The sequence below is a fragment of the Mesoplodon mirus genome, assembly GCF_964341445.2.
Source record: "Mesoplodon mirus genome assembly, chromosome: X".
Lineage (NCBI taxonomy): Eukaryota > Metazoa > Chordata > Mammalia > Artiodactyla > Ziphiidae > Mesoplodon > Mesoplodon mirus.
Genome location: NC_138981.1, coordinates 140,150,339 through 140,294,517, shown reverse-complemented (window position 1 = coordinate 140,294,517; position 144,179 = coordinate 140,150,339). Strand labels below are relative to the sequence as shown.

Here is a 144,179-nt window from a genome sequence, read left to right as displayed (position 1 = left end):
ACTGACTACTTTACTTGTTACTTTTGGAGTTACTGGCATATCTTTAAGCTATGTGCTCGTCACTCTCAATTACTCTGATACGTCTCCCCTCTCATTCCATGACACACACACCCCGCCTCATTTTCCTCTTCTCTTTCCATGCAGAAACATATTTCTTGTTTCCCTTGGAACCTTTCTCCTCAAGCAAGCCAGAGACACATCCCCACAAAATCTTCCTGTGTACTTACTGGCAAGTGACAGCAAAGCTTGCAACTTACAATTTCTATTTACAGACATGGTGCACTTCTTTCTTACGTTTACTAGGTTAGTATATAAGATGAATGCTGTATATGTAGTATATCTGGATTGAACAATGCAGCCATTTGACAAAGTTTCACATGATATACTTATGAAAAAAATAGAAAGGTAACAACACAATTAGATGAGCTCACAACTAATTGAACAATTACACCAAAACAGTTCTGCTTACTGGATTCATCATAAGATCCATGAGGATGGAAACTAGATGTTTTGTTGATCACGTAAAAGGTGCTCAAGAAATGTTAAGTAAAGGGATAAGAGGTATCAAGTACAGGAAGAAATGTAGTCCTTGGCTTGTTCAAAATTTTTGCTGATGACCTATATAGGGATGAAGAGAGCTGAAATGGGATCAATATTTTTTTAAATTAAATGTGATAATGATCAATGGAAAAATCCTTCAAATATACAGGATGGATCAGATTTGACTTAAGAGCTTCATATGTGAAAAAAGACTTAGGGGATTTAGTTGACAGTACTTGGAAATCTTGGAACCTCCCAAGTGGTGTGTTGTTCTTGGCACATTGGTTCTCCACAAATAGACTATAGGCATGTAATAAGATACTAATTCCTTTAACACTCAAGGTGATCAGAAATGGCTTTGGCTAGCTGGAACCTCCAGGCCAGTTGCTTCTAGCTGCAAGCAGCCTTGCCTGTTTGTCCCAGTGAGATATACAAATACTATCTTCTATTTGTATCATGATGTGAAAAAGATTTGGAACCACTGTAAAAAAATGAACTCCTTTCAACTATGATGACTGAATTGTCTAGGTTATTATTAGAGTTGAAATTAGTACAGCATTCTTTCTAAATTATAGCACCCATAACAGAGAGTAAAACAGCTATAGAATCTTGAAGCAAAATAAACACAACTACTGTGGAATTTGACTTAAGGAAAGATGGTAAAGAAGACAATTGGGATAGGCTACTTTTCTAATGGTCTGGTACAAGGAGGAGAAATCCCATCCTTCATGCACGGATAGTAGAATTAACCAGAGGCAAATAGGGCTGACCTCTGTTTAAGTGTATCTTGAATCAGTGCCTATCTCCAGAGGGTTAGTGTCTCCAAGTCCACAGTCTTCTGAAAAAGAGTATAGATACATTTTCACCAGCAAAAGACTAAATAGAAAAACTCCAAGCAAGAACTTCCCAAGTAAGGCAGATCTGGGTGAGATGCAACAGGAAGAGGGCTTGGAAAGGTGGGGGACAGTTTTAAGGCACTGGAGATTTGAGAGCCAGTAGTCAGGGAGGTTGGAAGGGCACCAAAGAAACCTTGGCTGATTTCACACTTTGGCAGCACTTCTGACAAACTTCAGCCAGAAACCTCTCCCACTGCAATGTCCCCTTTTGAGAATACCAGGCAGAATTTACTAAAACCAACGAATTCTTTTCACAGAAGCAATACCAATATCTTTTCAAATCTACTTCATATTTACTGAGCAAAGAAGAAAACAGAGTTATATACATGTAGTAGTTTGAAAGCACATTATGCTCATAGCCATGTTTTGTGCTCATGACATGAGGTCCTTAAGGGCAGAAACTGTCTTTAACTTTCGTATTTGTATTCTGGTATCTAACAGAGCACAGTACAGATAGATAGATAGATAGATAGATAGATAGATAGATAGATATTGATAGGCAGATGGATAGGAACACTATGGATATATGCTGAAAACAAATGTTTGAATGAAATTGTTGGATAATTGTTAAGACTTGGAATGACACCCATAAGAAAATGGAGAATGATTTGTCCTAGCCCTTGGCATGCTCTTCCTGCTTCCTCACCAAGCTCAAATACCAACCCTCAAGATATCCCCATCCCCCTTCTCTTAATGTTCTCTCAGAACATTAAGAGAAGCAATAACCTTTCTGCAGAAGAAAACTGGCTCCTTGCCTCAGGGATCAGAATGACTCAGGGGAGAGCATGATTAACAAAAACGTTATCAGGCTAAAATATTACTGTTTAAATCATGAACAGCCTAGAATAAAAACCATTTAAAATAAGTAACTGTCTTCCTCTTCCCAGCCCATCATTCCTCTATGTCTCCTAGTTCGACATTCCCAAGCCCCTAGCTTCCTCATTATCTCTAAAATAAAGTATCACACCCCAGCAGATTATCTCAGCACCTTCCAAAGCCTCAGAAGGTAGGAATACAGAGGTTCAGGAGATAGATGGAGGTAAATGGCATAGAGTGTGCCAACTGTGTTATATGAAAGGAAAAGTTTGCTATGAGTTCACTTCTGAGGATAAGGAAAGATCACGGACTAGTAATTGGTACAGCTTTCCTCAGGGAAGTCTTGTTTGAGGATGATCAGTGGATCTGACCCTTAAAGGGCTTTAAAAGGCCAGTATGGTAATATGGAAGGAATATTGCAAAAGAAAGGTTCCAGCTCTGATTCTGCCTTGTGTGACCTTGAACAAGTCCTTTTGCCAATCTGGGCCTAATTCGTGAAATAGAAAAAATAATACCTACTCTGCCTAACTCACAGGTCAAGTGCTTTCTACACTACACTATTTTACCTTTTTCACTAACTTGGTATGTATGAGAACTCAATTGACTGAGCATGCAAGCATTGGGTATCTACTTCTATACATTTGCATTCACACTGTGATGGAATTTACTGAGGAATGTCTAGGTATTGTCATTGTAGATTTAGGTATTTTCTGTGGATTTTAATTTAGAAAAAATTTTGTAATGCTAAACATATTTAGCCATTAATTGAAACAGTACTGTGGTCTGTGTTGTGATTAGCAAATAATGTATCAGCATAGAGACTATAAATATACTTCTGATTCATCTTTCTGGAGGGTGTGAGTTTAAGGTCAGTTTCTTAAGATACAGGTAATAATATGGGAGAATACTTTGACTTATACATATTCCACATCTTAAATAGTTCAATGTTTAGAATGTGGAGGGTGAGAGGTCCAGGGATAAATTTTAAAAGGCTTTGCGGAAGATGACTGAGGAATATAACAGTATAAGTGTTTAGAATGGGCAACATGATGTGAAGGACTAGAAGTATAAGGATAGAGGAAGGATGAGAAAAGAGGGCAAAGCAAATTAACTTAAAGGTAACTCTATAAAAGCCATTGATGATTATTTAGAGACAGGTTAGAAATTATTCAGTGGGTACTTAAAGCCCAGAAAGAACCCCTTTTTTATTTGTCTGATCTAGGTTGTTTATCTCCAAAAGCAAATCATTGGAATGGGGCCAGTGTTGCATTAGGGTTACTAATAGCTCACTGTCTATGATGGCCTACTTTTTATATTTGAAAGACACTTAAAGAACAAATCCTCCATAAGTACCCCTGTGCCCTTGGACCTTTATAACATGGACAATCCTAAATCATGGAACACGGAAGAGGGCAAAAATAGAATATCCTAGAGCTGGTATATAAGATTGGCCTAAGCAAAAGAGAAAGAAGAGGAACAGCAATAAAACAAAGAAGACACAGGGATAATATGGGCCTCAAAGAGAGGTAGTTACTCTGAAAGTCCCAGGATAGTGTTGACTTTCATGGTTTAAAGAAGAGACTGAAAACAAAGGACAGAGGAGAAATGTGATATAAGAATTGCCACAGGAACTTAAATTTTTTTATTAAGGTATAACATACATGAAATACATAAAAAGCAATAATTTTAAGTGTACTACTAAATAAAATTACACATATGTATATAGGCCTGTGTAACCCCTATAAAGATAAAGGTATAGAACACATCTAGCACTCAAGAAAGTTCCCCCTAGTCCTTTCCTTTTTTGTTTGTTTGTTCGTTTATACTGCAGGTTCTTATTAGTCATCAATTTTATGCACATCGGTGTACATATGTCAATCCCAATCCCCCAATTCAGCACACCACCATCTCCACCCCACCACGGTTTTCCTCCCTTGGTGTCCATATGTTTGTTCTCTACATCTGTGTCTCAACTTCTGCCCTGCAAACCAGTTCATCTGTACCATTTTTCTAGGTTCCACATACATGCATTAATATACAATATTTGTTTTTCTCTTTCTGACTTACTTCACTCTGTATGACAGTCTCTAGATCCATCCATGTCTCAACAAATGACTCAATTTCGTTCCTTTTTATGGCTGAGTAATATTCCATGGTATATATGTACCACAACTTCTTTATCCATTCATCTGTCGATGGGCATTTAAGTTGCTTCCATGACCTGGCTATTGTAAATAGTGCTGCAGTGAACATTGGGGTGCATGTGTCTTTTTGAATTATGGTTTTCTCTGGGTATATGTCCAGTATTGGGATTGCTGGATCATATGGTAATTCTATTTTTAGTTTTTTAAGGAACCTCCATACTGTTCTCCATAGTGGCTGTATCAATTTATATTCCCACCAACAGTGCAAGAGGGTTCCCCTTTCTCCACACCCTCTCCAGCATTTGTTGTTTGTACATTTTCTGATGATGCCCATTCTAACTGGTATGAGGTGATACCTCATTGTAGTTTTGATTTGCATTTCTCTAATAATTAGTGATAATTAGCTGATAATAATTAGCTGAACAGCTTTTCATGTGCTTCTTGGCCACATGCATGTCTTCTTTGGAGAAATGTCTATTTAGGTGTTCTGCCCATTTTTGGACTAGGTTGTTTGTTTCTTTAATATTGAGCTGCATGTGGTGTTTATACATTTTAGAGATTAATCCTTTGTCCGTTGATTCATTTGGAAATATTTTCTCCCATTTTGAGGGTTGTCTTTTGTCTTGTTTATGGTTTCGTTTGCTGCACAAAAGTTTTGAAGTTTCCTTAGGTCCCATTTGTTTATTTTTGTTTATATTTCCATTACTCTAGGAGGTGGATCAAAAAAGATCTTGCTGTGATTTATGTCAAAGAGTGCTCTTCCTATGTTTTCCTCTAAGAGTTTTATAGTGTCCAGTCTTACATTTAGGTCTCGAATCCATTTTGAGTTTATTTTTGTGTATAGTGTTAGGGAGTGTTCTAATTTCATTCTTTTACATATAGCTGTCCAGTTTCCCACCACCACTTATTGAAGAGACTGTCTTTCCTCCATTGTTTATCCTTGTCACCTTTGTCATTGATAAGTTGACCATAGGTGCATGGGTTTACCTCTGGGCTCTCTATCTTGTTCCATTGATCTATGTTTCTGTTTTTATGCCAGTACCATACTGTCTTGATTACTGTAGCTTTGTAGTATAGTCTGAAGCCAGGGAGTTTGATTCCTCCAGCTCCATTTTTTTCCCTCAAGACTGCTTTGGCTATTCGGGGTCTTTTGTGTCTCCATACAAATTTTAAGATTTTTTGTTCTAGTTCTGTAAAAAATGCCATTGGGAATTTGATAGGGATTGCATTGAATCTGTAGATTGCTTTGGGTAGTATAGTCATTTTCACAATACTGATTCTTCCAATCCAAGAACATGGTATATCTCTCCGTCTGTTGGTATCATCTTTAATTTCTTTCATCAGTGTCTTATAGTTTTCTGCATAAAGGTCTTCTGTCTCCCTAGGTAGATTTATTCCTAGGTATTTTATTCTTTTTGTTGCGGTGGTAAATGGAAGTGTTTCCTTAATTTCTCTTTCAGATTTTTCATCATTAGTGTATAGGAATGCAAGAGATTTCTGTGCATTAATTTGTATCCTGCAACTTTACCAAATTCATTGATTAGCTCTAGTAGTTTTCTGGTAGCATCTTTAGGATTCTCTATGTATAGTATCATGTCACCTGCAAATAGTGACAGTTTTACTTCTTGTTATCCAATTTGTATTCCTTTTATTTATTTTTCTCCTCTGATTGCCATGGCTAGGACTTCCAAAACTATGTTGAGCAACAGTGGTGAGAGTGGATATGCTTGTCTCGTTCCTGATCTTAGAGGAAATGCTTTCAGTTTTTCACCATTGAGAATGATGTTTGCTGTGGGTTTGTCATATATGGCCTTTATTATGTTGAGGTAGGTTCCCTCTATGCCCACTTTCTGGACAGTTTTTATCATAAATGGGTGTTGAATTTTGTCAAGAGCTTTTTCTGCAGCTATTGAGATGATCATATGATTTTTATTCTTCAATTTGTTAATATGGTGTGTCACATTGATTGATTTGCATATATTGAAGAATCCTTGCATCCCTGGGATAAATCCCACTTGATCGTGGTGTTTGATCCTTTTAATGTGTTGTTGGATTCTGTTTGCTAGTATTTTGTTGAGTAGTTTTACATTTATATTCATCAGTGATATTGGTCTGTAATTTTCTTTTTTTGTGGTATCTTTGTCTGGTTTTGGTGTCAGGGTGACAGTGACCTCATAGAATGAGTTTGGGACTGTTCCTTCCTCTACAATTTTATGGAAGAGTTTGAGAAGCATGGGTGTTAGCTCCTCTCTAAATGTTTGATAGAATTCACCTGTGAAGCCATCTGTCCTGGACTTTTGTTTGTTGGAAGATTTTTAATCACAATTTCAATTTCATTACTTGTGATTGGTCTGTTCATATTTTGTTTCTTCCTGGTTCCGTCTTGGAAGGTTATACCTTTCTAAGAATTTGTCCATTTCTTCCAGGTTGTCCATTTTATTGGCATAGAGTTGCTTGTAGTAGTCTCTTAGGATGCTTTGTATTTCTGCAGTGTCTCTTGTAACTTCTCCTTTTTCATTTCTAATTTTATTGATTTGAGTCCTCTCCCTCTTTTTCTTGATGAGTCTGGCTAATGGTTTATCAATTTTGTTTATCTTCTCAAAGAACCAGCTTTTAGTTTTATTGATCTTTGCTATTGTTTTCTTTGTTTCTATTTCATTTATTTCTGCTCTGATCTTTATGATTTCTTTCCTCCTGCTAACTTTAGGGCTTTTTTGTTCTCCTTTCTCTAGTTCCTTTAGGTGTAAGGTTAGATTGTTTATTTGAGATTTTTCTTGTTTCTTGAGGTAGGCTTGTATAGCTATAAACTTCCCTCTTAGAACTGCTTTTGCGGCATCCCATAGGTTTTTGATCATCGTGTTTTCATTGTCATTTGTCTCTACGTATTTTTTGATTTCCTCTTTGATTTCTTCAGTGATCTCTTGGTTATTTAGTAATGTATTGTTTAGCCTCCATGTGTTTGTGTTTTTTAAGTTTTTTTCCCTGTAATTCATTTCTAATCTCTTAGCGTTGTGGTCAGAAAAGATGCTTTATATGATTTCAATTTTCTTAAGTTTACTGAGGTTTGATTTGTGACCCAAGATGTGATCTACCCTGGAGAATGTTCCATGCTCACTTGAGAAGAAAGTGTAATCTGCTGTTTTTGGATGGAATGTCCTATAAATATCAATTAAATCTATCTGGTCTATTGTGTCATTTAAAGCTTCTGTTGCCTTATTTATTTTCATTTTCGTAGATCTGTCCATTGGTGTAAGTGAGGTGTTAAAGTCCCCCACTATTATTGTGTTACTGTTGATTTCCTCTTCTATAGCTGTTAGCAGTTGCCTTATGTATTGAGGTGCTCCTATGTTGGGTGCATATATATTTATAATTGTTATATCTTCTTCTTGCATTGATCCCTTGATCATTATGTAGTGTCCTTCCTTGTCTCTTGTAATAGTCTTTATTTTAAAGTCTATTTTGCCTGATATGAGAATTGCTACTCCAGCTTTCTTTTGATTTCCATTTGCATGGAATATCTTTTTCCATCCCCTAACTTTCAGTCTGTATGTGTCCCTAGGTCTGAAGTGGGTCTCTTGTAGACAGCGTATATATGGGCCTTGTTTTTGTATCCATTCAGCAAGCCTGTGTGTTTTGGTTGGAGCATGTAATCCATTCACGTTTAAGGTAATTATGGATATGTAGGTTCCTATGACCATTTTCTTAATTGTTTTTGGTTTGTTTTTGTAGGTCCTTTTCTTCTCTTGTGTTTCCCACTTAGAGAACTTCCTTTAGCAATTATTGTAGAGCTGGTTTGGTGGTGCTGAATTCTCTTAGCTTTTGCTTGTCTGTAAAGCTTTTGATTTCTCCATCGAATATGAATGAGATCCTTGCCGGGTAGAGTAATCTTGGCTGTAGGTTCTTCCCTTTCATCACTTTAAGTATATCATGCCACTCCCTTCTGGCTTGTAGAGTTTCTGCTGAGAAATCAGCTGTTAAACTTATGGGAGTTCCCTTGTATGTTATTTGTCATTTGTCCCTTGTTGCTTTCAAATAATTTTTCTTTGTCTTTAACTTTGCCAATTTGATTACTATGTGACTCGGCGTGTTTCTCCTTGGGTTTATCCTATACGGGACTCGCTGTGCTTCCTGGACTTGGGTGGCTATTTCCTTTCCCATGTTAGGGAAGTTTTTAGCCATAATCTCTTCAAATATTTTCTCTGGTCCTTTCTCTCTTCTCCTTCTGGGACCCCTATAATGCAAATGTTGTTGCGTTTAATATTGTCCCAGAGGTCTCATAGGCTGTTTTCATTCCTTTTCATTCTTTTTTCTTTCGTCTGTTCCGCAGCAGTGAATTCCGCCATTCTGTCTTCCAGGTCACTTATCCGTTCTTCTGCCTCAGTTATTCTGCTATTGATTCTTTCTAGTGTATTTTTCATTTCAGTTTTTGTATTATTCATCTCTGTTTGTTTGTTCTTTAATTCTTCTAGGTCTTTTTAAAACATTTCTTGCATCTTCTCAATGTTTGCCTCCATTCTTTTTCTGAAGTCCTGGATCATCTTCACTATCATTATTCTGAATTCTTTTTCTGGAAGGTTACCTATCTCCACTTCATTTAGTTGTTTTTCTGGGGTTTTATCTTGTTCCTTCATCTGGTATATAGCCCTCTGCCTTTTCATCTTGTCTATCTTTCTGTGAATGTGGGTTTTTTTCCACAGGCTGCAGAATTGTAATTCTTCTTGCTTCTGCTGTCTGCCCTCGGGTGGATGAGGCTATCTAAGAGGCTTGATGGGAGGGTCTGGTGGTGGGTAGAACTGACTGTTGCTCTAGTGGGCAGAGCTCAGTAAAACTTTAAACCACCTGACTGTTGATGGGTGGGGCTGGGTTCCCTCCCTGTTGGTTGTTCGGCCTGAGGCAACCCAACACTGGAGCCTACCTGGGCTCTTTGGTGGGGCTAATGACAGACTCTGGGAGGGCTCACGCCAAGGAATATTTCCCAGAACTTCTGCTGCCAGTGTCCTTGTTTCCACGGTGAGCCACAGCCACCCTCCACCTCTGCAGGAGACCCTCCAACACTAGCAGGTAGGTCTGGTTCAGTCTCCCCCGGGGTCACTTCTTCTTCCCCTGGGTCCTGATGCCCACACTACTTTGTGTGTGCCCTCCAAGAGTGGAGTCTCTGTTTCCCCCAGTCCTGTCAAAGTCCTGAAATCAATTCCCACTAGGCTTCAAAGTCTGATTCTCTAGGAATTCCTCCTCTCGTTGCCGGATCCCCAGGTTGGGAAGCATGACGTGGGGCTCAGAACCTTCACTCCAGTGGGTGGACTTCTGTGGTATAAGTGTTCACCATTCTGTGAGTCACCCACCCACCGGTTATGGGATTTGATTTTACTGCGATTGCACCCTTCCTACCAACTATTGTGGCTTCTCCTTTGTCTTTGGATGTGGGGTATCTTTTTTGGTGAGTTCCAGTGTCTTCCTTTCGATGATTGTCCAGCAGGTAGTTGTGATTCTGGTGTTCTTGCAAGAGGGAGTGAGAGCACGTCCTTCTACTCCGCCATCTTGGTTTCTCCAATGCCCCTCTAGTCCTTTCTGATTCTGTCTTCCATTTCTCCCTTCCCAGGAGGAAACCCCTATTCTGAATTTTTATTATTATAGATTAGATTTGCCTTTTCTAAAAAATTTATATAAATGGAATAATGTACTCCTTTTTGTCTGGCTCTTTTGCTCAGCAAACTATTTTTGAGATTCATTCATATGTGTCAATAGTTTGTAATAGTATTCAAATAAAAGTTTTATTCATTGTACTATTGATGGACTTCTGGGTTGTTTCCAGTTTGGGGCTATTACTAATGATGATTTTCTGATCAATCATATACATATCTTTGGGTGAACATGCACAATTTCTTTCTGTTGGATATGTATTTTGGAGTGAAATCTCTAAGTATTTATTCATACTTTCAGCTTTAATAGATACTGTCAAATATTTTTTAAAGAAGTTATTCCAGTTTATATTCTCACCAGCAATGTATAAGATTCCAATTGTTCAACAACTTGTTAACACTTGGTATTATCTGCTGTTTAAGCCATTCTGGTAGATGAGCAGCAGACACATTGTAGGTTTCATGTGCATTTCTTGATAGGTGATTATGTTAAGCATCTTTTTATATGCTTATTTGTTATTTGGATATCTTCTTTTGAGACATGTCTGATCAGGGTTTTTGCACATTTTAATTGGGGTATTGCTGTTTTTATTTGATTTGTAACAGTCCTTAAAGTATTCTGAATACGAGCCCTTTATCATATATATGTACTGCAATTATCTTCTCCTACTCTGTGAATCTCCTTTCCCTTCTACTAATGGTATTTCTTGATGAACAGAACTAATACACACACACACCACCATCATCACCAACATCCTTCCAGCAGACAAAGTTACTTCCTACTTTACTGGGATAACAAAAGCCACCAGATAGGAGTTCCCTCATTTTCTTGCCACCAACCCTACACTTCCTTTTAACTTATTATAATACAGGAGTTGTTCTCCTCCTAGCTAAGGCTAGTCTCTTCCTCTATGCTTTAAATCCCATCCAAACTTACCATTTTAGGAACCCAACATTATCAACTATTTGTCCTGTATCTTCAACTCTACCTTGAATTGGCTCCTTCTCATCAGTAAGCATTTTCATTTCTCTCCCTTTTGAAGAAAACAACAAACAAATAAACACTCCTCTATTTCTTATCTATATTGGTATACATAGGTCTAGTTCATTCACTTTGCTTCAAAGTATTCTGTGAATAAATGAACCATGGTTTATTTATGCATTTCTCTAATGAGGGGTAGTTAAGTACATTCCAATCTTTTCCTATACAAATAGTTTGCAGTGAACTTTCTTTCCTTTTTTTTTTTTTTCTGTGGTACACGGGTCTCTCACCTCTGTGGCCTCTCCCACTGTGGAGCACAGGCTCCGAATGCACAGGCTCAGTAGGCATGGCTCACAGGCCCAGCTGCTCCATGGCATGTGGTATCCTCCTGGACCAAGGCACGAACCCATGTCCCCTGCATCGGCAGGCGGACTCTCAACCACTGTGCCACCAGGGAAGCCCTGCAATGAACATTCTTTACCATATATCTTTACGCATATGTACAATTTTCTATAGGGTATATACATCTTCAACTTTACTATATATTGCCTAATTAGTTCCAAAGCAGGAATACCAATTTATAATTACCAGCAATTAAAATTTCTCCTTATTCTCATCAATACTTAGTGTTATCAGACTAAATTTTGCCAATCCAGTGAATATGAAATAATAGATCATTGTGTTGCATTACCCTGTATACTAGTGAGATTGATTTTCTTTTAATATGTTTACTAGTCATTCAGGATTCTTCCTCTGGTGGTTGCTGGCTCATATTGTGTGCATATTTTTGGTTTGGTTGTTTGTCCTTCTTTTTGGTTTTTAGAAATTATATATATATTCATAATTTTAAAACTTTGTCAGATATGAGGTTGTAAATATGTTATGGCAGTCTGTAACTTGCCTTTATCTTTGTTTATACTGAGATATTTTAAATTTTAATATAACTAAATTTATCAGTCTTTCTCTTTATGATTTATATTTTTATGTCTTATGTCCTCTGGTTTATTTTTATGTCTTATTAAATAATTCCTTCCCTACCTAGATATCAAAAAGATATTCTATTTTTCTCTTTTTCCTTACTGTGTGTATAGATATATACATATACAATATTGTGATATGATTAATATATAATGTATATATACAACTATGTATATATAAATGGTTTCATATTTTACAACCTTTTGAAACTTACTTTTTTCACTCAACTTTATGCTTTTAAGATTTATCTATTAATGATGAAGTATTTTCTATCTTAGAGAATAGTTTGTAAAAAAAAGAAAAAGAAAAAAAGATTTATCTATGTTTTTAAAAATAGATCTAGTTCATTCACTTTAACTATATATATATATATGCTCTTACTTAGGGTTTTCTTAGGGTTTAACTCATCAGAAATTAAATTCCTTTTTAAAATTAATTAATTAAGGCTGTGCTGGTTCTTAGTTGTGGCACATGCGATCTTCACTGCGTCATGTTTAGTTGTGGCATGCAGGATCTTTAGTTGCAGCATGTGGATGCAGCTGAGGCATGTGGACTCTTAGTTGCAGCATGTGGACTCAGTTGCAGCATGTGAACTCATAGTTGTGGCATGCATTTAGGATCTAGTTCCCTGATGAGGGATTGAACCTGGGCCCCCTGCATTGGGAGCATGGATTCTTACCCACTGGACCACCATTCGGGAAGTCCCAGAAATTAAATTCTTAAATGTCTGTGAATGGTGTGAGGCATTGATCTAAATTTATCTGTTTCCATAAGGAGAGCCCATTATCCTAATGCCACTTATTGAAAAGTCAATCGTTTCACCCGCTGACTTGCTGTTCTCTATGTGTCATATAATAAGACTACATTTATACTTGGTTCTGTTTATGAGTTCATTATTTTTCTCCATCTATTATTTGTCTATTCATGTGTACCTTAATACTACACTATTTTGATTATTATGGATTTGTAGTAAGTTTTGCTATCTAGTAGTACAATTTCTTTATGCTTATTCTTCAAATTTTTCATGATCATTCTTATCTACTTTTCTTTTACATGAATTATAATATAAATTTTAGTATCAGCATGTCAAGTTCTGTAAGAATAAAATCCTATTGATATCTTGATTATATTTTCACTTAATGTGTAGAATAATTTGAAAAAAATAACTATGTTTATGACAATGAATCTTCCCCTCATGAACATAGTATAACTCTATATTCACTTAGGTCTTTTAAAAGATTTTTAATTAAAGTTTTATAATTTTCTTCCTAAAAGTATTACAGCTTTTATAGGATTTATTTTAATATACCTTATAATTTTTGTTGCTATTATAAATAGTACCTTCGAGAAGGGGGGTTCTCAATTTTGGCATATGAATACATGTGTGTATGTGAGTGTGTTTTATGCACATAAAATATTTCACTTTACTTTTTGGTGTGTCTTTTGCTATTTAAAAAGGTTTCATTTTTGTTCTAATGATATCTTTATTCCAGTGGTTTTCAAACTGTAGCATATATCAGAATCCCCTGGAGAGCTGTTACAACATAAATTGCTGGGTTCCAACTCCAGTGTTCTGATTCAACAGGTCTGGGGTAGGACGTGAGAATTTGCATTTCTAACAACCTTCTAAGTGATATGGATCTACTGGTCCAGTACCACACTTGAAGAACCATTATTTTATACTAATATCTTCATATAATACTTTTATCTTCCTTTTAAAGATACTGTCTATTGATTCCCTTCATGAATCATAATAAAATTTACTAGTACTCTCTTTTTGCCTCTCCCCTCCTTCTGACCCAGCTTCTAATTTAAGCCTATATCTTTTTACTCCTAGTTAATATCTATGAAGTTGTCTTCCTTCTATACCCATTTTTGTTATTTGTATTATACATATATTTCAGAGTATATAATATTTGCCTCTATTTTGTCATTCCATCTTCATCACTTATTCTTAGCTTTACAGGTAAATATAATTACTGCTCACCACTGACTATATGACAAACTACTCCTATGATTTCTTGGTATCTAAAGCTTTTTTCTATTAAATCTCTTAGAAAGTATCATGGGAATAATATTTCCTGAGTTATTGCATGCTCATTATAGCTTGTATTTATATCTGAAAATTAACTTACAAAATCTTTGGCTCACACCTTCCCATTGTTCAGCCATCTCATTTATAAAGAGTAGTTTTCCAACATCACAACTTTTGCAGATTTCTCTGAGCAGGTTTCTTCTGGAGCCCTTTTTCTGAAATAACTCTCTATATATTATAATAAGAGTGGATTACAAATGAAAAATCTGCAAGATGCAGACTCTAACTGATGAGTAGTTCTTAGGGCACACCAAAGACAAAATGAGACAAAAATCAAGAACACTAAAGGAATTTGAAGCCTTTGACATCTACAGCTACTGCAAATATTAAACACAGTCCAACTTCTAGGAAGATTAAAACAAAATCTCACACCAAAGCCCTATTTATCTCAGTACTATTACCCAATATATCATGCCTGGCTTTCAACATATCACTTATATAAAAATATAAGACATGCTAAAAGGCAAGAATAAACAGAGCCTGAAGATACAAAATAAGCATCAGAGCCAGACTCAGATACAACAAAGATTTTAGAATTAAAAAACATTATTAATATGGTAAGGGCTCTAATGGGAAAAGTAGACAGCATTCAAGAACAGATAGATGGGTAATGGAAGCAGAGAGACAGAAACTCTATGAAAGAATCAAAAGGAAATGCTAGCATCACAGGCACTGTAACAAAAATGAAGAATATCTTTAATGGGCTCATCAGTAGACTGGACATTGCCAAGGAGAGAATCAATGAATGTAAAGATAGGTCAAGAAAACCTCCCAAGCTGAAATGCAAGGAGGAAAAAGAATTAATGAAAACTTAGAATAAAACATATATGAACTATGGGGCACTTTCAAGAGGTGTAACACGCACTTATTTGGCTAACAGAAAGAAAGAAAGAAGCTGATAAAATATTTGAGGTAATGATGTCTGAGAATTTTAAAAACTTATTGACAAACATCAAACCACAGATCCAGGAAGCTCAGAGAACATCAAGAATATATCATATTCAAGAAGCCAGAGAAGGGGTAAAACACCTTACCTTTAGAAGAACAAGACATTCTCAGAAAAACAAAAACTGAGGAAATTCATCACCAACAGATATGCCCTGCAATTAATATTAAAAGAAGTCCTTCAGGAAGAAGGAAAATAATATCTGTCAGGAACTTGGATCTCCATTGAGAAGAGAAGATCACCAGAAAAAGAGTAAAGGTAAAATTAATTTTAAAAGTTTTATTATTCTTAATTGCTCTAAAAGATAATTATTTTAAAGTAATAAAAGTAGCAATGTGTTGAGTGATTATAGCATATAAAAAGGCTTAATGATTGAAAGAAAAACCATAGGTGATTAGAGGAAGGAATTGGGAATACACTGTTAGAAGATTTATGCTCTACATGTGAAGCAATTTAGTGTTATTTAGAGGTGAACTCAGATTAGTTAAAAAATGTATATCACAAACTCTAGGGCAATCACTAAAGAAAACTTAAAAAGAAGAATAATAGAAATGCTAAGAAAGAAGATAAAATGAAATCATAAAATAATTAAAACCAGAGAAGGCAGAAAAAGAGGGGGAAAAAACGAAGAATAAATGTAACAAATAGTAAAGTTACCAAAAATGGTAGATACCAGTCTGAAAGTATCAATAGTCACTTTCAATATAAATGGCCTAAATATACCAATTAAAAGAAATAGATTGTCAGTATGAATTTTACAAAAAGATCCCAACTATATGTTGTTGACAAGAAACTGATTTAAAATATATACACTCAGATAGGTTAAAAGTTAAGAAATGGAAAAAGAAATTCCATGCCAATTTTAAATTTAAAAAGTTGGAGTGGCTATATTAATTTCAGACAAAGTGGACCTGAGAATAAGGAAAAATATCAGGGATAAAGAAGGACATTATATAATGATAAGAGGTCAATTCTCCATGGAGATATAACAGTCCTAAACATGTATGCAGTTAACCAATAAAGCATCAGAATATTTGAAGTGTAGACTTCAAGTTAAAAATTGTTTCAAGACAAAGAAGGGGAATGATATCAGCAAGATGGCAGAATAGGAAGCCCTGGATCCTCCATTCTTCCCACAGAAACACAAATTCAACACAATACACAGAAAACTTCCCTTTGTGAGAAATCCAGAAACTAGTTGAGAGGCTCCTGTGTCCCTGGTGATGTGAAACCAGCCACAGTAAAGCCAGTAGGAATATTTGCAACACCCTGTCAACATAAGCACTACTAACACCACAGTGCCATATTATTGAAGGAACACCCCCAACTCCCAGCTTATGCCTGGGGATGAAAGGACTAGGCCATATAACCAATATTCTGATTTTTCTGAGGGCTGACTGAGGCATTGGCTTCTGTCTCACCTGCCTTAGAGTGCTGATGGGACCCAGAATACTCTAGTCACCTGGGACCCATTAAGAACAAAAACTGTGGTTTGAACTAGCAAGCTAGCATAAACCATAGCCCTACTCCCTAGCTCAGTGAAAGTGAAAAATCTCCAGCTCCCAGCTTCTCCCTGTGGAGAAAAGTAAAGGACTGGACCATATATCCAACATTTTGATTTTTTTCTGGAGGCTGCATAAGGCACTGGTTTCTGTTTTGCCTGTCTAAGGGTGCTAATGGAACCTGTCATAGTCAAGATGCTTGGGGACCACTGAGAACAAGAACAGCATTTTGAAATAGCACAAAAGTTTGAGAGGTCCCCAGAATCTCTGGCCAGGCATTTCTCCAATGAACATATACAAATGGCCAACAGGTATATGAAATGATGCTCAACATCACTAATAATTAGGGAAATACAAATCCTACTTTCAATAACAGATAGGACAAATAGACAGGAGATCATTAAGGAAACAGAGGACTTGAACAACACTATAAACCAACAAGACTTAACAGACAGTATAGGACACTTCACACAGCAAGAGTAGAATATACACTCTTTTGATGTACACATGAACATTATCCACAATAGACCATAGGTAAAACCACAAAACAAGTCTCAATAAATTTTAAAAGGTTGAAATCATACAAAGTATCTCCTCTGACTACAATGAAATGAAACTAGAAATTAATAACAGGAGGAAGATTGGAAAACTCACAAATATGTCAACATTATACAACACATTCTTAAACAACCAACGGGTCAAAGATGAAAACAAAAAAGAAATTAGAAAATACTTTGTGATGAATGAAAACAAAAATACAACATACCAAAACCTATAGGATGCAGCAAAAGCAGTGCTCAGGGAAACTTAACGCTTTAAATGCCTACATTAAAAACGAATAAAAATCTCAAATTAACTATTTTCACCTTAATGAGCTAGAAAAAGAAGAGCAAACTACATCTAAAGTTAGCATTAAAGAAGACCTAAATAAATGGAAAAACGCCTGTGTTCATGGATTGGAATACTTAGTATTGTTAAAATAGCAACACTCCACAAATCAATCTACAGATTCAATGCAACCTCCATCAATGTCCCAGCGGCCTTTTTTTGAAGAAATGGAAATACGAACCCCAAAATTCATACAGAATTGTAATGGAATCTGGATATTCAAAACGATTTTGAAAATGAGGAACAAAATAAGAGTACTTATACTTCCTTATTTCAAAACTTACTTCAAAGCTACATGTCTTAGTTCTTTTGGGCTGCTATAACAAAATATAGACTGGGTGCCTTATGAATGATAAACATTTATTTCTCACAATTCTTGAGGCTGGGAAGTCCAAGATCATGACACTTCCTGGTTCATAGATGGCCATCTTTCCACTGTAGCCTCACAGATGCCCCACCTTCTAATACCATCATCTTGGCGGTTAGGATTTCAACAGAGGAATTTTAGAGCAATACAAACATTCAGACCATAGCTCCATAGCAACCAAAACTTTGTGGTACTGGCATAAGCATACACAATGGAATCTATAAATCATTGAAATGGAATTGGGAGTTGAAGAATGAACTCAAACTTTCATGTGTAATAGATTTTCTTTGAAGGTGTCAAGACCATTCAATGTGTTCTCAATTTTTATGAGGTTTGTTTCCAATTCTCTAGTTAGTGTACTACTTTCCCTTCATCTGGTACAATCATTGTAATGCCATCAGTGTAGAAGACTAGCATAATATTTTATGGAACTCAAGATAGTCATCATATTTGTATATTATGGCACAGAGTAGTAGAGTTGATGTAGCCATGAGGCCAGATTATGAAGGTGTACTGTTGGCCCTTTCAGGTAAAACTAAACTGATTCTTGTGATCCTTGCAAACTTACAGAAAGAAAAAGCATTCTCCAGGTCAATAGCTTCATACCAGGGGTCAGGGGATGTATTGATTAGCTCTAGTAAATACAGGACATCTGGAAAGCAGCTGTCACCATCTGGTGAAGTTTACAAGAGTCCACAGTCATTCTCCAAGATGCATCCTGTATCCACACAGCCCAAACAGGGGAATTAAATGAGGATATGATAGGTATCAACACCCTCCTTCTTTTAAGTCTGTGATGGTGTCACTAATTCCTACAGTTTCCACAGGCATTAAGTTTTGCTTTTGGTTTACTATCTGTGTACAAACAGGAAGTTCCTGAGGCTTATACTTGGTTCCTCCTGTAATAATAGCTCTTATTTCATAGATCGGAGAGCAAATGTAGAGATTCTGCCACTGTTTGAATATGTCTGCTCTATATATATTCAAGAACTGGGGGAGGGGGTGGAATAAGTAGAGAGAGGGTTATCTTACGCATTTAGCCACTGTTATTCAAACATAGGTCAAAATGCCACTTACCATTTTACCACCATAAGCCCACTTTTAGACTTATGGATCAGACTGATGATTTGCGTCCTCCGAAATTAACATTGACTCAGAGAGAGTGTCTAGTTTTCCCACAAAAGGACTGAATATTTTTTTCCTCAGTGTTGTCACCATAGTGAATGGCTACAGGTCCCTTTGTAGAAGGTTTGGGAAAAATATTTACAGTATGTATTTATGGCAATGCTGAAGGGTCTTTCCTCAAGGGACCTAGCCTCTCCTTCAGTCACAGAGCTCTGTCTCTGTGAACTTCTTAGGTCTTTGAACTGGGTTCTTAGAAGTCATGAATTTCCATTTTAGTGATTCAAGTCAAGTTTCTATCAGATCTGGAGTTTTCTTGTTAGTTAGATCTAACTAATCAGTCAATCCATGAACTTGTGATTTAAATAAGTGTTTTTATTAAGCTTCTAAGTTTTAGGATGGTTTGTTAAATAGCCCTAGATGCCTAATATACCAGTGCTCCTCTTACTAATATATTTCTCAAAGCCTTAGAGAAGGGAATGTTCTCTGTGCCATCATGAGGTACAGAGTGTATATATGGGTGGTGGTAGTAGTAGTGGCAATGGTGAGTGTAGAAATTGCATTTCATAAATTCACTCCATCATTCCTATCCCCCTAAGTCTTTAGAGCCTTTCCTCTACATTATGTCATGGAAGTTCTAGCATCACAATCTCATTAAATGTAGGCCACCATTCAGTCCAAATTTTAGTCAACTAGCCAGTTAAGCTGTTAGAGCTACTTCCTTCTGCAGAAGCAAATGCATTAAATCCAGACTCTTTGGTAAGTATACCTATATCAATGTATTTGGCCTGATATGGTGTTAGATTCCATCTTTCTTCATAAAACACCCTTAGAATCCATTCCGGTACATATTCCCTCAGGTTTATGGCAATATAACAAATATTAAAAAATCTTTAAATTTTGATCAAATAGAAACTATTTCCTCTTGAGTCTGACTTTATACTTGCCCACAAGAAACATGGTGAAATCTTGATTCTAGTGATGAGCCTAGTGTCAAAAAACAGTAGGGAAGTAGGTCTTGAGGAAAGTAGAGATCCTCTTGAAAAGCAACTTTGGAAAACAATTTGACAGTATCTACTAAAGCTAACCATATGCATATTCTATGACCCAGCAATTGTATTCCTAGGTATGTACCTAACAGAAATGCATGCACATGTGCTACAAAAGACATGTACCAGACATGTTCATAGCAGTACTACACATTACATCGCCAAACTGGAAATAACCTTAATGCTCATCAACAGTAGAACTGATGGATAAATTGTGGTATAGTTACACAATGAAATTCTATACAGTAATGAGGATGAATGAGTTGGTGCTATACACAACATTAAGGATGAATCTCATAAAGTTAATGCTTAGGGATGAAGATAGAACTATAACTAAGTAAATAAATAAATAAATAAATAAATAAGATTTCATTTATATAAATTTCAAAAACAGGCAAAACTAATTTATACCAATAAGTCAGAATATTGGTTATCTTGAAGAAGGCTCCTGGGGTCTTGACAATGTTCTATTTATTGACCTAATTTGTGGCTACACAGGTGTGTTCATTTTGTGCATATCACTGAGTTGTATACTTATAATATCTTTACTTTTCTGTATTTGTGTCACATTCAAATTTAAAATGTTTTTAAGCAAATAAAAACCACAATGAAGTACCACCTCACACCAGTCAGCATGGCTGTCATCAAAAAGTCTACAAATAAATGCTGGAGAAGGTGTGAAGAAAAGGGAACCCTTGTACACTATTGCTGGGAATGTAAATTGGTGCAACCACTGTGGAAAACAGTATGGAGGCTCTTCAAAAAATTAGGAATAGAACTACCATATGATCCAGCAATTCCACTTCTAGGTATGTATACAAAGAAAACAAGAACACTAATTTGAAAAGATATATACACCTCCATGTTCAATGCATCATTATTTACAATAGCCAAGACATGGAAACAACCTAAGAGTCCATTGATAGATGAATGGATAATGGTATACAGTGGAATATTATTCAGCCATAAAAGAATGAAATCTTGCCATTTGTGACAACATGGATGGACCTTGAGGGCAGTATGCTAAGTGAAATAACTTAGACAGAGAAAGACAAATACCATATGATCTCACTTATATGTGGAATCTAAAACAAAAACAAAAACTGAGCTCAAATATACAGAGAACAGATTGGTGGTTGCCAGAGGTGCAGGGTGGGTTAAATGGGTGAAGGAGGTCAAAAGGTACAAATTTCTAGTTATAAAATAAATAAATCATGGGGATGTAATATATAACATGGTGACTGTAGTTAATAATACTGTATCAAATATTTGAAAGTTGATGAGAGTAAATCTTAAAAGTTCTCATCACAAGAAAAATTTTTTAACTATGTGTGGTGATGGATGTTAACTAAACATTATGACGATCATTTTGCAACATATACAAATATAGAATCATTGCTGTATACACCTGAAACTAATATAATGTTATAAGCAAATTATACCTCAATAAAAAATAAATAATTTTTTTAAAAAGAGTAAACCCAAAAAAAGAGCTAAACAGTATTTTTTAAAAGTCAGAGATGCCATTTCTGGCTTCTGATGAAAGATCTTTGGAGTAGAATGATCATGAAGCTTAAGCTCCCTAACAAATGTTAATGATATCTCATGTCACATTGGGATGAGAAAACTGAACTGAGGGAGCACTTGCTTATGTGATAATTTTTGGTTTAAAAACAGAACATTAAAAACAGACAGAAAGAATTAAGTTGAACCCCTACATTACACCATATACAAAAATTAACTCAAATGGATAAAAGAACTAAATGTAAGAGCTGAAACTATAAAAATCTTAGAAGAAAACAGGTATAAATCTTCATGACTTTGGTTGAGGCAATGGTTTCTTAGATATAACACCAAAAGCACAAGTAGCAAAATAAAAAAGTAGATAAGCTTGACATCATCAAAATTAAACATGTTTGTGCTTCAAAGGACACCATCAAGACAGTGAAACTTTACCTGTGTGTGCTCTCAGGCAACAGGAAACTGCCTACATGAGCTCCAGGGGCAGGTGCAAGTTGCCACTGCGATCCTAGGCTCTAGAGGCAGGCCTGGGCTGCCAACACCAATAAGAGTCCTGCAAGCAGGTGCCAAGTGCTGCCCCTGTTGTCCCAGGAGTATGCAGGCTTCCTCTGCTGCTAAGAGACATGGGAGCAGGCACCAATCGCTGCCCTTGCTGTCACGGGAGTGCGTGGGCTGCCACATCTGCTAAGAGACCTGGGGCCAGGTGCCAATCACCGCTCCCACCATCCCAGGAACATGGACAGGCCGCCACACCTGCACACCCCATATCAAGGGGATAATCGTCAGCACAAGCTGAGAAAAGAGGCAGCAAGCATCCAAACTAAAAGCAGACCCTCAATTCCTGACAAGATGGCAGAGTAGAAGGACTTGAGCTCACCCCCTCTCATGAAAACACCAAAATTACAACTAACTGCTGAACAACCATTGACAAAAAAGACTGGAACCTACCAAAAAGATATTTTTACAATCAAAGACAAAGAAGAAGCCCCAATGTGATGGTAAGAGGGGCATTTCTGCAGTGTAATCGAATCCCATATCTACTGGGTGGGCAACCCACAAACTGGAGAATAATTATATCACAGAGGTTCTTCCACAAGAGTGAAAGTTCTGAGCCCCACATCAGGCTCCCAAGCCTGAGGGTCTGGCATCAGGAAGAGGGGCCCCCAGAGCATTTGGCTTTGAAGGCCAGTGGGGTCTGAGTGAAGGAGATCCACAGGACTGGGAAAAACGGAGACTTCACTCTTAGAGGGCACGCAAAAGTTTTCACATGAAGTGGTACCCAGCACAAAGCAGTGACTCCATAGGAGCCTGGGCTAGACCTACCAGCAGGTCTTGGAGGGTTTCCTGGGAAGACAGGGGTCGGCTGTGGCTCACTGTGGGGGCAAAAGCACTGGTGGCAGAGACCTCATGGAATGTTCATTGGCATTAGCACTCCTGGAGGTCGCCATTTTGGCACCGAGACCTGGCCTCACCCAACAGCCTGCAGGCTCCAGTGCTGGGATGCCTCAGGCCAATCAGCAGGGTGGGAACACAGCCCCACCTATCAGCAGACAGGCTGCCTAAAGTCATACTGAGCTCACAGCCACCTGTAAACATACCACCTGACACAGCCCTGCCCACCAGAGGGACAAGACCTAGCTCCACCCACCAGTGAGCAGGCACCATTCCCTCCAACCAGGAAACCTGCACAAGCCCCTGGACCAATCTCACCCACCAGGGACAGACACCAAAAGCAAGAGGCACTATGACCCTACAGCCTGTGGAAAAGGAGACCACAGACACAAAAAGTGAGACAAAATGAGAAGGCAGAGAAATATGGTCCAGGCAAAGGAACAAGATAAAAAACCCAGAAGAGCAATTAAGTGAAGTGGAGGTGGAGATAGGCAATCTACCTGAAAAAGAATTCAACGTAATGATAGTAAAGATGATGCAAGATCTCAAAAAAAGAATGGAGGCACAGACCAAGGAGATACAAGAAATGATTAACAAAGACCAAGAAGATGTAAAGAACAAACAGAGATGAACAATACAATAACTGAAATGAAGAATACACTGGAAGGAATCAACAGCAGAATAAATGAGCCAGAAGAATGAATAAGTGAGCTGGAAGACAGTGGTGGAAATCACTGCCAGGGAATAGAATAAAGAAAAAGAATGAAAAGAAATAAGGACAGTCTCAGAGACCTCTGGGACAACATTAAATGTACCAACATTCACATTATAAGAGTCCCAGAAGGATAAGAGAGAGAGAAAAAGGCTGAGAAGAGATTGTAGCTGAAAACATCCCTAACATGGGAAAGAAAACACTCACTCAAGTTCCAGAAGTGCAGAGAGTCCCATAGAGGTTAAACCCAAGGAGGAACATGCCAAGATGCATATTAATCAAATTGACAAAAATTAAAGACAAAGAGAAACTATTAAAAGGAACAAGGGAAAAGCAACATATAATATACAGGGGAATACCCATAAGGATATCATCTGGTTTTTCAACAGAAACTCTGCAGGCCAGAAGAGAGTGGCATGATATATTTCAAGTGATGAAAGGGAAACACCTACAAACAAGAATACTCTACCCAGCAAGGCTCTCATTGAGATTTGATGGAGAAAGCAAAAGCTTTACAGACAAGCGAAAGCTAAGAGAATACAACACCATCAAATCAGCTTTACAACAAATGGTAAAGAAACTGCTCTAGGGGGAAAAGAAAAGGATAGAACTAGAAACAAGAAAATTACCAGTGGGAAAGCTCACCAGTAAAGGCAAACATACAGTAAAGGTAGGAAATCATCCACACACAAATATGATATCAAAAGCAGCAATCATGAGAAGAGGAGAGTACAAATGCAGGATATTGGAAATGCATTAGAAATTAAGAGACCAGCAACTGAAAACAATCTTGCATATAAACAGACGGCTATATCAAAACCTCAGGGGAAGCACAAACCAAAGTCTACAATAGATACACACAAAAAAGAAAAGCAATCCAAACACAACACTAAATATAGATCAAAACACCAGTGAAGAAAATAAAAGAGGATGGGAAGAAAAAAGACCTACAAAAACAAATCCAAAGCAATTAACAAAATGACAGTAAGAATGTACATATCGATAATTACCTTAAATGTAAACGGATTAAATGCTCCAACCAAATGACATAGACGGGCTGAATGGATACAAAATAAGACCTGTATATATGTTGTCTACAAGAGATCCACTTCAGATCTAGGGAAACGTACAGACTGAAAGTTAGGAGATGGAAAAAGGTATCCCATGCAAATGGAAATCAAAAGAAAGCAGGAATAGCAATACTCATATCAGACAAAATAGACATTAAAATAAAGACTGTTACAAGAGACAAAGAAGGACATTACATAATGATCAAAGGATCAATCCAAGAAGATGATATAACAATTGTAAAAATATATGCACCTAACATAGGAGCACCTCAAAATATAAGGCAAATGCTAACAGCCATATAAAGAGAAATCGACAGTAACACAATAATAGTGGGAAACTTTAACATCCCACTTACATCAATGGACAGATCATTCAGACAGAAGATAAATAAGGAAACACAGGCCTTAAATGACACATTAAAGCAGATTGACTTAACTGATGTTTATAGAACATTCCATCTGAAAGCAGCAGAATACACATTCTTCTCAAGTGCACATGGAACATTCTCCAGGACAGATCACATGCTGGGCCACAAAGCAAGCCTCAGTAAATTTAAGAAAATTGAAATCATACTAAGCATCTTTTCCAATCACAACACTATGAGATTAGAACTCAATTACCAGAAAACAAAACTGTAAAAAACACAAACACGTGGAGGCTAAATAATATGTTACCAAACAACAAATGGATCACTGAAGAACTCAAAGAGAAAATCCAAAATTACCTAGAGACAAATGACAACAAAAACATGACAATCCAAAACCTATGGGATGCAGCAAAAGCAGTTCTAAGAGGGAAGTTTATAGAAATACAATCTTACCTCAGGAAACAAGAAAAATCTCAAATAAACAACCTAACCTTACACCTAAAGCAACTACAGAGAGAGGAACAAACAAAATCCAAAGTTAGTAGAAGGAAAGAAATCATAAAGATCAAAACAAAAAGAAGTAGAGTTGAAGAAAAAGATCAATGAAATTAAAGCTAGTTCTTTGAAAAGATAAACAAAATTGGTAAACCTCTAGCCAGACTCATCAACAAAAAAAAAGCAGAGGGTTCAAATCAATAAAATTAGAAATGAAAAAGGAGAAGTTACAACTGACACCACAGAAATACAAAGGATCATAAGAGACTACTACAAGCAACTATATGGTAATAAAATGGGCAACCTGGAAGAACTGGACAAATTCTTAGAAAGGTACAATCTTCCAAGATTGAACCAGGAAGAAATAGGGAATATGAACAGACAAATCACAAGCACTGAAATTGAAACTGTGATTTTAAAACTTCCAAGAAACAAAAGTCCAGGACCAGATAGCTTTGCAGGTGAATTCCATGAAATGTTTAGAGAAGAGTGAAAACTTATCCTTCTGAAAATCTTCCAAAAAATTGCAAAGTAAGGAACACTCTCAAACTCATTCTATGAGGCTGCCATCACCTTGATACCAAAACCAGATAAAGATACCACAAAAAAAGAAAATTACAGGCTAACAACACTGATGAACATAGATGCAAAAATCCTCAAAAAATACTAGGAAACTGAATCCAACAATACATTAAAAGGAGCATACACCATGATCAAGTGGGATTTACCCCATGGATGCAAGCATTCTTCAATATCTGCAAATCAAACAGTGTGATACACCACATGAACAAACTGAAGAATAAAAACCATATGATCAGTTCAATAGATGCAGAAAAAGCTTTTGAAAAAGTTCAACACCAATTTATGATTAAAAACCTTCCAGGAAGTGGGCATAGTGGGAACCTACCTCAACATAATAAAGACCATATATGACAAACCTACAGCTAAATTCGTACTCATTGGTGAAAAGCTGAAAGAATCTCCTCCAAGATCAGGAACAAGACTAGTATGTCCACTCTCACCACTTTTATTCAACATAGTTTTGGAAGTCTTAGCTATGGCAATCAGAGAAGAAAAAGAAATAAAAGGAATCCAAATTGGAAAAGAAGTTAAACTGTCACTGTTTTCAGATGACATGATACTATACATAGAAAATCCTAAAGATGCTACCAGAAAACTACTAGAGCTCACCAGTGAATCTGGTAAAGTTGTAGGTTACAAAATTAATGCACAGAAATCTGTTGCATTTCTATACACTAATAATGAAAGATCATAAAGAGAAATTAAAGTAACAATCCCATTTACCATCACATCAAAAAGAATAAAATACCTAGGAATAAACCTACCTAAGGAGGCAAAAGATCTTTACTCTGATAACAATAAGATGCCAATGAAAGAAATTGAAGATGGCCCAAACAGATGGAAAGATATACTATGTTCTTGGATTGGAAGAATCAACATTGTCAAAATGACTATACTACCCAAGGGAATCTACAGATTCAATTCAATCCCTATCAAATTACTAATGGCATTTTTCACAGAACTAGAACAAAAAATTTTACAAGTTGTATGGAAACACAAAAGACCCTGAAGAGCAAAAGCAATCCTGAGAAAGAAAAATGGAGCTGGAGGAATCAGGCTCCCTGACTTCAGACTATACTACAAAGCTGCAGACATCAAAGCAGTATGGTACTGGCACAAAAACAGAAATATAGATCAATGGAACAGGATAGAAAGCCCAGAAACAAACCCACGCACCTATGGGCAATTAATGTATGACAAAAGAGGCAAGAATATACAATGGAGAAAAGACAGTCTCTTCAATAAGTGGTGCTGGGAAACCTGGACAGCTACATTTAAAAGAATGAAATTAGAACATTCTCTAACACCATACACAAAAATAAACTCAAAATGGATTAAACACCTAAATGTAAAACCTGATACTATAAAACTCTTAGAAGCAAACTTAGGCAGAACACTCTCTGACATAAATTGCAACAATATCTTTTTGGATCCACCTCCTAGAGTAATGAAAATAAAAACAAAAATAAACAAATGGGACCTAATTACACTTAAAAGATTTTGCACAGCAAAGGAAACCATAGACAAAATGAAAAGACAACCCACAGAATGGGAGAAAATATTTGCAAATGAAGTGACTGACAAGGGATTAATCTCCAAAATATACAAGCAACTCATGCTGCTCTATATCAAAAAAAAAAAACACTCAATCAAAAAATGGGCAGAAGATCTAAATAGACGTTTCTCCAAAGACATACGGGTGGCCAAAAAGCACATGAAAAGATGCTCAACATTGCTAACTATTAGAGAAATGCAAATCAAAACTACAGTGAGATATCACCTCACACAGGTCAGAATGGCCATCATCAAAAAGTCTACAAACAATAAATGCCAGAGAGGGTGTGGAGAAAAGAGAATCCTCCTACACTATTGGTGGGAGTGTAAATTGGTGCAACCACTATGGATAACAGTTTGGAGGTTCCTTAAAAAACTAAAAATAGAACTACCATACAATCCAGAAATCTTACTCCTGGGCATATACCCAGAGAAAACCATAATTCAAAAAGATACACGCACCCCAATGTTCATTGCAGCACTATTTACAATAGCCAAGACTTGGAAGCAACCTAAATGTCCAATGCCAGAGGAATGGATAAAGAAGATGTGGTACATATATACAATGGAATATTACTCAGCCATTAAAAAAGGATGAAATAATGCCATTTGCAGCAACATGGATGGACTTAGAAATTATCATACTAAGTGAAGTCTGACAGAGAAAGAGAAATATCATATGATATCACCTATATGTGGAATCTTAAAAAAACATGATACAAATGAACTTATTTACAAAACAGAAACAGACTCACAGACATAGAAAACAAACTTATGGTTACCAAAGGAGAAACGTGGCAGGGAGGGATAAATTAGGAGCTTGGGATTGACATGTACACACTTCTGTATATAAAATAGATAATAAACAAGGGCCTACTGTATAGCACAGGGAACTCTACTCAGTATTCTGTAATACCTATATGGGAAAATAATCTGAAAAAGAATGGATATATATATAACTGAATCACTTTTCTGTATACCTAAAACTAATACAACATTGTAAATCAACTATATTCCAATATAAAAGAAAAATTAAATTTAAAAAAAGACAGTGAAAAGACTACTCACAGAATGGGAGAATATTTTTGCAAATCATATACCTTCTAAGGTCTTGTATCCAGAATGTGTAAAGTATTCTTACAACTCAATAATAAAATGACAAATAACCCAATTTCAAAATGGACAAAGGATGTGAATAGAAATGTCTCAAAAGAAGATATACAAATGGCCAATAAGCACATAAAATATCTCAAAATCATTAGTCCGTAGGGACCTGTAAACCTAAACCACAATATGATACCACTTAACACTAGGATGGTTATAATTAAAGACAAACAAACAAACAACACTTAAAAAAAAAAAAACCCAAGCATTGGCACAGATGCAGAAAAATTGGAACCCTCATACACTGCTAGTGAGAATATAAAATGTTGCAGCTGTTGTGGAAAACAGTCTGGCAGTTACTCAAATGGTTAAACGGTGTTACCATATGACCCAGCCACTCCACTATTAGATAAATGAGAACATAACTCCACACAAAAACTTGTACACACATGTCCATAGCAGCATTATTCACAAAAGCCAAAAAGCGGACACAATAAAAATGTCCATCAACTGATAAATGGATAAACAAAATGTAGTGTATTCATGCAATAGACTATTATTCAGTCATATAAAGAAATGAAGTGTTGACACATGCTACAACATGAATTGAACTTGAAAATATTAGGCTGAGTGAAAGAATCCAGTCACAAAGGAACACACTTTGTATGATTCAATTTACATGAAATGTTCAGAACAGGCAAATCTATACAGATAGAAAGTAAATTAGTGGTTGCCAGTGGCAGGGGCGGTGGAAGATCATGGCTAAGGGGCGCAGGGTTTCTTTGGAACGTGATGAAAATGTTCTAAACTTGATTGTGATGACAAATACAAAATTCTGTGAATATAGTAAAAGTGACTGAATTGTACACTTTAAATGTGTGAATTGTATGGTATGTGAATTATATCTCAATAAATCTATTTAAAAACATGCCCATAAATAATCCACAAAATTAAGGCTCTGGGAAACTACAGATAAACACTCCTTCAACAAACAAATGGCAAGAAAAAGTAAAACAGAGAGATAAAGTAGAAATCTATATTCAAAGAGATTTAAAAAATAAACTTACCAGTTTCCGTTTCTGGACCTTACTGGGATCTGAGTCAAACAAACTGAAAAAGAGAAAACATTTACCACATGTATGGGACAGCTGGAAATTAGGATACCAACTGAACATTTGATGATATTAAGGAAATACTGTTTGGTGTGATAAAGGTATTATGGTTCTGTCAAATTTTAAAAAGTCCTTTTATTTTATAACTGCAAAGTGAAAGATTTACCAATGAAATGATAAAATATAAGGGACTTACTTCAAAATAATCTAGATGAAACACAACTTGCCATGAACTGAATAGTTGAGGCTGGGTGATATATATATGGGGATCATTATGCCATTCTCTCTGCTTTGGTATAGATTTGAAGTTTTCCATTAATAAAATTTTTTAAAAATAAAAAATGCCTCAAAGCTGGAGGGGGTGCCCCTATACTCTGAAGAGGCTAACTATCACCCAGCCTGTACTTTGGGGGTGGCCTTTGGCTGCTGAGTTTGTAGTAAAAGTATGGGCAGAGTAGGGGCAGTGCAGGGGGTCTCTTGTACAGCTCTGCTGGAGAGGTCCCTCTATTACATGTAGAGCTGTTGTGGGGTACAATGGGGTATAGATGAGGAGCACCCTGAATGCCTTGGGAGGCTCTGGAGTCCCAGAGACCCTGAGTCTCTGGCCCAGGAGGTCAGTCATACTGAAGAATTTAGGCCCAGCACTACTGGCAGTACCCTGTGAAGCCCAAATAAATCTTTGACGATATGGAAGGAAGGGACGTTGGCTGAGATCATCCTGACTCCCTGAGTGGAGAGGACATCATTTGGGAACTCGGCCTCCAGACTCCCAAAGACACAATTTATGAGAAATAGTTGAACCACAGGGAATGTTTAATTTAAGGAAAAGGAGACTCATGGAAGTGGGGGAGTGGTAGAGTGGGTGCAAATAAGGGTTATGGTGGACAATGCAAGGGGACCTGGATAAAAACTTAGATTTGTCAGACTCTAGAGCCCAGAGGATTTGCCTCACCAGCAGTAAGACTAGAAAGAAATAGGTAATAAGAGAAAAATTAATACGATGAGGTGACTAAAATATACTTTGTCATTGTTTTATGCATTTCTTGGTGTAAATCCAAAATGGATTTAAAGCCATTTATAATACAGGACATGCATGGAATACGTCTTCTAAAACAATGGTTTAAAACTATTTAGAATCACGTAAAGAGAATAAGTAAACTGACCATAATGACTGTGACAGAGTTTGATCAGAAAATTTAGTTGTTCTTTCATGCTCTCTCTGTGAGCAGCCATAACAGTTGCCAGATTGAGTTTCCAGCATAGAAGTGACTACAGTAATGCAGAAGTAGCAGTGGTATGAATAGTGGTTTCCTCACCACACCAGTTGTGCAGTGAATTTTTGGTTGTTGAACTTGGAAACGTAGCTCTATACCTGATTCTCCATGCCTCACAGCGATTCTGTCAGCTACTAAATATTCTTTCTTCCAACTTAGTTTTTTATCAATTATAACTTATACACAGTTAAATATACAAATCCTAACTGTACAGGTCAGTGAGTTTTGACAAATGTATACACTGTGTTAACCAACATCCCAATCAAGAAACAGAACATTACCATCACTCCAAAGGATTTCCTCATTCCTCTTTTCAGTAAACCCACATTCTCTCTGCCCCAGGCAATCATTATTCTGCTTTCAATCACCATACCTTCATTCTGTATTTTCTAGAATTTCCTATAAATTGAGTCATAGTATGTATTCTTTTGTGTCTAGCTTCATTAGCTCAGCATAATGTTTCTTTTTAAAATACAAATAGTTGGCATTTAATTAATAGTTTTTTCTCAGTTTTGACAAATGTACCATGGCTTTGTAAGATGTTAACATGAGGGGAAGTTGGGTGGTGGTTATATGGGAAATTTCTGCACTCTGCAATTTTTCTGTAAATGTAAAATTGTTCCAAAATATGTAGTTTATTTAAAAATAGAAGCAAGGCGTAATGTCTTGGAGATTGATCCATGTTTGTCACTTGTAATTCATTTCTTTTTTATGGTGAGTAGTATCCCATTTTATGGATGTACAGTTTGTTTATACATTTGCCTATTGATGGACGTTTGGATTGTTTACAATTTGGAGTCATTACAAATAAAGCTGCTATAAACATTTGTGTACAAAATGCTGTATGAATTTGTATTCTCATTTCTCTCAGGTAAATAACTAGAAGTGGGATTACTGAGTCATAGGGAAAGTGTATTTTTAACTTTAGAAGAATCTACTAAATAATTTTCTAAAGCAACTGTGCCATTTTATTTTGCCATCAACAAGGTATGAGAGTTCAAATTTCTCCACATTCTCACCATCATTTGATGGTATCATTCTTTTAAATTTTATATATTTGTATTGGTGTGAAGTGTTTTGTCTTTGTGATTTTTCCTCTTCATCTAAAGAGTAAATGATATTGAGCATATTTTCATGTGTTTATTGGTCATTCATGTATCTTCTTTTGTTAAGTACACATTGAAGTCTTTTGTCTATTTCTAATTGGGCTTGTTTGTGCTTTATCTTTCAAAGAGTTCTTTATGTATTCTAGATACCTAACCTTTGTAAGGTATATGTATTGTGACTATTTTCTCTTCCAGTCCATGGTTTACATTTTCATTTTTATAACAATGTCTTTGATTGTAGAAGTTTTTAATGCTGATGAAGTTCAATTTATCAATTTTCTTTTATAGTTAATGATTTTTTCTGTTTTCTATCATCCTAACCCAAGATCATGAAGATATTGTCCCATGTTTTCTTCTTTCAGCTTCATAGTTTTAGCATTTATGTTTATGTCTATGATTCATTCTAAATTAAATTTTGTGTGTGGTATGAGGTAAAGTTTGAGCCTCATTTTCTTCAATATTCAATGGTTTACGAGACTTCCTTTCCTATTTAATGGCATTGGTGACCTTAGATAAAAGTAACTGAAGTAATCAAGGCAGTGTGGTATTGGCAGAAGGACAGACACCTAGATAATTGGAACTGAATTAAAAAGTCAGAAATAGGGCTTCCCTGGTGGTGCAATGGTTGAGAATCTGCCTGCCAATGCAGGGGACATGGGTTCAAGCCCTGGTCTGGGAAGATCCCATATGCCACGGAGCAACTAAGCCCGTGCACCACAACTACTAAGCCTGCACTCTAGAGCCCGCAAGCCACAACTACTGAACCCACATGCCTAGAGCCCACGCACCACAACAAGAGAAGCCACTGCAATGAGAAGCCCAAGTACCACAACAAAGAGTAGCTCCGGCTCGCCGCAACTAGACAAAACCTGTGCACAGCAACAAAGACCAAACGCAGCCAAAAATAAATAAATACATTTATTTTTTAAAAAGTCAAAAATAGACCCACGCAAATAAATATATCCAAATAATTTTTGACAAAGGTGCAAAATCAATTCAATGGAGTAAGGATAACCTTTCAAGCAATTGTCCTGGAGCAACTGGACATCCAGAGGCAAAAATATAAATCTCAACCTAAGTCTCACATTTTACAAAAGATCACTCAAAATGGATTGTGGACTTAAATACAGGATACAAAACTATAAAACTTTTAGAAAAAACTGAGAAAGTTATTTGGGATATAGGTTTGGGCAAAGAGTCCTTAGACTCAACACCTAAAGCATAGGCAATAAAAGAAACATTGATAAATTGGACCTGATCAAAATTCAGAACTTTTACTGTATGGAATACTTAGGAGGATGAAAAAAAAAAAGAGAAGCAACAGAGAAAGAAAAAAAACCACATATCCAGCAAAGGATTAGTATCTTAAATACTTAAAGAGCTCTCAAAACTCAACCATAAGAAATAATTCAAGCAAAAACTGGGCAAAATACATGAAGACACATTTCACTGAAGATGATATACAGGTAGCTGATAAGCATATGAAAATTTTTTCACCATCATTAATCAGCAGGGAAATGCAAATTAAAACCACAATGAAATATTACTATAGACCTATCAGAACAGCTGAAATAAAAAATATTGACAACACAAAATGTTGGAAAGGTTGCATAGAAGCTGGATCTCTCATACATTGCTGGTGGGGATGTAAAATGGCATAGCCACTCTGGAAAACTGTTTGGTAGTTTCTTAAAATATTAAACATGTAACTAGTATATAACCCAGTAATTGTATTCATAGGCATTTAGTCCAGAAAAGTTAAAACTTGTGTGCACACAGACACCTGTACATGAATGTTCATAGAAGCTTTATTCACAATACAAAAATACTGAAAACAGCCCAAATGATCTTTGATGGGTGAATGATTGAACAAACCAAAAATAAAATAAATAAATAATGATATATGTGTAGGTCTATTACTGGATTCTAATTTTTTCCACTGATTTATTTGTCATTTCTTAGTCCAGTATCACACTGTTTTGATAAGTGTAGCTTTACAGTAAGTCTTGGAACCAAGAGCAATAAGTTCTACGACCTTTTCACTCTTTTTAAAGATTTGCTGAGAGCCCCAAGATATATGTTTGCTCATTCCAACATCTACACAGCTTTGCCTCCTGAGCTCAGTGAGACTGCCAAACTCAGGTGGGAATCCCAGCTCTCCGTGTTGGGGTCAGGAAATTGTCAACAGGCAAAGAGCTCACGTGATTCTGAGGGCTTACATTGTGAGTTTCTTTTCTGTGGATCACAGTCACTGTGCTGAGTATTGTTCAATAACTGTAAACAGCTTCCTTACATATCTTATGCAGTTTGACAATTTTTTGTAACAGCAGGAGTGCTAGTCTAGTGCCATTCACAGTATAGGTTTATTAAACGTTTTTCCTGCTTAAATCATCCAGACTCAGCTTTTTTTTTTTTGCAGGCAACTAAGAGCTGTGACTGATGCAAGTCACCAATTTATGCTACACTCTAAATAGGTTCTTAGCATTCATTACATGATTTAATCTTCATTTAAAGGAATCTTTCCTTAAGAAAGCAAAGCAGTGGGCAAGAGGCATTTCTCACGGTGGTATGAGGGGTAAAGGGAGAGAGGTTTCAGTGAGAGAAGCTTTCTAAATGGAGGAAGCATGTATAAATGCACAGGAGACTGAGCATGATATGAAATAAAGTATGACACCTTTGGCATTTTCAAAGGATTAATTCTTAGACTTTCATAAATTCTCCTAATCCAATAAAAGCATTATAATGTAGAATTTCCTCCATAAAATGCAGTAAAATGCAATGGTTTATATAGTATACAACCTATAGGATGGTCTTAAGTGCCCCTCCCATCCCTATTAAGATGGGTACCTCTGGGATAACCAGCCATCCTCGTTTTAGCAAAGTCTCACATCCCAGGGAATCTCTCAGTCCTAGCCAAACTGGGATGATTGCTCACTCTTGAAAATTGTCCTTTAATATAATGTGACATCACTCACTTAGCTACAGTTGATTGGTTCTGCATAGGCACCAGACTTAAACTTGGCTGATGAATCCCTCCCTCAGATTTATGGATATGGGACCACAGTGTCTGTGGCAACCCTGGAGGTGCCTTGCAGATTTTCTTTCAAGAAGAAACCTACTGTGAGGAATGTAGTCACCCAACAGCCTCCAACTGTAACACTATTAGGATATTTTTGCATCATTTGATCCAAGACCATTCCCATCCCAGCATCTCCAGCCATTTTCTGAGCACAGGAGTGATACTAGGGCCATTTCTGTCCAATGCTGGATTCATCTAATCAGCAACCTTTGCTCTGGATTCCCCAGTTGGACTGGCTGTTACTTCCATAGAGTTGCACTGCAATCTCAGGCACTTCCTACCCATTCCCCCTTCATTTCCTATCCTTTAACAAGCATCAGACCTGTGTTGTGGTCTGAAGTCTCTCCCTGCCCACCCCTGCTCCTCCTCTTTATATTCCTAATCATTACCCACAATAAATCTTTAGATGCCAACTTGGCATCTGCTTTTCAGATGATCCAACCTGGCATAGTGTTCTCCAGTGGTTGAAGCTGTAAGATGAAAATTTAAGAAGGTGTCAGTAACCATATTTCCTGTTGCATGGACCTAAGAAACAAAAGGAGCTCTGGAGGGATGGGGAGAGAGGGAGAGAAAGGGAGAGAAAGAGAGAGGAAGAGAGAGGGAGAGAGCTCCAAATAAATGTATGAGGAAGAATAGAGATTAAAGAATGATAGTCTTGATGGCATTTGAATCCTTGGTTTTGGCCATTCTTGAGGCCTAACTGTACCTTGTTCTTTCCAAGTTCTGATTGCTCCACTCCTAGAATTTTGTGAGACACCCCATTACCTTTCCATAAATTTCTCTTTCACTTAAGTTAGTTTCAGGTAGGTTTTTGTCAATTTAAACTAATGAAATGCCTCTTCAGTGTAAACTTATTGTACAGGCTACTAAATTTGTGCTGAATCATATTTCTGTTGAGAGTCAGAAATGTCCATATCCTGTTCATATCTTCATATACAAAATTAACACACTTTTCAGGTTTTACCAAATTTTTATCCATCAGTAGATGAAGGAAATTTTGCATGGCCTAGACGATTTCTTCTGAAAAGTTTTAGCACTCATTTGTTTCTGTATAGAGTGTATAGTAGAATTGTTGTCATAGACCAAAGCCTCAGCCAAATTCAACATTGCACTGTGTACAGAATATTTATTTTCTGGCTAAAGTCACTTTTAGTTACATAATAAAAGTTACTTTTATTATGAATGTTCATTTTCTTTCTTTCTTTTCTTTATTTTTTAACCTTTCAAAGATCACTGGTAGTTGGTCCTTTTAAAGACCATTTTGACGAATAAAAATTCAAAATTACAGTACACACTTTGAATCACTTTTCAACAACTCTTAAGGTTATGAACAGGATTAGAAAGCATGAAAGTTTCACTAAGATGCTGATAAAACCAAGATGTAGATGTTGGCCAGAGTTGGTGGCTCCCACATACCTTTCTTATACAATAGCCCATGCAACAGATGGTGGTAATTTAGTCTAGAGAAGGGATTGTCAAATTAGAGCCCACAGGCCTAATTCTGCCTCCTGTCTATCTTTGTAAATAAAGTTTAATTAGAACATATCCACACTCATCATCTAAATATTGTCTGTGACTACTTTTGCTCAATGAACATGGATTTGAATAGTGGCAGACAGACTGCATGTGCCCCACAAAGCCTAAAATATTTACTGCCTGACCTTTTCCTAAAAAAAAAATTGCCAACACTTGGCCTTAAGTATTAGCAGTACAAGTGGAGACAAATAAATGAGCAGATTATATTTTTGGAATCAGAGCAGGAACAAGCCTGGTGAGTTCTAGTAACATAAAGGAAGGAAGGCCAGAGTGGCTAAAACATAGAAGGACCCAGACACTATCATTGGTTTTTTTCTTTTCTTATTTTGTAGCACATTTATACCTATTGCTTTTTACTCAGACATTAACTCATTTATTCAACAAATGTTCTTTAAGTTCCCACTCTGTCCTAGACACTATGTTAGCTTCTTCACACAAACACACACAAATCATAATAAGGGAAACCAACGAGTAAGCAATTATAACAGAGGGGGAATGATTTAAGTGATGCAAAGAGGAGGAAATAAACTTTTGTTTCACTACCTATTCAATATTTATCTGATATGCCATATCACCTTCCCCAAATTGTACCTGAACCACACCTTCCCTGGTTGGTCATGCCTCCCCTCCAGTCACTAAAATGCATCACCATCATAGCAGCTAATACTCATGGAGCATTTACTGTGTGTCAGATACGGCCAGGTACTTTACACATATTGTCTCATTTCATCACCACAAACCTGTAATATAGATACTATTATTATGCTCATTTGTGGTAGGAAATTGAGGGTTAAAGAATTGAAATCCTTTGCCCAAGATCTCATATGTGCTCCAGAAAAGAGCACTCATGTCAACTATTTTCTACTTCCTGTGCTCTGGCTTGCTGCTGATGCCTAATGTTAAGATCATTGCTGCTTAATGGTATCACCTACCAAAGGCACCACCACCACTGCCAATACCAACCAATGTCTGTGCCAAAGTCTTAAGTCTAGAGCATTAATATTTGGGTCCAGGATATTGTTTCTTGAAGCTCTTAGTATTGTTTCTGATAGATGCCAAATATCTGAGAACAATGAACATATTTTGTGAAAGAGTTCTTTGTAGTTTTTACTTGTGCTTTTATTACAGTTCTTACCCTCCAATCTGGAGCCAGATTACCTAGGTTTGAATCTCAGCCCTGACACTTAACTACTGTGTGATCCTGCTGAAATTGCTTAACTTCTCTGTGCCCCAGTTTCCTTATCCTTAAATCAGGAATAACAGTAATATTTATCTTAAGTGTTTGTTATAAACACTTAGCTCAGCATTTGGCATATAGCACAAATTTAATAAATGTTGGTTACTATTATTAAGGCAGCTGGCTTCTTTTTCCGACTCTTAAACAGGCTTTATCTATCAACCTCTTGCCTCTTTCTGAGTACTTTCTATCTGTTGAGTTCACCTTTATTGATCTTATCACTCTAATTGCTACTGTCATGTTCTTTCCTACTACAGGACCTTTGGTCATACTGTTCCCTCCATCTGGGATGTTCCTTTTCTTGCTGCTTGGCCAATTCCTATTTGTTCTTAAACTCTATAAGGGCATGAACTCTATCTGTTTTGTTTTGTTTGGCTCTGTTTTTTTTTTTTTTTTTTTTTTTACCATTTTACACCCAGTGCTTAATACTGCACCTGGGGTTCGGTAGACACTCCTTAATGTTTGCTGCCTGAATGAGTACCAGTCTATCATCTTACTTTATTCAGTTATTCCTCTGTATATTAATTCACATCCTAGCTATAGCCTTTTTTCTTTCTACTCACTGGTTTACACAATTCTAAACAAATATTCAATAAACACAATATTTGTTAGGTCTGGGCTAGGGACTTGGAATATAAATTTGAAAAACATGAATTTTCTGCTCTCAGGAAGGTACGTGCTCATTGGGGGACACAGGCATGCAAAGAGAGAAATGATAATCCAAAGTGATAAGTGGTATAATTGAGGCCTGTGCTGGATACATTTGTCATATTGGACCCACGAAAAAGGATCAATTTTCCAAATAGACAAATAGGGGTAAAGCCTCTGGCAGCAAGAATTCCAGGGTAAAAGTATGAAGGTTTTTTTTTTTCTTTTGTTGATTCTGACTCTACAAATCTTTTCCTTTATTATTACCCTTTTGAGTAACAACTTTAATCTCCAATAACTACAATACTGCTCACTTTCCCATTTTCAATGTCTATACATTACATTTCTTATGAGTTGTCGCTCTCAATTTTTTCCCTTTGCCCTGAATTTACATTGCACATACTATTTCAGTGAATTTTTTTGTCCTTCTTTGTAATATGTACTGTTCTTCAATTTTTACATGCACAAGATATGAACTCTTAACGGCTCGTTCCATTCTAGTGCTCAATGTACTTAACACGGTACCTGGACCTTGGATTCAAGGTGCTCAAGTAAATTGGTGGGAGTCCAGCAGTGGAGTGGTATGCGATATAAGTTCAAGAAAGTGGTGGAGGGATATTGGAAGAATTTAAGTTCCAGCGACCCTCGATAAACCACCATAAATAGGAGCGTACTGGGAGGAGTCCTGAAACGGCAAGCAAGGCGACCTAGGTTTTACACGCATACTTTTATAGGTCTATCTATCCTCCCGTCTGCGCCTGTGGTTCCAAATCTGCTAAGTGAAGGCAATCAACCAGAGCGGCTCAGCTCAGCCCTGTTGCATCAGAGGCTCTAGCACGCTCCGCAGCCCGCTTGGTCCCAGACGCGCGAGGCCCCCACCCTGCATGGCCGGAAGGAGCGGGGCGGGGCCTCCAGGCTAGGCGCTGGGTCCGAGCGCGCTGGGGGAGGGGAGCGCGGAGCCGACAGTTTCAGGGCAAAAAGCAAAAGGCGGGCGCAGGGCTGCCTTCCGAGGTTCTCTTTGCTTGCAGCTCCTCCCGCTTTGCTGAATTGGGAGTCGCGACCTCCGGCACAGGTGGGTGACGCCCTGTGGATCGGCGAAGGGGTGTTCTGGGTGGGTGCGATGAGTGGATTTGCCCAGCCGCTGGCTTTCAGGCCTGGCGCAGTGAGAGGCGGCTGCTCGGCCTCGGGGTGTTGGTACTCACCTTTACCCTGGCAGAGGAGAAGGCCACTTGTGCCTTGCCGCAGGGCTCTCGTCACGGTTTGTGCCAGCTGCGCGAAACACAGCCCGCCCGGAGATCAGCGCGGGGTCAGATGGGCCTAGTGCTTGGGAAGAGCTGGAAGAGCTGGAGCAACCTTGCGCTGGGACTGACGCCCAGAGTACATTGTCTCAAACTCGATCGGACTTCCCTGTCCTGGGTCTGTCATTGACTGTGTCTAGCTTTCGGCGAGTCCCTACCCTCTCCCTGCTTCACTTTGCTGGGCAGTGCAGTGGAAGGTGGAACTCGGCTGTCTGCAAGAGCTTGCAGCACTGACTTTCTTTCTTGGTAATGTTTTCTGCCCAGATTTTACCCTTTCTCTGCCCCTCCTGAGCAGGAAACCTAGCAAGAGTCAGGAGTAGCAGGGCAGGGCATTGGGGAAGCTAGGCAAGGCAGCTCTTTCTCTGTTCTGAAAACAACTCTGAAAAGCCTATTTAGGCTTACTTACTTTACTGACTGCCCTGAAAACTGGAAACAACATTCATTCAATGCCTTGGTTGAATGTTAACTCAAGAATGCGCTTCTGAATGCCTTACCATTAAAGATTTTAACCAGAGGACAGATGATTGACCAAAACCTTATGGGTTGAATGAGCATAGTACACTGCCTGATGAAAGTCTAATCATAAAAGACTTGGTGACTTAACTATATACTCAAGCACTGAAAGACAAACTTGAGCTCCCATGTGTGGGAATACTTCCATATTCCCTTCCCATACAGCAGTCTTTTAGGGTTGCCTCTTAGCTTAGTATTGCACTTTCAGGAAACACCGTAGTAAAAATTACACTTTATTTTACATTAACTTAACTATAAAGGCAAAGAATTAGAAACACTATGGAAGGACATTGTGCTGTCATTCTGATTCTTCCTCATTAAGGAACTGGTGATAATGATAACGGCAACCATATATTATGCAAAACACTGTAATCTTCACAACCATGAGAGGTAAATGTGCTTATGTATCATGATACTTAAAGAGGTTATACTTTATCCCATAACCAGTATGATGAAGGGAATTTTCAATTTGTCAGTTGAGTCTGGGGGCGTCTTTTGCGTGTCCCACCTCATCCTCTATTTCTGGGAAGGGTGGACTGGGAGGCATCACTTCCTGGTTTTGATATCTATATCAGGAATCATAAGCAGTTCTGTATCTCTGCTTGTCAACCCTGGGAACAGCAGTAAAATATCCAAATTGGTCACTCACTGTCTGCAGTGTTTCTGGCAGCTGTGTTTTCTGCCTGCCAGGATGGGGGGTGGGTGGAGCGGTGGGCCCTGGATTAATAAACCCCCTCGGATGGGAAACGTCTCTTTCTGCTTGGAGCCAAAGTGAACATAGACCCACCAGTTGGGCACCATTGTGACCCTCTTTCTACAACGCCAAACGTCCCCCATGCTTATATGGGCTGTACATGTACCTGCCATTGCCCACGTGTAAAGAATTTACAGGGTGAGAGGCTTTGGGCAAAACCTGATCTCTGCCACAGCTGCAGGGTTTAGGCAAGGAGCGGCCACCGGTATGAATGTGAGTGTTCTTCAAGGTGTGGGACCTGTTGATTTCCCAAATGTTCAATAGAGTGAGAGGGAAGTTCCGATAGACATCTGCTGAGCTGACCTTGTGGGTGAGTATAGGACTGGCTGTTTGGCAGGACCTGGTGGATGCATTGGCCATATTTTTACTCTGTTCATTCATTCTTTCACTCCAAAGGCAATCAATGAATGCTTACTCTGTGCCAGGATGCTGACCCACTCACTGAGATTAGCCGCACAGGAGGACAGTAAGTTTGAGAGGACAACAGGAATTCAACTTGAAGCATGTTAAGTCTGAGGCATCCTCACTCTTCCCCATTCCCGATATCTAATCAGTACAAAATCTTGTCACTTCTGCATCCTGAATATTGTTTTAAACCCATCCACTTCTCTTTGCCCCCACTACTACTCAGAATTTCAACCCAGCAACATTCTTTTTCTGTTAATTTTTAAAATGTTTATTGTAAAAGACCCAAATCCCTGCTTGACCCTCAGCCCTCATGGGAAAACCACCATAACCATGGCAACAATGACAACATCAACAACATACTCTGTAGGACCCATAATAAATTGTGTCAGTTGACACAGACTTTATTTTCTCTACTTCCCAAAGTGTTTTTAAAATTTTGTATCGAGATATAATTTACACACCATAAATTTGACTCATTTTATGTGTACATTCAAGGATTTTTAGTAAATTTATCGAGTGGTGCAACCATCCCTACAATCCAATATTAGATATTTCCATCACCTCAAAGGCACCTCTCTCTTGCCCATGTGCACTTAGTCCCCATTACCACCCTAGCCCCTGGGAACCACTAATCTTCTTCTTGTCTCTATGGATTTGCCTATTCTGGACATTTCACATAAATGGAATCACACAGTATGCAGTCTTTTGTGACTTGCTTCTTTTACTTAGTGTGACGTTTTCAAGTTTCATCCATGTTGTAGTGTGAATCAGTACTTCGTTACTTTTGATGGCCGAATAATGGTATATAATATATGTATATACCACCTTTTGTTTATGGACATTTGGGTTATTTCCACCTTTTGGCTATTGTGAATAAGGCTGGTATGGACATTTACGCACAAGATTTTGGTTGCACGTATGTTTTCGATTCTCTTGGGTAGGTACCTAGGAGTGGAAGTGCTGGCTCATATAGTAACTGTATGTCTAGTCTTTTGCCAAAGTATTTTCCAAAGGGGCTGCACCATTTTATATTGATTACATTTACATGCACCACCAGCAGTGTATAAAAGTTGAATTTCTCCACATCCTCACCAATGTTTGTTATTTTTCCTTTTAAAAAATTTATAGCTGCCCTTGTGGGTGTGAAGTAATATCTCATTTGGAATTTGATTTGCATTTCCCTAATCATAATGATATTGAACATCTTTTCATCTGTTTCTTGTCCATTTGTATATGTTCTTTGGAGAAAAGTCTATTAAATATTTTGCCCATTTTTCAATAAGGTTTTTTCCCTTCCTATTATTGAGATGTAAGAATTCTTTATATATTTAAGATACAAATCCTTTATCAGGTATATGATTTGAAAATATTTTTTTCAGTCTGTGACTTATCTTTTCATTTTTTAATTGTGTCTTTTGAAAGACAAAGGTTTTGAATTTTTTTAAGTTCAATTTATCATTTTTGTTTTGTAAATTCTACTTTTTGGTTAAGAACACTTTGCTTAATCCAAGGTCATGAAGATTTTCTCCTATATTTTCTTCTGCAAGTTTTATAGTTTTATCTTACATTTATGTCTAATCCATTTTGACTTCGTTTTTTTTAATTGAAGTATAATTGACCTACAACACTATGTTACTTCCAGGTGTACAGTGTGGTGATTTGATATTTCTATACATTACAAAACGATCACCATGATAAATCTAGTTACCACCTATCACCATACAAAGATATTATAATGTTACTTACTATATTCCCTATGTGTACATTAAATCCACAAAATTTATTTATTTTGTAACTAGAAGTTTGTACCTCTTAATCTCTCTTACCTGTTTCTCTCATCCGCCCTTACCTCTCTCCCCTCTGGCAACCACCAGTTTGTTCTCTGTGTCTATGAGCCTGTTTCTGTTTTGTTAGGTTTATTCATTTGTTTTGTTTTTTAGATTCCACATAGAACTGAAATCACATGGTATTTCTCTTTCTGTTTAACTTATTTCACTCAGCATTATAACCTCTAGGTCCATCCATGTTGTTGAAAAAGGCAAGATTTCATTCTTTTTTTATGCCTGAACATTATTCCTGTGTGTGTATGTGTGTGTGTGCATGTGTGTGTGAGTGTATACCACATCTCTTTATGCATTCATCTATCAATGAACACATAGGTTGCTTCCATATCTTGGCTATTGTAAGCAATGCTGCATTGAACACAGGGGTGCACATATCTTTTCAAATTAGTACTTTCACTTTTTAGGGTATATACCCAGAAGTGAAATTGCTAGATCATATGGTAGTTCTATTTTTAATTTTAAAAGGAACCTCCATACTGTTTTCCAGAGTGACTGTACCAATTTACATTCCCACCAACAGTGCACAAGTCTTCCCTTTTCTCCACATCCTAACCAACACTTGTTATTTGTTATGTTTTTAATAATAGCCATTCTGACAGATGTGAGGTGGTATCTCTTTGTGGTTTTGATTTGCATTTACCCGCCTCCACAGGGATTAGACCTACATCATGGCCCAACAGCTGTCCCAGTCTTTTCAGACTCTGTCTCCATTTTCTCTCACATATGTTTCCCCTGATAAACCACTTGTACATCTCTTCCTGTCATGGCATCTCCTTCTCAGAGGACCTGAACTAATTCAGTTATCAACATTACAAATTGGGAGATTTCTTATATAATATGCATTTCTGGCTCCTCTCAAATCTGGCAATATTCGGACTGTCTGGCAATAATTAGCTAGAGCTGAGTAGTGGCTAGGATTTTTGGACAGATCAGGCATTCTTCAGTTCACCACTCTTACCACAATCCCCTATTGTCTCTTATACTTTACCTATTTATGTTACTTGCCTAGCCCCTGTGGACATTTAATTTTGAGGCCCTGATGTAAAGCAGCATTCTTTTAACTCATGTAATGCAGTATATTATTGCACTAGTTAAACACAGACACAGATATGACAGATAATCTCAGCTTAGAGCTTTCGTATTGGCCTACTTTACATCAGATATCTTCATGAATAATTCCCTTTTTGTTCAAATGTCATTTTGCTCATTAAAGTCTACCCTGATCACCTGTTTAAATGTCCGACTACCTCCAGCACATCCCTTTATCCTGCCATATAGCTTTTATTGCCTTCTAATATACTATATAATTTACTCATTTATTATGTTTATCTTTGTCTACCACTTTCCGCTAGAGGATAAGCTCCATGAAAGCAGGCATTTTTGTCTGTTTTGCTCACTGATAAATTCCAAGTGCCTAAAATAGTTCCTGGCACATAGTTGACACCCAATAAATATTTGTTAAATGAATTGTGCAGGAAAAATGAGAGGAAGAATATGGTAGGCAAAGGAAACAACGTATGTGAAGGCCCTGAGGCAGTGGGCAAGATAGATGGGGCCAATTATGTGAAGCCATTGTAAAGAGATGACTCAATCCTTCTGTCTGCCCTCAAGGAGCTTTCAGCAAATGGGAAGAGAAAAATAAACAGGCAATTATTATATGTGTTGTAAGTGCACTAATAAGGGTATGCACAAAGAGCTGCGAAAACACTGGGTAGGCAGCTACTAACTCTTCCTAGGGGAGTTAGGAAGATTTTACAAAGGTGACATTTGAGCTAGGTCTCAGGCAGGAGAGTGACATGATGAAAGTGTTTTAAGAAGATTAATCTGGCAATAGTATGGAAAGTGGATTGGAATATGGATAGAATGGAGGCAAGGAAACCATCTAGTCTATGGCAGTAGTCCAGGTATGAGGTGATGAAGGCACCTATAGGAATGGAAAGAGAAGGACAAATCTGAGAGACATTTGGAAGGAAAAATTGACAGGAGCTAAATGGACTCTTGGCTTTAAGCCTTTTAGGGGGTAATGCTTCTTCCTTAGTAATAACCATGAAAAGATTCAGATTGACCTATTATGTAATTGCTTATTCTGACTAGAATTTCTAGCTATGGCTGTTCTCCAAAAGTTTCTGTTATTATGATTGATACTTGTTGGACTTTAATTTACATTAAGATGGCTTTAGACTCTAAAGGTTGGGAAGCTCTCAAAAACATCATTTTGACTATGAAACAGCAAATTATTCTATTAAAGCAGAAATGAGGGAAGCTATGGGGTTCCAAGGGAAGTTTTACAATGACCTAATAGTTGCTATTTTTTTAAGAATAATATATAAAAGATGGAAAAGAAGGATGAATATAACAGGTGGCACTTGCCTGAAGGATTAGTATTTGGATGGATAAGCCCCCAAATTACCTCAGGCTTGTATAAATACATATTTGCAAAGACAAGAAGAACAATTTTAACTACGTTCTCAGAAAGAAAAAGTACATGTGTCCTGAGATGGATAAGTTATAACTTGATATTGTTAAACTATTCTCAATGATCAAAAGAATTAAGGAGAATAAGGACAGGTGCTTTAACACTGAATTTATATAAGTATATTACCACTTCTAACCAAAGGAAAAGGAGGAAGAGTTTTCAATCTACTAATCAATAAGCTAAATATGTCCTGGGTTAGCTTCTAGAACAGATTTTCAAGTAAGTGAGTACTTAGAAAATTACACAGTGTTATCAACAAACAAAGACGTTCCACACAAATCTAGTTTTTATTTCTGATTATTAGAGGTGTTTATGGAAATAAGACAGATATAACATATACATTGAATGAATGAATGAATGAATGAATGAAACTTCAGCAAGATTTTTTTTGGGGGGGATTAGCAGTTTTTATTCTAGTGGAGGCGACCTCGGTTGTGGAAGGGCTTGCCAAAGCCCAGGTTTTAAGTGGGTTCCCCTGAATGGCTAGATGGCATTGCCCACAAATAGATCCCACTGAACTCTCTGGGCTTGCATTAAGGACAATAACTTAAGAATCAGTTCAAAAGTTTGAATATCAAACTTGCTTTCTTTTCTTTTTTTTCCTGGCTACTATTCAATTTGCTGATATTTTTAGGAAAGTTTTAAGCAACTATTAATCAGCCACTAACCAGAATATAAACATTCAATGTTCAAGTATTTTTCCAGTAAGATTTTAACAAGTCTTTTATGACACCCTTGTGAACAAGAATTATGAATCCATGTTGATGGGTTATATAATTAATACAATTATGTATTAATTAATTAAATTACCATACTAAAAGAGTGCTGATAGCAGACCATAAGCAAAGGAAGAGTTTTAGATGGCCTGTTGCAAACCCTACCTTTGGCTTGACATCATCAATATTTTTATTACTTACTTAACTGAAGATTTAGAGCAGACATCTTACCAGATTTAAAGAGGCTATGAAGCTGGAAGAAAAGTAATTCAATCCAATGTCCACAAACATTTATGAAATTCTCTTAAGTACTAGAAACCATGCACACTGTTAGGGTACAAACATGAATGACCCAGAGGTCTTCACATTGAGATGTGTCCAAGTATTACTGGCGGGAAAGACATAAAAACATATAATTTCAACAAAATATATTGAGAAAGAAAACAGAGGCATAAACAGACTATAATGAGAGAACAAAAGAAAGCTACTAGTTCATTCTGTGACTTTAAGGAAGAATTCTTAGATGAGATGATATCTCCACTGATTCTTGAAAGACGTATAAAAGACAGAGTAGGAACGGCTTCCAGTTTGAGGGAACAAAAAGCATGAACATGGGTGTCTCAGAATTAGGAAAGTATAGTGGGTCTGGGAAACTATAAACAATGAAATACAAGAAGGTAAATAACAGGAAGTGAGGCTGAGAGGTAGCTCAGGATCAGGTAATGGGAGGCATTACATAACATGATAAGTAAATTGGACTTTACCCTGAAGGCCCTAGGGATCCATTCAAAAGGAATGACATACTAATATATATATATATATATATATATTTTTTTTTTTTTTTTGCTGTACGCGGGCCTCTCACTGCTGTGGTCTCTCCCGTTGCGGAGCACAGGCTCCGAACGCGCAGGCTCAGCGGCCATGGCTCACGGGCCCAGCCACTCCGTGGCATGCGGGATCCTCCCAGACCGGGGCACGAACCCGTGTCCCCTGCATCGGCAGGCAGACTCTCAACCACTGCGCCACCAGGGAAACCCTAATATATATTTTTTAAATCACTATTCCTACAGTGTGCAAAATGATTTGAAGGGAGGGCAAATGTGTGTATGGATAGATCAGTTGGGAGGCTTTTGCAGTCTTTGAGTGAGAAATAATGGTGGGTCTGGACTGGGATGGTAGCAAACAGAGATATAATGCAGTGGGTCAGCACTTATAGCAATGCCTGGCATCTAGTACATGTAAATATCTGATATATTTGTAATAGGAGTCCTAGGAGAGGAGAGAGAGAATGGTACAGAAACAACATTTGAAGAGATGATAACTAAGAGTTTTCCAAAAGTAACAAAGTATTGTTTTATTTTGCTATTGCTGCATACCAAGTTACCACAAACTTAGTACTTAAACAAACATCCATTTATTATCTCATAGTTCTGTATGTCAGAAGACCAGGCATGGCATTACTGGGTTCTCTGGTCAGTGTATTAAAGCTGAACTTGGGGTGTTGGGTAGGCTGTATTCTTTTCTGGAGGCTTTGGCTAAGAATCCACATCCACCCTCATTCAGATTGTTGGCTGAATTCAGTTCCATGTGGCTGTAGGACTGAGGTTGCTGTTTCCTTGCTGCATATCAGCCACATAGTCCTCTCCATCTTCAAAGCCAATAGAGAATCTCTTTGACAGCAGATTCCTCTGCTGCTTCAAGTCTCTTTCACCAGAAAGATCCCTGTCCCTTTTAAGGGATTGCTGGATTAGGTCAGACCAACCAAAGATCATCTCCCTTTCTTAATGTCAGTTGTGCCATATACATAATCTAATCATGCATGAAGTCACAGATTTAAAAAGTGCCATAACTCAGAGCAGAATAAATAAAGAAAACCTCATCTAGATGTATTTTAATAAAGACTGATAAAAAATAAAGAAAAAGAAACAATCTTAAAAGCAATTAGAGAAATAAGATGTATTACCTTACAAGGAGTAGCAATCAGATTGGCTTTAACTTCTCAACACAAACAATGTGAACATAATGGAACAATATCTTCAAAATGCTGGAGAAACTAACTGCCAATCAAAAATTCTATATCCAATGAAAATAGCCTTCGAAATGATAGTAAGACAGATGTTTTTAGATGGTCCCAACTTACGGAACCTTCCGCCAAACACCAAAGGAAATATTTAGGATCTTTAGGCTGAAGTAAAATGATCCCAAATGAAAGCTTGGAGATACAAAGTAAAATGATCCCAAATGAAAGCTTGGAGATATAAAATGGATGCAATGGAGAGGTTAAATATGTGGGTAGATCTGAATGTCCCTGTGGGATGTATGTGTGTGTGTTTGCGTGTGTGTATAATTAAAATACACAACAGCAGTTGAAGAAGGAAGATAGAGTTAATATAAATTATTTAATTTACATTATAATTTAAAAAAAATCAAAGATACGTGTTATAATCCCTAGAATAACTGCTTTTAAAAAAACAGTAAAAGAATGTATAACTAACAAGTAAACAAAGGAGGAAATGGAATGATACAAATTACCTAATCAGTGCAAAACAAAGCAAGAGAGAAAGGTAACAAAACAGGCAAGACGAATAGAAAGCAAATATTTGGCTTCACACATTAATTAAATGACAAATCATGAGGTTATAAAGCAAAATCTAACTACATATATGCAGTTTATAAGAGACAAAAGGGTGGAATAAATATACACCACAAACACTACCCCCCCAAAAAAGACCGATTTAGATATAATAATATAAAACAAGACTTTATGGCAGGTTTCTTTACTAGACATAAGGGATATTTTGTGATGATAAGAGAGGCCATCCACCAAGAAGATAAAATTATTGTTCTAATTTGTATGCAGCCCAAATATACAAAGCAAAAATTGACAGATGTCCAGTAAATAAATTCAGTCATAATCAGAGATCTTAATACATATCCCTCAATCACTAACAGATCATAAGACAAATAAAACCAATAAGTATATAGAACAGTTGAACAATAATATTAACAAACAACCTAATTGACAGACATATACAGATGACCTTATGCAACAACTACAGAATATATATTTTCTGCACACAGAAAAATAGATGATATGCTAGGCCATGCAGCAACAAATTACAGTTGCACTGAGGGGTTTTTTTGCCACAATGAACTAAAGTTAGAAAACAATAATAAAAATATAAATAGAAAATCCCTCTAAAATATGTTTACTTTTAAATAACCTGTAGGTCAAATTTTAAAAATCACAATGGAAATTAGAAAATATGTTAATTGGCTGAAAAATGAAAATATTGCATATCAAAACTCATGGTGGGGGAGGGGTGAATAGTCAGAGCACAGAGGATTTTTAAGACAATGAAGATACTCTGTGTGTTATTATAAAGGATACATGTCATTATACATTTACCCAAACCCACAGAATGTAGAACACCCAGCGTGAACCCTAATATAAATTATGGACTTTGGGTGATAATGATGTGTTGATGTAGGTTCATCACTTGTAACAAATGTATCACTCTGTGGTGGAGGATATTGATAATGGTGGGGATTATGCATGCGTAGGGGCAGGAGGTGTATGAGAAATCTCTATATCTTTCCCTCAATTTTGCTGTGAACCTAAACCTGCTCTAAAAAAAATCTTGCTTAAAAAAATGTACAGTTGGCAAAAGATCTTTGAACAGACACTTGACCAAGGAAGATATATAGGTGGCAATTAAGAATATGAAAATATGCACATCATTCATAATTAGGGAGATGCAAATTAAAACAACAATGAGATATTACTGCACACCTATTAGTTGCTAAACCTATTAATGGCTAAATCCAAAAAACTGACAATACCAAGTTCTAGCAAGGATGCAGAAGAATGGGAGCTCTCATTCATTGCTGGTGGAATGCAAAATAGTACAGCTACTTTGGATGACAGTTTCAGAGATTCTAGTAATGTTAAGTAAAACATCAGTAGCACTCTGGCATTTACCCAAGTGATCCAAAAACTATGTTCACCAAAACAAAAAAAAAATGTATTTCTGTATGTATGTGTGGCAGTTGTGGAGATTTCAGCTGTATGTGATCTTGAGGTTGGTTCTCCAAACTGTTGATTGTTGATGAGTTTCCTTGAAGGAATGGGAATGGCAAATAATGAGGGAAGGAGGCTTTGACTTTATTTTATATATTTCTCAGTTGTTTAGATTACTTTTTTATTTTTTTTTCTTTTTACAGTGAGGAAGTGGTTTTTTCTTCTAGTTTTATTGAGATATAATTGACATACAGCACTATATAAGTTTAAGGTGTACAACATGATGATTTGACTTACATCATGAAATGATTACCACAATAAGTTTAGTGAACATCCACCATCTCAACAGATACAAAATTAAAGAAAAGGAAAAAAACTTTTTCCTTGTGATGAGAACTCTTAGGATTTACTCTCTTAACACCTTTCGTGTATAACATTCAATGGTGTTAATTATATTTATCATGTTGTACATTACATCCCTAGTATTTATTTATCTTATGACTGGAAGTTTGTACCTTTTGATCATGTTCATCCAATTCCCTCTCCCTCCACTCCCCGCCTCTGGTCTGATCTCTTTTCTATGAATTTATTTGTTTGTTTGTTTGCTTTTGAAGTATAATTGACCTACAACACTATGTTAGTTCTTGTTACACAGCATAGTGATTTGATATTTCTATACATTTTCAAATGATCACCCAGATAACTCTACTTACCATCTGTCACCATACAAAGATATTACATAGCTATAACTATATTCCCCACACTGCACATTTCATACCGGTGACTCGTTTATTTTGCAGCTGGGTATTTGCACCTCTTAATCTCCCTAATCTATTTCTTTCCTCCCCCCACTGCTCTCCCTTCTGGCAAACACCTGTTTGTTTTCTGTATCTATGACTCTGTTTCTGTTTTATTATGTTTGTTAATTCGTTTTGGTTTTTAGATTCCCCATATAAGTGAGATCATATAGAATTTGTCTTTCTCTGTCTTATGTATTTTACTTAGCATAATACCCTCTAGGTCTATCCATGTTTTCACAAATGGCAAGATTTCATTCTTTTTTATGGCTGATTAATATTCCAGTCTGTGTGTGTGTGTGTGGGGAGGTGTAACATCTTCTTTTTCCACTCATATATTGATGGGATCTAGGTTGCTTCCATATCATGGCTACTGTAAATAATGCTGCAATGAACATAGGGGTGCATATATCTTTTCAGTTTAGTGTTTTCGTTTTCTTCATATAAATACCCAGGAGTGGAACTGATGGATCATATGGTAGTTCAGTTTTTTTTTTTTGAGGAAACTTTATACTGTTCTCCATAGTGGCTGCACCAATTTACATTCCCACCAACAGTGCACGAGGGTTCCTTTTTCTCCACATCCTCACCAACACTTGTTATTCGTTAGCTTTTTGATAATAGCCATACTGACAGGTGTGAAGTAGTATTTCATTGTGGTTTTGATTTGCATTTACTTGATGATTAATGATATTGAGCATCTTTTCACGTGCCTGTTGGTCATCTGTATGTCTTCTTTGGGAAAATGTCTATTCAGGTCCTCTGCCCATTTTTAATTGGGTTATTTCCTTTTTTAAATGTTGAATTGTATGAACTATTTGTATATTTTGGATATTAACCAATCAGATATATCATTTACAAAGATCTTCTCTCATTCAAAAGGCAAATTTTTCATTTTGCTGATAGCTTTCTTTGCTGTACAAAAGCTTTTTAGTTTGATGTAATCCCATTTGTTTATTTTTGCTTTTGTTTCCCTTGCCTAGGGAGACATATCCAAAAAACAATTACTAAGACAAATGTAAAAGCGCATACTGCCTATGTTTTCTTCTAGAAGTTTTCTGGTTTCAGGTCTTACATTTAAGTCTTTAATCCATTTTGAGTTTATTTTTGTGAATGGTGTGAGAAAGTAGTCTACTTTTGATTCTTTTGCATGTAGCTATCCAGGTTTTCCAACATCATTTATTGAAGAGGCTGTCTTTTACCCATTGTATATTCTTGCCTACTTTGTTGTAGATTACTTGCCCATATAAGTGTGGGTTTATTTCTGAGTTCTCTATTCTGTTACATTGATCTATGTGTCTGTTTTTGTGTCAGTACCATACTGTTTTGATTACCATAGTATTATAGTATAGTTTGAAATCAGGGGCATGATACCTCCAGCTTTATTCTTATTTCTCAAGATTGTTTTGGCTATTTGGGTTTTTGTGTGTTTCCATAAAATTTTATAATTATTTATTCTAGTTCTGTGAAAAATACCACTGATGTTTTGATAGGGATTGCATTGAGTCACTAGATTGTCTTAGATAGTATGGTCATTTAAACAATATTAATGCTTCCAATCCAAGAACACAGTATATCTTTCCATCTATTTGTGTCGTCTTCAATTTCTTTCATTGGTTTCTCAGTTTTCTGAGTACATGTCTTTTACTTTTTGGTTACATTTATTCCTAGGTCTCTTATTCCTCTTGATGTGATTGTGAATGGGATTGCTTTCTTAATTTCTCTTTCTGATAGTTCATTGTTAGTGTATAGAAATGCAACAGATTTCTCTATATTAATTTCATATCCTGCAACTTTACCAAATTAATTGATGAGTTCTAGTAGTTGTTTGGTGGCATCTTTAGGATCTTCACATATAATATCACGACATCTGCAAACAGTGACAGTTTTACTTCATTCTTTCCAATTTGGATTCCATTATTTTATTTTCTTGTCTGATTGGTCTGGCTAGAACTTCCAATACTATATTGAGTAGAAGTGATGAAAGTGGGCATCCTTGTCTTATTCCTGATTTTAGAGGAAATGGTTTCATCTTTTCACCATTGAATATGATGTTAGCTGTGGGCTTGTCATATATGGCCTTTATTATGTTGAGGTATGTTCCCTCTATACCTACTTTGTTGAGAGTTTTTATCATAAATGGATGTTGAATTTTGTCAAAAGCTTTTTCTTCATCTACTGAAATGATCATGTGATTTTTTTTCTCTTCAATTGTTAATGTGGTGTATCACACTGATTAATTTGTGGATATTGAACCATCTTTGTATCCCTGGAATGAATCCCATTTGGTCATGGTGTATGATCCTTTTAATGTATTTTTGAATTTGGTTTGCTAATATTTTATTGAGGAATTTGCATATATGTTCATCAGTGATATTGGCCTGTAATTTTCTCTTTTTTTTTGATACCTTTGGTTTGGTATCAGGGTGATGCTGGCCTGGTAGAATGAGTTTGGAAGCTATTCCTTCCTCTGCAGTTTTGGGGAATAATTCGAGAAGGATAGGTGTTAACTCTAAAGTCCACTTAGAGAAGTACCTTTAACATTCCTTGTAAAGCTGTTTTGATGGTGCTGAACCCTCTTAGCTTTTGCTTGTCTGTAAAACTTGATCTCTCCATCAAAACTGAATGAGAGCCTTGCTGCATGGAGTATTCTTGGTTGAAGATTTTTCACTCTCAGCACTTTAAATATATTGTGCCACTTCCTTCTAGCCTGCAGAGTTTCTGCTGAAAAGTCAGTTGATAACTTTATGGGAATTCCCTTGTATGTAACTTGTTGCTTTACCCTTGCTGCTTTTAATATTCCCACTTTATCTTTAATTTTTGCCATTTTAATTACAGTGTGTCTTGGTGTGTTCCTCTTTGGGTTGATCCTGTTTGTGACTCTCTGTGCTTCCTGGACATGGATGTCTGTTTCCTCTCCCAGGTTAGGGAAGTTTTAAGCTATTATGTCTTCCAGTATGTTTTCTGCCCCTTTCTCTCTTCTCCTTTTGGGACCCCTGTAATGCAAATGTTAGTACACTTGATGTTGTTCCAGAGGTCTCTTAAACTGTCTTCATTTTTCAAAATTCTTTTTTCTTTTTTCAGCTTAAGTAATTTCCACTACTCTGTTTTCCAGTTAGCTGATCTGTTCCTCTGTATCATGTAATCTATTGTTGATTCCTTCTAGTATGCTTTTTAATATCAGTTATTGCATTCTTCACCTTTGCTTGGTTCCTCTTTATATTGTCTAACTCTTTGTTAAAGTTCTCACTGTGTTTGTCCAGTCTTCTCCCAAGTTATTTGAGCATCTTTATGATCATGACCTGAACACTTTATTGGGTAGATTGCTTATTTCCACTTAGTTCTTCTTCTGGGATTTTATCTTGTTCCTTCATTTGGAACATATTCCTCTATTGCCTCATTTTGCCTAATTTGCTATTTTTATTTCTATGTATCTGGTAGGTTGTTACATTTCCCAACTTTGGAGAAGTGGCTTTTTTATGAGGCATCCTATGTGTCTGAGCTGTGCACTCCCCTCTGGTCACCAGAGTTATATGCCCTGGGGGTGCCCCCTGTGTGGGCTGTGTGGGCCCTTCTGTTGTGGGGGGCTGACTACTGTGAGTGGTCTGGTAGGTATGGCAGGCCCTGTCTGGCTGATTATCAGGCTCTGCCTTGTACAGAGGCTGCTGGCCACTGGAGGTTGGGACTGGGTCTCAAGAGGGCTGGCTGCAGAGCCCCAGGAAATCCCAGGGCTAGTGCTGGCCCACGGGTGGGCAGAGCCCAGTGAGTGTGGCTTGTTGCAAGGCCAGTTGTCCCAGATCAAGCATCAGCCTGTCAGTGCATGGGGCCAGTTCCTGACATGTCTGACTGTGGCATCTGATATTACAAAGCTAGTGTCAGCCCACTGTTGAGTGGGTCTGGATCCTGGGGCAGCTAGCTGAGGAGCCCATGGTGTCTTAAAGCTGGTGTCAGCCTCCTGATAGGCAGGATTGTGGCCCATGTAGGTCCTGGAGCTGGCGTTAGCCTGTTGGTTAGTGGGGTTGTGGCCCTGGTGATCTTGGACTTAGTGTTGCCTCACTGGTGGGCAGAGTCAGGACCTGGAGTCTAGTACTAGTGCTAACAGGCTGGGAGTGGGTCCAGGTCCTGGTGCTAATAATCTAGAGGGAGGATTCCACAATGTTCCTTGCCAGCACCAGTGTCCTCATGGTAGAATGAGCTCCCCAAATGGCTGCCACTAGTGTCTGTGTCCCCAGGGTGAGCTGCAGTGGCCTTCTGCCTCTCCAGGAAGCTCTCTCCAAGATCAGCAGGTGGGTCTGACCCAGGCTCCTTTCAAATTACTGCCTCTGCCCTGGGTCCTGGAGTGTGTGAGATTTTGTGTGTGCCCTTTAATGGTGCAGTCTCTATTTCCTACAGCCCTCTGACTCTCCCAAAAGTAAACCCCACTTGCCTTCAAAGCCAAGCGTTCTGGGGACTTGTCTTCCTGGTGCAGGACCACCAGGATAGGGAGCCTGATGTGGGGGCTCAGACCCCTCACTCCTTGGGTAGAACCTGTGCAATTGTAATTATCCTCCCACTTGTGGGTCACCCACCCAGGGGTATGGGTCTTGACTATACTGCATCTCAACTTTTCCTACCCATCTCATTGTGGTTTCTCCTTTATATCTTTAGTTGCAGAATGTCTTTTCTGCTAGTGTTTAGGTCATTCTCATAGATAACTGCTCTGTAAATAGTCATAATTTTGGTGTGCCCCTGGGAGGAGATGAGCTCAGGGTCCTTCTACTCCAGCATCTTCTACAATGAGCAAATTTTATTTTGTAAGTAAATAGAAAACAATGAAGCACTTCTACAAAGAACACTGATCATATGGAGTCCTCCCAGTTTTCCTAGGCATAGTTAACCACTTGCTCCTTTGCACTTTTTCACTGTACTCTGTGTTTAAAACTACTATAGATAGTAGTAGTTGTCTTTCTTCCATACTAGATGATTATGAGATGCTTGAATGGTGGCTGGGATTGATTATTTATATTTGTATTCCTAGTACTTAAGAAAGTACCCTATTTACACATGCTTAGTAATATTTGTCAAGTGAAATAATGAAGAAATGAATGAATACACTTGCTTAAGAGTGCTTTTTTTGTGGGAAGTAAGCCATTGTAAATAGAGAAGAGTATTTGATTAAGAATTAAGCATTAGACTAAGGGTTAGAAATTTTTTTCTCTGAAGAGCCAGATAGCAAATATTGTAGACTTTGCAGGCCACATATGGTCTTGGTCCAATGTTATTGTTTTTATTTACAGTCCTTTAAAATGTAAAACCTGTATGTGGCCATATGAAAATAGGCATGGGCCATAGTTTGCCAGCCTCTGTCTTAGACTTTAACTCTCAATTTCCTAACCTATTTCAGAACCCTCCCTAATTCATCAGCAAATTCTATTATGTCTCTAGCTATGGCCTTTGTGTATGAAACCAATCAGTCCCTTTATTAGCTTACACCACACACTTAACATGTATACATCCACTCAAAATAAGCATTTTTAGCGGGTTTAGTGACCTTAAGGGGTTATTGAGAAGGTTCATGTCAAGCACCATACAGCTTCTCTGCAGTGGCATGGGTTTCTCCATCTTTTCCCACAGGATGAATTAATTCCTTTTAAGATCTTATGCAAATGAAGTTATTTTATTAATATTTCTGAAACCATGACACTTAGTGTGTCGCCAACTCCAAGCAAGTTTATCAAGGTACTTTTGCCAATAGATATAGTTTATCCCTAATAATAACCACAATAATAATGATGATTAGAATGATAGCATATCATATATAGGACATATATAGGACTTACTGTGTGACAACAAAGTTCTAAGTACTTTAGTCCTCACACTAAACCCATGGGATAAGTATTATTGTCATCCTCGTTTTACAAAACAGGAAACAGAGACACTGAGAGTTTAAGAAACTTGCCCACAATCACATGTAATCAGTGGAAAAGAAAGTTTCAAGGAGTCAGGATGAGGATGATCAATAGTGTCACAGTGGAGAGTCCCAGAATGATAAGCCCTAAAAAGCAATCCTTCCATATGTGGTTGGAAGGTTAAAATTAGTGATTTTCTAAAGAACCACTTCAGTTAGATAGTGGGGTGGAAGCAAGGTTGCAATGCATAATATGAGTGGCTGGTGAGAAGATAGAAGTAATGGTTATCAACCACTTATGCTTAGCTGTTCAGAATTTCTCCTTTAATGCTGTGGTTGAGATAATAAAATCTGTTCTTTTACATAGTTAGATATGTAGTGTCATTCCTATAGCCTTATAAACATTGTTTTATATTGTTACTAACACTCTCATTGTCAAATTTTCTAGGATGTGGTGCCGCAGGTTGTCCCATCTACAAAGCAGGCTCCAGGACCTGCTGAGGGGACGAGTCACATGTTGGGCCCTTCAACAGCCCAACTTCAAAAGCTTATTTCCATTAGCCATCCATTGGCACCATACAGCCTCCAAGTCTCTGAATTGTGTTTGGCAGCAACATGAAGATCATTTTGGTAAGATGTGTAGAGGCAGATACTTTATTTTTAATTGTGACAGAAAAACCAAAATTTAATATCGTAACCATTTTAAGTGTACACTTCAGTAGTGCAAAGTATATTTACATTGTTGTGCAATGACAGATACTTTTCATGTGGACTGAAAGTACTTTCTGTGGAGTTGTGAAGGCTTCTAACCATTTATTTCCAGGATTATCTTACAGGTTGCAAGAAAGACAAAACTAATATAGGGTAATAGGAAAATCTCATCCCAGCTAGGGAAAGGGAGGTCTGCTATGCCCCAGCCACTCTATCTCCCTGTCTCATCTAAGAGAAAATAAAGAAAGAAGAAAAGCCTCAGTATAAAGGGGAGAGAGTTTCAAAGACACAGACTGGAAATTCTATAGCCAGGGAAAGTATTGGGTGGCACAGGGGAAAAAAGCTTTACCCCTGTGTATTAGTTTCCTAGCACTGCTGTGACAAATTACCATAAACTAATTGGCGTAAACAACAGAAATTTATTTTCTCACAATTCTAGAAGCAGGAAGTCTGAAATCAAGATGTTGGCAGGGCCATGTCCTCTCTGAAGACTCTAGGAGAGAACTCTTCCTTCCCTCTTCTGGGTTCTGGTTGTTGCCAACAATCCTTGGTGTTCTTTGGCAACATCACTACACTCTCTGCCTCCATCATCTTCCCTGTGTCTCTTCTGTGTCTTCAAATTTCTCTCTCCTTATAAGGGGACCATTTGTTGGATTTAGGGCCCACACTAATCCAGTGTGACCTCATCTTATCTTGATTATCTTCCAAGACCCTATTTCCAAATAACGTCTCATTCACATGTACTAGAAGTTAAGACTTCAACATATCTTTTTGTGGAATGCAGTTCAACTCACAGCACCCTGGAAAGGGACAAAAACAACCGTGAAGGCCACACTCCCAAAACATAGACCCACTATGCACTCCAAAGACTTAGACTTAATGCAAAGATTAGAGAATTCCCCTCCCCCCCACTACAACCAACTAATAAGCCTCCAGTTAAAATAGCAGTGGATTACAGCTGCAAAAGACAGACTGTCTCTGAGGTGAAGCACAAAGAGAAGGGCCAAGGCCAAGAGGGGGGATACAAACAAGATCACTAGAGAAATTTAAAGCCTCTGGTACCCATAGAGACAATAAATGTCAAACATAGCCCAACTCTTGGCCAGATTGATATAGTCACCCATAAATTCCTATTTACCTCAGTATCTACTGCTCTATACATGTCTGGCTGTCAACTACAAGAACAAAATTACAAAACATGCTAAAAGGCAAGAAATAACACAAGTTGAAGAGACAAAACACCATCAAAACTAGACTCACATATGACACAGGTGTTGAAATTTTCAGTCAGGAAATTTAAAATAACTATGGTTAATATCTTAAGGATTCTAATGGAAAAGGTAGACAAAATGAAAGACCAGATAGATAATGTCAGCAGGTTGATGGAAAATATAAGAAAGAATCAAAAGGAAATCAAAAGCACAGTAACAGAAATGAGGAATGACTTTGATGGACTCATAAGATACAACAAGGAATAGAATCAGTGAATATAAAGATAGGTCAATAGAAATTACCCAGACTGAAATGCACAGAGAAAATGAGAGTGGAAACAAACAAACAAAAAAGAGTATTCAGGAAGTGTGGAACGATATCAAAAGTTGTAACATATGCATGAATGGAATACCAGAAAGAAAAGAACGAAAGAACTAAGCAGAAGACATATTTGAAGAAATAATTTTTGAAAGCTTTCCAAAATAAGTGACGGACACCAAACCACATATCCAAGAAGCTTAGAGAAGCTTAGCATCCATTTTTAACACCCCCCACACACACACACACAAAACCCCACACTTAGGCAAAAGAGCAAAAACAAAGAGCAGGGGCTTCCCTGGTGGCGCAGTGGTTGAGAGTCCACCTGCCGATGCAGGGGATACGGGTTCGTACCCCGGTCTGGGATGATCCCACATGCCACGGAGTGGCTGGGCCTGTGAGCCATGGCCGCTGAGCCTATGCGTCTGGAGCCTGTGCTCCGCAACGGGAGAGGCCACAACAGTGAGAGGCCTGCATACCGCAAAAAAACAAACAAACAAAAAAAGAGCAAATCTTGAAGGCAGTCAGAGGGGAGAAAACACTTCACTTACACAGAAACAGAAGAATTATAGCAGAGTTCTCATGAGAAACTATACAAGCAAGAACACAATGGCATGACAATTTTAAAGTATTAAAAGGAGAAAAAACTGCCAACCTGGGATTCTATATCCAGCAATCCTTCAAAAGTGAGAGAGAAATAGACTTTCTCATATAACTTCTCAAAATATTGTAAAGGAATTTCTTCTGGCAGAAGAAAAATGATATGTCACAAACTTGGATCTACATAAAACAATGAAGAGTGTTAGAAATGAATGAAGATAAAATATAAACTTTTCTCCTTAATTGCACTAAATTTTAATTATTTAAATAGTAATGGCAGTGTATTTGGTGTTCATAGCACATATAAAAGTGAAACAAATGACAAGAATGTAACAGAGGATAGGAGGGAGAAATTAGAAATATTCTATTATAAGGTAAAGCAAAAGAACTGACAATACCAAGTTCTACCAAGGATGAATAGGAATCAGAGCTCTTTTTCATTGCTATTGGCATGCAAAATAGTACAGCCACTTTGGATGACACTTTTAGAGTTATCTAAATGTGGACTTAGATTATTTAAAATGCACATTGTAAACATTAGGAAAACTAAAAAAGTTTTTAAAAAATAGTATGAATAATAAGTCAAGAAATGAGATAAAATGGAATCATAAAAAATACCCAAGGAAAATCAGAGAAGGCAGAAAAAGAGGAAAAAAGAAAGGAAACAAGGAGTAAATACAACAAATGGAAAACAGCAAGAAGGTAGATTTAGCGTCAACTACATCAATAATCTCTTCAAATATAAATTGCCTAACCACACCAGTCAAAATACAAAGATTGTCAAAATGGATCAAAAAAAATTCTACTATATATTGTCTACAAGAAACGCACTTTAAGACACAGACCTACTGGGGGTGGGCTTGGGGATATGGGGAGGGGGTTGGGCTGTGACGGGGCGGGGGAGAGGCATGGACGTGTATACACTGCCAGGCTTGGGGTGGATGGATGGTGGGGGGTGGCCGCGTGGCACGGGGGGAATCGGCTCAGTGCTTTGTGGACGCCTGGAGGGGTGGGATGGGGAGGGTGGGAGGGAGGGAGACGCAGGAGGGAGGGGATGTGGGAACAGATGTATATGTATGACTGATTCACTTTGTTGTAAAGCAGAGACAATTTAAAAAAAAAGAAACGCACTTTAAATATAAAGACTCAGGATAAAAGTTAAGGGATGATGTGGGGACAAGGGATATATGGAGCTGTCTGTACCTTTGTCTCAGTTTTGCTGTGAACCTAAAACTGCTCTAAAAAATAGTCTACTTAAATTTTTTTAATTCAAAGTGAAGGGATGGAAATAGAAACACCATGCAATGCTAATCAAAACAACAGTAACTATGTTAATTTCAGGCAAAACAGTCTTCAGAACATGGAAGATTATCATGGATAAAGAGGCACATAACATAGTGATAAAGGGGTCAGTTCTCCAAGAGAACATGTAACAATCCTAAATATGTAGCACCTAACAATAAACCATCAAAATGCATGAAGCAAAAACTGACAGAGATAAAAGTAGAAATAAACAAATCCACAATTTCAGTTGGTTTTAATACCTCTCTCAGTAATCGATAGATTAAGCAGGCACCATCAACCAGCTTGACCCAATTGATATTTGCAGAACAATCCATCCAACAACAGTAAGGTACACATTGTTCTGAAGTTTATATGAAACATTCATCAAGGTGGACCACATTCTGGGCCATAAAACAAAGCTCAAAAATTTTAAAGACTCTAAAAACATATAGAGTATGTACATTGACCATAACAGAAAAAACTAGAAGTCTATACCAGAAAAGTCCCAAATATTTGGAAATTAAGCTATACACTACCAAAAAAATGTCTAAGTAAAATAAGTCTCAAGGAAAGTTAAAAATATTTTGAACTAAATGAAAATGAATATAGAACTTATCAAAATTTGTGGTAAACAACGAAAGCAGTGGTTGGAGGGGGAGGTATGGCAATAAATACACACACACACACACACAATCTGTGTGCAGACAACTACAAAACACTGATTAAAAAATGAAAGAACATAAATAATTGGAAAGACGTTCCATGCTCATAGATTAGAAGACCCAATATTTTTAAGATGTGAATTCTCAGTATGATCTATAGATTCAGTGCAATCCCACTCAAAAAATCCCAGCAGACTTTTTTATAGATATTGACAAACTGATTCTAAAATGTATGTGGAGGGGGCTTCCCTGGTAGCACAGTGGTTAAGAATCTGCCTGCCAATGCAGGGGACACAGGTTCGAGCCCTTGTCCGGGAAGATCCCACACGCTGCGGAGCAACTAAGCCCGTGCTCACAACTACTGAGCCCATGCACCTAGAGCCTGTGCTCCACAACAAAAGAAGCCACCGCAATGAGAAGCCCGTGCACTGCAACGAAGAGTAACCCCCCTTGCTGCAACTAGAGAAAGCCCGCACGCAGTAACAAAGACCCAACGCAGCCAAAAATAAATAAAACTTTTAAAATAAATAAATAAATAAATAAATAAATAGTGTATGTGGAAAGACAAAGGTATCAGAATAGCCAATACACTTCTGGAAAAAAATTAAGTCAAAGGGCTTAAGTTAACCTTAGTACAGTTGACACAAACAACACAGGGGTTAGGGTGCCAACTTTTTGAGCAGTCAAAAATCTGAGTGTAACTTACAGTCAGCCCTCTGTATATACACAGTTCCTTCATATATGTGGTTTTACATCCACGGATCAATTTAACTGCAAATCAGGTAGCACTATAGTATTTACTATTGAAAAAAATCTGCTTATAAGTGGACCCAAACAGTTCAAACCCGTGTTATTCAAGGATCAACTACAATCAAGGCAGTGTGGTGTTGTCAAAAGGATAGATACATAGAACAATGGAACAAAATTGAGAGCCCAGAAATAGGCCCACACAGATATGGTAAACTGATTTTTGACAAAAGTGCAAAGTCAATTCAATGGAGAAAGGACTGTTTTTTTCAACAGGTGGTATTAGAACAGTTGGATATCCCTATGCAAAAGAGCAAAACAAAACAAAACGTTCACACCTGCCTCATACTTTGTGTAAAAAATAGCTCAAAGTTGATCATAAGCCTAAATGTAAAATGCAAAACTATAAAACTTGTATGAGAAAATGTTTGTTACCTTGGATTAAGCAAAAAATTCTTAGATGCAACTTCAAAAGCTTAATCCATAAAGGAAAAAAAAATGGTAAATTGGACTCTATCAAAATTCAAAATATTTTCCCTGTGAAAGACACTGTTAAAAGAATGAAAAGAAAAGCCACACAGACGTGGAGAAAATATTTACAAACCACATGTTTGAGAAAAGATTTGTATGCAGATTTTAGAAAAACTTCTTAAAACTTAACAGCAAGAGAACAAATAACCCAATTTTTAAAAGCGTAGAAAGATCTGAACAGACACTTCACCAGAGGACAAGTATGGCAAATAAGCATATGAAAACATGCTCAACATGATTTCATTAGGTAAATGCAAATTAAAGCCACAATGAGATGCCACTATACACCTATTAGAATGACTAAAATCCAAAAAAAATCCTGGCAGTACTTAATGCTGACAAGAATGCAGAGCAATAGGAACTTGTATTCACTGCTGGTAATAATACAAAAATAGTATAGCCACTATGGAAGAAAATTTGGTAGTTTCTTATAAAGTTAAACATGGACTTGTCAACAGTTGCACTCCTAGGTATTTACCCAACTGATTTGTAAACTTATGTCCACAGCAAAAACCCACACATGAAAAACCACTTTATTCATAACTGTCAAAAGTAGGAAGCTATCAAAATATCCTTCAATAGGTTAATTAATAAACTATAGTACATCCATACAATGGAATACTATTCAGCAGTCAAAAGGTATGACATGACATTCTGTTAAAGGCAAAACTATAGGGACAGAAAACAAATCAGTGGTTGCTAGGGGTCTGGAGAGTGTGGTTACCCATAAGTATAGGGGAAATGCTAGAATGAATCATGTGGTACTGGATTATAGTTGAACACATCAGTATAAACTCATGTTTAGCCTAATATAGATACAGATGGATAGATGCAGAAATAATTACAGTTGACCCTTGAACAATGCAGGAGTTATGGGTGCCAACCCTCTGTGCAGTCAAAAATCCACATATAACTTGTAGATTGCCCTCTGTATACACAGTTCTGAGTCCAAGTTCGCTCTGCTCGCTGCACAACAGGCCAATAAATCAGGAGATGAAGTGTTGAGGCAAGGAATAGTGACCTTATTTGGAAACCCGGGCCTCTGAGAAGATGGTGGATTAACGTCCTAGAGTACCATCTTATCGGGGTCTGGATGCCAGTTTATTTTATAGAACAGAGAGGGGGAGGAGATGAGGAAGTAAACTAAAAAGGCCACAAGTCTTGCAAAACATCTCCTGGTTTGGCCAGCCTCGGGGAGGGGATGTGTTAATTTCTTCTTTCTTGCAGCCATTCACTGGTGGGCAGGGTCAGGATGTTGCCCTGTGAGCTGAACAAAAGCACTTTAGTTTAACATTCAGGCAGAGGGGCAGGGTTCCCCGAGGTAGGCCATTATGTATGCCAATAGCTATAGACAACATCCTTTTAGTGATTATAGTAACAAAAAACAACGGAGAGCAAAGGTTAAAATAAAAGAAACAGATCCACCATGGAGTCTGATTTTGCTCTTCTCTGCTACAGTTGCTCTGTATCCACATTTCCGCATTCTCGGATTCAACCAACCACAGACTGTGTAGTACCATAGTATGTACTATTGAAAAAAAATTCTGTGTATAAGTGGACCTGTGCAGTGGACCCATGTTGTTAAAGGGTCGACTGTATAGATATGTTTTTACACGTAGATTAATATATTTCCTAGCTCTAGCCACTGAGAGGTCCTGGAAACAATGACACCACAGTGGCAATGAACACAACCAGATCTTGGTTTCTAATACCATGCTCCAAGAAAAGGAACCAAGGGCTCCTTAGAAAAATGGACTATTCCAGAGCTGGGTCAGAGAAAATACAAGATGAGCCTGGAGAATCCTGAAGTCCCAGAAAGTAAGGAAGTGCTCAAAAAAATGATGAGGCAATGTTAAAGGGACACAGGAGCTAACTAAAAGAGCTTCTAATGGCCAAAGCTGAGACAATTTGAGCAACAAAATAAATAATGTAATATTGGATTATAACCAAAAGTATAAAATAAATATCCATGAATACATGCTGATATAAATAAATGAATAAATGGGGAGAGTACATATAAATGTTTCATACAAAAGAATTCCAAATAATTTATGTAGATATTCCTCCTCCCCCAACTATGGAGGTGGATCTTAAGTCCCCAGTCCTAGAATGCAGGCTGCACTTGGTGATTTGCTGCCAAAGAATAGAATATGGAAGGAGGGTGGGGTAACTTAAGTAGAGAAATGTAGCAAACACTACCTTTGATAGCATGTACCAGTGATATGATATGGTGAGAAGGGCACCTCACTCCTGTGGCTATCTTCCCCAAAACTTATAACCCCACTTTAACCATGATAAAAGCATCAGATAAACCCAAATTGTGGGACATTCTAACAAAATGCCTGACCAGTACCTCTCAAAACTGTCAAGGTCATCAAAAACAAGGGAAGTCACAGCCCAGAGGAGCCTAAGGAGACATGATGACTAAATGTAATGTGGGTCTTGGATGGTATCCTGGGACAGAAAAAAGACATTAGGGGAAAACTAATAAGATTCAAATAAATTATGGGATTTAATTAATAAATAATGTATCAGTATTCATCAGTTGTGACAAATTTACCATACTAATGTATGATATTAGTAATAAGGGAAACTGGGCAAGGGCTATATAGGAACTCTTTGTATTTGCAACTTTTCTGTAAACTTAAAATCATTCTAAAATTTAAAACAAATTTATTAACAGAGAGGTAGTGGAAACCTCAAGCCATAAGTTTCAGTATGAAAGGGAATATGAGGTGGAGTGGTAGTGGAGGGGGAATACTGTTTTAAGATGGAAGACATTGCAACATGTTTGCTGATGAGAATGATCCAGTAGGAGGGGAAATTTTGATGATGCAAAAGAGGGGGATAGAAAAATTTCAGAAGTGTAGTACCTGAGTAGGAAAGAGATAGGATCTGATTCATAAATGAGAGTGTTGGCCTTGATTAAGTGCACAGATATTTCAACCATAGTAACAAGAAGGAAGGCAGAATATATGGGCACAGATGCATGTAAGTGGGTGGATGTGGAGCATGGGTTTGTGGAGATTGTCTTCTAATTGCTTCCATATTCTCTTTGAAGGAGTAAGCAAGGTAATCAGTTGAAAGTGGGAAGGGAGAGGTGGTGTTGGCAGTTTGATGAGAGAAGGGACTATGTATAATAGTGTTCTTGGAGAGTGAGTAAGTGATTTTACTAAGAAATTATGCAAGGACTTTTTGGCAGCGTTGAGTACTCATTTGATATTTTTGGTGATGATTTTAAAATGAAAGTAACCAATACAGTTTAAATTTTTTTTCTCTAACAATGTTTAGCTGCTTGGCTGCAGGCACAGAGGAGGTGTGGACCTGAGTGTATCTGGGTCAGAGATTTGTCAGGGAAGCATGGCAGAGGGAGATATGGGGGGGGGGCAAGGGAGTTAAGGGTGTTTGCAAGGAATTAATTAAAATGACGGATCATGGAAGGTGGGCCCTGTAAGGAGGGAATCGAAGACATTAAAGGAGGCAAGATGATGGATAACAAAAAGGAGCTTATGGTCAATGGGTTGGAGCTCTTTGTGTAGCTGAAGGATTATTACAGTGAAGAGTGCCTGAATAATTGAGCTGGAAAAGGAACAACAGGTAGCCAGAGTATAGGGTGTTTGAAATGAAAATGATGAAGGTATTACAATTAATAATGATGAAGCTGCCAAGAATGATGACAGGGGAAGGGCTGATGGGGTGACAGTAAAAGACAGTAAACTGATCTTCATTTATTTAAAAATAAAGTGACTCAGGAGATACATGATTAGAGTAATGAAGAAGTTTAGAGTTATATAGATAGCATGAGCTTCAAAGCAGCAATGAGGCAACTATCCTACCAGGATTACTACAGCCTTGCCTTGCTCCCTTGGTGATCTAGAAACTAGAGCAGTTTTTCCAAAGTTCAATCAGGTTTTGTTTTTTTTTTTTTTTTTTTTGCGGTATGTGGGCCTCTCACTGTTGTGGCCTCTCTTGTTGCGGAGCACAGGCTCCAGACGCACAGGCTCAACAGCCATGGCTCACGGGCATGGCTCACGGGCCCAGCCGCTCCACGGCATGTGGGATCTTCTCGGACCGGGGCACGAACCCGTGTCCCCTGCATCGGCAGGCAGACTCTCAACCACTGCGCCACCAGGGAAGCCCTCAATCAGGTTTTAGTACTCTGATTTTAAAAATTGCTTTATAGAGGCCCACTGTTAGAGATGATGATTGGCTGAAGGTGGCAGGAGAAAAAAGTGGAAATGGAGAGGTCAGGTGGATTTCAGAGTGATATAGGAGGCGGAAGTAACAAACCTTGGTGATTGATTAAATGTAGGTTACAAGAGAAATGAGTTGAGTCCTAAGTTTCTCTTCTATATTGACATTTTGGCAAGACCTAATTAATAAACATTTGTTCAGTGTCAACTTTATACAGAACCAAAAATGGAAGACATATTCCCTACCTTAATGTAAACATAAAATATAAAATGAGTAAATAAATATAAAAAGCATAAATAGCTTATGCCATATGCAAATGCAAATTCAATTGTTACATACCAACTACTTAATTTCAAAGAAAATGTAGGGTTAGTCAAGGAAGCTTCCTTGAATTAAATTAATTTTTAGCTAGATTTTGAAAGAAAAGATGGTCATTTAAATAGAGGAGCCTGTAATTTTAAGGAGAAAAATGGCAAAAGCAGAGGTAATAATGAATTCCAGCCATGGAAAGGACAGTAAGCATACCAACTTGACTAAAATAAAGGGGATTTTTTGGAGCTTTTTAAGATATGAGTCCATCCCCATAGTACAAATTATTCCACTACTGTACAGTATGTTCCTGGCAACTTCTCACCCATCTAATAGGGCAGGAGAAGATCATTCATAGTTTTGATGACAGGATCATTCTCATTCCTCAATGAGCAAGTACCAGGAGCCAGGCATTGTGATAAATGCGAAGCATGCAGTGATGGAGAAGACACATTCCCTATCCTCAAGGTACCGTCTTATGGCAAAAACAAACACACAGACAGTTATAAGACAGTGTGATAAATGCTTTTAGACAGCATGTGGAGTGCTATAAGAACAAAGAGGAGAGTTACCTAACCCAAACTAAAGAGTTATAAATGACTGCCTACAGAATTTGAGCAGAGTCATGAATATTTAAATATGAATTAGGCAAGGGAAAAAGGGCGAGAAGGTAAGGATGAATGTTCTGGTCAGAGGGAACTGCATGTGCAAGAGCTTGAAGGTTATAGTTTGTCAAAACCCTGGATTACCTCAGTGTAATGACCAATCTGAATGAGGGTTGGTGGTACTTAATCACTTTTATCAGTCTAAGGGAGTGGTTCTCAATATTTTTAGTTTATGAATCTCTTAGAAATTCTGTTGCAAGCTATGGATCCTCTCTATAGAAAAATACCGAACTACACACACACATACACACACAGAGACACACACAGACACACACACAGTTTTACATATCATTCCATGGATCCTAGGTCAAGAACTCCAACTCCAGAGCACCACCAAATAATAGCCCCATTCCACAGTATCAGCAGTTGCTATATCAGAGACTCTTTCAATTAACTTCAGTGTCTGGATTTTCAAGCATTCAACACCAACTTTTGACTCATAACTAGAAGATGTTATAGGTACATGGAGGTGATGCCCCAGTGGTCCACTCTGCTTCTCTTCCAAGGCTGTTAGAAGGGAAAGGCATTTCCTCCCAGGTGATAAGCTACCTACTAGCAGCATGCCTGACTTAGACAATAGGATTTCTTGTAATATTCTTCTCAGATAGTTTGTGTGGACTGCATGGGCCACTCTTTTCTGTTTCTATATGTATCTCAGGGTTTTTTTGTTGAAAATCTGGACATTTTAGGTTATATCTTATAGAAACTGATTTCTGACCTCGCAGGGGGATTGTTGCTGTATGTGTGTTTTGTTTATTTGTTTATTGACTTCTCTGGAGTAATTCGTTTTTAACTGTGGCTTCTGTGTATCACAGTGGGGTCAGCATAACTCAGTGGTCTTCAACTGGGGGGATTTTGCCACCACAGGAGGCACTTGGCAATGTCTGAGAACATTTTTAGTTGTCACAACTGGCGAGGAGGATGCTTCTAACAGCTAGTGGGTGGAGACTAGGGATGCTGTTAAGCATCCTACAATGCACAAGACAGTGCCCTGCAACAAAAAATTATCTAGCCCTAGATGTCCATAGTACCAAGGTTTGAGAAACCCTGGTATAGTTTAGTGGCCAGCTAACACTTGGTCAGTGGTTAAGCTAAAAACCTTAAGCCAGTAAGGCTTCCACCTTTTGCCAATGGATGTGTGTGTGGATTGGGGCACACAAAGTTTAGGCTGTTTATTAGTCTGCCCAGGCTTTCAGTTTCTGCCATTCTTCACATGTCTCCACTGTGCCTCACATTCTTCCAGGGACATGTAGATAACTAGGGCCCTTTCCAATCTCTCCTTATTGTGTTCACAGCCTTACCAAACACCGGGGATGCGAGGGGGCTTTCCAAGGCCCACTATAGCTGTCTCATTCCCTTGATCCCCTTGATAGATTTCTGGCTGTTCTGCGGATCTATTGCTTGTCCCAACCAGTGTGCCTTCCTTGATTGTATTCAACACCCATGGGCATGGAGTTTTTATGTGCTCTGCTCCAAATAAATTTAGTCCCCTTCAGCAGCAAAGCTGCTGGCTTTCTTGGTTTGCCTGCCCTGGTAGAACTATTGCTGATGGAGCTGGTAGGGGTGGGGTAGGGAGTGGAAGCACCCCAAGCTAAAACATACAGATTCCCACTGTTCTTACCCAAGGTTCAATAGTTTTTCTTGACTAAAGGCTTCTTAATTTGTTGTAAGCCTTTGGTCAATTTCCAGGTCCTAAAATGGTTGTTATTGGTAATTTTGTCCAGTTTTATCATTGTTATTGGGGGAGAGGATTTTCCAAGCTCCTTACTCTGCCTTTCCTGAAGTCTCACCTTCAGAGATTCCCAAGACTACACTTTGAGAAACACTAGCATAGGACTTTGGGGTTGGACAACTTGAGTTCACGTCCTAGGTTCCCCACCTAATGATTATATGATCTTACAAAGTTATTTAACATCTCTGACCTTTAGTTTCCTGTCCTTAAAGTGAGAATGATAACATTGTACAAAGTCAATTTGAGGAGTACAGATATACTGCATTTTTTAACTGTTTATTAGGATCTCATTGTAGATACACCATAGTTTATTCAGCTATTCCTCAACTGCCCCCACTGACGGACATTTAGTCTTATTTTCTAATTATTTTGCTATTATAAACAAAACTATTATGAATATCCTTGTGCATACCTCTTCATATGTGACGGTTTCTATAAGGTAAGTACTGAGAGGTGAATTTCTGGGTCAAGCAGTAAATATACATATTTTTTATTATTTTCATAGAAACTTCCAGATTGCTATTCAGTGTGTCTTCACCAATTTATACTCACTTTACCAATGTTTGAGAGTATGCATTTCTCCACATCTTTTGAAAACACATGTTTTAATCAAACTTTAAAATTTTTGTCACTCTGATGGATAAAAAATGATATCTTAATACCCATTTCTCGGATTACTACTAAGGTTAGAAGAGTTCATGTGTTTACTGGTCAATTCTGGTGACTTTCCTATTGATATCCTTTGGTCATTTTTCTATTGAGTTATCTTAATGATCACAAGGATTTATTCTATATCCTGGGTATTAACCCTTGTATGTTAAAAATATTTTTCCTGTTACTTGTCTTTTAACTTTGTTTTTTGCATTGTTTGCAAAACAGAAGGTTTTTATTTTCATACACACAAATTATCTTTTATGCTTTTTGTGTCATATTAGAAAGGCTTTTCCTACCTCAAAGTTGTCAACATATAATAGTTTTATTTTTTATATTTTACTCGATCAGTAATTTACTGTTGAGGCTGACGTGACTCTAGAATCAATTTTTCAAAATTTATTTTTCCAAAACTAGTTATTGAGTAATCTGTCTTTTCACCACTGTTACAAAATGCCACCTTTAACATATACCATATTTTCATGTACAGTTGAGTCTGTTTTGAGACTCTATTCTGTCCCCTTGATCTCTTAGTCCATTCTGCATGAATATCATACTTTTTAAATGACTATAGCTTTATAATACATTTTTATATGTAGTAAGACTTCCCCTCCGTGCCTTTCTTTTTCTTTCTCAAAATTGTTACTTTATTAATTCTGAGTATGATTCTTGGAATTAGCCTGTCCAGTACATGAAAATTTTCACTGGGATTTGGATTGGAAGTACATGGAGTTTTGTGTATTAATTTGTGGGAGAATTCCTATCTTTTCATTATTGAATCTGCCCATCTGTGAGCATATTTCTCCATTCAAGTTTCCTTCAAGTCTTTCAGGATAGTTTTATAGATTTCTCCATAGTAGTCTTCCACATTTTCATTTTTTCCCAGACACTTTATAGTTTTTGTTCCTCTTATAAATTTGAACTCCTTTTTATTTACCTTGTCTAAATGAATAACCTGATGTATAAGAAAGTTTGATTTTTTGCTAACTTTTTATTTTGATACATCTTCAAACTAACAGAAAAGTTGCAAGAATGGTACAAGGACCTCCTTTATATCCTCTATCCATGTCTTCTTTTTATATACTTGAATGGCTTCATTTTCCAAATTTAGAACTCTGATCTGTTTTGAATTTATCATGGACACCCAGTGACAATATGAGATATGGACTCAATTTTATCTCTTTGCAAATGATTATCAGTTGTCCCAACACCATTTATTTAAAAATTCATATTTTCCACAATGATTACACCTGCCAGTTTTTACATACCAATTTTCTATATGCATTCATGTATATTTTTGGACTCTTTATACTCTTCTGTTGTTTTAACTGCCTTTTCCTATATCAACATCACACTGTTTTAATCATAGAAGTTCTATACTATGTTTTAATATCTAGTAGGGGGCTAGTGTCCCCCTCATTGCTCTTGCTTATTTCTTGGTAGAAGACTTTTTGAAGGAAGTTTTCTGGGTCCTGATTTTTTAGTTTTCCTAAATAAGTATTTATTTATTTTTATAAAATAAAAATGTAAAATAATATAATAATATAAAAGAGTGTGATCTTTTCCTTAGAACTGCAATATGCTAACACCGTGATGCGCTTCGATTATGTCTGGCTTCGAGACCACTGCCTCTCAGCATCTTGCTACAACTCTAAGACTCACCAGCGCAGCCTAGACACTGCCAGTGTGGATTTATGTATCCAGCCAAAGACCATTCGTCTGGATGAGACCACACTCTTTTTCACTTGTGAGTGGACAGGAGACTTGGTCTTCTTTGGGGTACTCTTTTAAAGAACAATTGTTTTACAAAAAAATGATTTGCCCCTTTCCAAAACAGGGTATTCTTTTAGTTACTCTTTGTTTTTCCTTTCTTTGGAAGCATTTATTTTTGAACCTTTTATTTTTCTTCTTAAATAAAATTGCTCTAATCTACAGCTGACATCATTCTTAACCAGTAAATTATTGGCAGTATTTATAATTATTATTTTTAATGCCTTTGATTTTTCCCTTAAAAGGGCCAGATGGTCATGTGACTAAATATGATTTGGATTGGCTGGTGAAAAACAGCTATGAAGGGCAGAAACAAAAGGTCATCCAGCCTAGAATCTTATGGAATGCAGAAATCTACCAGCAAGCCCAAGTTCCATCTGTAGATTTCCAGAGCTTCTTAGAAACCAAGGAGGGACTGAAGAACTTTCTACAAAACTTTCTGCTCTATGGAATTGCTTTCGTAGAAAATGTCCCTCCTACTCAGGAACACACAGAGAAGTTGGCAGAAAGGATCAGCTTGATCAGGTAAGTCATTAGTTTCCTGATATCTGCAGAAATTAATTTCCAGTGACAGGTATGGTCACCTTTGTTTTTCCAGAATATTTTGTGGCCTGAATAATGGGATTCCCATTTATAGTGCTTTATTTGAAGCCCAGATTTCTAATCTCTAAAGACACTTACATGTTAAATATGGTGAAGACTTCAAAGTCATTGGTATTTTTTTCCAGCCCAGTGATGCTCAAAGTAGGAGTTAGTCATTGTACATGAGAAAGGGCACTAACTGTGAGTAAAGAGAACCAGATAGTAGTCTGAGTTCTACCATCAAGCAGTTGGGTAAACATAGACAACTGCATAACACACACACCCCTACCCTCAATCCCCACTCCCGCCGCCACAGTAGCCTCTATTTTCCTATCTTATCAGTAACAGGATTGAATAAGATAGTGTCTAAAGATCATCTACTTTTGATCTTCTATTATTCCTAAGGCTTAATTCAGAGCCTGGTTGTTAATACTACTGCCTTATACTGTATAGCATTTAACCAGCATATTCAAATCCATTATTTTCATTGGTCATTATAGTAATCCTGATAAGTGTGTATTTTATCTCCTGTTCTACTGATGAGGCTCTTGAGGCTCAAATGTATTAAGTGGCTTGCCCAGGACTGCTCTGCTAGTCAGCAGTAGAACTGGGATTCAGATAGCTCAGGTTTCCTGATCCTAAATACAATGTTCTTTCCATTGCATTTCTAGGTAGTATATAGATTTATCTTCTGTAGTGATGTAAACCAACTTTGTTATAATTAGTACTTTCCTTTTATTTCATAAGAGCCAGATATAGCTCATTGTGTAGCAGACAGTATGCTGGGTCATTTGCCCTATCCTAGTAGAGCATAGTTAACATTTGTGAACCATTCAGTTTCAAACACAGTTTGAGAACTTTCAAGTAAAAAAGCTGTGCTAGTAAGCAATAAATTGACAAGGCTTTAGAGGTTATAGTTCAAAAGGAAGACCATTTCCTGTTTGTATTTTGAGGGTTCAGAGAATAAGATGAACTCTGAAAGCTAAAGAATTAAAGTGACCTTTAGTCAGATCTGAGCCTACTAGGAAAATAACTATGAAGTCAAAACCCATGACGTTATTGTATCTCTCCTCAAGGAGAGATACAATAACAGTGATACAGCAACTCTCACTAAATACTTGCTAATATAAACTATCCTTTCTCTTTTTCTTATTCCTCCATGTCTAAAAGATGGGTGAAGATCTACATTAATCACTTCTAAAAGCAGCTACCCAAAAACATCTTTTTCTATGTGAGGAAGGTGAGTGCAGGACAGAAGTTTGGGTGTGAAAGCTATTAAAAGTAGAAACATAAACAGAGTGGGATGGTTCCCTAAGCTTTCAAACTATATTATCCTTTCACCCTTTTCCCCCCAGCTTCCTAGAATATTACTCAGTGGAGGAATTGTTTAGACTGGTGATGTGTTCAACTGTCATATTTACCTTATAGATGGAAATCTGGAGCCAAACAATCTATTGTTATTTGTGAATAATTAAAGAAAGTATTGGAAAGAGTTTTGAATGATAAGAATGAAAGGTTTCCTATACTTCATTTAACAGAGAAACCATCTATGGGAAGATGTGGTATTTCACTTCAGACTTCTCCAGGGGTGACACTGCATACACCAAGCTAGCTCTGGATCGGCACACTGACACTACCTATTTTCAAGAGCCCTGTGGGTAGGTGGATTAGAATTTTCCAAAGTGAGATCATTACGTGTGATGGTCTTGAATAGTTTCTTAATCATTCTCTGTTTTATTTGAACCAAGATCATATCTGCTGCTGCTGCTGATTTGTGTGACCCTTTCTTTTCTCCTTAGAAACATGATCATTTTTAAACACCCTAGCTCAGTCTTCTTTAGACTTATAGGAATAAAATTTTTGAAATGATTGAAAATCTACCTTACTACATAAATGGATGTAAATTTTGTTTAATTTACATTTTTTCTGAAAGTAATTACAAATAACTTACCAAAAATGTATTGATTAACCATTAGTTTGGGAATTTGTACAGTTTTTCATATTTAGTTATTATATTGCAAAGGGGTCAATCTTCTAAACACAGCTACTTTGGGTATGGTAGTAAGAGGAATTTAAATCCAATTTACAAGAAGTTAGGGAGGAGGAATGAATGAAAAATAACCTTCTTACATGGACTCCGAAGCTATTGAGTCAAAGACAACGTATACCATACTTTTTTGCAGCTTTATTGAGATATAATTGACATATAACATTGTGTAAATATAAGGTGTACAATGTGTTGATTTGATATGGTCATATACTGTAATATTATTACCACCAGTAGCTAACAGAGAGTAGATCTTAAATCTTATCACCACAGAAAAGAAATAGTAATTATTTGACATGATACATTGATTTCCTTTAAGGGTTTGGAACCTAAGAATATTTGGTTCAGAGGAGGAAGAATAAAGCATCTTTTTTACATCCTGCTCAATGTTATCGATATACAAAAAGCCCTGCATCCTCATTCTACAGGATGCAGAAGGAAGAATATGAGGAAATGGGATGAGAAACAGTTGGACAGGGGTTGAGGTTCAAATATTGACTAGCTCTTTTCTCTCTGACTACTACCAGAGATACACAGTTGTCTGTGCCTTTAATTTAACCCTTTCTAATCAATGGCAAGGACCAAGTACATGAGCAGTATAATGAGAGTGGTTGAGAGTTCAGGCTATAGCATCAACCAGACCTGGATTTGTATCCCAACTGGAACATAGGTTAGCTTTGCAATCTTGGAAAATAACTTAACCTCTCTGTGCCTCAGTTTCTTCATCTGTAGAATGGGACTAGTAATAAAACCTGTCCATTTGTATTGCTTAGGGATTAAGTTACATGATGTATTTAAAGCACTTGGCATACTTCCTAGAACATAATAAATGTTCAATAAATACTAGCTATTATTATTATCATTTTAGCCATTGTCATCATCATCATCATCATTATATGCCTTATGCTTTCTAAAGCTACCTTTGCTCAGGATCTCATCCTTTCCAACCTCCTTGGGGATTTCTCTCTCCTGTATCTTCAGCCTTCCATACATATTGACTCCTTCCTATCAGCTTCTCATTTCTTAAATCTCTACTTTTGTACACTTCCTTTGACTCTATCTCCTTCTAGTTACAGCCCCACCTTACTCCTCACCTTCACAGCTAAACTTATTGAAATAATTGTCTACATTCAGTGTCTTTTCATTCTCACTTCTCATTCACTCTTCAAACCTGTAGTCAGCTAGTTTATCCACCCCCTTCCCAATTAAAATTAATCTCTCCAAAGTCACCAGCAACTAACTTATTGCCATACCCAGTGTGTACCTTTCAGTCTTCATCTTATTTGACCCCTGGGGCCATTAACCACTACCTCTTCTTAAATATCCTTTCTTTTCTAGTTTTCCTTCTATATCTATAGCCATTTTCCCTCAGTCTCCTGTGCCAGCTTATTTTCCTTTGTCCTTTGTTGTAAATATTGTTGTCTCAAGGTTTTCTCCTTCTCCCTCTTTTCTTACTTGAAATGATCTCTTCAAATGACTTCTTCCATGCTCTTGGCTTTAACTATCACCTACAGACAACTACAAAATCTACCTCTCTTCTAAGGTATACATCTTCAACTGGCTACTAAGTAATCCATAACCTAGAAATTTCACAGAAAGGTCAACATAGCCAGAACTGACCTTTCTCATTTTAATTGTATTTACTCTAGGTTCTCCTTGATTTTATTCCTTCTATCTTTATTTATGTTTATTACTTATTTTACTTTGTTGTTTACTTTTCCTGATTTTTGCTTTTTTCCTAAATTACTATTAATTTTATTTTCCTCTTGCTAATTTGAAATTTTTACTTTAGTTTTCCAGTCCATTAATAGTTGCATTTCCTTTTCCTGTTAAATTTTCAGCCATATATAACTCAACTATTTCAACATGTCCTTAAACTGAACCTCTTCCTCAACCCCTCTCACCCCCTTATTATCATCCAATTATGCATCTGCCTGCATTCTCTTGGCAGATGGCATTATTATTTGTCAGGTTGTCCAGGTGAAAAACCTGCAGTCATTCTAGATATTTGCCTGTTCTTCGTCCTCTGTCGTGTTGCTTAGGTGTGTCCTCTTTTCTATAAAACCCTTCTCTAAGCTCAACCCCTCAGTATTTTTCTCTGCTATTTCAGTTATACAAGTTGTTTTCCATGTTTTTTGTCATCTTGCTTCCCACCAGTTCATCACCCATCTCAGTTTAAACTCCTTGTTGTTTTACGTTGATATCTTTGGTCATACTTTTTTTTTTTTTTTTTGGCCTGGAATGCCTTCTCCTCACCTCAATCTCATTTCAGCCCAACTCTTGCTCATTCTTTAAGACTAAGCAAAACCATTCTCATCCACCTCCAGAAACATTTCTCTATACAACACACCACTACAATAATTTCCTGTGTTTATGGCCCCACTGTATCTTGTATACAACTTTATTATAGTGCCTGTTGGTACTTACTTGCTTCATCTCTTCTTAGTAGACTGGCCTTCTTTAAAACAGAGACTAGGGGCCTCCCTGGTGGCGCAGTGGTTGAGAGTCCGCCTGCCGATGCAGGGGATACGGGTTCGTGCCCCGGTCTGGGAGGATCCCATATGCCGCGGAGCGGCTGGGCCCGTGAGCCATGGCCGCTGGGCCTGCGCGTCCGGAGCCTGTGCTCCGCAACGGGAGAGGCCACAACAGTGAGAGGCCCGCATACCGCAAAAAAAAAAAAAAAAACAGAGACTATACCTTATTCATGACGGTATTCCCCGGGTCTGTCACATATAGCCATCAATACATGTTAAATATGCTTAGGAGGAACCTGTAGTGGCATTAATACTTCAAAGCACAAAAAAGTACAGCTGGCTATGAAGGGAAGACAATTGGGAAATGAGATTTATTTCTTAGTGAAAAGAAAATGACACAGTGGTGTCAATAATCATTTCATATATTTTTTTTTCTAAAATGTTGATATATTCTCTTTTCTCCACTGAACAGAATAATTTAATTTTTCCCCCTCTTTAGCATTCAAGTGTTTCACTGTCTTAAGCATGAAGGAACAGGTGGCAGGACACTGCTAGTAGATGGATTCTATGCAGCAGAACAGGTACTTCAGAAGGCACCTGAGGAATTTGAACTCCTCAGCAAAGTGCCATTGAAGCATGAATATATTGAAAATGTTGGAGAATGTCACAACCACATGATTGGGGTAGGGCCAGTCTTAAATATCTACCCATGGAATAAAGAGCTCTATATGATCAGGTGAGTACCAAAGAACTATCCCTCAGTGTAATGTATTTGTCAGATATTAGTCTTCTAATGTAATGAAAATTCCTAATATCCTATGTCTATCACATTTTAATATTGCTATTGTATAGCTTTCTATTAGTACAATTTCCATTCCTATTATAATTCCCATGGAATAATAAATAGGCCAACAGACAAGGAATGCTAGATTGGAGGGGACAGATACATAGATAGATACTACATGGTAGGTTAAACAGGGAAAGTTTAGCATAAAGAATTAGGAACTAGGATAAAAGAGTGACTATGAGATATGAGGAAATTAATGTATATAATATTTTTTCAGAGCAGCTACAGTGTCATTGCATTTTAAACACAATGCTTTGCCATCTAATTTGATAACAAAATAATCCATACTCCTCTGTGCCTTAAACACAAGACAATTAAGTCCACTTTCCTCTTTTGTTGTTCCAACATTATGGGTATGCACTGGTAATAAAAAAAATTTAATATTATGGAATGACAGTATGTAACATTCAAAATGCTGGTAGTAATAACTGTATCACCACAATTTGTAATGTGCTGAGCAGTGGTGCAAAATGATGAGAGCACCACATACGTCTCTGTTGCTACTACTCAACTCTGCCATTGTAGTATGGAAGCCACCATAGACATATAAGTGAATACATGTGGCCATGTTCCAATAAGACTGTTTCTGGACACTGAGAGTTGAAATTCATATAATTTTCATGCATCACAAAATTTAAAAAAAGATATGAGGAAATTCATTATAGTACCCTAGGGCTGGGGCAGAGTATCCAAGGAAGAATAAACATGGAAGAGGTTCAGATCTGTAAGAAAGAGTGGTTCAGCCACCTGATATCAGTGAAGTTTGCTGATTTAGCCAGGCAGGAGCTGGTCTAGAGTTGCTGAGCAAACAATAGGCCACCCTTCCAGAGTACAGGCAGGCAGGGAAGCAGGCAATCAGCAACTGGTGGTGTGAGTGTGCAACGGAAGCCTAGGTGCCAGTGAAAGCATGCAATCTAGGTGCTCTTAAGTCTTCCTGCTTTCACTGGCACTCAGACTTACTTTCAGTGTGTGATCCCACAGAACACAGGAGGACTCCTGCAGGTCATTCAGGGGCTCTGGTTTACTATGCTGAGAGGGCTATGGAAAGGTTGTCACCAGGATGAGGCTGCAAGGTGGCATAGGGACCGTGTCCTGGGCCCTGAGGTTTGGTGCCACCTGATGCCCTCACACCCACACAGCAGAGACCTGTCTAGGGCCAGAAATAGCAAGAGAACCTCTTTCTGCTGCAGTGTCCCTCCAACGCCAGCTACTGAGAAAGTTTAATGTTGTACTCGCTATAAAGGAAAAATGCTAAAAGGAATTCTTAAATCAAGAACATGTATTGTATGTAAGGATGCATTCAGAACTGAGAAGCAATACATTGGTAACTGATACATATACATAGCTGGTTTCAGCTTAATAATATCATGTTGAGAAGTTTTGCATCTAGGTTCAAGAGGGATATTGGTCGACAGTTTTCTTGTTTTGTAATGACTTTGTAAAACTCTGGTTTACCAAAGAGTTTGTGTGATATTAGTGCTATTTCCACCTTAAATGTTTGCTAGAATTTACTAGGGAAACTGGGAATGGAGTTTATTTTATGAGAAAGTTTTGGATATTAAATTCAATTTTTTATGTATATATAGAGCTAGTAAGATTTTTGTTTTCTCTACTGGTTCTTTCAAGAAATCTGTACATTTTATCTAAGTTGTCAATTTTTCAGTCATAAAGTCATTCATAATATTCTCTTATTCTTTTCATATAATGTCTATCGTCTCTGTAATGATGACTCTTGGTATTAGTAATTTTAGCTCTCTTTTTTCTTGTTTAGTCTAGCTAAACGTTTACCAATTTTGTTCGTCCTTTCCAAGAGCCACTGTATTGCTTTGTTAATTCTCCCTATCGTTTGTTTCTGTTTTATTGATTTATGTTATCTTCATTATTCCTTTATTTTTACATACTTTTGGTTTAATTTATTCTCATTTTTCTAGTCCTCCAAGGTAGAACCTTAGATCATTGATATTATACATTTAGTCTTTTTTAATATAATCATTAAAAACTATATTTGTACCTCTAAGCCTTTTTACCTGCATCCTACAAATATTGATGTTTATTTTCATGATAATTAAGTACAAAATATTTTCTGATTTCGCTTATGTGTTCTTTCTTTAACCATGTTATTTTGTATTCTGTGTCCTCTCTGATTTTTTTGACTAATTATTCCATCAGCCACTGAGAAAACAACATTAAAGTATCCAAATAATGTGGTGATTTTGTCTATTTCTCCCTTTAATTCCATCAGTTCTTGCTTCATGTTTTTTGAGTATCTGTTATTAAGCACATACTCATTTATGATTTTTATGTCTTTCTGATGAAACAACCTTTTGTCATAAAATGTCCCTCTTTAACTTTGTTTTGAAGTCTATTTTATCTGAAATTCATATAGCCACTCCAATCTTCTTATACTTACACTTTGCATGCTATTTAATTTTCTATCTTCTTTTTCTAACTTATCTGTGTTTTTGTATTTAAATAAATGGCATATACGTACTTCAGTCTTGCTTTTTTATCCAGTCTGACAATTTCTTTTAATTGGGATATTAAGTGCATTAACATTTCTTAAACCTTTAAAACATTTTAAAAGTTATTTGTATACCATAAAATTAATACGTTTTAAGTATATAATTCAGTGATTGTTATTGTATTTACAAAGTCATGTAACCATCATCACAATCCAGTTTTTGACATTTCTGTCAACCCAAAAAGTTCCCTCCTGCCCATTAAGCAGTGACTCCCCCATTCCCTCACCCCAGCCCCATCCCATCACAGCCCCTGGCAATCACTTATCAACTTTCTGTCTGTATGGATTTGCCTATTCTGGACATTTTCTGTAAATGGAATCATACAATACAGAGTCTTTTGTGTCAGCTCTCTTTCACTCACTTAGCATAATGATTTCAAAGTTCATCCATGCTGTAATATGTATCTGTTTAATTGCTGAATAGTATTCCTTTATATATATCACATTTTGTTTATACATTCAACAGTAATGAACATTTGGATTATTTCTAGTTTGAGGCTATTCCAGATAATGTTGCTATGAACATTTGCATACAAGTCTTTATGTAGACATGTTTTTTTCATTTCTCTTGGGTAGATTTCTAAGAATGTAATTGCTGGTTCATATGGTAACTCTGCATTTATCCCTTTGAGGAACTGCTAAACTGTTTTCCACACTGGATGCACCAGTTAACATCCCTGCCAGTAATGTATGAGGCCTTCAGTTTCTCTACATCCTCACCAGCATTTGTTATTATCTGTCTTTGATTATAACCATCCTAGTGGGTGTGAAGTAGTATCTCACTGTGGTTTTGATTTGCATTTCCCTGATGATTAACGATGTTGAACATCTTTTCATTTGTTCTTTCATTTTGCTTCTTGGCCATTTGTACATCTTCTTTAGTCAAATCTTCTGTCGATTTTTAAATTGTATCATTTGTCTTTTTTTCTTCCAATTTCATTGAAATGTAATTGACATACAGTGCTGTATAAGTTTAAGGTGTACAGCATAATGATTTGACTTACATACATCATGAAATGATTATCACAATAAGTTTAGTGAACATCTATCACCTCATATAGATACATTAAAGAAATATAAAAATATTTTTTCCTTGTGATGAGAACTCAGGATTTACTCTCTTAACAATTTTAATATATAACATACAACAGTGTTAATTATATTTATCATGTTGTACATTACATCCCTAGTAATTTTTTATCTTACAATTGGAAGTTTGTACCTTTTGATCATCTTCATCCAATTCCTGCTCCCCCCTCTACCCTCTGCCTCTGGTAACCACAAATCTGATCTCTTTTTCTGAGAGTTTGTTTGTTTGTTTTTGAAGTATAACTGACCTACAACACTATGTTAGTTCCTGGTGCACAACACAGTGATTCGATATTTCTATACATTTCATACCGATCACCATGATAAGTCTACTTACCATCTGTCACCATACAAAGTTATTACATAATTATTCAGTATACTCCCCACACTGTACATTTCGTACCCATGACTCATTTGTTTTGTAACTGGAAGTTTGTACTTCTTAATGCCCCTCAGCTATTTCTCTCATCCCCCTTCCCCTCTCCCATCTGGCAACCACCTGTTTGTTCTCTGTATCTTTGACTCTGTTTCTCTTTTGTTTTTCTTGTTCATTTGTTTTATTTTGAAATTCCACATATAAGTGCTATCATATGGTATTTGTCTTTCTCTGTCTGATTTATTTCACTTGGGACAATGCCCTCTAGGTCCATCCATGTTGTCACAAATGGCAAGATCTTCATTCTTTTTTATGGCTGAGGAATATTCCAGTGTGTGTGTGTGTGTGTGTGTGTGTGTGTGTGTGTGTGTGTGACATCTTCTTTATCCACTCACCTATTTTTTTTTAATTTTTTGCCTTATAACAAATTTAATCAGTTATACATATACATATGTTTCCATATCCCCTCCCTTTTGCGTCTCCCTCCCACCCTCCCTATCCCACCCCTCCAGGCGGTCACAAAGCACCGAGCTGATCTCCCTGTGCTATGCGGCTGCTTCCCACTAGCTATCTACCTTACGTTTGGTAGTGTATATATGTCCATGCCGCTCTTTCACTTTGTCACAGCTTACCCTTCCCCCTCCCCATATCCTCAAGTCCATTCTCTAGTAGGTCTGTGTCTTTATTCCTGTCTTACCCCTATGTTCTTCATGACATTTTTTTTCTTAAATTCCATATATATGTGTTAGCATACAGTATTTGTCTTTCTCTTTCTGACTTACTTCACTCTGTATGACAGACTCTAGGTCCAACCACCTCATTACAAATAGCTCAATTTCATTTCTTTTTATGGCTGAGTAATATTCCATTGTATATATGTGCCACATCTTCTTTATCCATTCATCCGATGATGGACACTTAGGTTGTTTCCATCTCCGGGCTATTATAAATAGGGCTGCTATGAACATTTTGGTACATGTCTCTTTTTGAATTATGGTTTTCTCAGGGTATATGCCCAGTAGTGGGATTGCTGGGTCATATGGTAGTTCTATTTGTAGATTTTTAAGGAACCTCCATACCGTTCTCCATAGTGGCTGTACCAATTCACATTCCCACCAGCACTGCAAGAGTGTTCCCTTTTTTCCACACCCTCTCCAGCATTTATTGTTTCTAGATTTTTTGATGATGGCCATTCTGACTTGTGTGAGATGATATCTCATTGTAGTTTTGATTTGCATTTCTCTAATGAGTAAAGATGTTGAGCATCCTTTCATGTGTTTGTTGGCAGTCTGTATATCTTCTGTGGAGAAATGTCTATTTAGGTCTTCTGCCCATTTTTGGATTGGGTTGTTTGTTTTTTTGTTATTGAGCTGCATGAGCTGCTTATAAATTTTGGAGATTAATCCTTTGTCAGTTGCTTCATTTGCAAATATTTTCTCCCATTCTGAGGGTTGTCTTTTGGTCTTGTTTATGGTTTCCTTTGCTGTGCAAAAGCTTTTAAGTTTCATTAGGTCCCATGTGTTTATTTTTGTCTTTATTTCCATTTCTCTAGGAGGTGGGTCAAAAAGGATCTTGCTGTGATTTATGTCATAGAGTGTTCTGCCTATGTTTTCCTCTAAGAGTTTGATAGTGTCTGGCCTTACATTTAGGTCTTTAATCCATTTTGAGCTTATTTTTGTGTATGGTGTTAGGGAGTGATCTAATCTCATACTTTTACATGTCCCTATCCAGTTTTCCCAGCACCACTTATTGAAGAGACTGTCCTTTCTCCACTGTACATTCCTGCCTCCTTTATCAAAGATAAGGTGACCATATGTCCGTGGGTTTACCTCTGGGCTTTCTATCCTGTTCCATTGATCTATCTTTCTGTTTTTGTGCCAGTACCATACTGTCTTGATTACTGTAGCTTTGTAGTATAGTCTGAAGTCAGGGAGCCTGATTCCTCCAGCTCCATTTTTCATTCTCAAGATTGTTTTGGCTATTCGGGGTCTTTTGTGTTTCCATACAAATTGTGAAATTTTTTGTTCTAGTTCTGTGAAAAATGCCAGTGGTAGTTTGATAGGGATTGCATTGAATCTGTAGATTGCTTTGGGTAGTAGAGTCATTTTCACAATGTTGATTCTTCCAATCCAAGAACATGGTACATCTCTCCATCTATTTGTATCATCTTTAATTTCTTTCATCAGTGTCTTATAATTTTCTGCATACAGGTCTTTTGTCTCCTTAGGTAGGTTTATTCCTAGATATTTTATTCTTTTTGTTGCAATGGTAAATGGGAGTGTTTCCTTGATTTCACTTTCAGATTTTTCATCATTAGTATATAGGAATGCCAGAGATTTCTGTGCATTAATTTTGTATCCTGCAACTTGACCAAATTCATTGATTAACTCTAGTAGTTTTCTGGTAGCATCTTTAGGATTCTCTATGTATAGTATCATGTCATCTGCAAACAGTGACAGCTTTACTTCTTCTTTTCCGATTTGGATTCCTTTTATTTCCTTTTCTTCTCTGATTGCTGTGGCTAAAACTTCCAAAACTAGGTTGAATAAGAGTGGTATCCACTCACCTATTGATGGAGCCTAAGTTGCTTTCATATCATGGCTACTGTAAACAATGCTGCAGTGAACATAGGGGTGCACATATCTTTTCAATTTAGTGTTTTTGTTTTCTTCATATACATACCCAGGAGTAGAATTGCTGGATCATATGGTAGTTCTATTTTTAATTTTTTGAGGAAATTTTCTACTGTCTTCCATAGTGACTGCACCAATTTACATTGCCACCAACAGTGCACGAGGGTTGCCTTTTTTCCACATTCTCTCCAACACTTGTTTTTGTTATCTTTTTGAAAATAGCCATTCTGATAAGTGTGAAGTGATCTCTATGTTTCTATACACTAACAATGAACAATCAAAAAGAGAAATTAAGAAAGCAATCCCATTTATAATTGCATCAAAAAGAATAAAATACCTAACAATAAATCTAACCAAGGAGGTAAAAGACATGTACCCAGAAAACTACAAGACACTGATGAAAGAAATTGAAGATAATACAAATTGATAGAAAGATATACCATGCTCATGGCTTAGAAGAATTAATATTGTTAAAATGTCCATACTACCCAAGGCAATCTAAAGATTCAATGCAATCCCTATCAAAATACCAATGACATTTTTCACAGAACTAGAACTATAATTATACAATTTGTATGGAAACACAAAAGACCCTGAACAGCCAAAACAATTTTGAGAAAGAACAACAAAGCTGGAGGTGTCACGCTCCTTGATTTCAAACTGTACTACAAAGCTACAATAATCAAAACAGTATGGTACTGTCATGAAAACACACAAATAGACCCATGGAACATAATAGAGAGCCCAGAAATAAACCCATGCACTTATGGTCAATTAATCTATGACAAAGGATGCAGAATATACAATAGGGAAAAGACAGCCTTTTCAATAAATGGTGTTGGGAAAACTGGACAGCTACATGCAAAAGAATCAAACTGGACTACTCTTTCACACCATATATAAAAATAAATTCAAAATGGAGTAAAGACTTAAATATATGACCTGAAACCACAAAACTTCTAGGAGAAAACATAGGGAATATGCTCTTTGACATTGGTCTTAGCAATTTTTTTGGATATATCTCCTCAGGGAAGGGAAACAAAAGCAAAAATAAACAAATTGGACTACATTAAACTAAAAAGCTTTTGCATAGCAAAGGAAGCTGTCGATAAAATGAAAAGGCAGCCTACTGAATGGGAGAAGGTATTTGCAAATGATACATCTGTTAAGAGTTAATATCCAAAATATATAAATAGCTCATACGACTTAACATCAAAAAACAACTCAATTTAAAAATGATCAGAGTACCTGAGTAGACATTTTTCCAAAGAAGACATACAGATGGCCAGTAGGCACAGGAAATGCTGTTCAACATTACTAATCATCAGGAAAATGCAAATATTTGAATTCTTGTTGGTAAGTTTTATGAGTTCTTTAAATATTCTGGATACAAGTTACTTATTGGATATGTCATTTACAATTATTTTTCTCCCAGCATGTGGCTTGTCTTTTTACTCCCCTGTGTTCTTTGGTTGTGCTAGAGTTTTAAATTTTGATGATATCCAAATTATCTATTTTTTCATTGCTTGTGTTTTTCTGTCTTGTATCTAAGAAGGCTTTGCCTAAACTAACGTCATGAAGATTTACTCCTGTGATCTATTCAAAGAGTTTTATAGTTTTAGCTCTTACATTTAGCTCTCTGACCCATTTTTTAGTTAATTTTTGTTTATGGTGTGAATTAAGGGTCCAATGTTGTTCTTTACCTTGTGGGTGTTCAGTTGTCCCAACACTGTTGTTGAAGAGATTATATCCTTTCCCCTATTAAATGGTCTTTGCACCCTTATTGATAATCAACCAAATATATATTATTTTTAATCTTTTGTTTTCTTTTTGCCTGATCATTTTTTTTCTGTTCCTCCTTACCTACCTTCTTATGGATTATTTTAATACATGTTTTGAATTATACTTTAATTTATGCACCATGTAAACATTTTTTCTGGGAGCTTTCAAGATTTTATGTTTGGTTTGCAGCAATTTGCCTGTGATATTCCTAGGTGTGGTTCTCTTTATTTTCTTCCAAATGGGAATTCTCTGAGCATCTTGAATCTGTAAATTTATGTCTTTCACCAAATTTTGGTCATTATTTCTTCAAAAATTTTTTCTGCCCCCTTTTCTCTCTTCTTTTCTGGAACTCCAGTTACACACATGTCAAACCTTTTGATATTGCCCCACAGGTCCCTGATGTTTTGTTCATTTTCTTTTCAAAAAATTTTTAAATCTTTTCTTCAGATAGATCAAATGAAATTAGCCAGTTTTCAAATTCACAGACTCTTATCTGTCAGCATCATTCTGTTGTTAAGTCCATGTAGTAAATGTTTTAATTCAGATGTTGTATTATTCAGTTCTAAAATTTACATGTGGTTCTTTTTTATAGTTTCTTTTTTTTTTTTTTTTTTGGCTGAGAGTTTCTATCCCTTCATTACAAGCATATTTTTCTTTACCTCATTGCATGTAGTGATAATAGCTGCTTTAAAAATGTTGTCTGGGGCCTCCCTGGTGGCACATTGGTTGGGAGTCTGCCTGCCAATGCAGGGGACACGGGTTCGTGCCCCAGTCCAGGAAGGTCCCGCATGCCATGGAGTGGCTGGGCCCGTGAGCCATGACCTCTGATCCTGCGCATCCGGAGCCTGTGCTCCGCAACAGGAGAGGCCACAACAGTGAGAGGCCCATGTACCGCAAAAAAAAAAAAAAAGTCTGATAATTCCAACATCTGAGATATATAATGGCTGATCTTATTTGATTGTCTTTTTCCTTTGATAATAGGTTGCATTCCTGGTCCTTGTTACATTGAATAATATTGAATTGAATTCTGAAGAATGTGAATATTATGTTATTAGGACTCTAGATTATATTTCTCTAAAGAATGTTGATTTGGGTTTTTTTTTTAGTAGGCAATCAATTTAATTGTGCTCAGATTTCAAACTTCGTTCTTTGATAGTTCAAACTTCAGTTATTTTAGCTTTGGATGTAATGCTGGGAGTTTCTCTTGCACATGTGAAATTTAGGGGTAATCCACATATTTGGGTAGAGCTTATAAAGCTTTGTGCTCCTCTTCACTGATTCTCTCCTTTCCAGGATTTCCTCTTCACCTTCTAGTGGCAGTGGATTCCCCCAAACTCTGTCGTTTGGTTCTTCAGGACAGAAAGACTGAGAGATTTCTTTTGGGGTTTTAACTGCCCTGTATGGTAAAGGCTGTAGCATACCCTCAGGCTAGATGCCATGAAAATGGGAAACTCACCCAGTACAGTTTCTTTCTTTCCTCCCCTCCAATATCTGCCTGTACAGTACCTTTGGATAGTTGGTTTTTGTATTTTGTCCAGAGTTTTAAATTGCCACCTATGAGAGGAACAGGTTGATATAATAGGAGTTTACTTAGCCATTATCAGAAGCAGAACACAGTGCTCAATATTTTTTAATAAAATAAAAATATAGCATGCTTAGGCATTCCCTGGCAGTTCAGTGGTTAGAACTCCATGCTTTCACTGCCACAGCCTGGGTTCAATCCCTTGTTGGGGAAGTAAGATCCTGCAAGCTGCGTGGCATGGCTATATATATATGGCATGCTCTGTATATAAGTAAGCTTTTTCTATAAATGAGACATTATAATAGGTGCAATACCTATTCACATTTTAAACCTTATTAAAACATTTTAGAGCAAGAAGTATTAAAATGCAAATATTTTGGTACAACTACTTACCTATCCTTCAGCTGTTCTTATTCAAAGCTTAGTCTAACCCTGTCCTCCAAGTCTGAGTATAACTTACTGTGAAGACTTTCATGGTTTCTAGGGCTCATTTTTGTGGCTTGAGATAGTTAACTAGTGTTTATTTTAGCTAACATTATTGACCACCTATGTGTCAAGCACGGTGTTAGTTCATAATATATAATACTTCATATAATCCTGATAAGCATATAAGGAAGTTATTATTATTCTCAGTTTTCTGATGGGGAAATTGAGGCTCAAAGTGATCAAATAGTTTCTCTAAGGTCACACATCTGAACTGGGATTGTAACAGTGATCTGTCAAAGTACAGTGCCCATCAAATGCATCTTCCATTCAATCACTGAGCTCTCTGTACTTGGAAAATCTTTAATTTTCTGTCCACTAATAAGAGGAATAGTTTCATTAGGACTCCCTAGATATTCTTGTCAGATAGGTATCTGCTTTATTTTCTTTCCTCTACTTCCAGGGCTTTCTTGCATCATATCAAAGCAGGAAAAAAAAAACAAACAGACAAATTATGCAATAATATAATGACATCACTTTGTGCAAAAGTCCAGAAGTCATCTTATTCTAAATATAAAAAATTGCAAATCCATTTTACTAATCTGTAATAAACTTTTCCTGCTGCTTCTTGCTATCAGCCTTAGAAAACAACATCATCTAATATAATATAAATAGTGAATACTAGATCTCATGTGACCTTGGACAAATCTTATCTTTATGTTCCTTATCTATAAAGTAAGATAATAATTAATAGCTGTGCTACTTACCTCACAGGGTTATCAGATAGAGGGTCAATGAGATTGTGTATATGAAAACACTTATAAACTTCAAATCTCTATTTGAAGTCAAGAGATCACAATTATGATGTGTAAAAGTTGACCTTATGAACCAGCATACACAGGAATTAGATCACTGTTCTGCTCTCTGGTACAAACAATGAGTTAAAGTATTATGGAGACCTGATTTCAAAACCACTCTGCTATTTATAAACTCTGTGGCAGGTTTAACCTGAGTTTCAGTTGCTGCACATGTGAAAGGAGGCTAATACCACCTTCCCTTCTGGGGTGATGAAAGGATTAAATGAAATAATATTTGATCAAGTGCCTAAAACAGCACTGAGGGCTTCTGGAAGTGACAGTGAGTGTCAAGACCCTGGTGAAAACTATGCTTCCTCACCCATTTTTCCCTGTGTGCATGGCTCCTTGAAGCCTGGGATGAAGGACTATTATATGCATTCTTTCATTTGATTTTCACAATAGCTCTATGAGGCCAGCTAAGCAGATGTTGTTATGCTCATTTTTGTATGTGAGAAAACTAAGGGTATTGGCTCAGATTGTGCCATGTACTATCTAACACTAATGAATACTGTATGATGTCCAAAAAAGGTACCATTAAATGTTTTTTTCTCTTTTGAAAGAATAGCTTTGGGGCTTTCCTGGTGGCGCAGTGGCTGAGAGTCCACCTGCCGATGTGGGGGACACGGGTTCGTGCCCTGGTCCGGGAAGATCCCACATGCCGTGGAGCAGCTGGGCCCGTGAGCCATGGCTGCTGAGCCTGCGCGTCCGGAGCCTGTGCTCCGCAACGGGAGAGGCCACAACAGTGAGAGGCCCGCGTACCGCAAAAAAAAAAAAAAAAAAAGAATAGCTGTGGCAGTATCTATTAAAGCTGAGCATATACATACCCTATAACCCAGCAATTCCATTCTTAAAATTATATCAAACATAGATGAAGATATATATATATATTCACCAAAAGACAAGTAATAGAATGTTCATATCAGCACTATTTGTTTTCTTTTTCCAGTTTTATTGAACTATAATTGACATAAAGCATTGGTATTAGATTAAGGTATATAGCATAATGTGTTGATTGATATATGTACATGTTGTGAAATGATTACCACAATAGTTAACGTCTATTACCACTTAGTTACAGGTTTTTTTATTTCTTGTGATGAGAACTTTTAAGATCTACTCTATTAGCAACTTTCAAATATACAATGCAGTATTATTAACTAATTAGTCACCATAGTGTACATTAGGCCTTATCTTTTAACTGGGAGTTTGTACCTTTTGAGCATCTTCACCCATTTCACCCACCCCACAACCCCATCTCTGGCAACCACCAATCTGTTCTCAGTTTCTATGAGTTCAGTTTTTTTATTCCACATATAAGTGGAATCATACCGTATTTGTCTTTCTCTGTCTGACTTATTTCACTTAGCGTAATACCCTCAAGGTCCATCCATGTTGTCACAGATGGCAATATTTCATTCTTTTTATGGCTGAGTAATGTTCCAGTGTGTGTGTGTGTGTGTCTGTGTGTCTGTGTGTATTACCACATCTTCTTTATCCATTCATCTGTCATGGTTACATAGGTTATTTCCATGTCTTGGCTATCAGAAATAATGCTACATTTAACATGGGGGTGCAGATATCTCTTTGAGATAGTGATTTCACTTCCTTCAGATATATGACCAAAAGTGGAATTTCTGGATCACATGGTAGTTCTATTCTTCAGTTTTTGAGGGACCTCCATACTGTTTTCGATAGTAGCTACACCAATTTGCATTCCCACCAACAGTGTACAAGGGTTTCCTTTTTTCCACATCCTCACCAACAATTGTTATCTCTTGTCTTTTTGATAATAGCCATTCTGATAGGTGTGAGGATATATCTCATTGTGGTTATGATTTGCATTTCTCTGATGATTACTGATGTTGAGCACATTTTCATGTACCTGTTGTCCGTTTATATGTCTTTGGAAAAAATGTCTATTCAAGTCCTCTTCCCACTTTTTAAGGGTTTGTTTTTTGGTGTTTTTTGCCATCGAGTTGTATGAGTTCTATATATATTTTGCATATTAACCCCTTATCAGATATATGATTTGCAAATATTTTCTCCTATTCTGTAAGTGGCATTTTCATTTTGTTGATGATTTCCTGTGCTGTGGGGAAGTTTTTTAGTTTGAGGTAGTCTCATTTCTTTATTTTTTATTTTGTCACCTTTGCTTTATTTGTCAAAACAAAAAATCATCACCAAAACCAATGTGAAGGAGCATACACCCTATATTTTCTTATAGGAGATTTATGGTGTCAGGTCTTACATTCAAGTCTTTAATCCATTCGGAATTGATATTTATGTATGGTGTAAGATAGGAGACCAGTTCAGTTGTTTTGCATGTGGCTGTCCAGCTTTCCCAACACCATTTATTGAAGAAACTTCTTTCCGCATTGAGGATTCTTGCTTCCCTTGTCAAATATTAGTTGACCATTATATGCATGGGCTTATTTCTGGACTCTCAATTCTGTTCCATGGGTCTATGTGTGTGGTTTTATGTGAGTACCATACTGTTTTGATATGATTGCTTTGTAATATAGTTTGAAATCAGAAAGTTTGATGCCTCCAGCTTTGTTCCTCTTTCTCAAGATGTTTTCGCTATTCTGGGTCTTTTGTAGTTCCACACAAATTTTAAAATTGCTTTTTCTATTTTTCTGGAAAATGCCATTGGAATCCTGATAGGGATTACATTGGATCTGTAGATTGCTTTGGGTATTATGAACATGTTAACAATTTATTCCATAAGCATGGAATATCTTTCCATTTATTTGTGTCATCTTCAATTTCTTTCATCACTGTCTTATAGGTTTCAGTATACAGATCTTTCACCTCCTTGGTTAGATTTATTCCTAGATATTTTATTCTTTCTGATACAATTGTAAATGGGATTGTTATCTTAATTTCCCTTTCTGATAGTTTGTTGTTAGGGCATAGAAATGAAACTGATTTCTGCATGTTGATTTTATATTTTGCAGTTTAATTTGTTTATTAATTCTAACAGTTTTTTGGTGTAGTCTTTAAAGTTTCTATATATAATATCACATAGTCTGGAAATATAGACAGCTTTACTTCTTCCTTTTCAATTTGCATTCCTCTTATTTCTTTTTCTTGTCTGATTTCTGTGCCTAGGACTTCTAGTACTATGTTAAATGAAAGCGGTGAGAGTGGGCATCCTTGTCTTGTTCCCGATCTTAGAGGAAATGCTTTCAGCTTTCCAGAGTTGAGTATGATGTTGGTTGTAGGTTTGTCATATCTGGCCTTTATTATGTCTAGGTATATTCCCTCTATACTCACTTTGTTAAGAGTTATTATCATGAATGGATGTTGGATTTTGTCAAATGCTTTTTCTGCATTTATCGAGATGATCATGATTTTTAGCCTTCATTTTGTTAATATGGTATATCATATTAATTTATAGATGTTGAACCATTCTTGCATCCCTGGAATGAATCCCATTTGATCATGGTGTATGATCTTTTTAATGGACTGTTGAATTTGCTTTGCTAATATATTTTGTAGATATTTGCTTCTATATTCATCCATTATATTGGCCTATAGTTTTATTTTCTTGTAGTGTCCTTATTGGTTTTGGCATCAGGGTAATGATGGCCTCATTAAATGAGTTTGGAAGTGTTCCTCCTCTTCAAATTTTTGGAAGATTTTGAGGACTGGTATTAATTTGTCTTTAAATATTTGGTGGAATTCACCAGTGAAGCCATCAGGTCATAGACTTTTCTTTGTTGGGAGGTTTTTTATTACTGATTTAATCTCCTTACTAGTAATTGGTCTGTTCAGATTTTCTATTTCTTCATGATTCAGTCTTGGTTGGTTGTATGTTTCTAGGAATTTTTATCCATTTCTTCTAGGTTGCCCAAGTTGTTGATGTATAATTATTCATTGTAGTCTCTTATTGTCATTTGTATTTCTGTGCTATCAGTTGTAATATCTCCCCTTTCATTTATAATTTTATTTGAGTCCTCTTTTTTCTTGGTAAATCTAGTTATAGGTCTTGTCTATTTTGTGTATCTGCTTTAAAAAAAAGAGCTTTTAGTTTCATTGATCTTTTCTGTTGTCTTATTCATCTCTATTTCATTTATTTCTGCTCTGATCTTTGTTATTTTCTTCCTTCTACTAACTTTGGGCTTTATTCCATGAGATGTAATGTTACATTGTTTATTTGAGATCTTTCTTATTTCTTACTGTAGGTGTTTATTGCCATGAACTTCCCTCTTAGAGCTGCTTTTGCTGCATCCCATAAGTTTTGGTGTGTTATATTTCCATTTTCATTTGTCTTAAGATATTTTTTATTTCTCTTTTGATTTCTTCTTTGACCCATTGGTTGTTCAGTAACATGTTGTTTAATCTTCACATATTTGTGAACTTTCTAGTTTTCTCCTTGTAATTGATTTCTAGATTCATACCATTGTAATTGGGAAAAGTAGTTTGATATAATTTCTATCCTCTTAAATTTGTTGAGACCTGTTTTGTGGCCTAGCATGTGATCTGTCTTGGAAAATGTTCCATATGCACTTGGAAAAAAATGTGTATTATGCTGCTTATTATGCTTTTATATATATATAAAGTCCATTTGGTCTAATGTATCATTTAAGGCCACTGTTTCCTTATTGATTTTCTGTCTGGATGATCTGTCCATTGAAGTAAGTATGGTGATGATAAACTTCCCTACTGTTATTATGTTATTGTCAATTTCTCATTTTATGTCTGTTAATGTTTGCTTTATGTATTTAGGTGCTATTAAATTCAGTGCATAAATATTTACAAATCTTATATCCTCTTTTTGGATTGACCTCATTATCATTAAATTATAATCTTCTTTGTCTCTAATTAGTCTTTGGCTTAAAGTCTATTTTGTCTGATATAAGTTTATCTACCTTTGTTTTCTTTTGGTTTCCATTTGCATGGAACATCTTTTTTCATCCCTTTACTTTCAGTCTGTGTGTGTCCTTGAAGCTGAAATGAGTATCTTGTAGGCAGCAATATAGATGGGTCTTATTTTTCAATCCATTCCAGCCACTCTATGTCTTTTGATTGGAAAATTTAGTCCATTTCATTTAAAGTAATTAGTGATAGGGACTTCCCTGGTGGTCCACTGGTAAAAAATCCACCTTCCAATGCAGGGGACACCGGTTCAATCCCTGGTCAGGGAACTAAGATTCCACATGCCACGGGGCAAGTAAATGCCCACATGCCACAACTACAGAGTCCACGCTCTCTGGAGCCTATGCACCACAACTAGAGAGAGAAAACCCGCACACCACAACTAGAGAGAAGCCCGCACACTGCAGCAAAAGATCCCGTCTGCCACAACAAAGATCCCACATGCCGCAACTAAGATCCAACACAGCCAAAAATAAAATAAATAAATATATATATATTAATAAAATAATTAGTCATAGATACAGTCTTATTATTGCCATTTTGTTATTTGTTTTCTGGCTATTTTGTAATCCTTTGTTCCTTTCTTCTTCTCTTTGTCTCTTCCTTTGTTGTTTGATGATTTTCTGTAGGTGTTATGCTTAGATTTATTTTCCCTTGTCTCATGTATCTATTATAGGTTTTCCTTTGTGGTTACCATGAGGTTTATCTAAAACATCTTATATTTATAACAGTCTATTTTAAGCTAACACTTAAGTTCAAACACATACTAAAGCTCTGTATTTTTACTTTCTCCCCTGTGTCTTATGTTTTTGACATCACAGTTTACATCTTTTTACCTTGTGTAACCATTAACAAATTATTGTAGTTATAGTCCTTTTTACTACTTTTGTCTTTTAACCTTCATACTGAATTTATAAGTGATTACCCACCACCATTACAACATTAGAGTATTCTGAATTTAATTATGTATTTACCTTTACCAGTGAGATTTATACTTTCTTATGTTTTGTTGTTCCTAATTAGCACCTTTTCTTTTCAGCTTATATTGTAGAAGTCCCTTTAACATTTTTTGTAAGACCAGTCTAGTAGTGATGAACTCCTTTAACTTTTGCATGTCTGGAAAACTCTTGATCTCTCCTTCAATTCTAGCTGACAGTTTTGCTGGGTAGAGTATTCTTGATTGGAGGATTTTTTTTTCAGCACTTTGAGTATGTCATGTCACTCCCTTCTGGCCTGAAAAGTTTCTGATGAAAAATCTGCTGATAGTTTTATGAGGGTTCCCTTGTATGTAACAAGTTGTTTTTCTCTTACTTCTTTTAAGATTCTCTCTTTGTCTTTAACTTTTGGCATTTTAGTTATATTGTGTCTCAGTGCAGGTCTCTGGATTTATCTTCTTGGTAATCCCTGGGATTCCTAGATTTGGATGTCTGTTTCTTTCTCTAGATTAGGGAAGATTTCAGCCATTATTATTATTTTTTTAATAAGCTTTCTGACCCTTTCTCTCTTCTCATTCTGGGACCCCTATAATGCAAATATTGGTCTGCTTGATTGAGTCCCATAATTCCCTAAAGCTATCTTCACTCTTTTTCATTCTTTTTTTTTTTTCTCCTCTGATTGGATAATTCCAATTTCCTGTCTTGGAGTTCACTGTTCCTTTCTTCCACTTTATCTATTCTGCTATTTAATCCATCTATTGACCTTTTCAGTTCAGTTACTATATTTTTCAACTCTGCGCTTTCTTTTTTGTTGTTGTTGAGAAAGTAACAGTTTAATAGGCAGCATATTTGTAATACTACATACAATATGTCTGTTTTGTAAACATTGACATCCTACACTAAATGAAATATGTAAGTATATCAAATTTTGTTATTAAAATCAGAATCTGTTAAAGGTCACTTAACACCCAGCTATTAACTGTGAACCCAAATGGCCCAGAGTTCAACTCTGTGCTTTCTGTTTGGTACATTTTTAAAAAATATTTTCTGTCTTTTTGTTTAAATTCTCACTTTGTCATGCATTTTTCTCTTAACCTGGTGTGAATCTTTTGACCATTATTTTGAACTCTTTATCAGATAAATCATTTAATCTCAGTTTCATTAAGGTCTGTTTCTGGAGTTTTATCTGTTCTTTTGTTTATAACATATTCCTCTGTTTCTTCATTTTCCTTGATTCTCTGTGGTTTTTCACACTTCTCTCAGTTTTGACAGAGTGGTCTCATGTAGGAGATGAACCTTATTGTTCAGTCCAGCTCTACCTCTTGATTGTCTCTCAAACCTTTGTGATCGTCTAAGGTGACTTCTTTGTTCTCAGTGGCTCGCAGTAGTCGAGGGTATGTCAAGACCTGTCAGTGTCCCAAAGGGAAGGATCTCAGTCAGCCCAGATGCAGGCTGATTGGAAGCCTCAGACAGCAGTTTTTAAAGTATACAAGTAGACCTCTTTCAGGGAAAGACTGGGAGCTGAGGGCTTCTGCTTGGGCTCTTTGCACTAAGCCATGAAGAGATAGCCAGTTAAGAAGTGTTTCTTTGTTTGCTACAGTCCTGTGGATTCTGTAACTCAAACCCCACTGGCTACCAGAGCCATGTGATCAAAGGGGGTGTCCCCTGTGCAGCAGTCACAAAAACCAGGTTACCAAACATGTATACAAGCTCATTCCAGGGAGACACTGGTGACCTGGAGTGGGCCAGAGGAAGAATGTGAAGATGGTGCCCACTGGCCTTTCCCATCTCCAGGGAGGATCACAGTCTGTCCATAGATGTGTGCTAAATTAGAAGCCTGACCCTCAGGCAGCAGCTTTTAAGGTATTCAAATAGACCTCTTTTAGGGATAGTTTGGGATATGAGTGTTTATGTCTGCTGTCTCTGTGGTAGGCCTGGGGGGGCGGATAGCCACAATAAGTCCTCACAAACCTATTACGAAGTGTTTCTTTGTTTGGTATAGTCTGTTTGGTCTCATGATTGCAAGCCCCATTGTCTTTCAAAGCTATGTGTTTTGGGGACCCATCCCTCAGGTGGAAGTCTTAAAAGTTGGGACACTAGATGTTGGGTTTAAACCCTTCAATCCTCAGGGAGAAGCTGGGAGTTGTGAGTTTCTACATGATTATATGTTTATATGTCACTGAATCAGGGGTAGGGCCATGGCAAGATTTTCTCATTCCTTCTTATACATTCTCATTTACCCAATGTGTAGGAGTTGCTCAGTTAGTTTCTAGATTTCTTCATAGAGAATTGTTCCCTGTGTACCTGTAGATTTGCTGTGTCCATGGGAGGAGGTGAGTTCAGGAGCCTCCTATATTTCCATCATGGACCAGAACCTCCAGCACTATTTGTAATAGTTACAAACCAGAAATGACTCAAATGTCCATCAACAGAATGGATGAATAAATTGTGGTGGTATAGTCCCACAATAAAATTCTATTCAACATGAAGGATGAATGAACTATTGCCATATAGCACAATGATGATAAATCTCCTAAATATAAGGTTAAATGAAAGAAGCCAGGCACAAAAGAGTACATACTGTAGTATTCCATTTATGTAAAGTTTTATAAATAAGCAAAACTAATCTTTGCTGACAGAAGTCATGATGGTAGTTATCCTTGGGTGAGGGGAGAGACAATATGGGAAAGGGGGACAGGGAATGTTCTGGGGTTCAGGTAATTATCTATGTATTGACCTGGGTGCTAGTGAAATGGATGTGTTCACATCATGAAAATTCATCAAGCTTATGATTTGTGTACTTTTCTGTATATATAGTGTACTTCAGTAAAATAATTAATTTGCCTTAGGTAAAAAAGAAATCCAATACCTTAGCAAAGCTTTTTCAGTGGCTTCCCACAGTACTTAGAATAAAATCCAAAGTCCTTACCGTAGCCTACAGAGCTATACATGATCTGGCCCATGGCTACCCTCCTCCACTTCCCTTTCTTACCATTATTCCCCGTGGTTACTCAGCTCCAGCCACATGGCCTTCTCACTTGTCTGCAAACATAAAACTACTTTCCACCCTAAGACTTTGTACTTGCTGTTCTCTGCCTGGAACACGCTTCTCTCAGCTTGTCACATTGCTGGTTTCTTATCATACAAGTACCAGCTCAAATGTCACTTCTTTAAAAAAAAACAAAAAGTCCTTCTCTCAACAATCCTTCTGAAATAGACTTCCCAATATTTTTTTTATCATTTAACACTATTTTTTTCTACATAACATCTGTAACTAGTTATGTATTTGTTACTTGTTCATCATCTATCTTTCTCAATAGAATGTAAAATCCCCAAAGGCTGGGATCATGTCTGCTGTGTTCACCATTATATCTTTAATGCCTGACACACCACCTAGCACATAGCAAGTGCTCATGTAAATGTTAGGGTTGAATGAATGAATCAATGAAGATTCCTGGGTAAACTCTCTACTAGGCTGTAGCTAGGATTTCTCCCATGAAGGAAAACACCTGAAAAGTTGTAAGTCATCCTATTAAAAAGAAAGCTTTGTTAGTACAAACTCTTGCCAACCTCAGCTTGGTGAGGAGAAAGCTCAGATCTTTCCCCAATGTTTCTATGAAATTTGGCCAAGGGAATGTTCTTTAGATAAAACATAATATTCTAAGATGGTAGAAACCAGCTGAAACTTTCTTCTATCCCCTATCCTCAGATTTTCCGAAAGAAAACAAAATATGGTCAACAGGCTGTGGAGCTCTTCTCTAAAATCCTATAGTCATGAGAGAACATTATTATTGTTACCTCATCATGGGACAAGTAATAAGTATAGGGAAAGCTTATATAAAATTGCTAAATAAGCAACAGATGTCTTTAACATGTGTTTGAGGAGATCTTTCTTTCTCACAATTTCACCTTAGGTACAACAACTATGACCGGGCTGTCATCAATACCGTACCTTATGATGTTGTCCATCGTTGGTATACAGCACACCGGACTCTAACAATAGAGTTGAGGAAACCTGAGAATGAGTTTTGGGTCAAATTAAAGCCTGGCAGGGTGGGTGCCAAACTCGAAAGATGTCAAGTAAGCTTGTTATACTGAAGCAGTGAAGAATGAGTACTTATTGAATATGTGAGTCAAAATCTTGCAAAGGAAAAAGAGAAAAGAGTCCTGGGTGTTGGCCCTGGTCCTACCACTCACTCACTAAATGACCTAGAAGCAGGCTCTCCCCACTGACTCAGTGACTCTATTTGTATGATGAGGGGGTTGAACTAGATAGTCCCTATGGGCTAAGGGTCCTTCTGGCTTTATGATTCCTTTTTTTTTTTTTTTGCTCTTGATATTTACTCTGGATAAAGAATATCTCTAGCTTAGCATAAGACATAATGAAATAGCTTAACTCTTTGATAACACATATAATAACAATTAAAGAGAAGGAAAAAAATGAAACCAATGATCTGGTTTGCTTTGATAAGAGAATAATTAATCAAGGAATAAAAGCTCCTCAAAGTTCAGGGCCTGTAACCTGCTGTTACCTTTGTTACTTCCATTTAGCCTACTACAGAGCTATGTACATCCTAGTTTCCAAATGTTTGTTTAATCTCAAGAGAAAAACACCTCATTGAATGTAACCAGAGAACAACCTGAAGCTTTTATTTTAAATGATCTCTTCTGATTTAGGGTTCCTTTGGTCTGCCCTTGTTCTGAGTGTTTTTTTCTCTCTTTTTTTCCCATTCACAGGTCCTATTTATAGACAACTGGCGTGTCCTACATGGCAGGGAATCCTTCACTGGCTACCGACAACTCTGTGGCTGCTATTTAACAAGGGATGATGTATTAAACACTGCTCGTCTCTTGGGTCTTCAGGCTTAAAATGGGCAGCATTGGTATTATGAACACACCTGACAACCTGGCTACCAGAATTCATATCAGCAGAATACTATTGTGTCAATACTGACTTCAAATTGTCTCCTTACCTCATCACACAAAACAAAAACCTCCCCTTTCTCTAATAGGGAAAACCTTGGAGAGAGGCTTCTGAGATAGCCAGTGTCAGCCATCTAGTATGGTAGCTTTCTTCCCCAAGTTATAACATGGACTCATTTGGTTTTTGGACCTTTTGATGTAATTGTGGTCAATCTGCTTCAGAAATATAATCACCACATTGATAGAGAAACAATAATAGTCACTAGGTAAAAATTTGTTTCAACAGGATCTGTTAAAAAGAAATGCATTCTAGGAATAACAAAGTCTTAATAGGGCAGAGATTTGCAACATTTTTGGTCTTAAGACACCTAATCACTCTTAAAAGTTATTGAGGACCCCAAGGAGTGCTTGGATATGCGTCGTATCTATTGCTACTAATTGTATTAGATATTAAAACTTAGAAATGTTTAAAATTTAAGGACAAAAAAGCACACATCCATCAGCTATCAGAGAGATGACATCACCACATGTCATGTAGCTTCTGGAAAAGTCTTCTGTACATTCATCAGATAATTCGAGTGAAAAAGGCAATATCATCTTAATGTTATTAAAAATTGTTTTTAGTACACAAACCCACTAAATGGATCTCATGGACTGCTCTAAAGGTGTCTTTAGACCACACTTTGAGAACCAGTGTGCTACAGGATACCTTGGGACAGTCCTTTACATAGGCCTATGGATTAAAGAGTTTAACTGGAACCCTAAATTTTTCTCTGTGGTCTCCTAGAGCTATAGATATTGTAGGAATTGCTTCATATTACAAGCTCAGTGATAAGGTGGGAACTGAATACAGAGTGTTTTATCTTGTGAGAAGGGTTATCTCTATCTAAGTCATCTCTTGAGGAATAAAACGAAGAAGTCACAATAGCTCCTGTGAAACAAACCCATCAGTTTGGTAATTCTGTGAGAGAGAATTGCAGAAAGTTTTTAGACGTTTCTGAGGTTCCATATAGTAATTCACACACACATGCACGTGCATGTGTGCATACACACAAAACACAACAGAGGGTACAGAGGGTTAGTCTCTAAGATTGTTCAGGGAATTCATCACAATCGATAATGTGCCTCCAAAGAACTGGAGATTACTATCCAAACTTGCATTTTGGCTTTTGATGGAATTTAGGATACAATCTGTTTTCCTCCATTTCTGCTAATCTTTTTTTTTTCCTTTTTTTCCCCTATCTTAAAATATTATACATGTTAATTGCCAAGATTTGACTGGGTTAAGTATAATACCTTGTTTCTTTTATTTTTTTAATGGCTTTCCTTTATATGTGGAGGGGGGGGGAAGAGAGACAGAGATAAAGACAGAGAGATAGGTGTGAGGTTTATTTTCCCTTGGCTTTCATTGAAAGCGAAGCTGTACAATAACCACATTGACTGCTATAAAATGATGAAAGACAGTCCAGGCTAGGATGTGCACAAGAGGAAAAAATCATTATTAGTGAGGCTAGGAGTCACAAATCAAAGAAAAGTCAGTATTCTGACAGAGAATAGAGCGTAATCTGATGTTTTCAGGAAGTTCCTAGTTCACATTTAATACTTTATACATTATTTTATTGACCCATCCAGTGCTCCAAAATATGTTCTCAAATATTTCTGCATTTTAATTGTACTATATAGGAATCTTTCGGGGTCTTCCATGAAATGTGTTTTCCTCTTAGGTCAAAGGATTGATAATTAAGTTCACGTCTTAAAAAGTATACCCTTTAGCAATTAGAATAGAAAAGTAACAACATTTTAACATACTGACTTTCCTCTGTACTATTATGTACACTTAAAATATGTTACCATTCCTTAGTCTTCATCAGGATATTTACCTTTTTTGAAGTTTTGCCTAAATTAGCCTTGAAAATTCCACTATAACTGAGGTCAGGCTTGCTTTATGACAAGGAAAGAACATATTCATGGCCCTGGAGAGATAAGGACACAGATCAATCTTCTCCCTTACTGAAGGACTCCCTTTACCTTCTCTCTTCCCTGGGACCTTGATTCATTAATTATTTCATCCTCATGTTCCTAAATTTTCAATCAATACTTTTCTACAGTGTACTCTCCTCGGAGGAAGAAAGAGGAAAAGGAATTATTTGAGTGTTGATCATGGCCACTGACAACTTTCTATGTGAGAGATTTCTTTTTCACATCTCTTTCTGGTGTCCCTGAAAATGTAAGCATGGGTGTGTGTCAACCAATCTCACTGTAGAGTCACTTTTACCTTTTGCTATAGTGGGATGGGATCAGTAGAGAGTCAAGAGCACAGCACCTAATATGGTGTTATAGCACCTAACATAATCATATCATAATACGGAATTGTTGTAATGAGAATAAATTAATGAATTCTTTTCAAACAAACTCACCAGAAAATATCACATTCTCTGTATGTCTTTTTGTGTTTGGCAGTTAACTGGCGCTGAATTTTGTTCACCTTCATCTAGAGAGACAAAGCATTCAAGTGTGCGCAAACTGAGAGGGGTTTCCTGGGCTGCGGAACTTACAGTTTTAAAACTGGGAAAGTTCCACGCAAATCATGACTGTTGGTCCTACCTTCTTGCAGCTAGCTGCATTTTGCTCTTCAGTTTTCTCTTCTTCAATTTAAAATGAAGGCCTTGGATTAAGTAGCATCTAAAGGCTGTGCCATTCTGTAATTTTGTTTGGCCTCTCATCACTTCAGTTTTCTTATATGAGTACAGTAAGGAAAATACCTACCTTACAGGGTTTTGTGACAAATTTCTGATTATTAACTAAGATGTTTGCGGCACATAATAATGACCAATAATAATAGCTAACTCTTACATAGTGCTTGCTATGTGCCAGACACAGTTCTAAGTTCTTTTAATCCCCACAGCAACCCTATCCCCATTTTAGAAATAAACAAATACAGACAATGAGAGATTAAGTGGCTTACCCAAGATCACATAGCTAAATAAGTGTCAGAGTTTGGATTAGAACCTTCACAGTCTGGCCACAGAGACAGTGCTTTAAAGAAATTTGCCATATTGCTCAATAAATGTTAATTCCTACCCCCCTTTCCCATACTTACTCAGTCTAGCTGACCAATCATGGATAATCATCTCCACTTTCACAGTCTTTCCCAAAAAATCTTAAAAGAACCATGAGAATATCTACATTTGTTTTTCAAATACTCTGCAAACATCCACAAACACCCCCCCCTCAACTTTCTAAAAACTGTTCTTCACTTTCTCTAATTTTGCCTCTTTCAAAGGTGGAACCTTGATGATAGAAGGAAATCAATCAACCTATTCAGCATATTTCCTTCTTACCACAATCTTGCGAAATACCAGTCAGTTGTTAAGATCAAAAGCACCTTATAGGGCTTCCCTGGTGGCTCAGTGGTTGAGAGTCCGCCTGCCGATGCAGGGGACACGGGTTCGTGCCCCAGTCCGGGAAGATCCCACCTGCCACGGAGCAGCTGGGCCCGTGAGCCATGGCCGCTGAGCCTGCGCGTCCGGAGCCTGTGCTCTGCAACAGGAGAGGCCGCAACAGTGAGAGTCCCGCGTACAGCAAAAAAAAAAAAAAAAAAAAAAAAAAAAAGCACCTTACAGGACCTATTCACATCACTGCCCCAGCTCTTGGGCATATTGGAGATCCACTCACAGAGCCAGCTGATGGCTTGGCTCAGCTCCTAGTTGTGAGGTCAGCCCTGTGTCTGTGTCCTCACCTCTTCAAGATTGCAGCTCACCAGAACCAAAGATGCTGGGAGACTTGGTAGTAGCTCTTTTTTTTCCTGATTTACATTCAGGAGTTGGTGGGTTTGTGGATAATTCCATCTTGGTTCTTGGCTTTAAGCAGTGAGCTTCCATCTTGCTCATAGTCCTTTTGGACCATTATATACTGCAGGAGCTTAACTTTTAGACACCATTGTTTGCTTCCAGTGCAGCAAAAACCTGCTGCTTCAGCACAGAGACAATTATCCTTTTTGTGTGTATGTTGACCATTCCTTTTTTATTTTACCTTTTTATATTTTGCCATCATTGCTGTGTGTTTGGAGCACAAGGCTAGCCACAGCATGAACTTACTGTAACATCTTGAATGGAAATCTTTTCCATATTGATATTATTCTTCCCTGATTCCCTAAATTGAGTTTGCAAAATATGACTGCACACTTTCTTGATGGATCAGGCTTATCGCTATCATGTCTGGTTTTGTGCCAGACTATTAAACAGTATAAAGTCTTAGCTTGATTAACGGAATCCAAGCTTCCTTTCTCGAAAAAACTAATCAAACATCTCTTACAATTGTGATACATTGTCTTAAGCCATGTATGTGTGTATTATATTGATTAATAGTGGTGTTCTAACTTACTTTCTATGTGGGTGGATAAGCATGGTAATTTATCGTGTGCACAAGTGAAGATCACAAGGGTCAATGCTATGCAAACCTTTGAAGTCAGTGAAGGCTTTTCTCTATTAGCCCCATCATTATCTATGGTCTACCCTTTGCCCCATTGATGGTGGTTAACTCCCTCCAATTCAGGTACTCAGTGTCCTCTCACCTTCTGCTTTCTAACTCCCTCTCTGATACCTTGACTGAGGCAGCATATTGTTGTAGGAAGAGCATGGACTTGAACAAACCTTGGCTTGAATTCCACCTCTGTCTCTTACTAGCCTGGCGAATTTTAGGAAGCCACTTTCTCTCCTTGAGCCTCTGTTTCTTAACCTGCAAAGTGGGGTAAAGAATGACATCTATCTGATAAACGTGTGGTAAAGAATGAAATGAGGTCACATGTATAAAGTGTCTACCATAGTGAGCAGTGCATAATAAACACTCAGTACTTAGTAGTTTATCATTGTCACCGATATCATTATTTGAACAAATAGCAGAGACCAGGGTTAGCCTGTGAGTTTGATAGAAATCAGCATTCTACTTAGAAAGAGCAAAGTTATGGGAGTCAGAGCTAGAAAAGTATGTGGAATGCTAAGGGTCAGAGAGAGTAGACAGGTCGTGAATTGCAGAACTACTGGCAAGACATCTGAACATCAAGCATGGCCTTTATGGATAGGAAGTTGGTTTGGGGTAGGTTGTCCAAGGGCTGAGAGCTGAAAGAGCAGAAAGGTCATAGAAGAGATCAGAGAGCCTGATGAGAAAAGCTGAGTCTGGAGTGTTTTAGGGAGTGTGGCTTGATAACAAAGATGTGTAGGGTGAATGAGGCAGGCAGGGAGACATCCATGCCTACAATGATACTTCCACATCTAACTTCACCACCTTCCAAAATCCCACTGAAACTACGATAAAACGATATTTGAAAAGATTAGGAGAGCAGGAAAAGAGACAACTAAGAAGTCCACAAACTAGGAATTCTAAGCCCTTAGTGGGAAAAGCCATAAAACAACCTGATTTACTAACCCCCCTTCGCTCCTCACCAGAATCTTCAAAGGTTGAAACAGGTAACTCTGGAAGGGGAGGTGAAGGGGGAGTGGGTACCAAACTAATGAGGGTTTTTGAAAAGTAAGAAGTAGATTCTTTTCAAAATCCCTTTCTGTAGTCGATGCCTGCCTGCACTGAGTGTCCGGCCCTTCCCTGCCCTGACAGAAGGCTGAAGTGTTATTCTCTGGAGAGGGTAAAGCAGAGACAATCTGGACTGGGAGTTCCCAAACATAGCCAACAGTTGGAGTCTCATATTGAAAACAGAGGGCTTAAGTGGAGGTATGCACCCTGAAAGCTATAAACCCTCAGTCTTCTCCCACTCTGACCCTAAAATTCTGGCAGCTGAAGGAGTATTCTGTGGGCCATCTGACCAACGAAAGAGAAAAATATCTAAGGATATTGATACTGAAGTGTCCCCAAAGAGGGCCCAGCTGGATTACTGTACAGTGAAGCACATAGTTTGACATTGTGAGGAAGATGAGAAGGAGGAGACCCATCCAGTTGAGGATATTTATTTTCAGAAAGGGAGAGTGGACCTGAGTATGTTTCTTACTGAAGGGAAAGGAGCTAGTCAGAGAAGAGGGAGAGATTAGAGGATTCTGGGAAAAGAAATGAATCCAAATCGCAAAAGAAGAAGTAAAAGTCTCACTGTTGGCAGATGACATAATACTATACATAGAGAATCCTAAAGGTGCCACCAGAAAGCTACTAGAGCTAATCAATGAATTTGGTAAAGTAGCAGGATACAAAATCAATGTACACAGTCTTCAAAATCCAAAGAGACACACCAATTATTGTGCCTCTTTCTTAATCATAAGTAGTGTGAGGTGCAACAACTTGCTCTCACTTAAGAAGTAATATCCTGACTTTCCATAGAATTTCCACAGAGTTTAGTCTCCCTCCTTATGGCAGACATTTCATATATATATATATATATATATATATATATATCTCACAACTCACAACAAAGAACAAGGGATCTGACATTGCCCTGAGGGATGGACAGTAAAATTAATACTCCTTGTAAATGCAAACTTATTCTGATTTTACTTATCGTGGGGAACTGGAGAAAAGAAACTTTGTGGGTTGTCGATTTGCTCCAGAACTCACAACGCATCTGAAATCTCAGCTGCAATTGATGTTGCCACTGAATTAAATCTGTGATGATCTGCTGTCATTTTCCAGGACCCATCCGTCTTTTGTAGGAGTGAAACAAATGAGTTAAGTTGGGATATAATAGAAATCCCACCATTTGGTATATAATAGAAACTTTATGTGATGATGGAGAGTTTTCTTATTTGTGCTGTCCTATATGGTAGCCCTTAGTCACATGTGGCTTTTGAGCACTTGAAATATGGCTAGTGGAACTGAGAAACTGATTTTTCAAATTCATTCAATTTGCATTTAAATATAAAAAGCCACATGTGGCCAAATAGCTACCCTATTTAACAGCACATCTCTAGATACATAAGAAGCCTAGTGACTTCACCATCTTTCTAATCACTGCACAGGTAGTAAATGCTACTTGACATCCCAATGTCTTGACTTCCTAATGAACATCATCCTGCCACAACTGATAACAATTTGCATCATCATGATTACCCAAGTGGACATATTCCCCAAACATAAGATTAAGTGAACACTGCAACCTGCACAAAGATATGTACAATATATTACCAATTATATGAAGTTTTTTAAAAGGCAGAACAGCACTCTGATATTTTTATGCAATCCATGAATATGTAACAAAAGAATAAAAATCTTTGTGTGGATGATAAATTACAAATTCAGGTGATGATGACGTCTGGGGAATAAGGACTGGAGGAATAAAGGGCCATGAGATCAAGGAAGAATGCACAAGGGCTTCAACTATCGTTGTGATGCTTTAGAGCTAAAACTTGGTGGTAAGTAGATTGTTACTTGTTATATTATCATCTACACTCTTGTATGTCTGAAATATTTTTTAAAAAGAAAACATGCAGAAATAAACACACACTTCTTGCAATTATTGTGAGCTGGACTTAAAAAGAAATTGTGCTTCACACTTTCAAGATATAGAAAGAATTCAGACTTATAGGAGGGAAGGTGAGAAGCATATTTGGGGTAGATTCCCTTAGTATTTTTTTTAGTATGCATTGTCAAGATGTGGAGAAGTGGGAATTCATACACTCTTTGGTGTATGTCTATCTTATGGGAGTAAATTTTGTGGGCAATTTGTCAATATCAATACAAGTTTACAGATTAAAATGTATTTATATATATATATATATTAGCTAAACATTTCTAAAAGGTTTAAAAATATTCTTTCTAACATGTTTCTGCCTTCACTCTTGTCCTTGTTCCTCATTGAATCTCCATACTGAACCTAGAGTGGCCCTTAAAAACTGCACACTATGAGCTTCCCTGGTGGTGCAGTGGTTGAGAGTCCGCCTGCCGATGCAGGGGATACGGGTTCGTGCCCCAGTCCAGGAAGATCCCACATGCCGCGGAGCGGCTGGGCCCGTGAGCCATGGCCACTGAGCCTGTGCGTCCGGAGCCTGTGCTCCACAACGGGAGAGGCCACAACAGTGAGAGGCCCGCGTACCTCAAAAAAAAACAAAAAAACAAAAAAACTGCACACTATTGTACACATTATCTTATATATAATTATTTGCAGTTCCCCCAATGTGCCATGCCTGCCCCTGCCTCTGTGCCTTTTCACATGCTTTTTCCTTTTCCTTGAATGCCATGTTCCCACCATCCAGTGTGCCTAGCAAACTTTTAGTCATCCTACAAAGTTCAATCGTAGCCTCACCTCTTTTTACCCTGTATGTTTTAGTTATTAATGTTCTTTATTATTTCGCCTTCTCCCTGACCTCAGTCCTTTGCACATTAGCACTTTATGCTTCCCCCGTATTCTGTTTAAGAGCCAGTTTCCCCTGACTAATTTGTGAACTCCTTGGGAGCAGGGGCTGTCTTATTCATTTCTATATCCCCAATACCCAGCATCTGGAGATGTTAAACAAATGAATTATTTTAAAAGGACATTTAATAGGCAGTATTTAACACCTGACAATCCACAAATGAATAATCCACTGTACCACATAAGGTTAGTATTTTTGCTGGTTTGCCTTTGAATATAGATAGATTCTAAAGTGCCAACAATTGGAACATAGTAACTCCTGCCACCCTAAATTACATTTTATATAACACCTTTACATACAATAATCCATTTGATTTTCTAGACAATCACAACTTTAAGTATATTTTATAGATTATAAAATGGAGAGCTTGAGTGACCTCTTGAAGTTCATGTGTCCTGTAACTACTCCTTGTCAAGTGTTTGTTCCACCTCATCTCTGAGCCTTTATAAAATCCTAAATATATGCTTAAAAGTATCTTTTCATCAGGTGAACTCATTGATATAGGTAGTATCCTAGGCTTATATGTTGTAATTTCTTTCCCTATCTACCAAAAATTCCAGGGCTTACTCCCCTGCTTATTAATAAACTTTCACACTAATGACCTCACTTCTATTTTCCTTTTTGTAGACCTTTCTAAAAAAATTAGTATGGTCATATAGCTTATGGGGCCTTACTGTAACCTGAAAGCTCATGGTCTCAATCAGACCTTTGAAAACTGATATATTAACAATAATACTTTTCCATCCCTATTACCCAGTATTTTGTGGCATTTCTGTATTTAAAACATACGATCATCTGTCTTTACACTTGGTACTCAGGTAAATAGCATATTCTGGGTCATTTTATTTTGTGGCAGATTTGACTTTGTAAATGGCATAAGGACTAGGTTCTTTGGCTATCCAGATTTCATCTCTTTCTTGGTTTCTTTCCTTAGCTGCACGCTCTAAAACTGCAGTCAGTTCAGGGCAAAACAGGCTATTTGAGGCTGGATAGGTGTGAGTAAAATGATGGAAAGAGGAGCCAGAAGAATTGTCATCGTTGTGGTTATCTTCTTCTTCTTCCTCTTGGTCCTGTAGCTTTCTCTTGCCCAACTTGGAATTTATACACCAGAAAACTTCTTTCAAGTCCTGGATAAAGGTCACTTTGGGAGTAAAGATGCATAATAGAAAGATAAGACCTCCGGAGACACCACACAGGAAATACAGGCCCATTTTCTCAGGGATGCCTGTGAGGAAAACAATAAACCAGTCACCCATAAGGATCATGGGCATTGTTCAAGGAGACAAGTATTTATTGATCTCATCACTTAGCGAAGGTAGATCCTTCTGAGAATACTCTGTAATGGGGCAGATATGAGAAATACTAAAACTAACAAAGAATAAATGACAAACCAGTTCTTTAGTCTCTTGATGGTTTTGTATTCCTGAATGCTAGAGATTAAATTGTGTAGCTACCCCCAAATTCATGTTTTGAAGCCCTAACCTCAATGTGATGGTATTTGGAGATGGAACCTTTGGAAAATAAGTTTAGATAAGGTCATGATAGTAGGGCCCTCATGATGGGATTAGTGCCCTTATAACAAGAGACAACATAAGGATCTCTCTCTCTCTCTGTCTCTCTCTGTCTCTCTCTCTCTCTGTGTCCCTCCCTCTCTGTCTCTCTCTCTCTTTCCCATTTAAAGACATCTAGTGAGAAGGCAGATGTCTACAGTATAGGAAGAGAGTTCCCACCAGAAACCGACCATGCTGGCACCTTGATCTGAAACTTCTAGTCTCCAGATCTGTGAGAAAATTAATTTCTGTTGTTTAAACCAACTAGTCTATGGTATTTTCTTTTGGAAGCCTGAGCACACTAAGACAGTGAATAAGAATTGGACTGGGACTTCATGTTTATTTAATCTTTATAAATGTGGAGCCCAAGCATGGTTCAGTGGGGTTTTTTCCTAATGTCTCAAACAAAAGATAGTAGTTGGATATGCATTTTTCATTTGTCAAAGTTCAAAGTACAGAGAATAAAATGGTACACTTCCTATTCCTACCTTCAAAGAAGGTGCTTATTTCACACCAGTTCCATATTAAATGCAACACAGTGCACCAGAGAGACACATATTTCTCCCCTTGCTATCAATTCAGAAAGAAGAATTTATCTTTTTATTACCTTTACCTATAATTAGCTGTCTTTTTGGATATCTAAAAATTATTTATTATGACAGGGGAAACTGCTACTGAGAGTTTACTTGGAAAAAAGCAGATAACATTATATATACAGTATTATCTTTTTTCTTTTGTTTTTTTTAAAAGGACTTTATTTTTTATAGCAGTTCTATGTTCACAATATTATGATCTTTTCATGAAATGACCAGACAGCCTTTCTTTCCCACTGAGAGATGGATTAACTTTTTATCTTTGTCTTTTTAAATTATAAACATGAAATATATTATGATAAAACTCAGAAAATGGAAAAAACCACCAGCAATACCATCACTTAGGAATGCTAACTGTTAACATTTTGATGTAGATCTTTCAGGTATTTTTCTAAATTTGTTTTAATGGCTTTATATTCTATAGGATCTAACCGTGTTATGGAAAAACCCAAATGAACTTTTTGGCCAACTCAGTAACATTTTTCATTTGTGTAATACATTTGTTACAATTGATGAATCAATAGTGATATATTATTATTAACTAAAGTCTATAGTTTATGTTAGGATTCACTCTTTATGTTGTACAGTTCTATGGATTTTGATAAATGCATAATGTTATGTGTCTACCATTACAGTGCCCCACCTATTCGTTCCTATCTCCACTCTCAAAAACAAACTCCCTCATCTTCCTTAATCTGAACTATCCATACCTATACCTATTTTATCATTCCTATTTCAACTTGCTTTCTTTAGAGAATCTGTCCCTCCTATTTCAATTGGCCTATTTTTAATTTCACTGATTCTTTCTTCTGCCATCTCAAATATGCTGTGAGCTCTCTAGTGCACTTTTCATTTTAGTTATACTTTTCAGCTCCAGAATTTATATTAAGTTTAATTTTTATAATTTCTCTTTTTTGAAATTCTCTATTTGGTGAGACATCATTTTCACACTCTCCTTTAGTTCTTTGAAATTATGCAGTCTGAGAAACAGAAAGAAAAAGTAATGAAGATAAATTAACATAGCCTCAGAGACATGTGGGACACCATTAGACATACCAACATATGCATAATAGGAGTCCCAGAAAGAGAGGAGAGAGTTGAATAGGCAGAAAGAGTAGTTGAAGAAATAATGATGGAAAACTCCCCAAATTTGGTGAATAACATAACACTACACATCCAAGAAACTCACCAAACTCTAAGTTAGAAAACTCAGATATTCATACCTAGACATATCATAACAAAACTGTTGAAAGTTTAAGATGAAAAGAATTTTGAAACCTGCAAATGAGAAGTGACGCATAACAGCTGATTTCCCATCATAAACCATTGAGGCTAGAAGGCAGTGGGATGACATATTTAAAGTGATAGAAGAAAAAGACTTTTAACAATGGGTTCTATGTCCAGAAAAAAATGTCTTTCAAAGATGGAGAAATTTTAAACTCTGAATCAAATAATTTGGTACCTATTAAATCCTTTCATGGTGTATAAAATAAAAAAAAATGATGCAGGGAAAAGAAATTAAGGTTGTAGTTCTCCTACAGAAATCTGTAAGATTTAATTAAGTGTAGAGAGAGAACATGTTTTAAAAATATTGTGGGTACACAGAATGGGAGAAAATATTTGCAAATGAAGTGACCGACAAGGGATTAATATCCAAAATACACAAACAGCTCATGCAGCTCAGTATCAAAAAACAAACAACCCAATGAAAAAATGGGCAGAAGATCTACATAGACATTTCTCCAAAGAAGACATACAGATGGCCAAAAAGCACATGAAAAGATGCTCAACACCACTAACTATCAGAGAAATGCAAATTAAAACTGCAATGAAGTATCACCTCACAGCGGTCAGAATGACCATCATCAAAGTTTACAAACAACAAATGCTGGAGAGGGTGTGGAGAAAAGGGAACCCTCCTACACTATTGGTGGGAATGTAAATTGGTACAGCCACTATGAAGAATAGTATGGAGGTTCCTTAAAAAACTCAAAATAGAACTACCATATGATCTAGCAATCCCACTCCTGGGCACATAATCTGTAGAACACCATAATCTGAAAGGATACAGGCACCCCAATGTTCATTGCAGCACTATTTACAATAGCCAAGACCTGGAAGCAACCTAAATGTCCAATGCCAGAGGAATGGATAAAGATGATGTGGTACATATATACAATGGAGTATTACTCAGTCATAAAAAAGAATGAAATAATGCCATTTGCAGCAACATGGATGGACCTAGAAATTATCGTACTAAGTGAAATGTCAGACAAAGACAAATATCATATGATGTCACATGTGGAATCTAATTTTTTAAAAAATGAAACAAATGAACTTATTTACAAAATGGAAATAGACTTACAGATATGGAAAACAAACTTATGGTTATCAAAGGGGAAATGTGGGTGGAGGAGGGATAAATTAGGAGTTTGGGATAAACATACACACACTACTATATATAAGATAGATAATCAACAAGGACCTACTGTATAGCACATGGAACTCTACTCAATATTCTGGGATAACCTATATGAGAAAAAAATCTAAAAAAGAATGAATATATGTATATGTATAACTGAATCACTTTGCTGTATACCTAAAACTAACACAAGATTGTAAATCAACTATATTCCAATAAAATTAACATTTAAAAAATATTATGGGTACAGCTATTGGTACATGGATCTGACTGAAACAAAATAGCTAAAAAGTTGAATAAATTTTAGAAAATGTACTGCTAAAATAAAAATAAGTCTGAACTAATGGAAAATATGATGGTTGTGGATTTTAAAATAACCCTTTCATGGATGAGAAGTATTCCCAGAGAGCTTCTCGGCCCCTAACTACAGCCTCATATTTCAATACTACCTTCAAATATTACCAAAAAGAATAAAAGAAAAAAAAACATTTTTCTAAAGGAAAATGCTAAGATTCGTAGCTAAGGACACAGTGGGATAATTACTCCCAGGGAACAGAACAAAGGCCTAATCAAACAATACTTTCCACCTCCGGTCACTTTTAGTTCAGGTGTTTCTGGATCAAGAGGAGTCATATTGGGCTTCCCTGGTGGTGCAGTGGTTGAGAGTCCGCCTGCCGATGCAGGGTATACGGGGTCGTGCCCCAGTCCGGGAAGATCCCACATGCCGCAGAGTGGCTGGGCCCGTGAGCCATGGCCGCTAAGCCTGAGCGTCCGGAGCCTGTGCTCCGCAACAGGAGAGGCCACAACAGTGAGAGGCCCACGTACGGCAAAAAAAAAAAAAAAAAAAGAGGAGTCATATCTGGACTTAATGTAGAGACTACCACATACCACCTAGAGATCCCAAACTTTGAGCTCAATACAGTCAGTGATTAGGACTTATGAGTGATTTATTGTTTGATAGATAATAGGTAATTGTATTGTCCATACTGAATATTTGGTGACCTGAAGGATAACTCATGCTATATGGTTTTATTGTTCACCCGTGGTGTAAGTGCCTATTAGCTTTTGATTTCTGATGTTCAAAGACATCCATCACAAACAAATACATCGCCAGCTACTAGATAAAGAGTCAGGGCACCCCCAACCCCAAGTTTCCTTTTGTTTAGAAAGCTCTGGCTTTTCCTTTCCTGCACTTTAATTCCTATTCTTATGTTTTAAATTCACCAATAAAGAGTGAACCTGTGAAACTCTAGGCACCCTACCTTCAATCCCAATAAAGGCAGAACCCCACATCCTCTCTCTACCTGGGACCTCACTGTGTGGCCCCAGGTATGCTGTGTAGCATCCAGGATCTATAAATAATAAAACTTGCTTTGATTTTTTTCAGCGTTCCCTGATGTTTGTTGTTGAGGTGTGTCTTGCAATCATAATAACCACAAGGGCTGGTCCAGCCACAACATTGGCTCTGAAAAGGGAAATGTCTTTAGGAGCTCACTATGTGTATTATGGGTCCAAGTGAGTGCCTCTAGACATTTCTAGCTGATGACATCACTATCAATAGTCCAAGACCAGCACAAAACATCACCAGATATTCCAGTTTTTTACCATGAAGTGCTGCTTCCCATAGAAGCATTATACATCCCTTTCCTATTGAACCCAGCATGGCCATGTGACTTGCTTTGATCAATGAAATGTTCAACAAATATTTATTACCCACCTCTGATTTCTAGGTACTATACTGCTGGTGACACAATAAAGATGAATGAAGTCTTTGCCCTCAGAAAGCATACAGTCTCCTCAATAGATGGACATATGACACTCAGCCTTCTTGCCACCCCATCCCTGAAGAGTCTCAGTAAGATGTGTAAAAGAAACACAAATGTTTCCCAAAAAAAGCTCTGAAAAGTTAATCTTTAACAAAGTCCTACAGAAGCTTGAAAAGGAGTTTTAAAGAAACGTTGCTATGGTCTACATATACCCTTTCAAGATTTTAAGAAATGAAAGTAAAGAACTTTACCTCTTTTAAAAATATATTCAGCTATTGAACTGTGCTTCTTAGACATGACACTGTTCACAGACTAAAGCACATCAGCTTTATGTGTTACACACCACACAGAACAAAATTTGTTTTAAACCCACTTATGTATCTCTCAGTCTAAAGCTCTAATCATTTCAACAGCTGCTCCCTCAAGTAGCCTTATGCCTTATCTTAGAAGGTGATTGTGATGAAAACTTTACCTTAAATTTTTGCCACTGAGCACAAAAAGTTAGAATACACTATAAAAACGGATACTAGAATAGGAATTTTCCTGCCACAGAATTGCTGTTGAGAACAATAGGTCCAAGTACCTCCACACTAAAGAGAGGTAGTTGACCATTCATCTGAGCAAGACTTATAAAGGGCTGACTCCGAAACAGTTTTGTGACTTCTAGCTCGTAATCATCCATCTCCAGGCTATATAAAAGAATGAGAGAGTGCTTGTGGAAAGAGGCTGGTAGCACAAATTTCTTTGAAGCATCTTCCATCAGGTGATAGTGTGTGGAGTGCTGTTTCCCCTCTCTGGTTAAGTGCTTTTCATACACTATCCTTTTTCACATGAGGAAATTTTTACCCTCATAAAGTATGGATGTGTCACCTCCAACCCCACATCATCTCTGCTGGATGTACTGAGATAAAAAAGTTTACAGGCCTACCTCATACTACTACTGAAGTAAAACATGTAAGATAATTTTGGAGCAAGCTTTATCTGTATCCCCTGGAGTTTGAAGCACACAGAACTTGGTAACGGGATCTTTTTAAAAAAGTCCGGGAACAAGAGGCTAGCTGGAGTTGTTTGAAATAACAAAGCAGAGATACTGTTGGTGAGGAGCAGCCTTCACTGCCCAAGTTTTGGTTGAAAGATAAAGTGTATTGCTTCCCTTGGGCCAGAGTGGACATCAGAGAATGTGACTAGGACATAAACAGATGGAGATGTATACCATGTTCTTGGATTGGAAGAATCAATATTGTGAAAATGACTATACTACCCAAGGCAATCTACAGATTCAATGCAATCCTTATCAAATTACCAATGGCATTTTTCACAGAACTAGAACAAAAAAATTTACAAGTTGTGTGGAAACACAGAAGACCCCAAATAACCAAAGCAATATTGAGAAAGAAAAACAGAGCTGGAGAAATCAGGCTCCCTGACTTCAGACTATACTACAAAGCTACAGTAATCAAGACAGTATGGTACTGGCACAAAAACAGAAATATAGATCAATGGAACGAGATAGAAAGCCCAGAGATAAACCCACGCACATATGATCACCTAATCTATGACAAAGGAGGCAAGGATATACAATGGAGAAAAGACAGGCTCTTCCATAAGTGGTGCTGGGAAAACTGGACAGCTACATGTAAAAGAATGAAATTAGAACACTACCTAACACCATACACAAAAATAAACTCAGAATGGATTAAAGACCTAAATGTAAGGCCAGAAACTATAAAACTCTTAGAGGAAAACATAGGCAGAACACTCTTTGACATAAATCACAGCAAGATCTTTTTTGACCCACCTCCTACAGTAATGAGAATAAAAAGAAAAATAAACAAATGGGACCTAATGAAACTTAAAAGCTGTGTAGGTTCATGAGAGTTAAGACAAAGAGTGCATCATTATGTCCAGAAAAAGTGCAGTATTGAACGTCCCAAAAGGATCCCCAAAGGGAAACAACCAACATTAGCGCACCTGCCACCTACAGGACACTAATACCATATTACAACAGCACTATTCAGTTAAAACCATTTTGTCTCCTTACTTCTCTCTCGTACTCCAACCTACTCCTAATTCCTGAAGGATCCAGAAGCAGTATAGTGATTTGGAGCATAAAGAATTATCAGGAACACTATATAAAATAACATTGTTTAATATATTTTATGTAAATAAGAGATTGAAAATATGCATATAGAGCAAAAACATAAAAATGACCCAGTAGATTTGAAGAAGAACCGAAAGGAATTCTGTAAATAAAAATATAATAATTTTAATTAAAATTAATCTGATAGGTTTAACGACAGATCAGATACAGCTGAATTTAGAGCACTGGAAGATAGACCAGAAGAAATTATTTGGAATGCAGCATAGAGATAAAAAATAAATACAAGAGATAAAAAACATGAAGGATAGAGTATGAAACTTTACTATATGATTAATCAGAGGCTTAGAAGGAGAGGAGAGGAAAACTGAGCAGAGGTAATATATGAAGTTATAAAGGCTTACATTTTCTAGAACTGATGAAGTCCACAGATTCAGTAATTCCAATGAATGCCAATCGGGGTGAATAAAAAGAAATCCACATCTAGACACTGCATTTAAAAACCAATGAAAGAAAAAAAATAACCAATGGAAGTATCTTAATAAATGAGGGGAAAGGAAACCTCTTTTTAAAAATGAATTGCAACTAGGCTTCCCTGGTGGTGCAGTGGTTGAGAGTCCGCCTGCCAATGAAGGGAACACGGGTTCGTGCCCCAGTCCAGGAAGATCCCACATGCCGTGGAGCGGCTGGGCCCGTGAGCCATGGCCACTGATCCTGTGCGTCCGGAGCCTGTGCTCCACAACGGGAGAGGCCACAACAGTGAGAGGCCCGCGTACCACAAAAAAAAAAAAAGAATTACAACTAATAAATGTAGAAGAAATGAGAATTGGAAAATCACTATTTTGCAACCAAAATATTAATTCTTTCAGGCAAAAATCACTGATAGTGAGTGAAAGTTTGTTGAGGAACAAGACATTCATATAAAGCATCTCCCTACAAGATACATATTACTTACAAAGGGAAAATTTATTTACAGTAAAGAAAACTGGAACCCATGACCTTAACCAAGTTTTCAAAGATAACATGATCAGTAATGGGACAAATACATCACTTCTATGGTATTTCTGCCAAAAGTGCATAACATGAATCTAATCATTAGGAAACACTAGACAAAACTGAACTTATGAGCATTCTACAAAACTGTGGGTCCATGCCTCTTCAAAAATGTCAAGATCATGAGAGAAAAGACAAAGGAACTGTTACAGATTGTAAGAGACCACATTGAAACTAAAAACATGAAACGTAAATGCAACATATGATCATGTATTGAATCCTAGATCAGAAAAAAATATAGTTATAAAGAGCATTATTGAAACAATTGGAAATTTTTGAAAAGTGTATCTGGATTAAATGGTGGTTTTTGTGAGTGTTAATTCCCAGATTTCAAGGGTTTTATGGATATACAATTGTTTGTATGTATGTCTTTGTATGGATTGTATGGATATACAATGGTTATGGTTTTTGTTCCATGCTTATGAATGAGAGATGCTTGTAGTTTTAAAGATATACACTGAACTACTTTAGAATACTGGGACATCAAATCTACAACATATCCTCAATGTGCTCAGAAAAATAATATTATGGATATATACCCAGAGATAGATGGTTAGGTGATATAATAACAAAGCAAATGTGATATATTTTTTTTTGCCACACAGTATGTAGGATCTTAGTCCCCTGGTCAGGGATTGAACTCATGCCCCCCTGCAGTGGAAGCCCAGAGTCTTAACCACTGGACTGTCAGGGAAGTCCCTGCATGATGTACAAAAAATATTTTTAAATGGAGAACCTAGGTGAGTTCTTTGTACTATTCTTAAAAGTTTTCTATATGTTTGAAGTTATTTCAAAATTAAAAGTTTAAAAGGTCTATGTGAGTCTACTTTGCTCAACTCTATGCAAATAAATTTGAAAATCAGGATAAAATGAAAATACGCCAATCCTGAAGTGTAGAAAGCAATAGGAACTTTAAAGCTATAACAGGAAAATGCAAACCACAAGATGTTGGTGCAACTATATTAACATCAAACACAATAGACGTTAGGGTAATAAAACTTACTGAAGACTTAAAAGGTCACTACATACAAATAAAAGGTCAATACACAAGGATGATGTAATATCTTAGGCAAGTGATAACATAGCTTCAATATCCATAATCAAAAACTTACAGGAGTAAAGGAGGGATGTGAAAACTCAACACAATTTATTGATCTAATAGTCACAAACAGAACACTTCACTCATTACTACAGAAAAGAAAATTGTCATCCATGTGCCAGGGATTTCAAGGAATGAAGATGCATGCATGTTTCTGAGAGTAATTTGTATAAGATGAAGCAGGGATACTTCTTTTCCTGACGACCATATAGGAAGTGAGTCAACCCTATGGGAAATGTGTCTCAAGGGAGTGGTAACCTATTCTGTCTCCCCAATTTGTTGGCCAGCTTTGGGTATGTTGGAGTGGCAGAGTCATCTAGGAGCATCTATAAGGGACCTGCTCAAAAATTCACCCTTCTACATATACTTTCACCAAAAAGGTCTATGGCGTTTGACATCACTTGAAAACTGCATTGGACTGATAATATATCAGTATTCTTAACTATTTTTGAGTCAATAGGTCTCTTGGGAATCCAATATAAGCTGCTACTGGGTACAGGATTTCTTTTAGGAGTAATAAAATGTTCTAAAATGTGACCGTGGTAATGGTTACACAACTCTGTGCATATACTAAAAATCACTAATTGTATGCTTAATATGGGTGAATTTTATGGTATGTAAATTATACCTCCAAAAATCTGCAAAAAAAATGAAATAAAAGAAAACTTTTTGGAGGAAGTTTGCCATTTGAGAATGAGTCAAATATTAATGAAGTTTGGACTAATCACCTTAGACTCTGCTATTATATATTAACTCTATATTTTAACTCTATAATTTAGATATCTAATTATGATATAACATCTGAGTCCCAGAGATTGTTTGTATGGAAGGGATCTACTATATGGAAGAAGCTCTCCACTGTCAGACATTCTAGGCAAGATTTCCAATAGTTAGACAATAAAGTACCATTTCAAATATTAAATTCTATTTTTATGAGGCTTTATTTTTGTACTTAAGACTCTCTAGATTAGATTAAATTCCCATGACTGTGTCAGAATGGAAGAGATATTTTATAGGAAGGCATTCTGAAAGAGATCAGTTTGGATCCAAGTTTTTTAAGGGGGGTAAGGATAAAGAAAAGAAAAGTTAGTGTTAAATAAAACTATTTAGCTATTCCATTTCTAATCATTCACTTGTAGGCAGTCCTACTATGCAGATTGTCTTCTGATACTTACCATATATATAATCAGACAGTGTAACTGGGTCCAGTGAGCTATGGTCCATTTGTTGCAGCAGCTTTATAGGCACTGAAATGCAAAACATCAAGGAGCAGAAAATTTGGCATGGAAATTGCAGTTACTGTTCATATAGTGGGGATGGATAGAAAGTTGATATTTGGCAGACATTCATTAAAAAATAATATATTGTGAGAGACTAAATTAGTGTTAAACCTGAGTTTTAAATGACAGCATTATCATACCTATTTATTCCATGGAATAAATTCTAAGCATTGAATCAGGTAATGGTCTAAGCATTGTCACAGAACAGAGGAAGAAATAAATAAACTAATGAAATTTCAAAGCACAGAAGTAAGGAGTGTACACTAAGTACTAAGGACTCTTGAACTGGAAAGTAGTGAAGAGTTTGGACTGAAGCAATTTCAAAATAAGGATTTGCCAAAAACCAAAGAAGATGAGGCCATTGTTTTGATGTATGGAATGGCTCCTTCCTCTCAGTTTAGAAAAAAGTTGACATATTTTAAATCAAAAATAAAAATTTCTCTGTGATCTCACATCCCCTTAGAGCTATCTCTAAGTTTTCATCTCACTGTCCCTCTTAACATTATAGGCACAGTTGATCACTTCTTCCTTTCCATCAGTCTTCTCCCTTTATGCTTTCACATCACATTCTTCTCATCTTCTTCATACTTTACTTATCTCTTCTTAGTCCCCTTTGAAATCTCTTTTTCTCTGCAAGTATCTTAAGGTTAATATTCCTTTGGACTTTGTTCTAGCCCCTCTTCTCTTCAAACTATACACAACAGTTATCATGCTAGGTCACCTTATTGTTTGGACATTTCCCCGTTCTATAAATATTAGTAGGATAAACATCATTAACCTTTTAAGGAGAATGTAAGCATATTTTAAGATATATGAGTGATAGCTATGTTAACCGCTTTGGCTACTCAAAGCCTTAACCCCTTTCTATGACTGCAATATTAACTCACATTATGGGGTTTTGTGCAGAGAAAAATCTACCTCTTATCACAGGAGATGAAAACTCTAGATACTGACTTTCCCAATCTCCCTTACAACTAGGGATTTGTAACATGACCTAGGCTCCCCCAATCAGATGTGTCTATGCCAGATTGACTTGGAAGCTAGAGACATAAGTTTTCTCTCTTTGGTGGCAGCAGCTGTTTAGTGGAATAAGCATTTTTCTTACCAGAAAGTTCCAAAGTACAGTTTGGGGCATTTTTCTTTGGTGTATAGCTGAGCCAGGTTATACATCCTTCTCAATAACTGCTTTGAGACATCCACTGCCCTTTAATAAACTCTTTTTCTGCTCAATCAGCTTACGTTGACCTCTACCGCTTGTACCTAAGCATCCCCAAAAGATACAGCTCCTAATACCCTCAGTACTGGCCTCACCCTCAGATCCATACACATATATATATACCTGCTTACTTATAATTTTCTCCTGAATATCTCACAGGAATGGAATCAAAGTCATTTAATAACTGTATAACCTTGAACATGTTACTTCTTCTTTCTGAACCTCTGTTTGCTTTTCTATAGAATGGGAATAATACATACCTACCTCACAGGATTATTGTAATGATCAAGTGAGAAACATGGATGTCAAAAAAATTTAAAACTGAAAAGTGCTATACAGATTTTAGCTATTATTGTAATTGTAAAATATAATTTATAATATTGTAGCTTTCTCACAGTAATTTATTAAGTGATAGAGATAACCTGTTTTTCTTACCACATATGTAAGATACTTGCAGCTGTTTCTTCACTCCTGGGAAACAAGGTTCACCAAAAGTAGCTGTATCTGCAAACAACGTACAGTTTTCTCTCTTTTGACACTGTCTCAAGACTCTTTGTAGAGCATCAGGAGCTAAGCACTCTGTTGGTTATGATTCAAACAAACAAATAATTTGAGAGTTGGGAAGAAAAAAAGGGGTAGAATGCATAGGAGAACAAGAATAGGTACTTCTGCAATGCAGCCTTGAGAGTGTTTTTTTTTTTAAACATGCAAAATATTTTGAGGTCTCAAGGAAACAGAACTAAAAGGATGGTCTTGCAGTCAAAACAGTCTATTCAGGATACCACCACTGGGGTAAATGAATCTGGATACTGTTATCCTCTTTATCACTTTACTTGAGATACAAATGATCATGGAAAGAATATGTACTGGATTGGCCTGACTTGGCTAGCATGCCCACTCTTTGGCTAGTGAACAGTATTGTCCCATTAGACTATAGTCGATGTTAATAATTTCCTAATAGGAAATTCAGGATGTTGGTAGGATGGGAAAATAGATGCTGGGCAACAGCAACAAATGCACATTATTCTTGGATGGAAAGGGTAATCTTGATTTTTTTTCCTCTGTCACATCATACTGCCAGGCTTTAACACAACACCAGGTCCAGAATTGTCTTTTGGCTTAGAGAGAAGCCAGCATCTTGGCTTATCTTCCCTAGGAAGCAAAACCATAGGACCTCCCAGGTTCTTGGCAAATACCAAATAATGCCTAGTCTTAGGCTTTTTCTCCTCTGAAATGCATGAAAGAAACTCTTGTGATTTTTGTACTTGAAAACGTGCAATACAATTTTTGTTTGCCAAGGGTTTTAAAGATTCTAATTTTCTCCAAGCTCCTACCAGCTCAAATTCTTTTTACTGCTCTGAATATAGAGTTTGCAGTGTATTATTTTAGATTTTCAGCAACTACATGTATTTAGCAATTAAAGATATTAGTGATACTAGTGACTTGGAAAATGTTTATGGCTAAAATTTTTAAACATTAATTTTCTTCTGTCTCTTACAGAAGAAGGAATTGAAGTGTAGATGAGGGAGCCAGGTCAGAGGTATCTTATGCTCTATCACTAGAGCAGAGTTTCTCAACCTTGGGACTATTGACTTTTAGAGCTGGATTTTTCTTAGTTGTAGGGGGCTGTCTTGTGCATTGTACAATGTTTAACAGCATCCTTGACCTCTACCCACTAGATGTCAGTAACAACTGCCCCCGGTTGTGAGAACCAAACATGTTTCCAGACACAGTGTCTTTGGGAAAGAGGTTAAAATCACCTCTGATTGAGAATCGCTGGACCAGAGGTAAACTACATAATCCTGTGCATAATCCTGTGTAATAGGAAAAAGATTTATGAAGATTTTGCCCTGAACTATGCCAAGGTTTATGCAAATCAACAAAGGTTATTCAAAGCTTTTTGACCTGAATCATTCAAGAAACATGCCTTCTACAGAACCATGAATATACCAGGAAGCAACACAATGCAACAATAATCACAGAGCAGCATCACTGAAAATGAGAACAGTATAGGCCAAAGACAGAAATTATAGCACTGGAAATTGCACACAGACTCTATTTATTGATACTAAAGTTTCAGCACACTTCAGCAATAATGTGATACAATGTTGCATTATTAACTGAGAATGTCAGTGTAACTGGGTTTTCCAATTAAATTCTTAAGAATGTTAATTTTTTCTGTGGCATACACTTCAGGATAAATTGGAGTAGGCAGAGGCTACTGAGTTTGCACATTTTAAAACTAAGCATTGTCTTACACCCACACTGTCTCTGCAAAACATATAAGGCGTAGCTTTCAAAACCAACATTTCTGTGGCCCTGAACTAGCTGATCAAGATTATGCTCTTGCTCATAATATAGTTTTGAACCAGCTGAGAATGTACATATTATGTATTCAATGCTAGTCTCATAACATTGCTTATATGTTGGATATCATAGTGATCTGGAATATATTAGTCCATTATTTAAAGTTCAGTAAATCACTAATGTTGAACAGAGAATTTGGAAAACTCTTTTGTAGATTTGTGTGTCTTCTATTTCCAACATACCTATGACAGGTCCATTTTTATTCATTACATCACATTCTTGTTTTCCTTCCATGAATTTGCCATAATTTGCAGAGAAAATTGTCAAGACAGATTTATTTCTGCACCGAAGCCTCAGCGTACCATTCTCACATACTGTCTTTATTCGGTAGTTCACTAGGAAACAAGGTTGATACTTTAGATTCCCTTTCAAATTCAGTATTACATTCCAACATTTATATTTTTAAACTGTTTTGAAGCACTGATAGTTTAAGCCTCCTTAAAATGAGGAGAAATATATAATAGAGTCATCTGAACTTGTAGAAATCAGCTACCAGAAGGATTACAACCCAAATTTGGGATTCCATGAAAAATTTTTAAGTAAGAGGAGGGCTAAAGCTCTTACTTTTAGGTAAATTTCAAATATTTCTTTAATTATAGAATAGAAGTAAACCTCTGTCACCAAGAAGTATTTTGTGTTTCTGGGTTATACAGCTTAAGGTATTAGGCAGTGCTTTTTAAATTGCTAAGCATGAAAACAGAAATTGCACTTATAAATGAGCCCACAAACTATGTAGGTCCCATCCTTTTTGGTAAATTCCCTCTTGATTTTAAATGCCACTGTGAAACTTGCCTGGTCTACATTTATAAGATACTACAAGATACTTGTATGTGCCAGGACATGGATCTTGTCCAAACATTTGACTATTCACAGATATCTGACACCAGCGTTGGTCTTTGCACTCATCCAGGAGTTTCTTGTGAAGAAGGAAAAGAGAGAGAAATTACTGAATAAAAGTTCACATCGATGTGTTATTTCCACTAATGAATTTTACAAAATTGAAAAAAGTTAAATTCTTTAACTTTCCAATAAAATGTTTCTTTTTCCCCTGACATCTAGACATTCTATTTCCTGAACTCTGAGAAGAGAATGTATGTATAGTGATGGATTAGACATAAACACTAAGGCCTTGAATTACAGCTCTGTTACTTACTTGCTATGTGATTATCAACAAATTGCCTCTGTGAAATTGTATTTCTTTGTATGTTAAATAGAGATACGAATTCCTGGCACAAGTTAAGCAAAAGGCTATTTTCAGATCTAATTTATACAGAAATGAAAGCTTTTAATATATGGCCAAGTTGAATACTCTCTGGTTCTGGAAATGGTTAAAAACACCAGGTGGCCTAACAATTATTGTGGTTAGTTAAAATAGGAATGAGAGAGGCAACACTTAAAGGTGAGAAAAAAAAACCAAGAGAGCATGGTATCATGAGAACCAAAGGAACTGAGTGTTTAAAGAAAGGTGGAATGGTAGACTATGTCAAATGACACCAAGAAGCCACATTAGATTAAAACATAAAAGTATCCATCAAAGGTAACTTCATGAGGATCAATAGTGACTTCAGTGGAATTAGTGGTGGCAGGAATAAGATTAAGTGAATTGCTACCAAGAAAGTAAAGATGGAGAGTGTATTCTCTCAAGCAGATAAGGATTAAATGATGTCAGTCAGGAAGCTGCTTATACATTAGCCTCTAGGGAGAACTATAATGTTCTCAATTGATTCCAGGTATATTTTAGCTTCTATTAGATACTGCGCTCCTAGGAAGCTTCCCAAATGATAGATACCTTAATCCAGCTCCATCTAGGTCACCAATAACCTCTATCACTGAATAGCTGTGTAACCTTGGGAGAATCAGTTCACCTATCTGATCGTCAGTTTCCTCATCTATAAAATGATATTTAAAGATAGTATCTACTTCACGTGGTTATGTATATTAAAGGAGAGAATTCATGTACTGTGCCAAACAACATGCCTAGCACATAGTTAGTACTCAAAAAATGTTAGCTATTATTATATGAGAGAGAAAGGGAAATGGTCAAATTAAGATTATATAAGTAAAATCAAAACTCTTCTAATCTAAATGGTGTAGTCAAGCCATCTATGATTAATTTCTTTCTTTTCCATTTTACTCCCATTTCCCTGGTAATTACATATCTAATCTACTATTTTCTCAAATAAAATTAGATAGGTTTCCTTTTGAATGCAAAGTTACCTGGGCCCTTGCTTTCTGAGAAGTTGGATCTTACCTGTCTAGCTGTGACTGACACACAGGTGGCATTTTCACTGGTCTTACCAGTTAGAGTTGGACAAAAGTTTTCATCAGGGACTTTACGACCATAAAAAGCAGAAAGGATGCTGATAGATGTCTTTTGTGGGCAAGTGATTCCCAGTTTCTCTCCTTCACAGGCATGAGCTGTATGGTTCTTCAGGACTTTCTTTAGGTAGCCTGAGGGAACTTTAGAGATAGACAATGGAGCAAAATACTGTATAACTCCCAAAGTATTTTGTGTAGGGTGAAGGACCTCCAATTTCATCTTGGCTAGCCTGCCACACAGTCCCTGAATACCTTTTACAGAATCCCAGCAATTGGTCCTCTGGCATCTGCTTAAACACCTTTTAGTAACAGGGGATTTGAAACATGGTCGTTGGATAGTTCTGTTAAAGTGTTTTCTCATGTTGACTGAAACCCTGGCCTCCCTGCTGCAACTTCTATTTAATGATCCTACTTCTATTACGTGGAGTTACATAGAACAGGACTGAGCCCGCTTTCCCGTGAGGCTTCCTTAGATGTTTAAGCACAATGACTTTCTTGGACTTTCTTGGATCACAAACCAAATTTTCTCAACTTTTCTTCTTTCTAAATGGTTTTCAAACTCCTCACCATACGTGGAAATCTCTTATGAATCCTGTCTCGTTTGACAATAAACTTCTTAAGGTGCTGGAAACAATATCAGATGAGTCTGAACAAAATAGAGTACAATGTAGCTTCTGGCAGCTACTGTTTTCTTCTATTTTGAAACTCAGGATACTATTCCATTGTCTCAAGTCTTATCAGCCTGCATCAGACAATTTTAATGAAATACACAGTATTTATTTCTCCCTTTATTTACTAACAGAAGCCCCATTTTTTGTGTGTGAGTGGCAGCAGTTTTCCCAACCCTAAGTGAGATATTTCCATTTCTTTGAATCATCTTCAATTTCCTTTATCAATGTTTTATACTTCTCAGTGTAAAGGTCTTTCACCACCTTGGTTAGGTTTATTCTTAAGTATTTTATTTTCTTGTACGTGTTTTTTTGGTTTTTTTTGTTTGGTTTGGTTTGGTTTGGTTTTTTTTTTTTGCAGTACACAGGCCTCTCACTCTTGCGGCCTCTCCCGTTGTGGAGCACAGGCTTCAGACGCGCAGGCTCAGCAGCCATGGCTCACGGGCCTAGCTGCTCCGCGGCATGTGGGATCTTCCCGGACCGGGGCACGAGCCCTTGTCCCCTGAATCGGCAGGCGGGCTCTCAACCACTGCGCCACCAGGGAAGCCCTGTACATGTTTTTAAATGAAATTGTTTTTTTACTTTTTATTTCTGATATTTCATTATTAAAGAAATGCAAGAGATTTTTGTACATTAATCTTGTATCCTGCTACCTTGTTGAATTCATTTATTAGTTCTAACAGTTTTTGTGCAGATACTTTAGGGTTCTCTATATGCAGTATCATGTCATTTACAAATAATGACATTTTTACTTCTTCCCTTCCAATTTGGATAACTTTAATTTCTTTTTCTTGTCTGATTACTTGTCTAAGTCTTCAAATGCTATGTTGAATAGAAGTGGTGAGAGTGGGCATCCTTGTCTTATTCCTGAATTTAGCGGGAAGACTTTCAGCTTTTCCCCATGGAGTATTATGTGGGATTTTCATAAATGCCTTTTGTTATGTTGAGATATGTTCCCTCTATACCCACTTTGGTGAGAGTTTTTTTTTTATCATGAATGGATGTTGAATTTTGTCAAATGCTTTTTCTGGGTCTATTGAGTTGATCGTGTGGCTTTTGTCTTCCCTTTTGTTAATGTGGTGTATCACACTACTTGATTTCTATATGTTGAACCATCCTTGTGACCATGGAATGAATCCAACCTGATCATGTTGCATGATCCTTATATATCTTCTTGGATTCAGTTTGCTAATACTTTGTTGAGAATTTTTGCATCTATATTCATCAAAGATATTTGTCTGTAATTTTCTTAGTTGGTAATGTCTTTGTCTGATTTTGGTATCAGGATGATGGTGGCTTCATAGAATGAATTTGGGAGTGTGCCCTACTCTTCCATTTTTTGGAATAGTTTGAGAAGGATGGGTGTAAGTTCTTTGTATGTTTGGTAGAATTCTCCAGTGAAGACATTCGGTCCTGGACTTTTGTCCAGGATAAAGCAGTCATATCAGTATTGTAGAGTAATGTGAACAGAAAACTTAGAATTCTAGTCAAGCTAAAATATCACTGTAGGTATCAAAAGTAAAGTAGAGTAAGATGCAAGCAGACATAGAGAAGAACTAAAGGTAGTTAACTCACTCTAGCTAAAGACAATTAATCAGGACAAATCTCAATATTTCCTGAAACTGAACAAAGAAAAAAGCAATTAATGTGAAGTTTAAGTTAAAAATTAATGAAGAACAAGAGAAAGGAAGAGCAGCTAGTTAACTCAGAAAAAGAGCATATCTTTCAAAATAATCTACAAAATACAGAATAAACTTTCTGATTTTTTTTTCCAAAAACGAGTCCTGTTTACAATAGTAGTAGGACATCACAAGGAGAGAACAAAGTTGGGTGGAAAGGAGATTCATAAAATAAGGTTGGTATAATATCTACTTTATGGATGAAAAAAATGAGTCTTAAATAATTCAAGAACAATGCATTGGTGTATAAAATCAAATTGTTGATAAAGATGAACTAGATAATCTTTTTCAGACAATGGCAAGCTAATATGTTGATATTTGATGTTTTTTGAGGAATAGCCTACTATTGAACAAGCAGAAGAAATAATCAAATTTAAAGCTGGAAGAAAAATGTTCCTGAGCTGATGAAAGACATGCACATGAGAATGCACAAATTAAAAATGGAGCAAATAAGAAAGTTAAGAAACTAAGAAGTAAATGGATTAGGGAGAGAAGGTAAGGAAAGAAGATGATTACAGATTAAACCAACATAAGCAGCAAAGATAAGTCATCATTACAGAAAATCACATATATTACAAGAAGGACTAGTATGAGAAATATTTTCAGAATACAGAGAGAATCAACAGGTGAAATTGATAAGAAATAAACAAATATGTTATGGAGCTAGAACTCAAATCTAGGCTTTTGACTTTACACTGTTGCCTTCTGCTCTTGGATTCATGCACAACCACTCATCTTCAACTTTTATTGGTACATTTAGCTTATTTTAATTTCCTGTTATACTCTACACACCTATACCCATTCAAATGACCAGAACATATATACTCTGATGAGGATCAGATCATATAATGTAGGGACCTTAGAATCACTTGTCATTAAAGCCAATTCTGATATATGATCTAACAGGAAAGGTATCAGCCTATGACTTAATGGGAAAGGTATACAAGTTCACAGAATCTCATACCCTACCTAAAATCTGTTCCAGAGTACAATGTAGCCTTTTACTGAGAAAATATGGAAAATAGTTCATCTATGACCTACCCAACAGGGAAGGCCTGAGGGGAGAAGGTGGAATCCCACACAGGCATGGAATCTAACAATCCTGCCCTTGTAAAATGTAAACAACTCCCTAGTCAGAAGAGACAGAAGCTTTCAATTCCTCACATCCTCTTTGCTGAACTGGTACCCTCCATCCTTTGTGCTCTCTACCTCTTAACCAATTTCTGAACTTCTCAGGTGCAGAACCCTCAACTCATCTCTTATCTATACCCTGATGCCCCCTCTTCACATCTGCTACTTGGTACTAGACCTTGAGCACTGACCTCCTCTTTCCTTTCTCCCTCAATTACTTAATCTCTCTGTGTCTGAAGTTACTCTTCTATGAAAAGGTAATAATAAGAGTATGAGTTTGGCTCTGGATCCTAGTGGCTTTGAGTTATGATCATATTTTCTAGAATTGGAACAAGAACCTTATTATACTTTTAACAACAACAAAAATACAATCCTCAAAAATGAAACAAATTAAAAAGGATAGTAGCATCAAATGTGGCATTTAAACTATTGACTCAACTAAATAACAGTAACAATAAGTTTCCAACATTAAATCATGAGCCACCAACTTGCTTCAGAATAAACTGAAGAACAGTTAAAAATTTAGTTATCTCACAAGCTCTAGTGATGCTGTGAATAGTACAAATCATCATATTGTTTAAAAGAGTGGATTTGGCTTTTCCACTTACTTGTTCCCAGAGTCAATCACAGTTTCCCTATCTATATAGCAAGGAAAGAATACATTTTCCTGACACTTAGGCCAGGGCTGATGTTCACCAGTGTCACTTTATGTAATGTCCCCAAGAGTCCTCTGGAGGGAAGCAGAGGGAAGGACTGTCAAGAGCTGTGGCTACATAAACCAAATGGAAAGATATATTTGTAGTGAATTTTGTTAATATAGGCATAAAATCCTCCAAATCTGATACAGTCTGTCCCCCGCTGACAAGACATCTGGCCTAAATAATTAAGGTAATTGTGTTGAGGATCTACTTTGCTCTGCTGGTGAAGACTCCATTTTTCTGTTCTCCAGGAAAGTATTTAATCTTGAACCCGTTTCTTTCTCTGAAATAATTTTTCTGTAACCTGGGCTCTGGGGATAGTTTCAGTATCAACAGGAAGAAGCCTAACTCTGAAACATTCACAAAAGCCAAACAATATTCAGACCTCTGCAGAAAAGAGGTATTTGGTATCTCTCTCAGAAGACTTCATAGGCCATTTATTCTTGACTTCCTTTTCTTGCTTTAGAAGTTCCCTGACAGCATACAATTTCCTTCTGCATATAAACACAAGACTCTTATGTCCGCAGAACAGCAAGAAATGCTTGGGAAAGTGGGTTTTTTTTTCAAGTGTGCCTCTTGGGTTTATAATGAGGAAAATCTCATCTTCTATCTTCTCACTTCAATTTTCTTATTCTCCCTTACATTTCACTCCAAAATCAACTTCATTCTCTGTGCTCTAAGAATACTTTGGCTCAGTGCAGCTCCCTTCCTCTTCACTGGTGCTGATCAGATGATATTAGGATGTATCAACTCACAGATGTTTTCTATACTCATTCCACAACAGTAACGAGTAATACCAAAATAACTAAATGTAATAACTAGTAACAGTAATAACTAAGCGTGTAGTGGGTAGGGATGGAGACTGTCCTAGTATCAAAAGAAAAGACAGCATCAGAAATTATCAACTCACCTGAAAATTCTGGGACTGCTTCCAGCACAACTGCCAAATAGAGACAACTCAGCACTGATCGAAAATACAAGCCTGTGCATCTCAGAAATTGTCCTAGAATAGCCATTTGGTGCCGTGTTTCCTCACTTGCCCGCATCTAGCTCACGATGGCACTGGGATTCAGAATCACTAGCCTCAAGCTTCTAAAAGACCCTCATTGTCTATAAACAGAGTCCATTCTTTGTCTCTTGGGTGTGTGTGTGTGTGTGTGTGAGAGAGAGAGAGAGAGAGAGAGAGAGAGAGAGAGAAAGAGAGAGAGAGAGAGAGAGAGAGAGAGAGAGAGAGAGATCTGTACCCAGAGAGAAAAAAGGAAAGATAAGAAGAAAAAGCAAAAAGAAAGACTATTTCTCACAGTTATGCAAAATGCATCATTTTAACTGATCATCTGAAGGGCCAACAGAGCCTAAGTAGGTATTATGCATTGAACTAGTTTATGGATTTGGCTTTCACTAGAAAAATGATGTCAGTTAAGAATATTGTAGTGACTTCCCTGGTGGCACACTGGTTAAGAATCCACCTGCCAATGCAGGGGCCACGGGTTCGAGCCCTGGTCTGGGAAGATCCCACATGCCACAGAACAACTAAGCCTGTGCACTACAACTACTGAGCCTGGGCTCTAGAGCCCATGAGCCACAACTACTGAGCCCGCACACCACAACTACTGAAGTCTATGTGCCTAAAGCCTGTGCTCCGCAACGAGAGGCCACCACAACGAAGAGTAGCCCCCGCTCGCAGAAACTAGAGAAAGCCCGTACACAGCAACGAAGACCCAATGCAGCCAAAAATAAATAAATAAACAAATGTATATTAAAAATGAATTAATATTTTAGTGACAAAAAAAGGGAAATAATGTACTTCTCTGCCTGCCTTAACCCCATCCACTTAATGTACTATAAGGTAAATTTGATATGTAATGCAAAATTCTTGTCTATAGCCTAATGTTGTAGTACTGCAGCTGATGAAGTCAAACCATTACCTGTAGAGGGAACATATACACAAAGAATATCCAAGAACTCACCTCCAGTTCAAGGGTCCCATACAAATATTACTTGAGTTTGTATTGCTGTGTGTGAAAATCTTTTTTATAAAATAGAAACTAGGAAGTTGTTTGTATATGTATAGATTATTAGTTCCTCATTATAAAATGTCTAAAATGATGATAAAGAAAAGCATTAACTAAAAATGTTAAGTATAAATTAGGGGCTGAGGAAAATCCCTGAGTAAAAATAGTCTGTAACATTAAGTAAACATGACCAGAGAAGATAGAGATGGGAAAATATAAGATGTGACCATCTACCCTACTCAGTGAGTATTCAGCAGAAAAACTGATAGTCCAAGCCTCTACATATGACAGCACCAATCTGATGGTCTGAAAACCTTGAGAAAGTTGCTAAAAAAGGAAGCAAATTCTTGGCCTTTTACAAAGAACCCTCAACTCTATCTTTGGCTCTGGAATCCTAGGTAGGCCTGGAGAAACACTGTTAATTTTTTTAAACATTAAAGAGTTTAATTAAGATTTTTAAATTCCATAAATCATTGTACATATAAAAGAAATATATCTGGAGCAAGAAGTGGAATGGGGAATTAGATGCTGAGTTCTCATTCCCAATACATGAGCATGTGGAAACCTATTATGCAAAGGCCACCAAGGAAAGAGGAGCAAAGAGTATTTTGAAACTGAATTCCAACTAAAACATGGTTCCAACATCTTTAAAATATTGATAGGACTTACTTTCAGCTCTGGCAACATAGCAGACTAATATGATGATCATACTGTGTATAAAAGCAACACTTGACTATATTCTGGCTATAAGAAATGCTCTTAACAATACAGATGAAGCTTGAGGACATTATGCTAAGTGAAATAAGACAGAAAGACAAATATGGCACGATTACACTTATACAAGGTATCTAAAGTAGTCAAATTTGTAGAATCAAAGACTGCAATGGTAGTTGCCAAGTACTAAGGGGAAGGGGATATGGAGAGTTACTAATCAATGGGCACTGTTTCAGATAAGCAAGATGAATTAGTTCAAAATCTGCTGTATAACATTGTATCTATAGTCGATGATAATATATTGTACAGTAAAAATGTATTGAGGATAGATCTCATTTTAAGGGTTATCACAATAAAATAAAAATTTAAAAAGAGACGCTTTCTAAATATGAGGACAAAGAAAGACTGAAAGTAAAAGTATAAATATGTACCATACAAACAGAAGGCCTAAGAAAACTGGGATGGTTATTTAGATATTAGAAAAATTACAATTATTTTGGAGATTTTAATATCTCTCTATTGGCAAATTGAAAATATGCTCAACATCTTTAGTCGTTAGGTAATTGCAAATTAAAGCCACCATGAGATATCACTATACATCCACCAGAATGGCTGAAACTAACTAGCTGACAACATCAAATTTTGGCAAGGATAAATGAATGACCGGAACCCTCATACATAGTGAGAGTGTAAAATGGTACAAACACTTTGGAAAATAGTTTATCAGTTTTTCATAAAGCTAGATATACACCTAACCTATTACCCAAACACTTTCACTTTTAGGAATTACCCAAGGAAAATGAAAAGATAAGTGTACACAATTACTTGAACACAAATGCTTATAGCAGCTTTTTTCATAATAATAAAGAACTGAAAACAGGCCAGATGTCCATCAATTGTTGAACGTATAAATCAAGTGTAGTTTACCAATATAGCTAAATAACACTAGGTGATAAAAAGGAATGAATCATTGATGCACACATCCAACATAAGTGGATCTCAAAAGAGGCTTCATTGAAAGTATTTACAGGTATGATTCCATTATTTGAAGTTCTAAAACAGACAAAAGCAATATGTGGTGAAAAAAATAAGAACAGCGGTTGCCCATTGGGGATGAAGATGAGGCTAATTGGAAAGAGACCTGAGGAGCCTTTTCATATGACCCAGCAGTCCAGCTCCTGGGTATTTACCCGAGAGAAATGAAAGTTTAAGTTCATACAAAAAATTATCCATGAATGTTCATATCAGCTTTATTAAAAATTTGCAAAACCTGGAAACAACCAAAATGTCCTACAATAGGCCAACGGGTAAACAAACTGTGGTACATGCACACAATGGAATACTACTCAACAATAGAACATAACTATTAATACACATAACAATCTAGATGAACCTCGAAAGCAGTATGTTTAGTGATAGGAGCCAACATCAAAAGCTGACACACTTTATGAATCCACTTGCAAGACATATGGGAAAGGCAGTTTTTTAGAGATGGAGAACAGAGCAGTGGTTGTCAAGGGTTAGGTCTAAAGAAAGAGTTTGACAACTGTTGAGAGTTTAGTTAAACTACTCCATAATATTGCAGCCTCTGCATTCTTTTTGTGTGGCTAAGGGGCCTGAAGGGGCCTTGGGTGGGCAGAAACCTAACCTCAAGGGCATGCCCTGGATGACAGCCAGCAAAGTCACAAGAAAGTGTAACTGATATGAGTTCCCCAAAGCCCCTGGTGATAAAACAGTCTCTTCCGCCTCCCAGCTCCTTCCCCTTGTGGATCCCTTAGATAGGACTCCCACAGAGCTTACGAAAACCCTGCTCTTTTTATGGTTTTGAATTGCCAATCTGGCCTTATCCAGGGAACCTCAGAAACACATCACCTATGGACCCTAATAAAGGCATAAGCTGCAGGTCCTGCTGCTTGCCCTCTGCCCTGTACCCTGCCTTGACCTCCTGTGTGGCCTTCCAGGCGTGCTGTGTACCTCATCCAGGACCTGTGAGTACAGTAATAAACTTCTCTCTTTCACTTACCCTTGCGGTCTTTGTTGAGGCTTGGCTCACCATCCAACTCCCCACCCAGGACTCTACTTAACAAACGTTATTGTAGCAAAAGTCAAGCACTTAAACAGGGCCAGCAGTACCAGACCAAGGACTTTCCTGGGTTGCTGGAGTTGTTCCGTATCCTGAATGTGGTGGTGGATATACACATATATACATGTGCTAAATTCATAGAACTGGGCTCCAAAAGAGGGTGATTTTATTGCATAATATAAAAAAAAAGAAATAACAGAGTGCCATGGACTGCATGCAGTACTATCCCCACTACTTGGGAAATTCTTATTTTAGCACAACTATATTTTTATATATTTTAAAAATATATTTTATGTTATATATTATATATCATGTATATATATCAAATATATGTAATTTCTCTCTAACTCTTCTAATCATTATTCTGAAATGGTGGGCAGGTATTGCACTCTCATTATTAAAAATGAAGAAATTAAATTTCATTAAAAGGCTAGGTTTTTCATTAAAAACCCTATCAGGGAAGCAGTAGGCATAAAGTTTCTTACTAATCAAAACTACGTAAAGCATAAAGAAATAGAATTAATTTTAAAACGTGGGTCTCACACGTGGTTACTACTCTAGCTTTCTATGCTAAACCGCCATTTCCATGGTGACATGCAAATTCAATGATCGGAGGCGGAGCCTGGTCCAGCGAAAGTCACATATGCAAATTGAGGGTTTGGAAGAAAATACTTTCCAGTGGCAAGATTCATATGCAGGAATCTTGAGGGGAGGGGCCGTGCCTGGTGCAAGCTTCGTATGCAAACCAGAGGTGCTGGGGTGGGGCCTGGCCGGGCGCCCGCCCGCTGTTGCTAGGTGACAGCTTGTTACGCAGGTTGCCAAGCAGGGCATCTCTTGGCATCTCTAGGGGAACACAACCAAAAACTCTTGACCCCGCGTGACCCTACTTCCGACTTTGCCTATGTGTTGATTGTGTCCCGCCCACCCCAATCCCGATCACGCCTGAATCTTCCCGTCAAAGCCCCTGCCCCATGGGAGTCCATGCCAAGCGCTCTGTCCACCCACCCCTGCCTCCCGCACCCAGGGCGGTCGGTCGCCTTGGCACCTTCATCCTATCACGACGCCGCCCTCACAGTGTTGACTGCCGCCGCAAGGAACCCCGTCCCTCTGGGGACTTTGGCCTGGCTCCGACTTGCTCAGAGCCAGCGGAGGAGCCTTCCGTTGTCCCGCCTCACCCCAGGCCCCAGTCCGCCCCCACCCCCACTGCCGGGGTCCTGGGCCTGCAAAGAAATGGCGCTGGCAGGATCCTGCTCGCCGTGCTCGCTGGACTCTCTCTTTGGTGGAACTCCCACTGTCCACCGGACGGGAACTTTGTACAGAGAAGGCAGCTAATGGCGGAACATCCAGGGACACCAAGTATACACTGGCGGTGCTGGGCCACCATCACGACTATATATCTACTTCCAAATGAATAAAATTCCTGGCTGAATAACATTCAGCAGGCTGAATAATATTCCAATACGTGGCTAGACCACACATGTTGTGTATCCGCTCAGCAGCTGATGTACATTTGGGTGACTTCCACCATGTGCCTGTCGGGCATAGTGCTCTGTTGAACATTCCTGTGCAGGATTCTGTTTGAACACCTATTTTCAACTCATTTGGGTTTACAACCCATGGGATAAATCTATGGGTTTATTTCTGGACTCGTAGTTCTACTCCACTGATCTATGTGTCTATCCTTATGCTAGTACCACATAGTTTTGATAACTGTAGCTTTGGACTAAGTTTTGGAATAGGGAAATGTGAGTCCTCCATGCCTTGGTACACTCCCCAAAATGTATACTGTTAATCTTTTTCCTGGCCTTCTCGAAAGGGACCTACACCTTTTTAATCAGTGTGATTTTGAATTGGGGGTAAAACCTTTTGGGGACTATTGGACACTGGCCATGAACTCACACTGATTCCAAGAGACCCAAAGTGTCACTATGGTCCATCAGTTATAGTAGGAGATTATGGAGGTCTGGTGATCAATGAGATTTTAGCTTAGGCCCATCTCCATTGGGTCCAGTGGGTACCCAGACCCATCCTGTGGTTATGTCCACAGTTCTGGAAGGCAAAATTAGGAGAGACATTTTCAGCAACTGGCAGACCCCATGACATATCAGTTTCCTGACCTGCAGAGTGAGGGTTATTTTGGTAGGAAAGGCCAAATGGAAACCATTAGAACTGCCTCTATCTAGAAAAATAGTAAACCAAAAGCATTGCATATACCTGAGTGGATTTCAGAGATTAGTGGCACCATCAAGGACTAGAAACATGCAGGAGTGGTGATTTCCTGCATATCCCCATTAAACTAGCCTATTTGGCCTGTGCAGAAGACAGATGGGTCTTGGAGAATGACAATGGATTTTCATAAGCTTGACTAGGTGGTGATTTCAATTTCAGGTGCTGTACCAATGTGGGTTCATTGCTTGAGCAAATTGAGATCTCCACTGCTACCTGGTATGGAGCTACTTAGATGGCAAATGCGTTTGTATCTATCCCTGTCCCTAAGACCCACCAGATGCAGTTTTTTTTCAGCTTGTGAGGGCTGCAGTACACCTTTGCCAGCCTACTTTAGGTATCTATTAACTCTCCATCTCTATGTCATCATTTATTTAGCAGGGATCTTGATCACCTTTTGTTTCCACAAGCTATCACACTAGTCCATTACACTGATGACATTATGCTGATTGGACCTAGTGAGCAAGAAGTAGCAACTTCCCTAGACTTACTGATAAGGTGTCTACTTATATGAGGTGGGAATAAATCCAACTACAATTCAGGGGTCTTCTATCTCAGTGAAATATCTAGGGGTCCAGTGTTGGTTATTCTGGCCCATTCTAAGTGACTCAGAAAGCTATTAATTTGAATAGGGCCCAGAACCATAGAAGGCTCTGCATCAGGTCCAGGGTGTCATGCAAGCTGCTTTGCCACTTGCGCCATATGATCCAGCAGACCCAATGGTGCTTCAAAGTGTCAGCGGCAGATAGGGATGCTGTTTGGAGACTTTGGTAGGCCCCTACAGTATTTTAGAGCAAGGCTCTGTCATCTTTGCAGATGACTACTCTCCTTTTGAGAAACAGCTTTTGGTCGGCTACCAGGTCTTAGTAGAAGCTGAATGCTTAACCGTGGGCCACGAGGTTACCATGCGACTTGAGTTGCCCATCATAAACTGGATGGTATCTGACCCACCAAGCCATAAAGTTTGGGGTGCACAGCAGCACTCCATCATCCAAAGGAAGTGGTATATACATAACCAGGCCCAAGCAGGCCCTGAAGGCACAATAAGTTATATGAAGAAGTGGCCCAAATTCCCATGGTCCCTACCTTTGCTACACTGCCGTCTCTACCCCAGCCTGCACCTGTGGCCTCGTGGGGCATTCTCTATGATCAGTTTCCAGGGGGAGAAAAGACATGGGCCTGGTTTAGAGATGGTTCTGCCCGATATGCAGGCAGCACCCACAAGTGGACAGCTGCAACACGACAGCCTCTCTCTGGGACATCCCTGAAGGACATGGTGAAAGGAAATGCTCCCAGTGGGCAGAACTTCGAGCAATGCACCTGACTGCTTGCTTGGAAGGAGAAATGGCCAGATGTGTGGTTATATACCAGTCCATGGGCCCTGGCCAATGGTTTAGGTGGATGGTCAGGGACTTGGGAAGAATATGATTGGAAAATTGGCAACAAAGGAATTTGGGGAAGAGGTATGTGGATAGACCTCTCTAGATGGGCAAAAAATGTGACAATATTTGTGTCCCACGTGAATGCTCATCAAAGGGTCACCTCAGCAGAGGAGGACGTTAATAATCAAGTAGATAGGGTGACCCATTCTGTGGATTCCAATTGGCCTCTTTCCCCAGACACAAAGTGTCCTCTTTCCTACAGCAAAGTGTCTGTGATGCCAGGGATGGAGGTGATAAGTGGGCTCAGCAACATGGACTTCCACTCACCAAGTCCAGCCCAGCTATGCCCACTGTTGAGTGCCCAATCTGCCAGCAACAGAGACTAGTACTGAGTCCCAATATGGTACCAATCCCCAGACTGATCAGCCAGCTCCCTGGTGACAGGTTGATTACATTTGACCACTTCCACTGTGGAAAGGGCAGCTGGCTTGGTAGATGGGTGGAAGGGCTCCTTGCAGACTCACTTACAGTGACAGCTAGGTGGAGATACCCTCTGGGGCAGGGGCAAGGTTCTCCAGAAGGCTGTATACACTCAGAGTCCGCATTCAGCGTACGATGCTGTTTTTCCCACAGCCAGGATTCACGGTGCAAGCATCAGGGGCTGGAAATGGGGGTGGCACCACTCTCTATTACCTCCAGTGACCCACGGGCAAAAGCTTTGCTTCCTGTTTCTGCAGCATTATGCTCTGCTGGCCTAAAGGTCTCAGCTCCAGAGGGCGGAGGCTTCCACAAGGAAACACAACAATGATTCCATTGAACTGGAAGTTAAAACTGTCACTCAGCCACCTTGGGCTCCTCATGCATCTGAATCAACAGGCAAGGAATGGACTTCCTGTGCTGGCTGGGGTTATTGATCCTGACTACCAAGGGGAAGTTGGACTGCTGGTCCACACTGGAGGTAAGGAAGACTATGTCTGGAATATGGGACATCTTTTAGGGTGTCTCTTAGTATTACTTACCATGCCCTATGATTAAAGCCAGTGGAAAACTACAATAACCCAATTCAGGCAGGAGTACTAATGGCCCATATCCTAGAGGAATGAAGTTTGGGTCATCCTACCAGCTAAAGAGCTACAACCAGCTGAGGTGTTTGCTGAGGACAAATGGAATATGGAACAGATAGTGGAAGAAGGTAATTATGAAAGCAGTGATGAACATGTGACCACTTACAGAAACAAGAGCTATAATTGTCATGAGTATTTCCTCCTTATTTTGTTATGAATATGTTTGTGTGTATGTAAACATATATTAAGCATATATCTTTGTTTTTATTATTCTTCTATTGCTTTACTATGTAACCTATATCGTATAGAGGTTATTGACTTTATATCATAGTATTTAAGTATTGTTAACTTTCCATGATATTATTCAAGTTAAGGATACCGGGGAAGAGTTGGAAACATCACTCGAGGACTTAACCTCCTCTTCTGGGGAAGGCGTTAGTGTGTTTTAGTTTGTACTGCAGAAAAGTTATATCATATGAGATGGAATTATGATCTATTATTGTCTTTACTTGGAGAGTAAGTGTGATGTAAGGAGATGTGTATAGGTGCCAAGTAGAAAAGGGGTGGAATTGTGATGGTTAATTTTATGTGTCAAGTTGACTGGGCTAAGGGATGCCAAAATAGGTGGTAAAACATTATTTCTGGGTGTGTCTGTGAAGATGTTTCACTCGCATTTGAGTGGCAAACTGAATAAAGAAGATTCGCCTTCAGCGATGTGGATGGCATCATTCAATCCTTTGAGGGCCCAAATAGAATAAAAAGGCAAAAGAAGGGCCAATTTCCTCTCTTCTTGAGCTGGGACATCTATTTTTTTCTGCCTTTGGACATTGGAGCTCATAGTTCTAGGGCCTTCAGACTCTGTTACACCAGTGAGTGCCTCCTACTTCGGACTCAGACTGAATTGTACCACCAGCTTTCCTGGTTCTCCAGATTGCAGAGGGCAGGTTGTGGAATTTCTCAGCCTCCATAAACTGTGTGAGCCAATTCCAATAATAAATCTCCTCTCATATATATCTATAGTTATCTAATTGGTTGTGTTTTTCTGGAGAACCCTGACAAATACTCCCACCCCATCCCCACTTTCATACTCTTTGGAAGCAAGTCACTAAGTGCAGCCCACACTTTAGGAGTTAAGCCCTAGAGTTAAGGGAGTACCTCCTAAATTATTTGGAATTCTTCTCTATGGGAGATTTGCCTCTTCTCTACTTTTTATTTATTTATATCCATATAGACTCGTGTATTTATTTTATACTTTGGGTTATAATCCAATACAACAGTATTTGTTTTTGTTGCTCAAATTGTTCCAACTTTGGGAGTTCTTTCAGGTTGGCTCCTCTGTCCGTTTGCCATGCACCCATACTTTTGTTTTTTGAGCACTTCTTCACTTTCTGATGCTTCAAAATGCTCCAGGCTCATTTTGTATTTGTCCCTGCCCCAACACTAAAATAAGCTACTTCTCCAATGAACCCTTGTTCTTTTCTTTGGAGAATGGTGTGAAACCAGTATCTTGGTATTGGGTGTGTTTGTTGTTAGTAGAGTACCATTGCTTCTGGACCCTCTCAGCTGTCAGAGCTAGGAAATTTACTTGTGTATATTGACTCATGTATATACACATATCTAATTTTTGTATTTATTCGTCTCTCTCTCTCTCTCTCTCTCTCTCTCTATATATATATATATATATATATATATATATATATATATAAGGTTAAATATAAGTACATACTGATGTCTCTGAATCTAATCCAGTACCACATGGTTCACTGTAGCCTTCCCTTTCCCCTTCCTTATTTGTAACTTCTTTCAGACAATGAGAAACCCTGGTTTCTTCCATCCACCATCCATTTACTTATTTTTCAATTCTAGTATTCATATACAGTTGTTTCAAAATTATTTACCCATATCCCCTTGAGAAACAACTTTGCCATTTAGATACACTGTTTATGTACAGTTTCTTTTGTCTATAGTTTTATATTTTCCAGTGAAAACACGATTTTCCAGAGTTACTTTTGCCAATTCCTTTTTTCCTCCACCTTTGTTGGCTAATAAATGAGCCACTCAATAGTTTATTTTGATTGCAGCCTCTTTTCATTTTTTTTATTTTTGTGAAGAAATTATGTTGTGATATTTCTATTTAAATCTTCTAAGTTTTCTGACTGTTGCTTTCCCATGAGTTAGGAATATTGTGATGAGTGCTTAGTCTGGTGATGTCAATGTATGTTAGATTCTTTTAACACAGCCATAGTCTCATTACATAATAAACATACTACTTTGCCATCTATTTTGATAACAAAGTAACCCACACTCCACTGTGCCTTAAGAATGCAACATTTGAAATCCACTTTTCTTTCTTCATTTTGTTTTGAGTTTGACATGATGGGTATGCACTAGTGTTAAAAAAATAAAATAAAATGGTGTAACATAGCAATATGTGTGGCGCTTGAAATGCTGTAGAGTTATAACTGTGTCACTGTGGTTTGTAGTGTGCTCTGCTGCAGTGCAAAGTAATGAGAGCATCAAATGTGGTCTCTGTTACAGCTACTTAACTCAGCTATTGTAGCAGGAAAGCAGCTATAAGCAAAATGTAAACATATCAGTGTCGCTGTGTTCCAATAAAACTTCATTTATGTGTACTTAAATTTTAATTTTGTAAAATTTTCAAATTTCACAAAATATTCTTTTATTTTTATTTTTTCCAACTATTAAAAAAATGCAAAAATTGGCAGTGGCTGAATTTGGCTTGTGGGCCACAGTTTGCTGACCCCTACTCTAAGATTTTAAAGGTGTACTATCATATCACGTGTAAATAGAGGTCATTTTGCTTTTTTTCCAGTTCTCGTGCCTCTAATTTGTTTCTCTTGTATAATTTCATTGGCTAACCCTTCTAGTACAAAGTTTAATGGTAGTGGAAGTGGATAGAGAACATTGATGCCTTGTTGCTCATCTTAGTGAAAACATTTATAGCTTTTCCCCATTAAGTAAGATGCTGGTTTTAGGACCGAAGTACAGTTGATCCTTGAACAACACAGGTTTGCACTTCATGGGTCCACCTATAAGTGGATTTTTTTCAATAAATTTATTGGAAAATTTTTTTTGGAGATTTGCAACAACTTGTAAAAACTTGCAGCCAAACGATGTAGCCTAGAAATATCGGGAAAATTAAGAAAAAGTTAGGTATGTCCTGAATTCATAGAATATATGTAGCTACTAGTCTATTTTGTCATTTACCACCATATAACATACACGAATCTATTACAAAATGTTAAAATTTATCAAAACTTACACACAGAAACACTAACAGAACATATGCGGCACCACTCACAGACCAGAGAAGCATAAACAAAAGTAGAGATGTAGTATTAAGTCATAACTGCATAAATTAACTGTAGCACATACTGTGCCGCTCTAATAATTTCATAGCCACCTCCTGTTGCTGTTGTGAGTATCCACTTCAAACGCCGTGTGACACTAATCATCTCCATGTGAACAGTTCATCTTTCCAGTAAATTGCATATCACCGTAAAAAGTGATCACTCTGGTTCTCAGGTATTTTTCATCATGTTTAGTGCAACAGCATAAACCTTGAATAGCACCAAGGGACCCACACGAAGCACCACTGGTGATGCTGGAAGTGATCCCTAGAAGCAGAGATAAGTCGTGACATT

At 37.4% G+C, this 144,179-nt stretch overlaps 2 protein-coding genes across 6 annotated transcripts; one reads left to right on the top strand and one right to left on the bottom strand.

Moving 5' to 3' along the window:
* The first annotated feature begins 39,691 nt into the window (after positions 1 to 39,691).
* Positions 39,692 to 103,257, top strand: TMLHE (trimethyllysine hydroxylase, epsilon). Of its 5 annotated transcripts, XM_082610646.1 has the most exons (10): positions 39,692 to 39,826; positions 41,716 to 41,785; positions 57,917 to 58,098; positions 71,124 to 71,153; positions 72,655 to 72,831; positions 73,100 to 73,379; positions 74,975 to 75,094; positions 78,457 to 78,693; positions 99,738 to 99,876; positions 100,561 to 103,256. In XM_082610646.1, the coding sequence occupies exons 2-10, from the start codon at positions 41,727 to 41,729 to the stop codon at positions 100,690 to 100,692; spliced, it is 1,356 nt and encodes a 451-aa protein (XP_082466772.1). In that variant the 5' UTR covers positions 39,692 to 39,826; positions 41,716 to 41,726; the 3' UTR covers positions 100,693 to 103,256. The 5 variants fall into 5 exon arrangements, with proteins under 5 accessions (XP_082466772.1, XP_082466775.1, XP_082466774.1 ...); XM_082610649.1 differs by lacking the exon at positions 78,457 to 78,693 and having other exon boundaries at positions 100,561 to 103,257; XM_082610648.1 differs by lacking the exon at positions 41,716 to 41,785.
* A 6,679-nt stretch (positions 103,258 to 109,936) lies between these two features.
* Positions 109,937 to 132,079, bottom strand: LOC309796344 (protein eva-1 homolog C-like; the record flags this gene model as incomplete). The annotated part of the gene is made up of 6 exons (XM_082609377.1): positions 109,937 to 110,319; positions 122,607 to 122,750; positions 124,721 to 124,912; positions 125,331 to 125,454; positions 126,790 to 126,998; positions 131,944 to 132,079. 6 exons carry the CDS (start codon positions 132,077 to 132,079, stop codon positions 109,937 to 109,939), a joined length of 1,188 nt encoding a protein of 395 aa, XP_082465503.1.
* Between the last annotated feature and the right edge of the window lie 12,100 nt (positions 132,080 to 144,179).

Coding starts and splice junctions, on each gene's coding strand:
- TMLHE (XM_082610646.1), top strand. CDS start 41,727: ATGCTTACTCTGTGCCAGGATGCTGACCCACTCACTGAGATTAGCCGC. Junction 73,380..74,974: donor GAAAGGATCAGCTTGATCAG/GTAAGTCATTAG, acceptor TTCATTTAACAG/AGAAACCATCTATGGGAAGA. Junction 99,877..100,560: donor TCAAATTAAAGCCTGGCAGG/GTGGGTGCCAAA, acceptor TCCCATTCACAG/GTCCTATTTATAGACAACTG.